This window comes from Tachypleus tridentatus, chromosome 13 (assembly GCF_004210375.1).
Source record: "Tachypleus tridentatus isolate NWPU-2018 chromosome 13, ASM421037v1, whole genome shotgun sequence".
NCBI lineage: Eukaryota > Metazoa > Arthropoda > Merostomata > Xiphosura > Limulidae > Tachypleus > Tachypleus tridentatus.
The window spans coordinates 228,026,016-228,170,194 of NC_134837.1; the positions used below are offsets into that span (position 1 = coordinate 228,026,016).

At 34.3% G+C, this 144,179-nt stretch overlaps 1 protein-coding gene across 1 annotated transcript; it reads left to right on the forward strand.

The window, feature by feature from the left end:
* The first annotated feature begins 26,376 nt into the window (after window positions 1–26,376).
* Window positions 26,377–83,163, forward strand: LOC143240823 (protein FRA10AC1 homolog). Its single transcript, XM_076483969.1, has 11 exons — window positions 26,377–26,568; window positions 40,893–40,954; window positions 43,933–44,019; window positions 56,598–56,643; window positions 64,555–64,631; window positions 65,592–65,672; window positions 66,038–66,122; window positions 80,822–80,867; window positions 81,312–81,425; window positions 81,729–81,857; window positions 82,726–83,163. Exons 1-11 carry the CDS (start codon window positions 26,512–26,514, stop codon window positions 82,899–82,901), a joined length of 960 nt encoding a protein of 319 aa, XP_076340084.1. The 5' UTR covers window positions 26,377–26,511; the 3' UTR covers window positions 82,902–83,163.
* The last annotated feature ends 61,016 nt before the right edge of the window (window positions 83,164–144,179 follow it).

Genomic DNA, 144,179 nt, shown 5'->3' on the forward strand with positions numbered 1-144,179 from the left:
AGTGGTAAGTGAAGTATTTTGTTTAGCAGTGACAAGTCTGAAGAGAGATCACTGTCTGCAATAGTTAGTCAATCATTTTTTCAGTACTTTTGAGTCTTGAGACAAATCACTATTTTCAGTGGGAAGTTAATAATTTTGTTCAGAAGGAAAAAATATCAAGAATAATGATTTGCAGGTGTTTTAAGCAAGTTTCTGATTCCAATGACAGAGAAAATGCAAAAACAGCATACAACTTTCTTGTTGAGAGCTGTATCTGAGCCTTCAAGGTAAGATATTTTGAAGTAAGAATTACAAGATATTTGACTGAACCTGAACTCTGAATGGGAACACCGAAAAGTTAGGTATTAAAATGGAAACAAATAAATAAAGTAGAACTTATATTATTATGAAATGTAAAATTTAATATAAATTATTTTACTCACATCATTAATAGCTTAAAATACTTCAAGAGCTTGAAATAACATATCATTACAATAAATTATTCATTATTATCAGGCAGACTAGCTGGTAATTTATTGGTGAAGTTTTTCATTTCTTCACCAAAAATGTAATTTCAGAAGAAAAAGCAAAGAATATTGTAGAGGCCTAATTCATTGTTGGTGACAAATTTTAACATTGATAAAAAAACACTAATTATTTGAAAACAAGTATTTCAACTGATTTGGTTTACATACTAAACAAGTTTAGCACAGGTCAATATTTTGTTTGTTTGTTTGGGAATTTCGCACAAAGCTACTCGAGGGCTATCTGTGCTAGCCGTCCCTAATTTAGCAGTGTAAGACAAGAGGGAAGGCAGCTAGTCATCACCACCCACCGCCAACTCTTGGGCTACTCTTTTACCAACGAATAGTGGGATTGACCGTAACCTTATACACCCCCACGGCTATGAAGGGCGAGCATGTTTAGCGCGACGCGGGTGCGAACCCGCGACCCTCGGATTACGAGTCGCACGCCTTACGCGCTAGGCCATGCCGGGCCCAGGTCAATATACACACTTCTTTTAACTGTGGAGTCTTCCCACAACACATTAATTTATGAACCAGGTAGTGTTGTGAAATCTTTCATGAAGCATCTGGATATATTAAACATTTTTATGCAATTGCTTAAGCAATTAAGAAAGAAACTATGAAGAATTTACATAATCTTAAAAGTTTCTGGGTGTGGCACACACACATCAAGAAATGGTGTAGAAGAGATCACCTACATTGTGAAATAATAACAAGAACTATGTGACAGAGTTAACTAGCATTGATAATCAAAACTGATATAAAAAATGACACTCAGCACATCTGCTAGAAGGTTTGAAAAAAATCTCAGTAAAAGATAGTCCTGAATTTGACAGTGATAAATAGGTGACACTATTCTGTTAGCACAAATACACTACAGAAAACTATATATATCAAGCAATAATTGGCCCTTTTATGTGGCATTGATAACCAGACAAAAAAGTTTGGGAAAAGTTTATACACATCATGAAAAAAAATGAAATTGGACTGTTAAGTAAATATTTCACCACCTTAGACTTGTTACAAAACTAAAACTTGTTTGGTAATTAACACATTGGATCCTAAGCCTATTTTGCCGACACTTTCAAGGATCCCTCTAGTCATTTTACAATTACTTTTCTTAGTAAGAATGTATATGTAGCCATTAAGTGGCCCTTTGAAAAGAAAATAGAGCACAACTCACTGGTGTGTGTTACTGGAAGACTGTCACAACCTACCAGTGGGTTTTGTGGGAGCCAACATGTTAAATATTCAAAAACTTATTTGCTGAATGATAAAATCTGATGCTTTTTCTGGAAGCAAAAGAGTAAAAAAAGTTGACCATGTGCCAAGAAAATTTCAAACATTTGTACCATATTGGTAACAAAAATAAAATTGCTAACCCAAGTTAGCCTTTGATGTAGAAAGAGTTATGAGAAAATAATGTTCATACATTGGTGAAAATTCATCATTCAAAATAAGCAATCTTCTTTTCATGCCATATATAAAAGTATAGGTACATAATCAGGTAATTTTTATACTTTTATATGGAAATATGTTTTAGATTTATAAACATAAACAACTTTTATCCATGTACCTTAATGATAACATCAGTTCTTTTATGTGTTTTTAACTGATACACAAGTGTTTGTTCTGCAGATTTTTAACATAATTTGAAAACTATGAAGAAGCTGATATAAAAAAATGGTGACAGGTTATGGTGAATGTGAAATACTGTATCCAGTGAACCTATACAGAATGAATAATTATCCATGTTAGTTAGCTTTTACTTCTTACAGTGGTTACCAAGGATGTAATAATGTCTCCACTCATAAATAATATGAAATTGAAAAGCCTCATTATTTATTTGCTTCTGTGATATGATGATAATGATACTACAGTCAGTGTACTTGTGTAGCACTTAAACATTGGCTTTGTTTGCTCACATATAACTTCTGTTTGTGTATGAATTTGCATAACTGTGTACTTTTGGTTAATTCCCAAGTTTATATATATAGTACAACAATATACATATATATATATATATACAGAATATTGTATAAAATAAGTTAGATTCCCCACTAATTCATTCATTTGTATTGTGATGCATTTTGTAACTTAATTACACATATATGTGTAAATGGAATTTAGTGGTAAAGTCAAATTAATGAACTAATTTATACCACCTTAGTGAATTAACATACTGGACCATATGCAAAGTGCACCAAAGTTATGCGAATTAAACTGAAAAGGTTTGACAATAACACTGCTAGCTTTTGTAACTATTACAATGCACAGTTGCTTCCAAAAATTATGTTAACCTTATTATAAACTAATATTGTTGGTGAACAATAAAATATTGGATACAACTGTATGCATGTGAAGGTCAGCTTCTGTGTGTGTAATCTGATAACAGAATATCCTTCTTTTTTATTCAGAGCATATGCTTTTCCCATTGTCACCAAACTATGGTAATTATATCTTATCGTAACATTTTCAAATGCATTTTGCAACAAACTTATCTATATAAGAAAGCCTCGAGTATGCAGACATACTCATAATAAGACACATAATTTTATCTTGAAAACGTAAAGTGTATGTATTCAGATTCAGATACAATTTACTATTGCCAATGCACCCCAGTGGCACAGCAGTATGTCTGTGAACTCAACACCACTAAAAACTGGGTTTTGATACCCGTGGTGGGCAGAGCACAGATAGCACATTGTGTAGCTTTGTGCTTAATTCTAAACAAAGAAATGGTTATTGTTAACTTTAAAAACTGGTTTGAAATATTTAATTTAGAATGTCCATGATTACAGTTTCTGATTTTCTCAAAGTTATGAAATAATTATTTGTGTCTCTTAACCAGCTTTACATTTTGCAAAAACTGTATTAATCAAAGGAAAAAACATGTCTGAGAGAATGATTCCAGTTCTGTAATAAATGCCAGTGGAACAAGGTTAAGCACAAAGGGGTTGAAAACAAAGGAGCTCAAGTTGTCTACAAGTTCTGTAAACAAAGCTGTATTATTTATGAAGCTTTCTTAAAATTAAGAGAAAATTCATCTGAGAATAAAACTGAAAACATTTTAGCTAATCATTATCTAATCCATATCACAGAAAAAATATTCACTATAACCTATTTCATATTCAAGCAGAACCAAACTGATTAAATATCCATAATTACTTTACTGAAAATTCTAAAAAAATTATAATGCAACATTAACTGGAAAACAACTCATTTTTATATCAAACACAATTTTATAATTTCCCTGCTGATGTGACAAATTCTAGGTTTGATATTTTTCTGGCTAAATTCTTGGCAACAATGTCTAAAATTTATCCAAATTGCATACTGATTCATAAAATAATTACTGCCAGAATTTCTATTAATGTTCAGGGCATCCATTTTGAAATTCAAAGTGAATACCATTTTCAGCTATTTCAGACCATTTGCATGGAAATAAGAAATAACAATTGACATCCACGAAAAATGTCGCCACAATTTATGGACAAGAACCTGTTGCACATATAATGAAATATTGATTTGCTAAGCTTTATTAACTAGACATGTCAAATACAACACCTTTTTAATGTATCCCTGAGAACACTGTGGTTTTGTTGACAAGGTTTGCTGCTAGCATTATTTCCATGCCAATAAAAGTTTTATCTACAGTAAAATGATTAGACAGAAAGTGGTATTTGTTGTTAAAATTATTTAAGCATTGATTAAGTAATGTTAGGCTTTCTTATTACAGACAATCTAGAGTCATATCTAGTAATTCATGATGATGAGAAACCCACTTGAAGTAAAAAATGTATTCTCAAGACAGATGGTATAGGTATTAACACTTTAATTAAAATAAAGTACAGAACAATGTTTTTAGTGTAGTTGCAAACTCTCTTTGTTAACCTGAAGATTGTCTAAGAAGGTTGAAACATTGTTCTGTACTTTATTTTAATTAAAGTTTCAATACCCATACCAGCCGTCTTGAGAATACCTGTCAAGTAATCCTTGTAGAAAGCCCCTATAAAACATATAATAAAGACAGAGAAAAGGGTTAATTTCAAACTCTGATTAAAAATGCCAGGGTGACAAAATTATAAGGGAAGATCTGTGTTTTGCCAATATTTTCCACCCAGTCTTATATGCACTGAGATGTTTGGGAAGTAAAATTCATGGAAGTCGAATAGACCAGGCATGACAAGACACAGATTTTTCCAGTAGTGTGACAGTGACTCAGATTTTTAATGGCAATCATCACAAAAGAACCATAAAGGCTCATAAAATCAGTCTTCATGTGCTGTTTTAACTCTATTTCAAAGTGTTTTAGATGACTGACCAGCTCTTGAACAGTCACTTGAGACCAGTGTAGTACAGTTGAAAATTGTATGCAATAATAATAAAGACATGGGAAAAAAACAGACATTCATGACTGAGCTGGAATCCTTGAATATAGAAGCCCAATTTAAAAGACTCACTTACCCTGAATTTGTCAACACAGATGACTGACAAAAGTAAAAGTGAAAAAGGACTTGATGACTGCTACAACAAGAATATCTCAGTGAACAATGAATAATTTTACATGCATAAAAAACACTATACTATAATAAACACAGGTTAGTAAAATAAATGTATAATGGTAAATCTGTTACACCATCTTGATTATCTGTTTAAATTTACATTTAAAGATCAATTATTCTTTACTATTAGTCACATCTAATTTGGGAACAGATGTAAATGAAAACTGTTATTATTAACTGGGTGCCTTTTACTCTCATGGTTTTGAAATTGATTTGATTTTATGCCCATTTAGTTATAGGTTATTTAGATGGACTTTTATCTCCTGCTGTCCTTTATTGGTTTTACACCATATTTTTTGTTTAATGTTTTACATCAAAATTTCGTTGATTTCTAGGTTTACTATTTTTATTTACTTTGTAAATACTAAGTGTTTCTATGTTATGTTCATTTGTTAGTATTGAATATTTTCTCTCAGTATGTTTACTTATGGGTCTTTTTGGCTACCCTCCATGACTTGCTAGATCTGTTTCCTTCCTCCTCAGGATTGCATCTCATCCATTTGTTTTGTTAAGTTTGTTCAAGATCCTCTATGCCCACTCAATAGGATTTTTACTCTCATTTATTTCTTTTATCCAAAAATATGGAATATTGGAAACTCATTACAGATCTGTTTTGACTGTATACCTTTCTAGAGACACCTCACTTCACCATGGAGTTCTACCTCTCATTTTAGCGAGTTTCTTCCGGAGAACTTTGAATGACCAAGTTCAGTTTGTTGGCCACCTATCTTCACATCTCAGTTGCCCCATTGTGACATCCTTTTCTTTAGTTCATCCACAATAGTACTGTCTTCCAGTTCTGAGCACTGCCATTTAGTCTTTCTTCAGCTCAGTTCATGTTTTGCCAAGAAGTATGATCTTTTGCATGTCATTTTCACTTACTTAGCCTTCAGACTCACAATTACACGGTCAACTAGCTGCTACTACTAACTTTTTTGGGCCAAGTCAGCAACCCACATTCACTTATTTCTTCAAGAGCCCCCCAGTCGCATAGCAGCATGTCTGCAGAATTACAACACTAGAAACTGGGTTTTTATAACTGTGGTGGGCAAAGTACCGGCAAACTATTGTGAAGTTTTTTGCTTAACTTTAAAACAAACAAACTCCTTCAAGAAGCTGCTTGAGTTGGATTTCTCATAAAGTTGGAGAAGTTCTTTACAGTAGAATGGGATGTCAGGAAGGCCTTACCTTCTTCTCTCTCTCTGTGAGAGGTTTTATCTCTTTCAGGAATCCTTTGGTCAAGTACACATTAATTTCCTTTACTGGATGCTTCTTGACCAGTAGGACTTCTCCCATAGTCTCTTGGGTCTCATACATTTACCCTCTAATCAGACTCCTCTACATAGTAATTTCCTATATATCAATTTATAAAATATATAATTTTCTATATATAAATATGTAGAACAGTAATTTAAATGCTTGACTCAAAGCTTTATTAAGTGATAAAAACCCGATAACCTGAGTACTTTCAAAAGGTCACCCTTCAAATGTATTTAGTAAAATTATATATATTTTTGAAACTGTCAATAACAATGCTGTTCTTGAAATAAATGTAAAACTATAAATGTGTTAACAGGGTAAGTCAGATTACCAAATGTAAACAGGTTCATATTAACTACTAGTTTTAGATTTAACAGAAATACAAATTTTTAGTTCATTAAGACCTACTGTTTCAAAGTTTATCATATTACTTTTGTTTTAATGTTTAATCATGGATTAAATATATACACACAGACACATTCTCGCATGGAGGAAATATTATTGAATAAGGAATTAAAAGTTTTATTGAATAAAACAACTACATTAAAACTACCCTCAGAATTAGATTATAATTTTCTTTTGCCATCACTTTTTGTGTCTCTTGAATATTATACTTGTAGAAAACATATCTTTACAGATTTAACTTAAAACGAAGCTCACTAATTATTTGTAATAATTTTTTCCATTTACCTGGAATAAGACAGCTGCCATCTAGTGGTCATTAACAGATACAATGGATTCTTATTAGGTCTCTTTCTTTAATTGTGAAATCAATGTATTTTAAATATTCAGAAAGGTATGGTAATTCTGATGATAGCTGTATATGAATACAATAACATTCTGTGAAAAATTAAAAATCTCAATTGAAATTCATAAGAAAAAATAAAACAGTTAAAACTACAAAGATATATACACCTTAAGCCATGATACAACCACTATTCCCATTCATTTATCTCTTTCAAAATTTCTCTGCAGTACAACAGAAATTTTAAATGTATTGTTTCTGTTTTATTAGAAGTAGAATACTCCAACAAAATCTCTTATAATCAAAGTTCACTGCCATATTTTACAGGCTTACAGAAGAATAATGATACAGAAGTTATAAAGCAGATACTGAAATTAACACTTCCATAACTGGTTTTGTGTATTTAGCAAGAGCTTGTAACCACCATGTAACTATGAATGTATGCGCACCATAACAATGATAGTATCTAATGTGGTTTCACAAAACTTGGTATACAATAAACATTACAAGTATTTTGTACACAAAAACAATTAAAATTTTCAGTTGAAGATTTTCACTAAAACTTTGTCCATAAATATAAGTAGTAAAATGGTGGGTGAATGGTGCAAATGTAAAGTGACTTTCATGTCAAAATAAAAATACTTTTCCTCATCTAAAACTTTTGAAACTTTATTTGCATTATCATTAAAGTTTTCTAAATATATGTGACATTTTTTTCTTTTCAGAAAAAACTTTATGTTTTTCTCATTTTATCCACCATAACATATAGTGGGTTGGTGGACTTAAACTTACTTTGTTACCACCATTTTAAATTATGAAATAAATCTAAATTATCCTTTTCCTTTCTAGAATGATATCAAGTTGTAACAAGGAACTAGAACTGTTTTATGATAAAAAAAACAAACCTTATAACTTGTTACAGTACATAGATACTTAATTTTATTGTTTATTGCACCTTGAATGGTGTTTAACTAATAATTATACCACACAAGTTGTAAATCTCTTAACAAATATACAATGAATATTAATATATCAAATTATGAAATCCATGAGCTACTCAAAAACATACTGTAAAGAAGAATCTCTTTTATTCTTCACTTTATCTCATAAGTTTATATTTTTACATTTTACTTACTGTTATAATAATAAATAAATAAATAAAACATGGAATAAAGTACACATCTTGGTCTTTTCTTCATTTTTATTGTATTTGTCATAAAACTTAAGCTTATTTTTTATATATTAATGGTATTGATACAATAAATAATGCAAATAAGAACACACAGAAAACACTGTCCTATAAATATCATAATTTTCTGGCTTTCTAACTACGTAATAATATCATTGAAGAAATTCAGCTACGCTCTACAATGTAATTTCAAATGACAAAAGTTCATTCCATGTCAAATCATCCAGATTTCAGAAAATTTTCCAGGTGACCCCCTCAGAATGCCTTGAAAAAATACACATATGCTCATCTACCCATATAATGAAAAATTGTCAAATATTAGATCAATACCTCTAATAGTTTCTGATTTACAGCCCTGTAAAATTTAATTAATTTTGTTTATTTTTGGTGAATTCATTTTCAGGCAACTTTGGCTGCTTAAAGCTGGAAGAATAATGGTGGTAGAAGGCTGAAATTTGCTACACTGACTGAATTAAACTTACAGAATTCAAAAATGGTCACAAACCAAGTTTATCTCTCTTAGGATTTTCATAGTGAGGCTGTAAAATCACCTGAAAATCCAAAATTGTAAGAAAAATAGGTTTATTTAATGACTCATAGCTCTAAGATGTAAAATAATACAAAGCTGAATTTTGTTTTCACATTTCCTATAACATATCAGTTGATAAATCAGCAATTGTTGAAATTAAAAGTCTGTTAGATCTCCTGTAAAAAAATGTAGTTGCATGCAACTTTTTATGATTTAGCTAAAAATAGCCCTACTTCAGGCCACAGTTTGACCATGTCACCAGTTATTCAGCCTTTTCAGATTTTTACCATATATTCTTATATCTCTGACTATGATCTACAATAAACATCAAGATGGTTTTCAACCTACTTTTTAAGTTATAATTTTTTAAAATATCCTATGACCATACGTTGTTTACTTGAAAAAAAATTCAATTCAGGTGTGTTACTGTGTGCAAATATATCCATACAATTTTGAAATAATTTATGAATCCCATTGAAATATTCAAATCAGCCTTTACTATATATTCTTACATCTCTGAACAAGATCTTCATACAAATCAAGGTTGTGAAAAATAATAAATTATCAAATTTTAAGTGTCTCTGATATGTACCATTGGGCAAAGAACCACATTCAGTGAGGCATTCAGTTCTTTCTTGTCAATCAGGAATCAGTCCTGCAGAATTGTGTAATGTTTGATCTACTTGAGTGCCATGAAAAATGCAAAACTGTAGCAGGTATTAGGTCACATCATAGCTTTATTCTACCAACAAATTGTATATGAGAAGGCTATCAGATGATGATGTGTACACAGTTGTAATTGTTGGTAGTAGCAGTGAAAGTGATGCTGCAGCAGCTCAAATAGAGTCTAATGATAGCAATGACAATTATCAGCCAGGGAAATATGTGGCATGGATATATGATCATGAATGGTATGTGGAAAACATAAAAGATAGATCAGAAGAACATTCTGATGTGTTGATGTCATTTTTGAAGAAATCAAGAAACGAACTGTTCTCATGACCTGCAAGGTCACGTAAAGATGAAAGCTGGATTCCTTTCCAACATATTCTTTGTCTGATAAGTGCACTTACAGTGCAAGGCAGTAGTGCTTGCCACTATATTCTAAGTCAAAGTGATCTCAACATAATCAAACTCGAATTTCAGAAATTTATTCAAGCTGTCTGAACAAAGCAATGTTTATTTGATGTTGTTAAGGCTAATTTATCGCCAAGGCAGTTTTTGAAACATTTCATTGTAATGATTATTGCAGTTTCGCGTGACTATAATCTTTCTCAGTTATTTCCTGTTGTAGCACTGTACTTTTTGTGTCTGATTTACCTTTGTATTTATTATATTATGAATCTCAAACTCAGCCATATCTGCATAACTGTAATGCATACACAATATATTTGTATTGCCATGTGATCTAACTAGTTATGTCAATAAACTTGTTCAGAAATGAATTAATTCTTTCTTGTTTCTTACAACTTCATTATTTAACTTTGTGAAAGGCTGGTTAGTATATTTCAGTGGGATTCATAAAATTTTAACAGGTATTTTTCAATATTGTATGGATATATTTGCAGACAATAACACACCTGAATTTTTATTTAAATAAAAAACGTATGGTCAGAGGATACTTTAAAAAATTATAACTCAAAAAGTAGGTTGAAAACCATCCTGATTTTTTTTGTATATTATATTCAGAGATGTAAGAATATGTGGTAAAAATCTGAAAAGGCTGAATAACTGGTGACATGGTCAAACTGTGGCCTGAAGTAGGGCTATTTTTAGCTAAATCATAAAAAGTTGCATGCAGCTAAATTATTTTACAAGAGATCTAACAGACTTTCAATTACAACAATTGCTTATTTATCAAATGATATGTTATAGGAAATTAGAAAAAAAATCAGCTTTGTATCATATTAAGTCTTAGAGCTATGGCTTATTACATAAACCAATGTTTTTCACAATTTTGGGTTTTCAGGTGATTTTACTGCCTCACAATGCAAATCCTAAGAGAGATAAACTTGGTTTGAGACCATTTTTGAATTCTGTGAGATTATTTCAGTCAGTGTAGCAAATTAAATTTCAGCCTTCTACCACCATTACTCTTGCAGCTTTAAGCAGCCAAAGTTGCCCGAAAATGAATTTGCCAAAAATAAAAAAAACACACTGAATTTTACAGGGCTGTAAATCAGAAACTATTAGAGATATTGATCTAATCTTTGGCAATTTTTCATTATATGGGTAGATGAGCACGTGAATTTTTTCAAGGCATTCTGTGGGGGTCACTTGCAGTCCCTTGGATGATTTGACATAGAATGACCCCAAAATTGACAGTGCTGTGTAAAGAAAACAACGTCATCATTTGATAGATTAAAACTTGAGAAATATTGGAATTTGTGAAAGATGGAATGCAATAGGTGGGTCTGATTATCTTGTTTGTGGTTTGTAGGGAAATAACAATGGGATATATAAAAATTATACTTTGTCTGTATTATACTTAGAAGTCTATCTTACATTTCTTATTTCTTGGAGGGATGCTCAATAAATTAGGGAAGAGGAAAGACTTAGAGATCAAATGTCATAATTCTAATACCAGGAAAGATTTAGGATTTTATAATTATTTCTTTTTAAGAATAAGAACTTTACACTTATGTAATATTAAAATTGTGTTCACTAACTATGTTTTGATCCCAAATTTATCTGTGTATGTTGATAATAAAGTCATTGATTTAAACTTTAAACATAACTCTGTAAAACATTGTGACATGCACACCTTGATCTACAGGATGTAAAAGGGCTAACAAAGTATATATCTTTATACACAATCACCACAAAAGTATTACATGTAAACAAGTTCTCCATGAGCATTCAATAATAATATTAAAAGGTAGACAACTTCCTTTAATTATCACAATTTTTTCTTGTTTTCTAACTTTTGGTTATCAGGAGGTAGATCAAATTGACCAACATTGTATAAAGAAAATAACAGATAAGATATAAAGTTTACTAAAACAAAAAATTGTATATAAGATAAAGCAAATAAAATTTAGGATTTTTAGATGAAGATGATTTTTAATCTTAACAAGTAAATAACTTTTCACACAAATTAGTGACAAAAGTACTCAATACATTCACAGAAAAATTGTGTTTTACTTTATTAAAAACACTTCACTAAAAATATTTTTTTTAATGTGAAACACTTGTAACATTTACTGAAAGTCTGTCATTTGTTTTTTAAGATATGTATACTACATTAAAGTCATTAGAATCAAAAGTGTAAGTGAGTAAAGACAAACATGTTATGTGAGCAGTCAAACAGACCCATGCTGAAACAGGTAAATCTATACAAGTTCTCCACTTACAATATCCAAGGTAAAGCAACATTTTGTGTGTTAACCCTGACATGAAACTGGTGAAGTATCTGAACTATCAATCAGTGTGCCATGACTCATGTTACTTGATTATCTGTACTCTATAATACTGTATGATGAAAACCACAATCTAACATAGCCATTTACCAGAAGATTTTGTATGCAGTGTTCATGCATACAAAAATAATTAGGCTAAGAACCATATGGTAGGTAACTTTGTTAAAAGAAACACTTCATATAAAAACATTACCTAAGGTATCAAATATAATATAAATAGTATTTGTCTCACTCTATATATAAAATGTATTTATGAGGTACATATAGTCATTTATGTAGCAGCTATTTAAAAACATTCTAAAGGCATGAAAGTCGTGCTCATATAACTGACTGCAGAGTACAGTAGTCAATTAAAAATCTGTAAGGTTCACTAATTTCCAGTGGTGTTAGAAAGCCCATTTTTATTGAAAAAAATTTATTTTTAATGAAAAAGTTAGAATTAAGACAAAGAAAAGTAACAGCATTAAATTAGGAACGGCTAGGGAAGATAGCCTTCGTGTAGCTTTGCGTGAAATTTAAAAACACAAAATAAACAATCATAGTCGTCGGTGTTTCAATGCTACAAAACATTTCCAATGGTAGAAGTCACAGGTAGTTTGCACTTTTACAATGCAAACATCTCACTTCTTTCTTACTTCATATTTAATATACAAATTTCCAACATTTCTCTGCATATTTATTGTGTATGTAGCCATAATATACAATGGTGATCAAGCACTACGTCCCTCTCTTTCTTTTTTTAATTGAACGCCATCACTTAATTTGGATGTCATACGAGCCTTCGCATGTAAAAGATTCCTTTAAAGTGAATCACAATGCAACAGACAGTGATCTTTTCCACTGTCAAGTTAAGTACTGCCTCAAGAATACAGAATAAATGTGTGTGTGTGTGTTTTGTTTGAGCAAAGCCACATCGGGCTATTTGTTGAGCCCACGGAGGGGAATTGAACCCATGATTTTAGCGTTGTAAATCCGTAGACTTACCGCTGTACCAGCGAGAGGCGTGGAAGTGACTTACATTGTTACTTTTGTATACGTGTAACAAATTTACAATCATACACTTAATTTAGTGCATACACTTGATTCTGTACGGTTTTCTTTTTTGCATGTGATGTATATTCTTGACTATGCATTGCGCAAGTCCTGCATGTTTTCGCAATTTGTAGAAAATTATTGAAAGTGAGAATTAATAATATTTGTTTTACGAAAACGCATTAGAATATTGTTGAAACGTCGAGAAACTCACGTGGTTCTTATATAAAAACCGAAGAGCCGAAAGACAGAAGAGTATTGTTATTGGACAGCTGCAGTCAGTGTGCTATAATCCTAAAAAGCTGTAATTGTGATTATCGCTGATTAACCGAAAATCTTCAGATTATGACCAGGAGCATTTATAGATTTAAAACATTACAAACCGTCCAAATTCACTGAATTTCTTTGGATATTAGAGTTTCTCTGAGGACATTAAATATCTTCCTCGGTAAGAAGTGAACTTGTAAGCGATGTTAGGCCAAACGAGAACTATGCTAGCAAGTTTAAGAGAGGTGTAACAACATCAACTCGGAATTAATTTGCTAGTCGTGGACATGGATCGTCCATAAAATATTTTGTTCTAGACCTCATATAAGACTCAATATTGTCTGTAATTTTGTAGTAATTGTTATTATAAACTGTACTTTTGTTTGTATGTTAAAATATATTTGTGTTAAGACAAAATTGTGCTTATCATCCTTGTTGTCAAATATACATTTGGTGTATATAGACATTTAATGAACTCCTAAATTAAAATTTGCAGCTAATTGAAGTGGTAGGTAATACGTTAACGTAGCTAACATAATAAATCGGAGACTTGTCCAAATAAATTATAAGTAACAAATGTCATGCTTTCTTGTTTTGGAGGAAGTTTGTCTTGATTAAGATTTCAAATTGGATTTGGCAATATATGAGCAATCTAGTACTCTTGTTCATGTATTAGTGTATAAAGGCTAATGAACATGAGATTTGTCATATTGTTGATTTGTTTCTGTAATTATAATGTTTACACCTCTAAAACCTCGTATGGATCCAAAAGAACTGGTAGGATGACTTTTGAACACCCAATTAAAGAATTAAGATTTATTGAATATGACGCCCAAAGTTGTCTCGAAAGTATCTGTATGCTGTGGTTGTTTTTGAAAATGGCAATCTGAAGCGTTTACAAAGTGACTTTATTCCCTTTTCTCCAAAGCCTGGATTTATCTTTCTTTGCTGGCCACTCATGACTTCCAGGATATGGAGCTCAGAAATTATATTTGTAATGGAATTAAAAGTGCCTGACCATGACTAGTTTGGCTCTCAGAAGAAGTTTATGTAAATAATCATTGTTTATAATACTGATTAAAAATTGACCGATATTGATTGAAACAATGTTGTTGTGATCTTTAAGTGTTATTTCTTTGTTTTACGCGAGGACAGTCTACGCAAGCTGTCCATAATTTAGCAGTGTAAGACAAAAGCAAAGGCAGCTAGTTATCATCATCCACTACCAACTCTTGGGATACTTATTTACTAATGAACAGTGGGATTGACTGTCACTCATAATGTCTCCACAGCTGAAGGGGCGAGCATGCTTGGTGATACGAGCACCATAACCATCTGTCCATGTCAGGCCATCAGTATTATTAATGAAATTTCATTTCCTTGATGACATACTTTGCTTCTGAGGCCTTTTTAACCTAATTTTCCTTTATTGCTTCTAAAAACCATATGCTACAATGAATTACATGGTCTATATAAACTGTAATAATCTCCCTTTTCTGAAGTGGTTAACAATTTTTGTTTGTTTGTTTGGGAATTTCGCACAAAGCTACTCGAGGGCTATCTGTGCTAGCCGTCCCTAATTTAGCAGTGTAAGACAAGAGGGAAGGCAGCTAGTCATCACCACCCACCGCCAACTCTTGGGCTACTCTTTACCAACGAATAGTGGGATTGACCGTCACATTATACACCCCCACGGCTGGGAGGGCGAGCATGTTTAGCGCGACGCGGGCGCGAACCCGCGACCCTCGGATTACGAGGCGCACGCCTTACGCGCTAGGCCATGCCGGGCCTGTGGTTAACAAGAAAGCTAAGTTAGAAATATTAGATAAATCAAATTTATTTATATTACTGGAACAAAGCATTTATTGGTTACTGTGTAAGTGTGGATGAATAGGTACTGCCATATTCATAAACTCTCATACACTCGGATTACGAAGCGCACGCCTTAACGCGGCAGGCCATGCCAGGCCCAGGTATGTAAAGGTGGAAAGTAGAAATGCTCGGAAGATTTGCATTGGAATTTCGTGGTCCATATTGAAAAATCCCGAAAGTAGTATTCATTTTGTTTTATTGTTTCTAAGTCAATTGCTAACAGTATAATAACTACAGAAAATAAATGTGAAAAGGTGATTAATGGATATCCAGTCAAAATCCATGCTGGACAGAAATAAATGACGCTATAGCTGTGACTAGTTTATACCCGAATCTGTCCTATTTCAGATAATTCATTTTGTCACTAACAGCATGAAACAATCCGATAAGACTGCAAAGGATTGTTTTTCAAAACATGAAAGCCTCAGAACACACATGGGTATCTATAGTGTAATATATAAACGTGTGAACAGACACACTTTCACTGATTACAATACACAAACAGCACAATAATTAAGCAACTCAACAACAAAATTCAACACTTTAATAATTAACCAAACACCTATGCAGACTTAACCCCTGTTAAATATTACGATTTCTGTTGAGATCTTTAATATGCTTCAGTTGAGAAAATGAACGCTCAGCTATGCAATTTGTGACTATTGGTGTTAAAAATATACGCAATGCAATGTCTACCTTTGGAAACGCATTCTCAATTTTGTCTTCTGAAATTATTTTATGAAGTTCAGCATGACTGAATTTGGTTTGTACAGTTTTTGTCGCACTGAACTTATGGCGCACATATGAGTGAAACTGATGAAGCTCGGCACAGAGGTTAGTGTCAAAGTCCTCTGATTAAGCATCAATTAGTTTTTGGGAACACTGAGAGTACCTTTCAGTTTCAGCAGATGAAGTAACATCATTTGGCACATCACTCAGGAAAGAAAATCTGTTTGCTATTTCTTTATACACCTCTCCTCTTCTTCCCATTTGGGTTTCTAGTTTGTCAACAATTGTGTAGAAGGTGTTGATACGAAATTTATCTCTGACATTCAGATCTACTTCTTGTGCATCTGCGTCATTGAGTTCCATCTTTCTTACACATTTGCCACTTTGAGCTGCATTGTAATCAACATCTTGTAGTATTTCCTTTGCAACTGCTTCAAATCTTTCAGTCATCCCTTAAAGTGCGTAGGTGGTCAGCTGATGACTCGTACAGATCTGCACCTGTTTTTAAGTTCGCATTCTCATTTTGCATAACTCGACTTGCTTTATGAAACGTTTGCAAAATCTCATCCCACATGATCAACGTAAAAACAAATACTAGCTCTTGCACCTTATTTGCAATATTGTCTGCTTCTTTTTTAGTGTCTCCCTTTTGTGACATGTCTTCAACTAGATATTCTAAAGCTTCCAAAATCTGAAAAAAAAAAGACTTCAAAACTGCTGTTGTTGCCATAGCATGTGCCTCCCATCTGTCATCAGAAAGGGATTTTTACACACTTCTATTTCCAAGACAAGCTTTAAGAATTTTCCACCAGCTGGTTGGGGCCGAAAAAATATCTAGAGCAAATGCATTGTAGAGAAAAAATTAACTGCCACTTGACATCAGTCAACCACACTTTGGCCTACCAGATTTAGTGAATGGGCTGCACAGGGCACATATATGGCAAAATTATATTCTTCTAAAATCTTTTGCTGTATCCCTTTATAACGCTCAGACATGTTAGAAGTATTGTCGTAGGACTGACCCACTACATTTTGAAAAACTAAGTTTGCAAACTTAACGTAAGTACTGCAATACCTAGTTAGCCATTTCCTCACTAGTATGGCTTTTCAGTTCCAAAAATATTAAAAAGCGTTCAGTAGGCTGCCCATCTTTTAAGTTTTGAAGTACAACACTTAACTGATCTATATGTGATAGATCTGGCGTCAAGTCGACTGACACAAGCTAAAATAACCAGAAGAATTTACTTTATCAACAATGAACGCGTGGACCTTCTGAGCCATTGGTTCAATGAATTCTTCACAGGTGGTTTTGGACAATTGAGAAGTAGTTCCTTTTCCAGAATTTCCGTATTTCGAAATGTGCGCTGCTAAAAATGGATCAAACTGACTTATGAGCTCGAGCAGCTCTAAACATTTCCCATTATGCAGTGAACCAAGTTTTTCATATGTTCCTCGAAAAGCCAGGCCACGTTCAGCTAACGTACTAATAACAGCTATTACACGCTCCAAGACATGTTCCCAGTAATTGCACTCGTCTTTAATTTGTTTTTCCAACTCTTGTCGCAAGCCTAAACCTTGTTTGCGAGTTACGTATGTTAGCATAGAGTCTCGGTGAGTAGTGCTTCTTTGTGATGATCAATTACAATAGTTTTTCACCAGTCACTGAACCCTTCTCTTTCAACAAATCGCGAGGAAAGTTTAAGGGCAAAACGTTTACAAACAAAGCAGTAAATTGACCCTGTCGATGGTGAATACAATAACTACTCTCTCTTGTATTGCTCACCATTGGCTTTTACCTCAAAGAAAAGTTTATGCGAACAGTATCTCGTTGGTTTGCCACTGTTGAAAGTCTAGCAAGATTTGCCAAATGGCTCATTGTGGTGTTGACAGTCAGTGGGCCCACAAGCAATCCAATAAGCTACATCATCAGCAGAGAAATCGAGCCACAACCCTGGATATTTTGCTTTAGTTTCTTCATCTTTTGTAGACTGAAGCATTTTACCATAGTCCAGTAGATTTTCATTTTCAGCAATTATTTCAACTTCAGACTGTTTCGTAAAGCAACTTGTATCAACATTAACACTAGATATCAGGAGAATTTACAGGCAAAGTGAGATCAGTTGTGAGACTTGTGCCAGTTGAGCCAGCCTGTGACACTTCAACATCGTCATGATATTCTTACCTTGAAGTGGACTAAGTGGTAGTTGTAGGTGTGGAGCTTGGTTCAACTTCAATCTTGTTAGTCAGATGCAATACAAGTGACTTATGATGGTGTAGATGGGTTTTGATTTGGAAGATCATGTTGTAGAAGTTGAGTGAAACAATTAGTCAGCTTTCCAGTCTTGGCCACTAAATCCAAAGCCTTTTGTTGGTTGTTTTTTGCCAGTTTTCTCTTTTGTGCACCACTTAATTGAACACATTTCATCTTATAGTCTGAAAAATACAGAAACAAAAATAAAAAAGCACAAAAGAATATGGATCATATATAGTTATAATGATTAGAAAAACACTGAAATTATAAAGAAAACATTGGTAAGACAGTCAAACATACCAAACTCTTGGTCTACATCTAAACAAAGATTGCCAGAAAGTTATCTTAGGGCAGTGATTCTCAACCTGTGTGCCGCGAGAGATTGGTAGGTGTACCGCGGTGTTTTTGAAACACATTTAACTTTCTTGGGATTTTACAAGCAAGTCGAACACATCAGGTGATAAAGCTACTATAGAGACACTTTGAAACCTTCCAAAACATTCGATGGGTTTCATTGAACTCGAGCACTGAGAAGTTCATACTTAAATTTCATTCTCGACTGCAACGGTTCGACTGTTAGTTTAATTGTGACGCAACAAGCGCTTCGTACGTCACAAATGATGCATCAAACAATCAAACTGCTTTCTGGAATACGTTCTCATTCTGCGGTAAGCTACAGCTACTACACTGTAGATAGGAATTTTATATCAACTGCAGAACTTCGTGCTTATCGTGTTTGAATTAGCTTTATCATTTATCCATGGAAAAATATTCAAGTAAATCTGGTGCTGCAAAGAAGAATGTGTTGAATCAAAAGCAAGGAATCAAACGAAAGTATAAAAACTAATACATCGAATACGGTTTTATCGCTTTGGAATTGGAACATTCTTAATTACCATTCTGCCTACTATGCAATGTAGCTTTATGGAACGAGGCGCTTGTTCCTAGCAAACTGAAGAGACACTTGGAAACAAAACATTCAGCTGTGAAGGATAAAACAAAAGAATATTTCGAGAATCTTGCGGCTCAACAACATGAAGGAAGCTTGTGAACTACATGAAACTGCCCGAAAAAGGATTGATTGCAAGTTATAAGGTTGCTCAATTGTTGGCAAAACGCAAGAAAGGGCATACGGAGGCCGAATCAGTCATTGCGTCAGCGTTAGCAATCATCGTTGAAACTATGATTGGAACGGATGCCGCCAAAAAGGTTAAGCAAGTTCCACTGTCCAATGACACAATTTCGCCCAGAATTGTAGACTTGTCGTCGGATTTGAAGGATCAAGTTTGCGAACACTTCGAAGCGCCTGAAGATGAATTGTCTCTGCTATGGTCTCCTCAAATTGATGAATGTACTGACGTTTGTGGAAAACTCAAGTTTTGGGTTTTGTTCGATTAATAAAATATGGAAAAATCTTAAACGAATTCTTATTTTGCAGAGATTTAAAAAGTACAGCGAAAGGCCAAGACATTTTCGAGTTGGTGAATGAAAACATTTTGCTCTTCAAATTACATTGGAATAACTGTGTCAGCGTTTGCACCGATGACTGTCCTTCAATACAAGGAAAAAAGAAGGGATTCGTCACTCTGTTGCGCCAACAAAATCCAAACATTAGGATTGTTTACTGCATGATTCACAGAGAGGCGCTCGCCTCCAAATCTTTGCCGAAAGGTTTGCAGCCTGTTATGAATCAAGTTATTCAAGTGGTGAATTTCATCAAGTCTCGGCCACATCTATCTCGACTTTTCTCTTTTCTCTGTGAGGCGATGGATTTAGAATACAAAAAGCTACTGTATCACATTGAAGTTCGATGGCTTTCGAAAGGAAAGGTTTTAAAGCGTCTTGCCCAACTAAAAACTGAAGTAATTTCTTTCTTGGAGATTGAGGAAGCAGATTTTGAATTTGTTTTTCATGATGAGATCTGGTGGCTGAAGGTTTAATTTCTCTCCAACTTGTTTGACAAATTAAATTCTCTGAACTTAAGTCTCCAAGGACCATCTGAAAACATTATTACTGCAACGTCCAAACTGAAGACCTTCGATGAAAAGGTGACGCTGTGGAAGAATAAGATCTCGAAAGGAGTCCTTGATTGTTTTCCTTCTGTCAACGAAGAAAATTGACCTTCAGTCCGCACTAAAACATTACTTCCCGTCACTTGCTGTCGACGAATATAACTGGGTGATTTATCCATTCGGAATCAACGAGACAACAAATCTTACAACTGAGGAAGAACAGCTCATTGATTTACGAAACGACAAATTTTATCAGTCATTGTTTCTCGAAAAGAGCTTGGATGAGTTTTGGATCTCCATTAAAAATTCATATCCTGTAATCAGTTCAAAAGCAGTTGAAGTTCTGCTTTCATTTGCATCTTCGTGATTTTGCGAAATTGGAATTTCAGCATTGACTGAAATTGAAGCCAGTAAGAGAGAGAGGCTTCTTACAGTCGATGATGAAGTACGAGTTTGTTTGTCTACGTTAGAGCCTCGCTTCAATTTGATTTGCTCTCGGAAGCAGCCACAAGCGTCACATTGAAATCATATGTAAAACTAAAAAGTTTTGATTTTTCTGCTATGCCACAAAATCGTTAAAAAGCCTTAGAACGACACTCACGGCCAAATCTTTGGCTGTTATTTTCGTTCTAAGGTTTTTAATGCTTTTCTTATAACGTGTACATAAAAAATTCGTTAGGGCTTTCCAGGTGTGCCGCGAAAAGGTTGAGAACCACTGTCCTAAAGCGTACGTCCATCAGCACATAAACATGAATTCATAAATACTTTTATTGATTTGCTGCATTATGATTGGTTGAAAATCTTCGAGACTGACTTCAGTCCATTTTGGGAGAATTAGTTTTCAGTTATTGCAAAAGTCTCATTTAGGTTGTTTCTATGGTTGCTGTATGCAAGAAGCAATGTCAATGGTTATATACAAATCTATTATGAAACAAAAAGTATTCCAAAACAATTTGTGATCAACAACACACACTGTAGTAGCCTATATAAACAGTGATAATTCTGTATTGGTACACATACGTATCATATAACAAACTGGGTTAGGTCTAGGTAGAGCACCTCAATCCTAATAAAATATATGAAGAATGAGCTGTAACCTCAACTTTGAGTTCAATTTTGACCTGGGAACTTTAGATGAGCCAATAAACCATACATCAACAAAATAGGCATATGTCTGAAACTTTATCTGCATGCCTAGATGCGAAGGCAAATTCAAAACGACGGCCTTAAATTGGGAATTGTCCACTTCATTTATTCCAGGCCCAACGTTATAGTCTCTCAGTTCTCAGATAACAACACTAACGTTAGGCCTAACGCTAATACGTTGCAACTGAGGCCACTAACGTTAAGCCTAGTACTCAGTACTACCCTTGCTCACATGAATTTCTTCGGTTCATGCATTTTCTCAGACAATCCTAAATTGATTTTGTTGATTTGTTGGTTCTTTACAGTATCTTTGTATGACCACTGTGCCATAGTATTGTATTACTACCAGTAGTATAGTGTATACACAACAGTGCTAAGAATCATGTTGTCGTACACGTCGAAGTCTTACGCAATTTGACCTAAAACAGCACATAAACATGTGCTGAAACTTTATCAGCAATTGATAAAATTGACCTAAAAGGTCAAATTATCGCCTTTAGACTGCTCCAATCAGTCTGTTGTTTCTCCAGCTTTTCAGAAATGTAATAGAACACATACTAATCTGAATTTGTAGTCGCAAAATAGTTGAATTACATCTAAAAGTTTGTCGTCGTCTCTGTGTTTCTCTCAGATTGTTGGTTCGTCTCATAAAAGATATCACCAGAGGGCCGGGCCAGGGCATTATGACGTCAGGATAGGATCACTGAAGAAATAAGGAGAATATAATTCTGATCTCCATTTTGGGGTCTAAAAATGGCATATTTATCCACTAAGTAAATCTCAGCTTCAGATCTATTTATATTATTACATAATCACAAGGGAATACATATATATGTAAAAATGGCTAGTATGGGTTGAGAAAATTTTTATGTAGAGGAACGAACAACGTTTCGACCTTCTTCGGTCATCGTCAAGTTCACAAAGAATATTTCATCAACACAATAAGTTTCCTCCACAAACCGTAGAAAACATTATACGCACACACCTAGACAAAAAGCAAAATCAACTAACAAAAGTAAGTTTATCCCACGAATTAAAAAATCACGAAACCAGATACTGCTGCATACCATTTGGCAAAAACTAGTAACAAAATATGACATTCCAGTTAATACCAAATTTATTCAAAAACCAGGCACAAGACTAAGGTCTCTACTATGTAACAACTACACTGACAAACACCACACCAACATTATTTATAAAATACAATGTGATAACTGCAACAACTTCTATATTGGAGAAACAAGTAGAAAAATGGAAACCAGATTCAAAGAACACAAAAAGTCACCTTCACGCGTTTTCGAACATTGCAAATCAAATAAACACAACATAACCATAAAAACATCCAAATGCTAAATAAAGAAACAAACATAAACAAACGCAAAATTAAAGAAGCCTTACTTATACAACAACTCAGCCCAAAATAAACCAATACAAAGGAACATCTTTATACTATATTAATAAATGTAATCAAACATCTAAGCATGCCCTCTACATTCCTACACTCAATTACACAACCTCCTTCAAACAAGTGGTCAGCTATCAGTCAGTTACTTCTTTCTTTCTTTGCGAACCTGACGATGACCGAAGAAAGTCAAAACGTTGTTCGTTCCTCTACATAAAAGTTTTTCTCAACCCATACCAGCCGTTTTTACGTATATATTTTTCTCTACAAATGGATTTTCTCGTCATCACGGATTAAAGGAATACATACATGCCCAAATACTTTTATAGGTTGCATGTAATCTATGAACGGCTGCATTGCTACAGTGGAATCCCTTTCTAAATGTCCCCCGCTAGTACAGCGGCATGTCCACGGATTTACAACGCTAAAATCAGGGGTTCGATTCCCCTCGGTGGGCTCAGCAGATAGCCCGATGTGGCTATGCTATAAGAAAACACACACATTTCCTTTCTAAATGTTTTCTTGGTATGATAAATTTCTAAACATGTACTCACACACAAAGGACGTTTTTTTAAGAACAAGTTGTTTGAAGTCAAAAATATTACGGCTCAGAAAAGCTTCAGTGAAAAACACACTTATAAAAATATTGCAAAACACACATGAATAATGCAATACTAACGCAAATAAAACTAAAACAAACGAGACAATAACCCAAATATAACGTACGAAAAGAGAACCCGAAAAAAATAAAAAACTAGCCACGTCTCTGTACACATCTGCCACCATTTCGTTTGACTTATGTTTCTGTGGAATTATACTCTTATTGTTCTGTATATTGACTGAATAAGGTAGTAAAAATAACACAAAACAAATCCACTGCCTATAATTTCTTATAAATAGCCACAACAGAAGGAATGATTGAGAAAAATATTTTATCTTCACTGTCAGATATCATAACATATGATCTTCTTTTACCTGAAGTTTTACCAACATTTTGTACCACTCTTTACTGTAATTTTTCGCAAATCAATGACTTCTTACTTCAGATACATAGTTTAGTAGTTTCTCGAAACTTTAGCCACTCACCGAGCAAACGAGCCATCTCTGTGGTGTCCCCTTCCCTTGTTGCCCTAAACACGTGCTTATTTTGCTTAATGGTTAATCCAGTGCTGTCACTGGTAGAGTTAAATAAGCTAAGACACTTCAGTTGAAATTATATAATGTTAGGACAAATATTTGTGCTCTTACTACAGTTAAGCATTTTTTCTTGCAAGAATTATAGCTGACTTTGCTCATAATGCCTCAAAATAGATAGCTTTCTTTTCTGTCAGTGAATTGTGCAGTGATCAGGAACATTCACACCCTATGTTTAATCAATAGTTAGTCAGTGTTACATGGGTAATGTGTGTAACAGGAGCTTTATCACTGGCAGGCATTCGAAGATGAATAAAGAGATCTGTAGGAGAGCAGAGATTCTTACAGTGGTGAAAGGAGAATTGCTGAAGTAGTCACAGGTTTTACAGGACCAATTAATGAGCCACATTTTTTAGTTTTTCATTTTGCAGCTCCATCGTATGGAACTGTGGATAAAGAAAACCTAGGCTGATTAAGAAGAAATGGATAGTCTCAGTAACAGGAAATACAATGCCAGATTCAAAGCTTGGATAGTTCCATTTTTTATTCTGTCAAGCTTCTGCCAGAGACACAGTTATTAAACTGTAAAACAGTCAGCAAAGTTGTCTCTTTGTGAATTAGGGTACTCTAGCAAAGAGCTTTGGATCTCCATACCAGAAAATAGTTCTAGATATAATATAAAATACCATAGAATTAAAGGATAAAAAGGGAGCTTTTGGTACATCTCGACCATCTCATTCATTATGTCAAATAAAATATTAAAATCTCAAATCCATCTGTTATCGTTTAAACATTTATCAAGCTTTCCCTTAAACTCACTTAAATTACATGCATCCACCACATCTGAAGGCAACTCATTCCAACCATAGTGCTGGAGAAATATAGTTGTTCAGTATTCTTACCATACTCACCATTAAATATAAGAGAAAATTATGCATAACTGCTATCAATTTCCATAATAATTTTATACATCTTAGACAGACCTCCCTCAACTCTTCCTTTTTAATGAGAAAATAAGTCCTTAAATTTTAACATATCCTTGAATGACAACCTTTCCATTGTAGATATCATCCAAGTAGCTCTCCTCTGCATCCTTTACAACATTTCAATGTTATTTTTAAAGTAAGGAGCTGAAGACTGAAAACAGTATCCCAAATTCCACCTGTATACTGGCATTAATAAACCAGAATGCTCATGTTTCATGGAAAATTGTGTTCCCTGTATATATAGCACAAGTTTTAAATTCAGTTACTTTCATATACAACAGTTCATCACAAGTTTGTTTACAGAATTGTTTACGAATAATAAATGGTATAGTTCAATAGCTATAAACTGGTCATCATTATGTTACTGTGTTATGTAACTAGAACAATTCTAAGTGTTTCTTATTGTTTTAATCAAGTATAACTGCACTATTAATTCTTGTTATGTGTGGAATGTTATAATCCTTTCGGGTTGTAATTATGAGCCAAAACATGGAGTTTCAAAGCCAGATCTAGAGTGTTTGATTGTGTGTCTAGCCATAAAGAGTATCTATTGGCGCTTTTTAAACCGAAATTATCACAGATTGTATTGTAATAACAGAACATATAAGAATAATTCATCTTGTCAATTGTGTTGTAAAGTAATTGAAGCAGCCTATTTGTACTTTGACGAAAAAGACATAGTTATTTAAAGCTATGAATGAAACTGTGGTGACCAACAGTCACAGTGATGAATTTTAAGTGAAATTATCACAGAGTAAAATGTAATAACAAAGGAGGAAAATAATTCATCTTATCAAATCCTTTTCTAAAGTAAACGAATTAGCCTGTATGGACTTTAATTAAAAAGCATATGCATAAAAAAAGACCATCATTTAAAGTTCTGGATAAAACTGTAATAACGAACATTTGTATATACGTTTTACTTGTGTTAATATGCTATTTTAAAACAACTGAACTGGTGTTATTTATTTATTTTTGTCAACAAATCACAGAGTTCTACCCTAAAGCCCTTTAGTAGCTCAGCGGTATGTTTGCGGACTTACAATGCTAAAAACTGGGTTTCGATACCCGTGGTGGGCAGAGCACAGATAGCCCATCGTGTAGCTTTGCGCCTAATTCAAAACAACAACAGTCTACCCTAAATAATCTGGACCATATATAAAACATTGCATTCCGAAATGTTGTTTCCACATTACTCTGATTTTTAATCAGAAATGGACAGATGATGAGGATTATGAAGAAACTGCAGTATGTGTGCTTTACATCATACATTTTAGGCTATTTGCTCCACTTTTGAGTAGAAACTTTGAAATGTTAATTATGCCTCAAATATTTTACACCTGATAGATGGCACAAGTTTACGATGGCGAAGTATGGTAAATAAACTGAAGCAAACGAAAGGATTTACATGTTTAAAACTTGCAGTTTCAATATAATAAAAACTACTGTTGTTAAAAGGCTCAAGAAATGAGCAAATTTTCGGATTCGTTAAACATTCAAGACTCGCAACTTAATTTAACAGAGGTAAGAACTTAAAATTCAAGTTAGAATCAGAAGAACGGCATGATATCTTATCTGAAAGATGAAACTTAGCAGCTTTAAAATGTGTAATTCTGTTCATGTCTAGATTTCATCCTGTTGTATTTATCCTTTGCTACATATTATTTTAATAACTTTATTCATTTCACTTTTTGCTTTAAAAACATATTTCTAAGTGTTATTTCATGTGTTATAATTATAAACAGCCTACTTCTCTGTATCAATTATGTATTGCTTATGATATTTTTAAGCCTTTGTGAACAATTTATATATATACACACTGTTATAGTAATACTATTAATTACTAGTACCGACAGTAAGAAATAAACTGAAAGCATGCAATAGGTAACGCTGTCGATGATTAAAAACTATTTTAATTCGATTATACACTGAAAATAAAGTGAAAGTATCAGGACATTAATAAATTTTATGTGAAAGAATGTGTAGAAAGAAATTAAAATATGGCACTAAAAGTAAAATTTGTAAGTTATAATTACATGAGAGATTTGGTACTACTAGGCTTACTAATTTCTACAGAATTTATAGTTTAGAATTCATTAATTTATGTTTTTGCATCATATGTTATGATTTTTATCCCTTCATGGCTGTTACTGTGTATTATTAAGAAGCATTAACACTCAAAGTTAGAAACTTCTCAACCCTAAGATTTTGATGTAAACAGTAAAGTTACTTTCACTTTAACATAGTGTTTTTAGTTTTTACCATTCTTGTATTTCTTTCATAATGTTATATCTTTGTACATTTGTTGTAATTCAAACTTAACTACTCTTAGCTAAAAGTAAAAATCAAATTTAAAGTTGCAATTATTTGAAAATTGTACTTTTTAAGTACATTAGAGTTAACTTGTGTAATTGTGCTTTGCTTTGTTATATACTTGTTTGTTTGCAAATGAGTTTGTTTAAATTCATGTTTTGCCCTTTTTGTTTTGTTTTGTTGCAAATTTAAGATACTTGTACTAAGTTATAGTAATATGGAAAGACTGAAACAGGGACTTGTGGACTGCAGACCACAACACTACTCAGATTGTTATGAATGTGCTGACATGATGCTTTTGCAATCTATATATTTTTAGCATTGTAATTTATTTGTTAGTTAGAGGTAGCTCTTTATTTTAATGATGATGATAAGGCTGGAAGATTTAAGCTTAAAAATTCTATAAAACTGTGAACTTAAGGCTGTGATTTAAGGTTAACATTTCTGATATGGAATTGTTCAGATGAAACACTGATTTTTAAGACAGAGAGTAAATCAATTAGGGTGTGAATTATTAGAGTAACCTTTAACAAGTTGAATTTAGTCAATCAGTCACTTTATGTAGTTTGTAACTTAGGCCTACAGGACATTTAAAGCATTAAATGTTGTATAGTTTTAAGAAAACTTAGACACAAAAGTAAACTAATTCATTGTACTTTACATGGATTGTGATTTATATTATTTTCAAGATAACTTGCAATTTAACACAAAAAGAATTATGCTGTAGTACTAGTAACATTTATATTAATTTGTCCAGAATTGTATACATGAAAAACGCTTCTTAGTAAATTTTTCTTAGTTAGAACAATTTTTTAAACCAGATTTTTCAAACTTTAAATGGGCTGAATGAAAGTTTAATTGAACTTATAAGGAGAACTAAATTAATTTATAATTTTATTATTTTTTTGAAATGTGATAGGTAATACCAAAATTGATGTTTTTTGGGTAGATGTGCATGAGTATTTAGATTTGTACAGAAGAATAAGTAGTAAAAGATGTCTAAAGTGACTTAAACAGCATCTTATTTTAACTTATCTGTTTCAACCATTAAGAAAACTTAAATCCTATAAACATTATCAAGATATTTAAGTTCACTGAAATTATCAAATTTAACACAATTAAACATCCTCTATCAACACAGTCCAGAGACTGCATGAAATTATTTTAACTAATTAACATTGAAAATAAGGGGTAATCTTGTCACTCATGGTCTCTCAGATAAATTAATTTTATTGCAGCAGGTCCAGAGCAATTTGATTCTGTTGATAATACCATTGAGACAACAAATAGTACATCTGTACGTTTTCACTACAATGTGTTACTGATATATGAGGTACAGAGTTGTTAAATGTTTGATTTATCAAAAATACATATGTAATTCTTTAAATGCTTAATATTTTCAAAATGTGGAAAGTACCAAATTAATGAAGCAAAAATACAAATAAAGTACTGTGTATTCATTTCAAAATAGTTGCACATAATTCACTCATTTTGGCCATTTGTTGTAAATACTGTAATCATTTTATTATAGTTATTTGTTTAAATATAAATATAACAGAGCTTGAAATGTATTTTGAGTTTAAATTTTGAAGATTAAACAAATGTGGAGGCTAATATCGACCACAATCAAATTTATAAGAGGTAGTATGGATTTAATACTTTATCATACAAGTATTCTGTGTAGGGAAATTGATACAATATATATGTGAAGGAGTAAGAATAAAAATTTAAGATTTTATTTCATGCAATAGCAGAACTATATACACTTGATGGTTTGTAGTAGATGAGGTAAAGTAACAGAAGCTTATATTTTCACAATTAAAAGTGATATTTTTTTATTTTTTTGCATTAAATGTTTGTAATAAGCATCACAGCAAAGTTTGAGATGGGTTTCTTCATAAATTGTTTAACTTCATGGTAAGTGTAGCCAGTGATACCTCACTTGCACTGTAATCTAATAATTCATAACTTACCATTTCATTTACTTTATTTCACAAATGACTACCTGATTGTTTAAAAATTGAAAGGCATAAAACATGGTAAATGTATTTCATTTTACCTTAAATGGAAAACAAAAATGATAAGTAAATTTTTAAAATGGGCCTCACATTCCTGTTTCAGCCATCCTATTCTCCCAAAAATTAAACAAAGAAAAAAAGCATAATAATCAAAGTAAAAAGGTATTTTTAAACAGGTATATCTGATGTATTACTGTACTAAAAAGTCTTAGGTATTTATTTTTATATAGCTATTATGTGCTAGTGGCACAGATACTATAAATTATGCACATTTTTATTCAATACTCTTGAAATAAATTTAAGCAAAGTCTTGTATATTTGTCGTCATAATGGCCTCCACCTTGCCTCGTATAATCATCCTCTCCTTCCAATGTTCTTGATTTTTACAGTACTGATGTTGAGAAATTTCTCACAGTAAAATTTTAGGCTTGAAAACACTTTATTAAAATCTCTATGACTTAATGAACAGTAACTGTTGAATGACCAGTTCCATGAGTAATTAAAATTAACTGTATGCTTTAATGCACTTTTTGACCAGTTTTTTCAACTGAAGGATTCAGAAAAAAAGAAAGCACTCAAATATAAAATAACATGATATTATGTTATTACAATAAAAATATATAACAATTACAAACAGCACAGAAATTTTAACACTAGAATATATATAAAAGGTGTATGACTTCACTGTAATGTGCATGTTAAAGATCAGTATAATCACTAAGATGTATAGAAAGGTATATAAAATCAGTAACTTGTAAAGATATCACACAAACACAACATATTTCTCATATATAATAATAGATTTTCATATTTAACATTTAAAACACATGAAAGACAAACCCTTGTGTCTGAATACTTCCTTTTTCAGATTTTGGCATGTTGAATTGTATCACTCGTTCTGGGAATAATGTACCATGTAATTATCACTTACAAGATATGACTGTCTACTTTGTAACTTGTATGTTGGTATCTTACTTCAATTAGCACAAATGATGTCATCTTACCTCTTGCAAAATATGTCGTTGTGTGTTGCTTCATTTTCTACTGATTCTGAATATGTGCAAATATTTACTTCCTAAATGAAAACTGATGTACCTTGTGAATGAAGAAATTAAATTCTAGTTTTGGAGCTGCTACTTTACTGCATTACATCATGGGCTATCATATACATTCATATTGGATAGAGTTATGATTGTTGTTAGTATTAATGATCTTGATAAATTCTCCTTCTGGTGTACCAACTGCTGAATGGTTAGTACTCTCAGCCATAAAAGTACAAATGTGCTGCAAACCATCAATATATGGAAACTGAATGTTCACTTGTTATAAACAGTGTTTAATAATTTCATAATTATTCACAGCTAGGCTGTGGTAGAATCCAAAACTTATAATTTGATGCAAGTTGGTTCAGGGATCAACTTGTGTACATGGTAATATATTAACTCCTAGGTTCTAAAAAGATACTTTAATAATAATAATCATAATAATACAGTCTTTTTTCTTATCTGACACTTTTTTACATTATTCAACCTTCCATATTCTCCACTCGTCACAAGAGAGCAAGTCATTTCTGAGACCCCTTGGTGTGGATTCCTGTATGTGGTGAGGGGACTTCCCAGGGAAGGTTCTATTCTTTCAGTTTATCACCTCTGGGATCTAAACATCTACCCACTTGTTTGCCATGCATGGTGACCCATGAAGAGGAGGAGAGGATCCTGGTGGTTGAGAGGTCTAACCCTAACACACCACTTTGGCCTTGAATTTCTGTTGATAGACAGCCTTGGGGTGGACCCCCCAGGGTCAACTGGCTGGTCCACTTGAGTTAAGATAAACCAAGCACCAGTGTGTTGTGGACATTGTATCTGATGCCAGTGTTTGGGTACAGTGCTCACAAAACCCTGGCATTGCTGCAGTGTCCTAGTTTGGCATTGTAGTGTATCCCCTCGTAAGGACCATGGTGAGTGGGGTTATTGGGCACTAAAAAATTCTTTTTTTATTATGGATTCTCCAAATAAAAACTTAAATAAAACACAGTCCATAGGTAAATGACCACACTTGAAGATTCTGAGCAGGTATCTGCAACAACTTTAACACCTGTACCTCATTTTCTTATATTACATTCTCTTTCACAGAAATCTTTAGGGCAAATGTCTCTCTTTTTCATTCAGAAGGGACTAGAGGAACTTGCTGGCTCTCCAAAGTCAGTCAAAAGCTTCACTCTGGTGATATATTGGTGAAAACATCCACATCTCAACACTGAACTTCTCTTACATTCAAAGGTGATTGGGGATATATCTTATTGTGGTTATGCTTCATGTTACTTTGAATTCATCGCAAGGAGTTATTGTCGAGAGGGATTTGAAGAACATCCATGAGTCAGAGATTCTCGCTGGTTTCTCCACCCAATGAGTTTCTGCAGTGAGGCGTATCTCCACTTGCAAAAGAAGGAATTACGATGCTGATCAATGTTCTCATTTTAACACTTACACCACTGCATCCACCTGCCACCATCAAGGCAGGTTATCTTAATTGCAAGGTACAGCTATACATTCTAAACTCTCTCAGATGTTTCCAGTGTCAGCAGTTTGGTCACATGTAGACATCATATCTTGGTTCCTTGACATGTGCTTATTGAGATGGCAAGGACCACGATGCCTATGAGTATGAAATGGATCCTCATTGCTTCAATTGCAATGGCTCTCTCCCATCCTACTTTTGGTTGGAAGAAAAAGAGGTGCAGTGTTTGAACAAGATTCAAAACATTACTTACCCTGAGGCTTGAAAGTTGCTGTTCACCACTTCATCTCAGATGTATGCTGCAGCATTTCTTTCCACTACTACAGTGAGAGTACAGACGGATCTCTCTGTGGCTCCAAAAATATTGTTCTCAAACCATATGAAAAGTCTTTTGACTTCCATGGTTAAAAGAGTTGATGAATCAATGTCAACACCCATCTCTGTCCCTAATATTCATTCCAGCAAACCCCCAGGGTCCACTTCCTTTGGTTTTGGATATGGGCATTTCTTAGAGTACATCTTCTTCTCCCACCTCAAGATGCAAAACAGTCATTTGTTCACGAATTCAGTCACTGGAATCTTCTTCCAACAACAAAGACCTGCCAAATTGACCCAGGGAAGGATCCATAGAGGTCGACAGACCTCTCTCGATTAAAGGTAATAAAGAAAAAAAGGTGTCATAAACAGAAGAGCTCTCCACCCAATTTACCTACACATAAAAATGGCCACCTTGATACAATGGAACTGTTGAGGTTTACATTCCAATCTAGATGACATCAAAGCATTGATTGCTTCCTACCATCCTGTGTGTCTTTCCTTACAGGAAACATTTCTGAAACCTGTCAATACAGTCATCTTTCAGCAGTATTCTTTGTATAGAAATGACATGCTGCGTGATGGACGAGTGCATGGAGGGGTGGCACTGTTGGTTGATCAGCATGTGCCCACTCAGTACACCCTTGGAAGCTGTAGCCATCCGTATTTCCTTGGGTCATACCATCACTGTTTGTTCTCTCTACCTATTACCTGGAGAGACCTATGATCAATCAGCCCTTGATGCTTTCATTGCTGTTTCCCTTTTTAATCCTGGGGGACTTTAATGGACATCATCCCCTCTGGGGAAGCACTGATATTGATGGGAGGGGTTGCTCCATTAGAGCGTATGCTCTCTTATCACAACCTTTCTCTTTTCAATACTGGTTCTAATACTTATTTTCATGCACCTAGTCAGTTCTTTACTACTATTTATCTCTCAATTTGCTCCCCTTTACTATTCTCCTAGTTTTCTTGGAGAGTTGACAATAACCCACAAGGCAGTGATCATTTTCCTATCATTTTGAGAGAGACTTGCCATGGTCTATGCCACCCAAGCTGCATGCCCTGATGGAAGCTGGATCAAGCAAATTGGCTTTCTTTCACTGCTGTTGCAAAACTTGATCCTGCCATTATATACATGTTGAAAACTTTAATTTTGAATATGATATGTGACCTCTTCTCACACTTAGCTAGAATCCAATGTGAAGGTAGAAGTAGTGGAAGGATAGGTGCAAAATTTAACTAAATAAGCCTCCTTTAGCAAGTGCCCAAAGGGAACCTATGGAGTATGACACCAAATACCATACAGTAGCATAGATGCACAAATCCTATGGAGACTTCATCTCATCTGTACCAGGATACTTTCTTTACCCATAAAGATAAGGAGGGAGATGTTGTTAGGGTAGGTGGAAAATACAAGCATGGTCCAGAATCAGAATCTGCATCAGGTTCACAGGTGTGCTGTTTGTATAGTGTTCTAGGATACATCAAACAGTACATGGTTGAAAAACTCCAGTCCAAAATGAGGCAATGTCAGGAATTTGTTTCCAGGAGAAGAGCCCCTACCATCTTCACCTCATGCCCAGTGAAACAAAATATGAAAGTAACATCTGCTATAAACAGAGTAAGGGCTACCACTGCTTTATCCTTCTTTCCTTCAATTGAGGGAACTCAAGGTTCCATAAAATACCTTATCTACTTGGGCATATTTCAGATGCTTGGAACTGTTGGTGGTTTATTGAGCTTTGGATCATTTTTTTACAGTTGTGCATGAATGTTTAATTGTGATGCATATGCACAACTTAATTGTAATTTCCTTGCTCAATCTTACTCTGTTTCTACACTTTCTACCTCTTCTTAAAGACACATTCTTTATAAGTTTGACTGTTGGCTTATCATTATCTGGATGCACTGAATCATTCCACAGGTTACCACTCAGGGCCTGACAAGAATTTCCCCACAGCTTGCTCACTCATTCCTCAAGTTTTCCAGTGGGTTTACTCTTCTTGCTTTTAGCACTTATCAGCATGTTAAACTTCTGCCTTTTCTGGGTCTCCTATTCCACATCCATTAGCTCTGGAAAAATATGCATTCAGTCAGAACTGGTTCCGTATCATTTTTGTGATTGGTCTCTACTTATCTGTTTCCTCATATTCTGTCTCTCACACAGGACACTCCTTGTTGGGTTCTTCTTGTGGCACCCTATTGGCCAGCTAAAAACCTTATTCCTCTCTTGAGCCTTTACTTAATCCTTTTCCTCTGTCCATTTTCCTTCTTCAGCCTTGTTCCTACTGCTTCTATCCAGCCATTTTATCATTCTGACTTCATGTGTTAGATTTGATTGGTCTCTCGCAAGAAGTTTCAGACTATCTTTGCATGTAGCCTTTCTGCTTTCTCAGTGATTTAGTCCATTCTTCCTTCTTGTCTTTCAGCAGGAATGGTGTATGTTTTGTAATTGCTCACTATGCCATTCTTTGACTCTTCTTGTTTTCTGTCCCCCATCTCTCTGAATTCTTCATGTAGTTTTTGAACTGTTTTTCAACCATTTCTGATTATGAGATAGCTCTCTATCATACTTTGTGGTTTTCTGTAGCCTTATAGTTTATTATTCTCCATTTCTTCCTATACTCTTCTGTTCATTTTCTTTCTCCTCATTCACCTGCCCTTCCTAATTGAGACCTACATGTTCTTCTCCATGCCACTACCTTTCCTCCATTTTAAACCTTGGCCTTCTTTTCATTATACAGTCTCTCCATTAAAACCTATTTCCTGTCCATTTCATTTCTCCTGTGGTTATTGGCATTCTGATGTATGTGCCATCAATTTTTTACTCATTCTTTTCTATTGCTCTTGTATCCTTCTCTGTCATTATCACAATTTTCTCCCTGAAACATTTGTGACATGTGAGGATGACACTACATTCATCCCTGTATCTTTCCCATCTATCTGTAATCTTTATTCTCACTCACTTTATGATTGCCTTTCTGTCCTGTCTTTGTGGTCCATTGCTGTTTGGCTCAAACTGCTCCTTTTCTTGGTTCCCATTCCTCTTTTCTCCATTCCTTGGAATTCTTCTTCTACCCATAATGTTTCTTCCATTACCCTTACTGAATGGCTTTATCAATGCATCCATTTAGTGTATTCTTCTTTGGAAGGGGATGCTTGTCAGAGCTCCTAAATGTCATGAATATCCATCAACTTATAAATTGTTTGGCTTTTCACTTCCATTGTCTGATTGGGGAGGCTGTTCAAGCTGGTATTTAGACAATCTCTAACACTTGTTGCACACTGTATCCATCATCTGCCCCTTTTTAGAGAGAAGCATTGAAGTTGGAGAACTATATGTGAGGAGAGGCAAGTATCTAAACAGATTTTCAGAAGTGGAATATTTTAGTTTCCCCAGCATTACAAATTGTTGGTGTATTTTCTCTGTGTAGAAATATACATTAGGGTGTGTCAAAAAACAAAAAGTTGTGACACTCAGTTGCTCACTTATAATTTGATTCCATTCAATGAAAAAAATATGCTAGCATAAAAATCAATCCAATACATTAATATAGGGGTTGCGCAATGTGCACAAAATAACAACGTGCTTCCACCTACTCGTGTTGGTGTATTTTCTCTGTGTAGAAATATACATTAGGGTGTGTCAAAAAACCAAAAGTTGTGACACTCAGTTGCTCACTTATAATTTGATTCCATTCAATGAAAAAAATATGCTAGCGTAAAAATCAATCCAATACATTAATATATAGGGGTTGCGCAATGTGCACAAAATAACAACGTGCTTCCACCTACTCGTGTTGGTGTATTTTCTCTGTGTAGAAATATACATTAGGGTGCGTCAAAAAACGAAAAGTTGTGGCACTCAGTCGCTCGCTTATAATTTGATTCCATTCAATGAAAAAAATATGCTAGCGTAAAAATCAATCCAATACATTAATATTTAGGGGTTGCGCAATGTGCACAAAATAACAACGTGCTTCCGGAACCCTAAGAAAAGTTGGCATTAGTGAAAGGCTAGCTTTGGCTTTAGACAGAACCCAGATCAGTGACCGAAAAGCCGCGCAAATTTTGCTTCCTTTTGCAGCTCATATTGGACATAATATCGAGGACCTTGCCATTAGCCCAAGTTCCATAAGGAGGAAACGAATTACTAACCGTACTCTTCTAGCAGCTGAATTGAAGGAAAGTTTTTCTCCAAACGTTCCTTTGACATTACATTTGGATGGTAAGCTGATGCCTGACTTGGTTGGCAGAGAGAAGATTGAACGTTTGGCAATTTTAGTTTCAGGTGAAGGTGTAGAGAAGATTCTTTCAGTGCCCAAGATTGATAGTGGGGATGCAAATTCAGTAGCTTCTGAGATCGGATCAGTTTTAGTAGAATGGAATGTAAAAGACAGAATTAAATCGCTTTGCTTTGACACCACGGCGACCAATACAGGATCCAAATCTGGCATCTGTCTGAGGATTGAAATGTTACTTGAACGTGAGCTCTTGCACCTTGCTTGCAGACATCACATTTTGGAGATTCTTCTGAGCGCTGTGTTCTCTACTCTCGTGATAGAGACATCAAAAAGTCCAGATATTACTTTGTTTTTAAACTTTAGAGATTGTTGGCTTAAAATTAATAAAACTAAGTACATAACAGCAGTAGAAGCAATGCCACTCCGAATACAGCCTTGAAAGGATGATATTATTCAATTTTGTCAGAATCTCCTTCAATCTCGTCAACCACGGGACGATTATAAAGAGCTCTTGGAATTAAATGTCATTTTTCTTGGATCTCTTCCACACGGACGTTCTTCAGTTTCTTTCCGTACTTCTGGTGCTGTACATCGTGCACGATGGATGGCTCAAGCAATATATTCTCTAAAAATTTGGAGTTTGGTAGACTGCAACCACGGCCTGCTTCATCTCGTGTTTCATTTGACGCACATTTCTGCAGCAAACTTGGCAATTTGTGTGTCTTTATAACTAAACATTACTTGCTCTCATGGTTTACAGCTAAGGATGCTTCCGTGGCAGCTCGAAGGGACCTTACACTACTCAAGGAACTTGCATTGCATGAAAATCATATGATTAAGGAAGTTGGTACAAAGGCAATGAATCGGCATTTATGGTATTTATCTGAGGTTGCAGTTGGGCTTGCGCTCTTTGATGACGGTGTAACGAATAGCGACAAACTCAAGATGGTCTCAAATATGAATACCGTGAAAGGATCTCCTAGGCCAACTCCACATTTAACAGTTGATGTTGCAAGCAATGCTGTTTCCAGAAAACTTCCAGATTTTTTTACCTCGGCAATGAAGAAAATTTTCTACCATCTGGATATTAGTAGCGCATTTTTATCATTACCACCGAAAGAGTGGAGTGCCTCCGAAGAGTACAAACAAGGAAAGGACAGAGTAAAGAAACTTTTTGTGACAAATGACGCAGCTAAAAGAGGAGTAGCTTTAATTCAACAGTTTACGGCAAAGGGCTGCACCAAGAATGAAGATCAATTTAAGTATATGATTCAGGTGGCAGAAGAACATCGGCGAACATAATGCGAAGGGGGCAGGCAAGATAAAACTTCAATGAAATAAATTTTTCTTTCAAGTTTTTATGTTTTTGCTAATTGTATAATCAATAAATATTAAATAATTTCTTTAAATAATTTAATTACCATTAACAATGTAATGTAGGGTAAATTTAAGGAAAGTAGTGAACTTTGTGAGGGATGCACGACCCCTAAATACTTCGCGATTGAAATGAAACTTTGTTTATGTTCTTTTCTCATGCAGTGGCACAACTGAGCAAAAAAATTGGGACATTTTAATTTTTATCCTTTATCCGCTAACACACCCTAATATACATATATATGTAATATACATAATATTGCAATATTACATTCCAGGTATAATAATTCTTCTGCCATAATCATAATCACATTAAAGAAGGCATATTTCATTTGTTAAATTACATCATGTCAAGCACATTTTCCTAGGATGTCTAATACTTATTATATGAAAATCCACACTGTACAATGAATTCTGAGTGTATGATTAGATTGGTTATTCAAAGATCAGACAATATTTTCAAAAAAAGGACATATTATATTTTCTTATGTAGTTCTTAAATAAATTTCTTATTTATGAGTTGTGTATTAAAAAAATAATTTATATTTTGATATTCTCAGTATTTTCAATGTGCACAAGATCTTACCATTTTATCATCTTCAATATTATTGTTGTGACTATTTTCATTAGTTCATTTATAATGCCTTTATTGTCAGGTTTTGGATCATCAGTTAGGACAATTATTTCAGCTTTAATTTTCATTGGTATTTTTTTGGTTTGTTTCTTTTACAACAACTTTTCCAAATTTCTGTTAATGAGTTTAAATATTTTATCTTTCTGTGTGTATAAACCATTACATATTTGAACAAGGCATTTTATTGTAATACATATTTTGCATCAAGTGCAGATTAAAGTCATTTCAAGTAAGTTAAATTATATGAGCCCTGAGATTGGAACAGAGGTATTTAGTACTGAATAAATTGCAGCATTACCTTCTCTACTTTCTTGAATTGTTACAAAGTAAGAAATTGTTTTTATAGTTATGTAAGAATTCACCATATATTTGAAAAACAAGAAGAAAGACTATATTCAAGTATAATTTTGATTGTTTAACTAGAATATGGTACTTCCATAATACTTCACTCTCCAAATGCTTTAATTTTGTTGTCCCTTTGTGTATGACCTGAAAAATTTTGTATGGGCATTTCTTTGTAAGTTTCAACATTTTGTATTAGTTTATCTGTCATGATAGTTGAACTTCTCAGTATACAATTTAATCTTTATAAAGCCTCCAATAGGTTTGAAGTTAGTTGAAATGAGTGTATTTAATAGGAAACTGACTAAATTGTGCAATTAGAATGTGCCTTAGCCATTGTTGAAATTTCATCCCTATGTATAATACTAGTTGTAGTAGTACAGTCTACCATTGATGATTGAAAATTTATTATCTTATATGTCATGTTAGATAAAGTTCTCAAGATACAATTCAGTGTTTATAAAGACTTGTAGTTTATTCACTTAAAATACATTTTACTTGGTAATATTTACAGTCTAAATAATACAAATGCTTTACATAATGCTAATGTTAGTACTACTGGTAATACTAATAGACTTAAATTTGCCCTATGCTATACAGTGCTATATAGTTTAATATAACATTTGATGTTAGATCACTTTTCAAATTTTTCAACTTCCAGTGTTCTATCACTTGTATACAATTAAAGGACTTGCAAAACATAGTAGCAAATGGCTTGCATATCCAATTCTTAACATTCTTCAAAACCTTTGGAGAAATATTATCCTTCCTAGATCATTACTATTTATTAATTATCCAGTGAACCCAGATAAGTAAGCTTAAATTAATAATAAAAAGTAATTTTACTAAATGACATAAAGCTACTATCCTAAAGATTAAGTCACAAAAACTGTTATTTATACGTGAAATAGAAAAGTTAATTGATAGCTTCCCTAAGTGGGATAATTGTATTTAAACAAATTTAAAATAAGCCTTACTTGTTTCACAAATCCATGAAATTTAATCATAATTGTAGTTTCAGATTAGGAAAGTTGAGGTGGTTATATCATTTAATACCTAGTTATTTGACCTTTTTTTTCTGTATCAAGTGTAAATATTTGATGTTATTCATAGGAAGAATTTTAGAATACCAATGTAAAAAGTTCTGTGAGCACCTTTTTTTTTCAACATTTTTTTTTCAATTGGGGTGTGCATAGTAGTCCCATATGACAAGAGGCTCATTTCTCTTAGGTCTGATTGTTGCCAACTCCTGTGCCTGATGTAGTGTCAGTTTTGTTATTGAAGTATCTTTCACAAAGGTGATAGAACAGTACAACATGGTCACATTAGTAAGTCTCCTGCTAGTCCAGCAGTAAGACTGTGGATTTACAATGCTAAAATCAGGGGTTTAATTTTCCTCGGTGGACTCAGCAGATAGCCTGCTGTAGCTTTACTATAAAAAAACACACACATTAGTAGACCAAATAATGCTTTCATGCAGAAAGGGAATGCTTTTGACACAGACATGTAACCTGGTAGATAAAGGTATCTTATATTTCAGTGATTTACCAATGTTTTCATGGGATAAGTAAGCCATAGCATGGCTTAATGCAACTCATAGGAATTTTTACATTAGCTTGAGTAGAGTAAAATTCTTAAAGATAAACTTTGATAAAAGGTGTACACCCTCCTTCACATACAGATAGAGGATCTTCAAAAACATACAACTCTTACATGTTCCCAGACAGTAATATCATAACTTTCAACATTTTTTCTTGTGTATGTTATGAACTGGATACCTTAACAGTAAATATACTGCTTCAAAATAAATCTATATTTAAGTTTGTTTATATTTGAAATGAGCAGATCTTTGACATAAATTGCTTCTTAATTATTGAATAACTTAAGAGTTAAGATGGGGATTGATGATTTCTTGTAAGGTAAAGATGTGTTTAAATTTTACTTTTTCCAAAGATGGGTAAGGAGAATCAGTCTTGGAGAACAAAATAGCCCATTGTTATCCATAGCTAGTATGATGTGTTAGTTTGTTTAAAGAGGTTTCTTTTGAAGCACATGCTGTTGGTTATTGTTGTTTTGTTTTTTTTGCAGGTATATTATGGAGGTGATTTTGATTCCAGCTTTGAAACTGACAATGAAGTAGAAAGGAAAAGGTTAGAAGTAGCATTGCTGTTGAGATTTGTAATGTTTAAATTTACAAAGAAAAATTAACATTCAGTAATCATCATCCCCCCTTCCCCCCAAAAAATAGAAAGTTTGTGCTTTAATGTGTATGAAAACATTATGCCAATAGTAATAGTGGTACTCAGAAGTTTTGAAGACAGATGAAATCTTTCAAAGTGTTATCTTCCACCAGTGTTGTGGATATAAAACTCTTCCTTTGATTGTGAAATTTTAAATGACATTTTGTTAGTTTTTAAATGAAAAGCATCAAAAAATTATAAATGGTTTTCTTATTTAATGAAGAGTGTAAACGTTTGGGAATCATCAGGCATTTATAGCTTGAAAGTAAGAGAACATAAAAAAAAATTGCTACACATGTTTTTGATTTTATATTCCAGAATCAATCAATAGTTACATTTGTAACTAAACTTAAAATTTAAATGAAAAGGTGTTGAATTACAAGAAATCATACATACAAATCATATATTTTAAGGGCTAACACACCATGTTTTATGAATTTAACTTTATAAAACATTAATCCATTTAGCAAAATTATTTAAAATGTTTATAGTATTTTCTGTCATGCAATACTGTTTTTTGTTTCTTTGTTTATACTAAACATTTGCTTTCCTTTTACTTGTATATATACAGTTTGTTTAGAGCACAGATATGTGCTAGGAGTATGCTATTGTTTTACAAAACAATTTGAGTCATTTGGGAAATTAGACAAATAAAATATCAGAATGAATTTAATAATGCTAAGTAAAAGGTAAAGCATATGGGGTTACCTCAGCCTCAGTTTAAAATATAATGACTGTTAGTGGAAATCCAGTAGTTATTGAATAAAAATATCTTGGTTTTGATTGACCAGTCTCTTAAACTATCAGGAAACATGTTGTTGCCAGTGAGAAATCAAGTATGATCTTCTGTCACACTTGCAGGAATAGTGGTATAAATCAAAGGAGGTTTGTTTGTTGTTGTTGTTTTTTTTCTCTGTTTAGGCCTCATTTAGAGTACTTTGTTCAATCTTAGGTTCCTTACTTTAAAGATACTGAGTTGTTGGAAGGGGTTCAAAGCATAGTTACTAGGATAATTCCTGGATAGAGGAGCTGCCTTTTAAGGACAAGTTAAGATCATTATCTTATTTTTTTCTCATGCAAAAATAAGGTTTCAAGGGGACTTATGTGTAGTGTTTGAAATTCTAAAGAGAAAGCTAGGATTCTTACATTATCTTTTTTGTGGGTGTAATGTTATGAGTGGAAGGACTATAGGACATGGATATAAGATATAGCAAGGTAGAATTAACATGTAAATTTGGAAATTTTATTTTTCAAATGAGGTGATAAGCCTTTTGAATGGATTGTTTTTGGATGTAATAAATACAACAGTATTATTAAAGAGAGGCCTTGGTTCTCTGGTGTGTGTGCGGTCTCAGGATTGACCTCATGCCTATGGTAAATGCAAGAAATTTGGATTACAATATAAAAGCTCTCACCCCATAACCCTGAGCTAAGACTCCAAAACAAGCCTTTGTGAAAGGAGAAGGATGTTCATGGGTTTAACCAATAATCAAGTTCAAAGAGCACTGGTGTAGAATGTATGAACTCTTGGTTTGAATCCAATTAATAGAAGAAAAAGAGTAGATTACCACAAGTATTTAGACTTCCATCAGATTTTCAACATTGCATTTTTACTTGATTACACTATGTAACAAAAGTTTTACCTTTTCTTGTTCCTGGACAGAAAGTGTTATTTCCCAATTGCTTATGCCTAAAGTAAATGGAAAAGACCTATTTTTCTTTTCAAACTTTGCTTTTGTGACCTGGGAGTGTATAAAGAAAACATGATGGGTGACTGTATTTGGGGGCTGATATGTGAAAGTGATATACATTACAGTCACAAATCTTGAAAAACTACTCACTTCTAAACATGTTTGTATAACTTTAGTATAAATACATGTAAATCTTGATTTATGTTGTTTTATTCAGACCTTTTGTAAATGAAAATGTGCAAATTTGGCCATTTTTTTTTAGAAAATAGGTTAATTTCAGGGAATAATGGCTATTTTCTGCACTTTTACAACATAAGCAATTAAGAAATAACACACTATCCAGGAACAAAATTTGTGTTACATAGTGTTATCTTATCTTGTATTGTATACTTGCAATATATGTGTATCCTTGAAAACAATACATGGCAGACTTGTTGGCCAGTCTGTCATTTTGTCCTGCCAGATTTGTCAAATCCAAATTCCCATGAGTAGTCCTGTATTTTACCAAATGAGTCTTTCTAACATGTATGTTTTAAGTAATAAACATTTGTTTCACTTTTGACCAGTTAGAGGACAACTATCATAGAATTGTACTATAACTAAAACAAACTTAAATATTTCTCTCGTTCATTGGCAATCCTTGTTTCCATGAAGAACAACTGAGACAATAGCAACACCAATTGTGGCAAGATGTGTGACAGTTTTCAGATTTCTTTGTGTTATTTAAGGCTAATCATTTCAAGTCCAAACATAAAAGAAAATAAATAAAGGATAAGAGCATTTATAATGTGGTTTACATTACTGATGAGTAATAATCACAGATTTTACTGTTCTAATATAAACAAACCTAAGAGAACTTCAGAACTACATTACACTACTTATAATTTAATATTATTGTGCTACTTATTTGCCAAACAATGGCATTCCAGGCTGAGCAAAGATAATTTACATAGGTTTAATACATACATTCATGTGGATTACTTATTATTTTGCTTTAGAAACATAAAAAGTATTAGAGAATTTTCACAATTTGTTTAATCTAGAAGTAATTAGCAAAACAGTGTCAAAAATTGTGTTCTATCAACTAAATATAATTTTGTAAACTTTCATGTAAACAGCTTTAATTGTAAAATGATTTAAGCTATACATTCTTTTCTCCCATTTTAAGAATTCTGACAGTTATTATCTTTCTGGTAGGACCAAACAACATGATTTAGCTGATAAGGTGAAGTCAAGTTCTACTGAGAAACCTTCAAGGCATTTTTTTAGTGAAGAATGTAGTAGGTAAGCTTTAGTTTTCAAAACAGTTAAATTATTTCACCTCAGAGTTATAAATGTATCTTATGATTTAACAGTGTGAAACGTAATTGTTTTTTTAAGTGTGGCATTTATACTGGTTTGCTTGACTTAAACTATGTTCCTTTGACCTTGCTTAATTACTGTAAAACAGAATGAAAATATTCTTGTACTAATAAATATTTGTATGTTTGTATTTAAATATAAAAATAAAATGGAAAGGAATTTGCAAGTGTTAATTGAATAGTATTTTTGTATTTATGTAGTTCATATTCTTTGTATGGTCAGCTTTGTTTTAACTATTCACTATATTGATTTATCTGAAATTAGAAGAGGACTCAATATCAGCATAAAAACTGACTTTAGTATAGTTCTAGATTTATAGTGTTCAGATCCTCCTGTTTGCTTTGAAAAGTTTTGGAAAATTCCTTAATTCTTTTCCTTTATGTGTACAAACTTTGAAATATGCTAAGTAATGTGACATCAGATGACTGCTGATAAATTCTTCACTTAATTATCTGACAGTGACAATGCCACACCTTTCACAAGGCTTGTAACATTAAAACACTGGAATGCTTGAACTGGAGGTGACATGTTATTAAACTAACAATGTCCTGGTAGAATCCTCTGAAAAAAGGTTGTGACCTGTTACATATTACAGGAAACTGTTCCTTGTTCAACTGCAGTACTTACTTCTGCTTATAAAATTAGCTATTCTCAATTATTGTTGCCCTCTATATGTAAACTGTTTATATACACAGGCTGCTTCTCCATATTGGAATTGAAAGAATCCAGTATATCTATCATAAAAATCTGCATGCATCACTTCTTCATCAGTGAGAGCATGACTTACTCATACAATACATGTGACTCCTTCTATACTTCTTTACACAACTATCACTTCTTGTTTCACAGACCTTATAGTTAGACATTATTCTTGTTTGTTTAATGATTCATGTTCTGCTTAAGTTTCCTCGTGAAGTGGTTTTTTTAATTTATTTAGTTTTCATTCCAGCAGTTCCTTCACTTTACATTTTTTTCAGTTCCAGTCACTTTATTCATTTTTTTCACACTTCAGTTTGGTGGACTTTGGTATGAATTCTGAAGTTCATGTTACCACTCCAGGGGTCACACCAGTGACTTATGCTCTTTCTCATCTGTTTCCACCTCCTAATTTTGCTGTATTTTCCAAACCATCACCTGAAGAACCATTTAGACTTCATGCAGTTTTATGGATTTTGTTTCCCAGATATGTGGCTTTTCATCCCTTTTTCCTATTTCTTATGAGCCACTTCCTTACTTACTACTTGATCAATCTTCCCACCCTACTTTGGTTTTTCTTTCTTTTCTTGATATTCAGGTTTATGCTGATCACCTTGCCTCACTATTAAGTGATGGGTAGGATTAGCATGCCTCATCCCCTCAGGCTTCAAATTAGGTCATGTTTTCATAGCATTGTCCTGACAGTCTCTTTTGGGAGCAACAGTTTTTTGGATCCATATTGCCTGTTTGGGCACCAAGTATTCTCACCTTTACAACTCTTTTATGGTATCCTTCTTCTCTAATCCTCCTCCTTGAGGCTTTCCATAGAATTCCTAAGAGGTTTTCTGAGGAAACCCTTTCCTTCACACCAACTCATTTGTTGTCTTTGGCTCTGGCTTTGCATACATGGTTTCTATGTTTTTTGGACTTTCTGGAACATATGGCCCCATTTCTGTAACAGTACTTTTTTTATACTCTCCTGGAAACATTGGAGCCACAGATTGTATCAGTCCAATAACAATTTACCCTTACTAATATTGTTGTGCATTTGTTTCAGTCAGAACCCCATGTGTCACCTATTACTGTTTCCTGCCCTTTCTATTTCCAACACTTACCTGTGTCTTCTCATGGTCCCTCTTCTTATCTTTTTTTTTTTTCCAGTGATATACCTCACATTACCAACAGTACTAGTGACTACCCAATGGCTTATGGTCTGGTTGGAGCTTGGCTTCCTGATTTTCTTCATTGCTGGCATTCCTTCATCAAGGATCAATGAGTTTTTCAGGTTTTTATTAGATTAATTTGTGATCCCCTTCCTTTCCAATCTCCCATGTCTCTTATCCCTGTTTCCTTCCCTTTTCTTCAGGATCTTGTGACCTGCCAGTGTCTGTCAGAAGTGGTTTGGAAATTGCTACCTCAACAGGTCATTAAACTTGTTCTCCATCCTTCAACACATTTTTATGCCATACTTTTTTTTGTTCCTGAGAAGACTGGACTGGAAGCCAATCATAGATTTATCTTGACTCAACCACTTCATTTACCTGCCCTGGTTTACAATAGTCTTTTCTTGCCCTAAAGTGGGCATTTTCTCTGGGTTTATGGATCACTGAAATGGACACCACCAACACTTCTTGCTGTATAACTATATCAACTTGGTCTGGTTCTTATCTTCAGTTTATGCAACTTGGGGTGGTTTTACAATTTTAAGCTGTACCATTTGGGCTTTCTGTGATCCCCCAGTGTTTTCTATCAAGTAGTCCAAGTATTTTTTCTGCATTTTTATGTTCTGGGGTTTCACTGTTACATGAATGACTGGCTTTTTCTGGTTCATTTGAAACTGGAATCAGCCACCCATGCTTAGCAACTCCATTTAATGGGTGGCTGCTCAAGTGAGTTGGTTAATCAAACTGGAGAAGTCCTTCCTCAGACCTACTCAATATCCATTTAGGATTCTTTTTTGACACTTGTTTTAGTCAGGCCTAGCCTTATCCTTTAAGACTTCATTTTGTGGAACTGTTATTTCCTCCCCTCTTAACTTCAGTGCTTACATCTTCTTTCAAACTTCCAAGTGATAATTCAGTAGAAGTGTTTAAAAGGAGTCACATGTATTACATGACGTTTCATGCTCATATTGATGGAGAAGTGGTGCATGATAATTTGCATGAGAGACATATTGGAGTCTTTTAATTCCAATAGGGGGAATCAAAAGGCTTGTGGCATGCATATAGAAAAAGTTCACATATGGAGAGCAGCACTGAATTTGTATTTTTCTTATAGCAAAGCCACATCGGGCTATCTGCTCAGCCCATCGAGGGGAATTGAACCCCTGATTTTAGCGTTGTAAATCCGAAGACATACCGCTGTACTAGCGGGGGGCAGCAGCACTGAAAAAGAATAGCTAATTTTGTGAGAGGAGGTAACTATCTATCAGAAATTTTCGGTGTAGGGAAATTGTGACTTCAGTAATAAAGTGCAGTATTCCTTTTCAGATTGGAACGTAACATAATTTCTTCTGTATTTTGCCTAATGACCATCATTATTTTTAAACCATAGTCTCTGATCTGAGGAAAATGTTAAATTATTGAATACAAACAAAAGTTTTCTTAATTTTAGAGCTGTTCAGATGGCAATTCTACTTTAAGCAGATGATTAATGTTATAAACTGTTGTTGGATTCTGTTTCTTAGTTGCTCATGCACTCTCATTGACTGTCAAACATGATGTCACTGTGTTAAATTGGTAAAAAAAGTAGCTAAGAAAAATGTATAAAATTCTAGTTCAGCTATAATAGGTTATTAACATTAGATGAAGAATGATGCATGAATAGAGCTATTGTAAGCCATGTTTGTTGAGACATTGTACTGGTTCCTTAAACTATTATTTTAAGAATAGCTGATATTTAGTCATAGTGTTTACTGACCTCAGACTATAAAACTGAAGCTAATTTCACATTCAGGTTTATCATGGGTTTTGATGTTCTTTATCTTTTAAAGGTCATTACTGTCTTTAAGTGGTTGTGTAATTGTAACTTGTCTTAAACCCCATAACCACAGGTATCACTGACACCAATTCTTTTAAACCCCTTCTGTGCATGTTGTTGAGTTACATTCAAAATTTTATTAAACCATTTTCGTATGAATGTGTTTTAATGAAATTATTATTACCAAGTACATTATAGCTTAAAGTTTTATTGCTTTATTTTGAAACATTTAAAACAGCAATTAAAACTGCAGGTTTTTGTTGTTACGTGATCCAATTATGGTTACAAGTCTAAATTTTATGAGCTGTTATACATGATACTGTAAGAATAGAACAAAGACTGTCAATGTAGAAGGTCTTAATAAAGTTCCAACTTTCTTTCATTAGTATCTGGAAAATTTTCAAGAATTTCTTGATGGTGGTTTTACATTCTAATATTTCTAAGCCTAAGGTCAGCTACACCCATTTGCAAAGTCAAAGCTGTGTTGGCAGGTGGCAACTTAAAATTGAATTACATGCTTACAACCAATGAAAAGAAGAGATTTCACAATATTCAGTTATAGCCTGAAGAAACCTCTACCAATTTACAGATGTGTAGCATGAGATAGAAGAAAAGCTTAGTCATTGTTTTCTTGAGGTGTACCTAGTGCTAAACACTTATTTTTCACATTTAATGTATTCATATTGTAGTAGGAAGCCACATTAATTTATCCTAATTAGTCCTTAGTTCCTAACAGCATACATCTATTTATAATTAAATTTTATTGTTTTATTTCCCATTGCAGCTTGACTAACTACTTTCAATGTGCTTATAAGTTGTAAATCACACAGGGAACTTGCAGTTTCTTCTAGATTTTTAAAAATATTGCCTTGTAGAATTAAGAGCTTGTATACCATTAAAATATGAATTATTAGCTAAGATTTTATGCTATTTTAATTGGTGTAATATAAACAGAAATTAGTTTAATAAAATGTTTAATGTAAGACACTAAAACCTGGTGTCATGTGGTGGATGGATGAATTAACTGCATTTCTTTATTGAATGCAATGTTACTTTTTTCTTTGTTACACTTTTATTCTTTCTGCTTGATTGTAACTTCATTTCCTCTAGTCATCACATTTCTTCTTTGTGGTATTTTAATCAAAGTATGCTAGAAACAAAATAAGTATGTGTATGTATATATATGCATATAATGATAATTAAAAAAAAGAAAAGAAAAGGGGGTCTGAAACTTGGACATTCTCCATCAGGAATTTTCTCCGATTGTGTTAATGGTGAGTAGAAGCACCATAACTCTTCAAGGAGCTGTTGTTCCATAGTTATCCATTTAGCTCATTTACAGCTAATACTTGATGAGTGACAGATCTTTAATTTCATTCTGTAGCAGGGTACTTTAAATATTGTGGAAATATGCAGTTACTTAATTCTTATATAGCTGTGAGGAACCATGGTATAATAACGTGTTTGCTACTGATGTTTCTCAAACATGATTTTACTGATACGGTGCATCAGATTGTTGGTTCAAATGTATCATCTTAACCTTAAAGTGACGTAGGAAGGTCGAAATGTTGTTCTCTCCTTATCAATAAAAGTGTTAATACCCATACCAGCTGTTCTGAGATATATTATTTCAAGTGTGTTTATCATCATCAAGAAGGTTGTTGGTTCCTTTCTACCTGCTTCTCCAGTTCAGGTCTCTCATATGTTTCATTGCCTTCTGTGTAGCTTGATTTACTTGTGAACAGTTTTAACCAGCTTTTCTAACTCCAGCCTATGCTTTTGGTTCTTTTCTCCTTGTTGAGAAACAATTACCTCCTCCTTTTTTGTTTCCTATGTTCATAACTCAATTATGTGACTTTCTATCTCTTTCACCTTTATATCATGATGATAGGCCTCCCACAGTCCCACTCTTATGTTGATCACTGTCTTCCTCATCTGTCAGTATTTGCTATAGACCCTTTTATATTTTTTGAACCCCAATCTCTTTTGCCATTTCTATCTCCATGGGGTGTTCCTACTCCTCATTCTTTGTTGCTTTCTTTTCTGTAATCTACTCTGTCTCATCTTATTTTTACTTTGCTCCATCTCTACTATTCACTTTTTGAATGTGATTCTTTGTTAAATCCATGATAATTTTGATGGGGACACCCCTTCTTATTTATTTGATTCCTAATTTTTGTACTGTTTCTATGTTGACTTGATCTCTCTGTTCTTTTGATATCCTCAGTCTGGATACTCTTCTTTCAAGTGTTCTTCTTTCTCATATGATCTAAGTTGTGTCCCTATTTTCACTGCACCAATCTTTGTGAGTGTTCTTCATTCCTTGATATCTTGAGCTAGGGCTGCTTGCATACAATCTTTGCTTATTTATTCTTTGTTTTACTGTCTCATGGAGTATAGGTATGTCAGTGGGCTACCAGACCTCAGAAGTTCAGAGGGACTACTCCTTTAGTGTTCCTCATCTCTTCTTGGGAGATTCTAGCTTCTTTTTGTTCATGTTTTCCCTTCACTGGGTTATGGAGGATCTGTGGTACATCCTCTATGATCCTTTATCTGCTCTTGTGCACATCTTCATTATTTCTCTCTCTACCATTCTGGCTTGATCACTTCAGCATGAACCAGAGTATTCCACCTTTCTCAAACTGACTTGCATTCTTACATCAACATTTACTTTTTTTTCTTTCCATCTGGAGAATCAGTTCTTCACACTTCCATTCCTTCTAGGGTTTGGTAGTTATAAACATTCTATAGACCTCTGCAGCTTTTCAGGATTACTATAACCTTTGTTCATGATTGTCACGCTGTCTTATTATGATCCATTCCAACACTTCACATGTCAACTATTCATGAGACACCCACTATCTGGGCCTAAGCTTTAAATGGTTTTTGACAAATGTGAGTTAATTTTAACAGTTGGTGGTCAATAAATAGTAGTTATCTACACATTTTACCTCTTGCTAAAAGAAAATGGGCAATTGTTTAATTTATGAAATTTAGAATTCACATTTTCTACTGGTTAAAAATGCACCCAATAACATTATTAGAAAGAGAAATATTCTTAAAAAGAATGGAGGTTATGTGAACATGAGTTGAACCTATATAATTATATATTAATAAAGCATAAAGATAGGTAGCAGTTTTATTTTTTAAATTATTGTTATCTGTATCATGTTTCTATTTGGTTGAAGAATCTAAAGCCCTTGTAAAGAACAAATATCTATAAATAATTAGTCACAGCATTTCTTGGTAACATCAATTTGAAAGTCACAAATTAATAATTTTTTTAGATTTACTTTTTTTCACTTAACCCTTTTGAAACAGGTTTGGTATAAAATACATGAGCTTGTAAACCTGTTTGTACACATAACTTCTAATGCTGTATGTGTATCTTCACAAATTTTGGTAGACATTTGGTAATTATTCCATGGCTTGTACACAAAGATTCAGATTTTTTAGTGAGGTTTTTTTTTTGCTAAAGATTTTATTTATAAAACTATCAAGTCTGGTTTGTTACTAATCCAAGTGTGAAGTGATTTTCATGTCATGATTAAAAGCTATTCTTCATCCCAAAACATCTCATATATTATTTGTGTAATCTGTAAAACCCCCAAATACAAATCAAATGTTAGTTTTAAGTAAAACTATATTTTGTGTTATTTTCTCTACCATAAAAAACTAGGAAATAAATGTAAGTTATGTTGTTGTTGTTTTTTTGTTTTAGAATACTACAGATTATAACATTATACATTTATATATATTTATTTATTTATTATTATACTGACTTCCCAATCATGCACAGCTGACATTAGTAGCAATATAGAAGTTGCAATGATATGGTTCATGTGCACTCATGTTACCATACCCTATATATATTATGTATAAAACTGACCATTAGTCTTTACAAAGTGACCTGTCTTTTTTGGCTGTGTCTTAGTGGACTAGTATTATGTGAAATATTGTCATATTTCAATCATTATACAATATATATGCATATGGATTATTACTATGTACAAACAAGTTCTTAAATTTATTTTAATTAAAACATAAAACAGTAACTGAAAAAGTAGAACAAATAATTATCACTTATTATGACCTTTATTTGGTTTCTGCTTCTCATAGCTTGCTAAGCCTTAAAACATTTTGCACATGGAGAATGTGAAATGAAAATTATTTAAGGTTTTATGACTGCATTTGAATAACTCAAGTCATAAATTACTACATTGATACCATAGAATTTCTTTATAATTTATGAAGTTTAGTAACTAAGTTGTATTTCAATCTAAAATAATATAAATTTCCAAGCAGACTAAAAGACACAACCTACCTTCTTGAAATCTTGTTTCAATAGAATGAGATGGTGTCTTAACACAGGAAAATGGCTGATAAAGCCATAAAAGGGACTCTGAGTTTTTGATTAGTTATTCATATGTCATATATATGTATATACAAGTAAGTGTATATAAGGATCCATTTCTAAAAATGGAAAGCAGTGAGTAGGTTCACTGTGTTTGATTCAGTATGAGTAATATCTCGGCTAGTATAAAAGATAGGATGTTCTTATTTTATATTCTAGCTTTTCAATATTCATAATTTGAGTTACTAATTCATACAACACTATAGACTTCATATTTCAACATCACAACTATCTAATTTGAACCAGTGCTACAATGTACCACATAGCACACACAAATTTATATGTAAGGTTTTTTTTAATATTCACTTAAGTTAAGAAATTGAATAATCTATAATACTAAAAGTTGAATTATAATCTACAGTTTGATACCAAAATTATTGATATAATTAATAAATTAGTAGTTCAATGAAATTTTGAATGCGAGTCAAGAAGCACAATAACATGGACTTTGACCCACGACCAGTAGTGATAGGGTTAAAAAATTAAAACTTGAAGTATACAAACACCTGAATTATAAATTATCCTTTGGTGAAAAGCTTATTGACATATTTTAATTGAATTTTGAATGTAAGTTTCTAAAACAGTCATTATGTGAATGTTGATCTGTCTGTATTTAGAGGGTTAAGTTGAACAAACTTTATTTAATTGAAAAAAAAATCATAATAGCAGTATTTCAATATTACTCGATAGTTTGAATAATCAAAAATGTAAATTATCAGGAACAATAATTTTAATTAGTTAATTATTTTTGTGAAATGAATCAATAATAATTTTGATAATTGAAATAAGTAGTAATCAGAAATACTGGATGACTATTTTTGAAATATTAATAGATTTTAATATTTAAGGGTAATTTAGTCTGACTAATTGTAAATGATGCTGACAAATGTAATTGATTGAGCTAATCCACTATTTCAGGGGTGGCCAACCTTGCTTAATGTAACAGCCCCATACAATAAACTTCATATGTTTGAGAGCTGCATGACATGAACAAATATTACACACACATTTTTATCCCTACATGCACTTTTTTACATAAATTTTATATAAATAATAAGAAATACATGTACCTAATAATATTTATTCATGTATGTAGTTTTTAAACTGTTAATTTGTATTAGTTTCAATAATCCCAAAGTGCATATGTATATATCAAATATTTTCAAAATCTTGGCTGATTATTGTTTTAACTATATTGAGATTATTTTCATCTCCATACTTTTGCTTCTTAGAATTTGATGATGCCATCTTCCTTCACAAAATTTTACAGACACTTCTCAAAATTAAAGTGAAAAGAAACAATAAGCTCCAACAAGTGCAATACAACCAAACTCTACAGCACCCAGTATCAAACTAACACTGCTAATTTACTGCCTGCAACATAGCCGCACATGTCACAATCACATAATCATAAGCCATGCCCACTAAAACTAACATTGTCAGGACCGGCTTGTACAATTACTGATATTCCAGCACAATTCCTCTGTAATCCTTGTTAATCCAAAATTTCTTAAATCCCTCACTCAAATCTAGCATTAAAATTAGGATTTAAATTCTTAAATACATTTACTCACCATGAACTTACTTTTTTAATCTCAGTTTATACCTGGTAAATAATTAGAAGGCTTGAAATTATTTTCTTTACCTTTTATATTAACTGTAATGCAAAAAGAAGCTCAGCCAACATATTTCTGCGAGCTGCACATTATATGTCAAAGAGCTGCATGTGGCTCATGAGCCACAGTTTGGCCACCCCTGCACTATTTCTATTCATAACTGTCTTGTTAAAGATAACCTTATAGTTATACTTTAAAGAATAAAGACTAGATATGGTGATTAATTGAATTATCTAGTTAATTTATTAGTTGTTGGGCTCACCAAGTCATTAAATTCAAGTAATAATTCAGTTACATGATGGCTAAGGAAAAATAACTTATAATGTAGAAAATTGAATTATAGCACTCTGTGATGGACAAAACATGGATAGTTCCTTGTGTAACTTTGTTTAACCACAAACTGAAATGATTATAATATTTCATTCACTTGAGTAGTTGGAAGTTTGATTAGTTGATTATTTTTATAAGCTATGACATTTGCTCATTGAAGCTGAACAAATCTATGTCAATTGAAAGTAATAATAAAAATCATAATGGCAATATTTTTGATCACTGGTTGGTTGTGATAATCAATTACAATAACACTGATTTCAATTAGTTTATTATTTTTGACACAATCAATATAATTGTCATCTTGATTACTGGATAACTTGAATAATCAAGAAACAATAATAACTGAAAAGACTGGTTGATTGACTTATTTGTAATTTAAGTCAATCAATTATTTTACATGACATTAATCAATGTAATAAATAATAGATTAATCTAGTTTGTTGCCCAACTCTACTCCTGAATGTGTGTTGTGAATGTAATAACCATATAGTAATACTTTAGTATGTCATGACTAAATTCTATTAATGATACAACACTATAGGAATGCTTGAAAGCATCATGACTGTTTGTTATTAGTCTCACACAACTGTACAGTAAAGCTTTTAAATCTTATAGCTGTATTTTTTTAACTATGCAGTGTGTTTGTATGGATGTTGCCCAGTCACAGAAAAATAGAACATCAAATTTCCTTGCTGGTTCATTAATTTTATAATTAATTTTGTCACTGTTTTCCATATTTCCACAATGAAAAGTAGCGGGCATGTTACATATCACATTTGTCATGCAATCTGAGTGCTAATAGATTTCCACATTTCTTTTTTTCACTTTCATCACACAATTTTTTTCAAAACTTGGGTTTTTTTTTCAGTGTTCCATAACATCCAGTTTTTTATGTGTAAATAACATGATAATTTAGGGCTTGTATAAAAAAGTTCCCTTTATAAAGAAGATGGGCCTTGTCTTCATATGGTGTACAATTTTCTTTACAACAGTCCCAGAGAATCCAGATGGGTCATACATAGGCCCTTTAGTGTCCGACCCAGTATATATTATTATATCCAATATAATTCCAGTCTCAGTCACATAAAATGAATAATTTTATGCCAAATCCTTAATTTTTTTAGGATAGCCTACCTTTGAACAGCATTAAAGATTTGTTCATAACAAGTGTAGATAAACTTTGAAAATTTTACACAGCCTATCATTTTGATTTGGTAGTTCATTGTCTGCAAAGTGAATGAACCAGAATAATTGGATAAACATATATGTGACATATATTTACCAAAACGTTTAGTACCTTTCACTGGATCTTTTGATGGATACTCATTTATAGAGTGTTTGTTTTTGCATGAGGCATCAACAGTACTATCACTAAAAATGTACATAATTCATCAACTGTGACACTGCACCATTGCTTTCCATGTAATATATTCATTTGTTTCTTCAGTGATTGTTGTCATAAGTTCATTATCAAAAAAATGCTATAAAATATTTATATTTTTCACCAGATTCTTTGATCCATAAACTGTCCATAATTTCATTCTACGATAATACAATTTCCATTTGTATTATCAAAGTTGTAATTATTAACAAAAAGTTACCGTGATTTACCCCAAAACAGGTGTTCTGCTCTGGTATTGCTAAGATAACTTGTGTCATAGCTATCATTATCACTTGAGCTTTTGCTATTTACATTTTCATGATTGCTGTCACTGTCAGATAGCAATTCTTCTTCATCACTAAAGTCATCTAGCAAGTAATTCATATGAGAAGAGCTTGAAATGGGCCTTTTTCTTTTATTCCTAATGCCAGATGTTGATGCTACACCCTCTATGATTGATGACTACAATTACTCTAAAGCACGCAACATATGAGATAATCAACCAATTATAGTCACACTTGACTGAATCATACCCAATTAAAAACAAGATAATAACTTACTTGAAAGTGGCCTCAGCAACCTAAAGAAAACTCAGATTGCTTATTGACAACTCACTTACTAAAAGGGTTAATGATACAAACTTTTAGAAATGCTTGAAAGTCTTGTGACAATGTCTAGTTATGGATAAAACCTTATGGTTTTGCTTGAAGGTCTCATAACTGTGTCTTGTTTATGATATAACTTTATAGTAATGTATGGAGACCTTATGATTATGTCTAGTTAATAAGTATAAATACACTGTAGCCTTGGAAATTCTTATAACTGTTTTTTATATATAATATAACCTTATGGTAATCCTAAATGGTTAATACATTTTGTTTAGTTTTACTTTATTTTGATGAGGCTGATATGTGTTTAGTGAGTAAATTTTAGTGTCGGGATATTTCATAACGTTTGACATTTCAACTTCATGTATAGTTTTTTTTAGAAAAGTTTTATTTGATTTTCTGATTTACTTGATTAAATTTTTATGCTGAGTAAAATTAAGTGTTTATAATTATTTTTTATCCTTTATTCACAGAGAGGAGAAAAGAAAAGAGAAGTTCCACTTTCTGGCTTTAGATGCTGTATCTTTTTCTTGTGTACACAGTTTAACTGTGTGTCTTTTATGTATAACATAACTAGTTTATTTAGTCATTTATTACTGTAAATATATTTTGCATTTCACCAGTATTGATTATTCTTTGAATTCCACTTTTGATTAATGTAGTGTTCTTTTACTTTATGGCACTTAATAATTAACAAAGAAGTTACAAAGCATTCTCTACCCTACATGTAAGGAAATAAATAGAGAATCACTGTATTATTATTATCAATTTTTAAATGTATTCTTAAAAAACATACTGGACTTGATAAATTTGCTGTTAAGTAAAATGTGCTGCCAATTACTGAAGAGCAAGCTTATATAATAAAAAAATTCATTTGAGACATTTCTATCTAATACATGACCTCTTCTCACATACATCTTTTCTAGTTCAGTGCTGTGCTATATATACATAATTCTTTTGCTCACCATTATCCATCAATCTCCTACCTAAACTCATATTTCCATGTGATATCACTGTGTTGTTGCATGCAACTGAACATGTGACAGTTGTCCACTGAAAGGAGTGTAAAACAGCCTCCTAGCACAGCTGACTCCCTGTCTTCTGATTCTTTAATCATTAAATCTCAATTTGGCACTTGTATGTATGTTTTTATTTTTATATTACTTTTAAACTTTTTCAATATTTGCATTTGTTGTGGAAGTATCTATAAGAAAACACCCAGTGTTGTGTAAAGATTAGTTTTCTATTTTAATTTTCAAAATATCTCCACCAGTAAATTTAATGGCCTTTTATTTCCACCTTATAGATTTACAAGAGATGGTAATTTTCACTCTGTCTGATATCAGACAAGACATTACTCAATTTAGGAAGTGATGGCTATTCTGTGGCAGGAAATGAAGTCTTTCATTCCCCTCAGTTTGAATTCTTATATGTGGTGAGGGGAACTCCCAAAGAAGGTTCTGTTCTTTCAGTTTACCTTCTCTGGGATCTAAACATCCACCCATGTGTTTGTTGTGGGTAATGGCCTGTGAAGGGGAGGAGAGAATCCTGGTGGTTCAGGGGTCCAACCATAGCACACCAACTTGGCCTTGAATTCTAGTAGATGAGTGGCCTTGGGGTAGCTTCTCCCCAGGGTTATTCGGCTGGTCCACTTGGACTAGAGTTAACCAAGTACCAGTGTTGGACATTCTCAACAGGTGTTATGAACATTGTGTCTGATGTTGATGTTTAGGTATCGTGATCACAAAACTCTGGCATTGCTGCAATGTCCTTGTTTGGCATTGTAGTGCATTCTCATGGTGAGGTGAGTGGACACTGAAATATTTTTTCTTTATTATGGATCACTCAAACAAAAATCAAAATAAAGTAGTGAAAAAACAAACTGCGGGTAAACAACCATGTCTTGAAGATTCTGAGCAGCAATCTTCAACCTCATTTACTGATACTACCTTCATTTTTCAGACAAATCTTTAGGGCAAATGTCTCCATTTTTTATTCAGAAGGGACTAGGGGGGCTTGCTGGCTCTCCTATGTCAGTCAAAAAGCTTCATTCTGGTGACATGTTGGTGAAAACATTCACTCTTAAACACAGTGAACTTCTCTTGCATTTAAAGGCCACTGGAGATATATCTATTGAGGCTACTAGCCATGCTACTTTGAATTCATCACGAGGAGTTATTGCTGAGAGGGACTTGAAGAACATTCTTGAGTCAAAGATCCTTGCTGGTTTCTCCACCCAAGGTGTTTCTGCAGTGAGGCATATCTCCACTCACAAAGACAGAATTATGATGCCAACCAGTGCACTAATTTTGATATTTACATCACCATGTTCACCTGTCACTGTCAAGGCAGGTTATCTAAATTTCAAGGTATGGTCATATATTCCAAACCCTCTCCTCTCAGATGTTTCCAGTGTCAGTTATTCTGTCACTCAAGGATATCATGTCATGGTTCCTCGATGTGTGCTCATTGCAGTGGCAAGGACCAGAATGCCTATGAGTGTGAAATAGACCCTCATTGTGTTAACTGTAGTGGCTCTCACCCATCTTAATTTCGTTTATGCCCTTGATGGGTGGAAGAAAAAGAGGTACAGTGTTTGAAAATGGTTCACAACATCTCTTACCCCGAGGCTTGAAAGTTACTGCTCACCATTCTATCTCATATGTATGCTGCTGCACTTTGTTCCACTGCTACAGTGGGAGTGGAGATGGATCTGTCTGTGCCTCTGAAAAATTCATTCTCAAACCATATGAAAAGTCTTTTGCCCTCCATGGTTAAGAAAGTTGATGAATCAATGTCAACACCCATCTCTGTCCCTACCATTCCTTCTAGCAGATCCCTGGATCCACTTCTTTTGGTTCCAGGTTCAAGCATTTCCTCAGGTCCATCTTTGAGTCAACTGTACAAGAGCACTGAACATCCTTCTGGCCTCTCTTCATTTGTTTAGGGAGCAGATCAATGTTCTGTGCTCAAGATATATCATGCTATCATTCATTCACAACTGGACCATGGGTCTCTGGTCTATGGCTCTGCCAAGATCTCAGCCTTGAAGATGCTGCAACATGTTCATCATCAGGGACTTTCTGCACTTCCCCAGTTCAGAGTTTGTACACAGAGTCTCATGAATCTCCTCTACACCTCTGCCATTTGCAAATTTCTTTACTATTTACCACAGCATTCCACCTGGAGTTGTGTTTTCCTTCCTCAGTGGGCCATCATTTTTCTGAACAGACAATCTACCATTGTTCCTTTTGGCCTTCATAGTCAGGTGCAGTTGGATGAACTGGTTCTGTCCTTGGATGACATTGCTGTATCCACTGTTCAGCCCATCCCACCATAGCTTATTACCATCCCCAAGTGTGGCCTTACTTTGAGTCATCTGAGAAAAGCAGACACTCCCAATTGGAAGAACCGTCTGTTATTTGCTGATTATTTTTTGGACCATCCTTCAATTCCCATTTATACAGATGGTTTGAAATTAGGTGACTCTGTGGGCTCTGCTATGGTTTTTTATTGTTCAGTGGTTGCACATAGAATCTCCTGTGTGGTTTCTGTGTTCATGCTGAACTGTATGCTTTCCTTTTTCTCTGGACCTAGTTTCTCAGGTATATTTACCTGTTTTGTATGATTCATCTCCATTGAGTCTTCAACTGTCCTGTGTTTCTGACTTTTATGTTTTTCCTCCCTTTCCAGATATTCAAGTACATATTAAAATTTGTTATCACAGCTTCACTCTAGTGTCAGCATGCCTCATCATACTTGCCTAGTGACACATAAGCCTTGACTTATCTTTGGGCTAAATTCACTTTCTTGAAGACTCGAACATTGGAGTTTCTTCTTCATGCTTGAGATTTAGATTCTCTCTTTTTTTGTAGACTTTCTCAAGCTTAAATTTCACCCACTGCCCTTGTTGTGTTATCCTTTCTTCATTCACCTTCATTCCCAGGCAATCCTCAATTCTGCTGAGGAGTTTTTGGCAGATGCTTGTTCATTTATCATCTCTACTTTGGACTTGATTTTTATGTAATTGGAATTTGCCCTTTTTGATAAGATACATTTGCATCACACTTATCCCAGGGACCTTTGTCCTGTTTCCTTTCCTCCACCAAGTTGTTTTTGTTGGAGTACCTGATTCACTAGACTTGTGGGTTGAGGCCATGTGCCAACATTCTCCCAGGTTTCTTTTTCTATTACAGTTTTCTATCCTTCTGCATCCTTTCTCATTCCTCTTCTCATGTCTGTTCTTCCTCCATGTCTAGATTACAGTGCTGACAATCTCATCAGTGACCATTCTCTAGGCTGAGGAATGATAGGAGCACATTTAGCTTGGCTGGTGGATCTATGGTTTTCATCTGGGGTTGACTATTTGGTGTTACAATTTTTTATCAGAGGGACTTACCCTTTGTTTTTTCCTCTATTCCTCCCTTATCTCATGCTTCCATTCTTTCAAGGGATCCTGTATCTCACCAGAACTTCTCAGTGGCAATGACAGACCTATAGGACAAGGACTCTATTGAGAGAGTTTTTCATCCTTCTCTAAGATTTTATTCTTGTTTGCTTGTCATTCCCAAAAAATCAGAGGATTGACATCCTGTAACACATCTTTCACATCTCAATAAGGTACTCAACCATCCTCAGTTTACCATGGAGTGTTTTCTCATCTTTCAGTGATATTTTGTTCTGGAGCTTTGGATAACCAAAGTGGACGTCTTCTATGTGTAACTTCACATTCTTATCTCCCCATCATCCAGACTATTATCTTTTATTTGTTCACTGAGGTCTGTTTTATCAGTTCCACACATACTTTTTTAGCCTGGGTTTAGCCCCATGTGTCTTTTATCTAGTAAAGCATACCTTCTTTCATCACATTCCTGGCATGGGATTGCAGTTTCACCAGTATATGGATGACTAACTTCTTTTAACTTCATCCCAACAGGACTCCTACAACCTGAGGGTTGGTCAGTTAAGTTGAAGATGTTTTATCTCACACCCACATGATACCTAGTTCACTTTGTGTGCTCTTCAGTTCCTATCTCAGAAGAGCTCAGCCTTCTCTGCTTTGTTTGTAAGTTATGGAGAATTTGATTTCCAATTTTATCCTCTCCTTTTTTTCCTACATAGGAGACTTATTTGTAACTAGATGTTCCATGGATATTTTTATTCCCTTTGAATATGTTCACATGCACCTTTTGCAGTGTAATTTTGCATAATCAGTAGAACCTCTTTCAGTATCCCTTGTCCTCCTTTATCCACCTTTTCTCTTCTGCTGGCTTAACAGAACAAATTGTACATCCTGAATAACAGGTCTTCTCTTTCTTTTCTTTTTTTTTTTTCAGTTTCATGCTTTCCTCTTCCATCCAGCTGTATCATCATTCTGGCTTCATATGTGAGATTTATGTGGTCCCTTGTAAAACACTAAAGATCCTCTTCATGTATAGCTTCCATTCTTTCCAGTTTTGTTGCCCTTCTTTTCTCCTTGTGTATCAATAGAAGTGATGTATATTTTTCCATAGGTAACTACACTGTTTCCATTCCCTTCTCATTCTTCCATTCTCCATCTGTCTGAGTTCGTCATTTGGCTTTTCGAACAGGACTCATCGGTCTGGGCTGTTGCTGATTACCAGGCAGTTCTTTCTTCTACTATCTGGTTTTCCTGTTTCTATTGGGGTTTTTTTTTTCCTTCCCTGTCTTTACTATGCTCTTCCATGTCATTTTCCATGAACTTACTGTTTTGAACCTTTGGCTTTCTATTTCTTGTACTGTTTTTCTCATAAAACCCATTTCCTCTTTTATATTCCTTTTCACTTCTGGTTTTCAACATTCTGACATGCATGTTGTACATTCTTCTCACTGTTTTAATGATCCTATATCCTTCTCTATCTTGATCATGCTTTTCACCCTAAAATGCCTTCCATGCAGAAAGGTAATAGTGCATTCATACCATTTCTCATCTTTATTCTAAATGAGCTCTGATCATCTACTCTGCCTTGTTTATGTAGTCTGTTGTTATTTGGCCTGCATTTCTAGTTTTCAGTGTTCCTGATTTCATCTCTTCATTTCATGGAATTCTTCATTCACTCATGATCTTCATTGCCCTTACTGTCCCTGAATGGCTTTAGCTCATCCATTTCACATATTCTTCATGGATTGGGATGCAAATCAGTTTCCAAGTATTATCCTCTCATCAGATTTATCACTTTGCTTACTCTTTGGCTGCTCACTTTTGTTGTTCCTTGGAAGAGATCACTTGGACTAGCTTGTGGAAAATATATCACACATTTGTCATACACTGTCTGTATCATTTTGCCATTTCTTCTTTATCAGGTTATGGGATGCCTCCAACAGTTATTCTACATACATTATATCATCTCCATCTGGGTAAGTTTTCTTATTTTTCACCTTGTTTTCACAGGCCATCACTCAGTGGCAATGTTGCCTTTCAGGGTATACTTAAACAAAATCTAAACATTGTAGAGCACTGACTCATCTAATGAGGTGTTCTACAAGACCACTTGATGTACCCTCTTGGTGCCTTAAACAAGGCCTGATCAAGACTGAAGTTGCTAATGGAGTTACCCATTGCACTGTCTTACAGTGATGCGCTTTCACCCACAGTTTTCTTCCAGAGGAGTATGGGAAACTTTGTTACTTACCAGTTCCTAGCTATTCAGGTGGGGAACCATGGAGGCTCTCTTCTGTGTGACCAATTACACTTAGTAGAGAGTACTGTCATGATTTTTTTTTCTATATAGAGTACAATTCATACCTTTGGCTGGCTTTCTCCCATCCTGCTATGACTTCCAAATCTTGGGTTTGCAGATGGTCTGATGTTGGATTAGTACAGGACCAGCCATCATAAGTCCTTTCACTCATTTGCAGTTTAGATGTTACATTTTCATTCTGTCTTACTGGGCTTGAGGTGCATATGGTATGGATCCTCCTCTTTTCGTGGCTTGGTAGCCAAATTCTTGGTGATGCCTGATTTGAGGCAGGAGTTATTCCACTACATACAGTCTGACATGTGCTAGCCCTATTACATTAATGGTACTGTTAGAGGTGTTGGATTGTGCTTGTATCTTCCACCTATAATTGTTACACTCCCTTCTCTTACTAAGTGAAGAGTGTACCCTGGTACAGATAAGATGAGATCTCCCATGAGTGTGCCTTTATACTTTTTTAGGATATGGTATGTCACATTCCATGAGCCCTCTTCAGGAAGCATCTAAAGATGTTTTGTCTAAATAAAATTTTGCACTGGTCCCTTCACCACTTCAGATAGATGTTTACCCTTTCTCCACATTTCCAGTACATCATTTTACTTATTTATGTAGATGGAGTCAGGTGTACTAAAAGACTGTGTTGTACTTATTTCGGTGTAAAGCTTTTACAGACTCATTTGTATGCAGCAATATTACATGAAAACTTGCAAGTTTAGGTAGGGGCTTCAAGGCTATTGGTGAGCAAGAAAGGTTCAGGTATGTGACCAACAGTGATTGTCTATCAGAAATAAAGATGTTAATCTTGCAACACCTCTAAAAGTACGTGTATATTTATTTAAAAAAAATTTAGATGAATGAAACCATTTTTCTACATTATACAATTCTTTTAAAAAAGAAGTCTTGCACACTGTACTATTTCTGTATTTCTTTCATTTTGTTCAAATTTTAAAGTACACAAGTTTCTCTTGCTTGAAGTAAATTATTAGTACTTCAAGTTAGTAGACTTTTAAAATATTTTAACATCTAAGTTTTCTTAAACCATATAAACTAGCATTATAGAAATTACATATATTTAATAGGATTTCTTTCAAAATAATCTAGCAAGAGCACTTAATTCTGCATCTATAATAATAAAAGGGCATGTGTTTATGTGTGTGAACTGGCTTAAAAATCTAAAATTTTGCACCCATACTATGTGGACCCTAAAAGTGTGCACCTGGGTATTATTACTTATCCACGTGTGTGTGTGTGCATCTCTTTAATGAGGCAAGCAAACAAAAAAAACTTTCCTCATTAAAAAAATGCATGATGCACATGTATGTCTGTCTTTGATTCCATGGCAACACCATTTTACCCCCATCATTAAAATTGTAGTAGGCAAATCATAATGTGTGTAAAACACAAAATAAGAAGGCTGTGATTTATTTGCATAAATGAAATGAAGCTCTGAGATGAAGACTATGACCACCTGTTGGATGCTAAAATATGTTCACAACATAAACACTGGATAGTCATCTACAATATATCGACCTAAGAACTGAAGTAATAACAGATACTTTTGCTAATATTGCCAAATTGATCATATGATTATTGGTGAAAAATCTTGAATGTCTTTGTGATAATTTGGATATGGTTTTTCAATCATGCCTAAAATATGTAGTGCTAAACATATAAAAAGATGTTTTTTTTATTTTCTTAACACTGAGTATAGTATTCACGACACAAGAAGCTGATAAACGATTATTTCCTGTGCTATAAAGGAGCAACATCAAAGTTAAAAAGGGATACGTAAGTAGAGACAAAGTGATATGATTCAGGCTTCTGAAAAACACTACAGAACTACATCATGTTTTATGTAATAATTCTTTTGATAGTAAATTAATAAATTTATTTTTCACACCTGTCATTGACATTCAATGTTTAAAAAGTCTTGAAAATGATGCTTTGTTTTGAAATATGTCCATTTGGTAGTCACTGTATGTAAATATTATATTGTAAAGCTTTAGCTGAGTTTTTCATTTTAATTTGTGGAAATAAAGGCTACTGTTTTGTGTTAACTCCTGCTTCCTGAATTCTGGGCTATCAGATTTTAAAAATTTACTAATTACATTCTTTTGTTTTTTTTTCATTTTTATAACAGTGATTTTGTATGCATTCACAAAGAATCTGTAACAAATATAATTCCTCAAATTATATTTTACTGACTGTTTTATATATCAGTAAAATTTTACTTTTTGTCAGATAAACTTGTAAAGTTTTCAGAAATGTTTCAAAAATAATTTAATTATTTTTCTCATAAGTGGTATGGTTCATAGGTTTTGTATATGTTTAGAAAACCCAAGATATATGTCAGTATTTGCACATAGAGAAAGAAAACTTAAGATATATATGTCACTTTTTAAACATAAAAATAAGAACTTTTTTTACATAAAGAACATGCAAGATATGTTTGAGTTTTATACACAAAGAAGGATTACGATATGTGTGAGAGTTTTTGTGTAAACTGGAATAAGGCTTGAAATGTTTCATATATATACATATGAAAAGTAAGAAGACCTGAAATGTATGTCAGTTTTATACAAATATCTAGTCATGAATTTACTATGAGAAGTGTAATTTTAATTGAAGAATGTAATTATTATTACTGTTGTCATCATGTGGGCTGTGGTATTAAAGGACAAAATATACTTTTTTAATGTAATAAATAATATGTGAGTTTATTTTAAGCAAAAAATTTATTTATATTAGGAGTCAAGATAAGACAGATCAAGATGTTATTAGAGAAAATCACAAGTTTTTGTGGTCCTCTGAAGATAAAGTTGATTCTTGGTTAGTGAGTGTGTGATGATACTTTTGAGGGAAATATAAGATTATTTGTGCTGTCACTAGTAAATTTTAAAATTTACAGAATCTTTGTAACTTTCCTGTAAGTTAAAATTTGAAAGTTCAAACTAAAAGCCTCAGTCTTACTCTCATATTTTTTATATTGATAAACCTCTAAAAGTTTCTCATTTTGGTTGATTATTAGAAATAATATCACAAAGTATGTGAAAAATACTAAGTTATAACTTCAGGTATTAACATTAAATGAGGAAAAAATGGTGGATATTTTGATGTGATATTGCAAATGGTAAAAATTAATGGCTAGAAACTGAAACAGGCATCTCTCTAATTGTTATTTTTTGTGCTACCAGGGAGAAACAGCTTGCGAAACAGTACTATGATAAACTGTTTAAGGAGTATACTATTTGTGACTTGAGTAAATATAAAGAAAACAAGGTAAGGTCAAACTGGTAGTATCATTCATATAAGATATTACAAAACAGTTGTTTAATTTATTTATAAATTATTCAAAAATATTTGTTTATTGATATGAAAGAAGTAATATAAAACTTCATCTTACTGACAGCTGTGATAGTGGTTCATAATAGGGATCACAATGAATTGCACTAAACCTTAATAGAACATTCAGACAAAAAGTACCTTAAACAGTAAAGTTTCAGTTCAAACAACACTATAAACTTTTATTGATTGTTAAGGCTAATAACCTATAAAAATGCATAAAAAATACACGTTACACTTGCAAGGAAATGATCTGCTCAAAAAGGACAATTTGTAATTATTAATATTATTATTCTCTTTCCAGCCTAAAACAGAAATGGCTTCGTGCATTGCACTCAAACCTTTTGTAAAATGCTAAATAACATACTGCAAAGTCTGTAAGGGTATTGAAAAGTTGATTTGATTTTTCTGTATTTTATGTAAGATAAAAAACAATTTTAGTGTAAACAGTGTTATCATTACCTCTTGAAGTTACATAACATCTGGTTATCCCTTAAAAAACTTAATTGCAGGGTAAAACAGGATTTAACAGCCAATAACAGATTACCATTTAATGATTGAAACATATAGATACTCAATAGTTTGTACACTATACAGGCAATGTCTTTAGGGAGCCAGCTCCTATATTACATATCAAGTGAAGGAGTGAAAAAAATATTAATTTTATTACATGCATTTCTAGGACAATTACTTTATCCATTTAGCTACAGGCTCAGTATAATATACACAAGTTTGTCTACACATCTGCACATTTTAAGTATTTGCACTATAATTTTGATGCTGTGTGTGTATCTTCACAAAACTTGGTAGACTTTTAGTAAAGTTTGCATGTATTTTGTACACAAAACCAGATTTTTAATGTAATATTTCTACAAACGTTTTGTTTCTGAGGACAAAATGACTTCATGTTATGAATAAAAATTATTCTTTGTCCCAAAAATCTCAAATATTTTCATAATCCCTAAAACCTAAATACATTTCAAACATTTATTTTCAGTAAGACTTTATATTTTATGTTATTTTCTAGACTAACTATGTGGGATTTGTCACTTAACCAAGCTCATAACCATCATAAAAAAAATTGGGAAATAAATGTAAATCATGCTTTTTCATACTAGAATTACTACATATTATAACATGAAAGTACAAATGTTTAGTCTGAGTAGCTCAAGTCTCATAATGCTGTATAAAAACTTGTATATTTATTATTTTTTATTATATTGATATTCCAGTCATGCTTACCTAACATTATATAAATTGCATTGATGCAGTCAATGTATCCAGTAATATAAACTGACCTTTAAGTCTTTCTTATCTTGGTTGTGTTTTAGTGGACTAGTATTTTATAACATACAGTCACATATCAATTATTATACATTAAATATATATATATATATGTGTGTAGATGATTATTATTTAGAAACAAATTATTAAACTTGTTTTTCTTAAAATATAGAGTAATAAATAAAAAGGTAAAGTAAAAATTATCTTCTTCCTATAATCTTTGTACTCAGTTGTTGCTGGACATATGTTGCTAAGCCTTTTAAAATATTGCATGTGGAGGATATCAAATAATTTTTTTTAGATTTTATATATACAGTTGAATAACCAAAAAAACCATACATAACTACACTAATACCATAGAATTCCACTATAATTTATTAAACTTAATAAGATTTATTTAGAATTTATAAAATATGAGACTTTGAGCAGACTAAAAACACAACCAGTGTCCTTGAAAATTTGGATTGAAAGTGCATGATAGCCTTTTCAAAGTTTAAAATGGCTGAGAAAATCATTCTGTAGACATCCTAAGCTGTTGATTGGTTATTCACATTTCATATACTGTAGTAAGAGTGTATAAGGGATCATTCAAAAGAGGAAAAATGTAGAGTTGAACAGGGCCACAGCATTTGATTCAGTTCATAAGTCATATCTCAGCAAAATAAAAAAGATATGTAGTTCTTACTTTATATTCTAGCCTGTTAATAGTTATTTTGAGTTCTTAGTTTGTATGAAATTATAGTCTTAGTATTTTGACATTACAAATATCTAATTTTAAAGTTCTGCATTCATCTTACTGCATGGACTCATTAAAGTCTATATTTAGATGTGTTCTTTTAATATTTGCTTTTAAATTGAGGAATTAACTTGTATTTAATATTAAAGTTTCAATTACAATCTATAGTTTGATTCCAAACGTACTGACATAAATTCATAAAATAGTAGTTCAATAAAATTTTGAATGCAAGTTAACAAACATGATGAAATGGCCTTTGAACCCTGACTCATTTTGAAAGGATTAAAAGGTATGAAGATTTAATTAAAGTGATGTTTTAGATATATACGTTTCATTTGAAAAAGCTGCTTTTCTACTAATACAACTTTATATACTCTTAGTGGGTGTTGTGTCTTTTCTGAGAATGTATTTGGGCCATTGCTATGCAATATATATAGAGAATTTAGTTACATGAAAACTATAAATGGTTACTACATTCTCAAACAGATCTCCATGTTACTCTCCAGCTACAGTTTAACATTTAACATATTGAACTCATGCAGTCATGTAGAAGATGGCAACACTGAGTCATTTTGAACTTTCAGCTAGCTAATATCTATGTTTATTGTCATTACAATGTATAAAGTTAGGTGCTGTATCATGTAATCATTTACCCTTGAATGAGCATAAAAAAGGCAGAACACAAGATAAATAAAAATTAGGAATTTAAAACTTGTAAATAGGGATTGTGAAGAAAGTAAGCAAATATGGATGGTGATACTGTTGACATTATTTACTCAAACTACAAGTCCATATTTTGACTCCATCAAATGTAATTCTAAGTAATAACATGGAACCAAAATAAGGATTTATAATTTGAGAAAGTAGTGTCTACAGTTCCTTCATCCTTGTTTTCTCACTTTTTATGTACAATCCCTATTTACAAATTTTTAAATGCCCAATTTTTTATTTATTTTGTAGTAGACTAAAGATCTGAATTTTAGTTATTTTTGTTTTGTACAGCTATATATTTATGATAAAATTGATAAAGGCCATCTTCAATAAAATTTATGCTGTTAAGCAGCAAATCTGTTTTTTTTTTAATTGAATGTTTTGAATGCTGTGAAAAGTTCTTATAAGAAAGCTAATACATGAGCAAACACCAGTACTACAAAACCAAAAGACTTGGGATAGCAGTAAGTCTGTGGACTTACAGTGCTAAAATATGGGGTCTCATTGCATGTGTTGGACATATCAGATTGCCCAATATGGCTTTGCTCTATAAAACAAACAAAAAAATCCAAAATAATCTATAAAATATCAATGTTAACCTGTTCAGTGCCGTACATGAGATAACTCGTTCGAGCCAATCGGTAACACAGTGCCACGGACGAGTTAATTCATTCTCAATAATACCTAACTTCAATCCAAAATGGTATCACGAAAAAAGTTACAAAATTAAGAAGCATTAGAGTTGTATTGTAGCAGCTGAAATACTTGGCAGTCAACAGGTTAACTGCATTTTAGAAAAGAAAAAATTCTGACCCAAAAAAGGTACATCCTATTAACAAAGTAAAACTGAATTGAACAATTTTTCTTCACATTTTGGATTCTGTATGACATCTACATTTTTAAAACAATTTTATCATACTTTTAAATTAATAAATATTTGAAGATATATCAGAAAACTACAAATATAAAATTGTCAGCATAAATTATCAAAAGCTTGTTTCCTATGAAGTATTTCCCTCTAAAAATGGATAATATATTCTCAATGTGTGAAAAGTTCATTATAAAATTATTCTTTGGGATAAGGAGAAAAAAAATTCTCAAAACCAAATTGACAAGTAGGTTGTTTTGTTTACAGACAAAACTCTGCAACTTGCACAAATGAAAATATTCATTTTGTTCTTCATGATTTACACTAAATAAGTATCAGGATATGATAAAGTAATCAATTCTAAACCAATTTTTCATTAATATTCTTTGAATACTTTAGAATTAATATATAAAACTGCCTTGAAAAGTTGTGGCAAAAATATATATGAAAAGCTACAGGAAATTTTAACCTTAGATACAAAATTTTAGGAGTAAGTTATTTTGTTCATCCTGAACAGTTGCACACACAAAATAGTACAATCATGTAAAAACTTGAAAATAATACAACCACTGGTGTTCTTTGGGATTCTCCCTACAAATCTGTACAAGACATGTACTGAAACTACTGAATTGTATTGAAGAATATAAGTATACACTTTGTGTAATTTTCAATCAACAAATTTTTGTATAAAGTTAATAAACATTACCAATCTAAAAACATCAATTTTTGTTTAAGAAATGACTAGTTTCAATTATAGGGCTACATTGTGTGTAGGTTAGTTGAATATTTCTTTCCTTGTTAGAATGACTATTTTGAAAAATTTATGCAAGAATAAATACTAGATATTTAATGAGTAATACTGATGTTCATAAAAAACTAAAATTATATCCTATTTCATTAGACAGTGTACTTTTTGAAACAAAAGATTCATGCACTTTTCAAATTATGTTAAATATTATTAAAGATCAATACTTTGGCAAATTGTTATTTAAAACTATATCAATCCAAGATGTTGTAAGTAATGGTCAAACTAGACCTTTATTAGCACTAATAAATTTATATTACTTTCATTCTTTTTCTACTTATAACTATGCAGAACTTGTAACTTTAGTAATAAAATCATTTAGAATGCCTATAACATCATTATGAGTAACTTAGTTGGTTTAAAATCCAATGATTTCAGAACCAGTATTTTTTTTATTTCTAGTGATATGATTGATATGAAAATAAAAACAATTTATGACAGACATTTCAAAAGTTTTTAACTGAAATTAAATAATTATATTTACAAAAAAAATTAATAGTTTAGGATTTGTAAGCAGAATACCTGTTTTCAGCTTTTTTAAGTTGTCAATTATACAGTCATATGCACTTGCATTTTTGCCTATTTTAAGATATCAATAATAAGAAACCTCTTTCTTGTGAGTATTAAATTTTCCAAAAAAATGAAAAATAAATTTTGTAACAATATATGTTATTAGAGTTGCAAGTGTCTTTACTGACTTTGAAGACAACAAATCTCTTAAAGTCTGGAGCACACACATACTGTTAGTGTCTGGAAAAAAAAACCAAGGCACGAAAAGTTAATTGATATTCACACTATTTATTTAGAAATAATAAGTTATTTGCTGAGGCTGCAATTGGATTCTTGTACACTCCAGCTATGCTAATTTCAGAAAAAGTTTTTAAGGTAATTAATAGACCAATCAAATAAAAACACTGACATATGATATTTCTTTTTGATACTGAATGACTGTTTCTTTTTTTAATTTCTACAAAAAATGAAGAGGTTTACTCCCATCCCCTCAAACAAAATTGTGGTTATTTATGCAAGTTCAAGTGATGCGGTTATTAATTTATTAAATGAAATAGGGTGGGGCTTAACCCCTTTGGACCATTTTCCTAAACCTGTGTCTACTTAAATGCTAAATAATATGTTATTAATTTCTGAAAAACATGTTTCAGGAATTGACCTTCTGAATCCTTTGCTAGATCCAAGCCTGCTTATATAGCACTACAAAATACAGTTATTAAATTGTGGAAAAAGAAATAGATAAAAGGTCTGGATTCTTCCACCAGATTTACACCTGCTTATATGGCATTAAAATACACAGTTTGAAACATAATACAGTTTAAGAAATGGTAAATTTACACTTTATATAATACTTACATAGCCAAAGAGTTGGCAGTGGGTGTTACTAACCAGTTGCCTTCCTTCTAGTCAGCAATTATAAATTAGTGACAGTGGCAAATTGTCTTAGTAGCTTTGCAATAACAACAAGAAGTTAATTTAGCAGCAATAGAAATCAGACTTGAGACCCTGAAATCGCAAACAGTAAACAACATATGCTTAAAAAAACAAATATAACTGATATTTTAATTACTTGGATATTTCAAATAATTCTAGATTCAATTAGTTGTTTATTTTTTGTGATAGTTTAGGTTTCAATTATTGTTACAATAATCAAAAATGGTAACAATCAGAAACACTAATTACAGTTACTTGATTATTTTCTTGTCATTAATCAGTTAGTTTATAAAACACTAATAAATGTAGTCACTGCCCATAGGCAATTGATTAAATTTCTCAGTTCAACTTCTACATATTTGTAAGTGTACTGTTCCTACAAATGATGTAAACACTGTAATGATGTATCCCTCCAATAGTAGATGCTCAAAACAAGAAGAAAAATATCTTTATGCACAAACATTATTATTCAGGTATTTTGTCTAACAATGTCAGTGGAAACTTAAAAGGAATCTTATCTGTACATTTAGCTAATGTTCGGTAGTTGTCACTTTAGCTCAATTAGTACAGTCAACATTTGATGTGTGACAGATATCGAATTGCATTCCATGGTGAGGAACTATAAATACCATGAAAATATTCAGTTACTACTATCCAATATAGCTGTGATAAACCTTTGTATTAAAATCTGTACAATGATATTTTTTTAATGTGGCATTACTGCTATTGTGCATTAGGTGGTGGGTTTCCTTACATCTACTTCATATCCAATTTGGGTCCTTTGTTTTGCTTCACTGCCTTTTATGCAGTGTGCCTCACCTGGGGACAGTTATGATCAACTTTTCTATCTCCAGCCTTTTCTCCTGACCCTTCCCTCCAAAAAGAGGAACAGGTACTTTCTTATTTTTTGTTAGGCTTGTAATTTAGGCACATGACTTTCTGCTTTTTGCCTTTTTACTGGAATGACTCTTGAATTCTTAACTTCTTGCACCTTCTTCTATCACACCTCCACATTTATCAGTATCTTCTTTGCTGCCCTCCTCTTCTTCATGACTCCTTTGCTTTGGCCTAAGATAATGACCCTTCTATATTTTTTTAACTCCCAATTTCTCGTATCCTTTCTGTCAACCTTTCTGCAATCAGCTAATATTCAGCTTAACTCTACTATATTACCACCTTTCTCTTCCTCATTGTGTCTTTTAATCACAACCATAATGGTTTTCACTCAAATTTGTACTTTTGGGGCATATGTCCCTCTTGTTCAACTCAAAAATGGATATTTCTTTGTGTACCGTTCATGGTTAACCTAAGGCCTATGCACCATCAACATACCAGACTCATTTTATTTCTCAAAAAAGAAGTGGATTTTGTGATAATCTTTGTATTTTACCAGAAAAAGGCCATACACAAAATCAGTTTCATGGATCAGCTAGATTATGCATTCATGTTTGCACATTTTTCAAGGTTTTTGCACTCCATCACAGGTGTCATCCAATACTATTAATGTGACTAGAGGCAATCCAACAATTAGTGATACTACTGCCACTGTGCACATGTGGTTGCTTCCATTCTGATCTTGGATACAGTATATACAAACTCCTATCTCTGTTACTTGTGTTGAGCCTCCCTGTCTGGTCATATATTTCTCCACTGTTGTTTCCACAACTACTTTTACTTCCAGCTCCCTATTTCCATTGGAGATCAGGTAGTTCCAGTTTCATCCTTTGCTACTTCAATTCCACAGATATATGCTTTTTTTTTCTCCAGTTATTTAGGCTCCTTTGAGGTGTAAGTCTTCATCACTTGAATTTCTTCCTTCAGTTTGGGATTCCCTCATTTCTCTCCATTTTTCTTTCTTTCTATTCTTCTACTAATCTTCCTCTCTTATTCAATTGATTACTCATTTTCATGCTTCCTCCTTTTCAAGGAGCTTTACATCATGACTGTATCAGCTTTACTGGTACAACTTGCTCATACTCACTTTCCATTTTGTTCCCTGTTAATTTATTTGCTTTGTTTATGGGATGTTCTTTATCAGGTTGCTTTACTTTCTGGCATTCATCAACTTCAATCTTCTCTTCAAGTCCCCTGTTTTGCACCATTTCTTTTTGATGGCACTTGTTTGGGGTACTTTTCCTACTTTGGTATCTTGAGATGATACAACTCATTAACAGTAATTTCTACTCAGTTTGGTTTCTTGCCTTTAAAACCAGGTGACCTCACTAGTTTTCTCAATATATAATGTTTCAAGGAGTTGCTCCCTCTTATAATCCTTGTCCTCCTGTTACCATTCAAGAGGTCACCTATTTTTGAGGGCTAGCTGTTAAGGGTAATTTTTTACTGATACTACAAAATAGCCCTTCTCCTGTAGTTTTTTTGCTCCTCCACTTTATACACATGAAAATCCTTAGCTACCACCTTTGAGTCTTTCAAGTACCTTCTCGCTGATTTTTTTCATGGCTTTCTACTTTCCACCTTACCTGTTTTAAATGCCATGGGACAATTCCTCTACCCAACTTAAGTAAGCAGTTATGAATCTGTCTCACATGACCCATCTTTGAATTTCCTTTGATTTCCAGTGAATGGCTTTCTCACTCTGCAGCAATATTTTCCTTAGTTGTGGATAACCTAGTTAAAGATCTTTCTCCACATCCTGAATTGTTTGCTTGACTTTTGATTTTTTTATGTTTGTCCACTGTGATCAAACATTCAATTCTCATCCCTATTCCTTGATTGACTCTGGCACTATCTCATTTACTTGGGTCTAGGGGATTTTGATTATTGTTTGCATTCTTGAGAACTGTTGTTCCACAACTTAATAAATTTTTGGCCTCTACCTGTCCTTTCTAGTGTGGCTTCTCTGTTATAACCCCTACTCCTTTGGGAATCTTCTAATTTGAGATGGCTAGTTTAGTTATCATATTCAGTAACAGCCTCCCACCCTGTAATTCATTTGCTTAAGGTTCTTTCTCACTTTGTATCTATGTCAGGCCCAGCATAATTTATATATTTTAAACTTGGAGCTGTGGATATCCAAGTTATTGTGTTTCCATTTCCTCTACAGCGGTGAGATATGTTTTTCTGGGGACTTTTCTTGAATTCCCTGTTTCTTTTGAAGGTGCCCATACATGTTCATTTTAGTAGTTTGTGGCCTGTCTATGAAGATGTATTCAGATATCCACTATCTGCTTTCTCCAATTGCAGGTTTGTTGCTCACTCAATTCCATACAATTTTGGACAACCCTGTTCCCTCAGACGTGCTTCTGTTTGGAACCCTGCAGGTCTTACCAGTATGTCTTTATGTTCCTTTCACTCATAGATATTGGGTTTCACAGGTTGCATATTATGTTACTTTGTGTTTGACATTTGCAGTCTTACATGTACATCTTTCTACCATTACATCTGTTAAGGTAGAGTGCTGTTCTGTATATGTAATCCATTTCAAGCACCTGGTATTTCTATGTTCACAACATAAGTGGCTGCTATGTATTCTTGCCATCACCTTCTGTCTTGTCTTCTTACTGCAATCCATTCATACACTTTCCCTGTTGTGTTTTCCATAATCTATCAGCTAGGCACTCACTCAAGGATCTCTCTTGTTTTCCTGGCTGTGGATTTTTCTGTTTTGGACATTTGACTACCACATTTAGTTGTTGGTCTATTGTATCTTGGAGCCTCCTCTTCTCAGTTTCAGAAACTATTCCTTTCACTTTTTTTTTTTAACCTCATTCTTCCCTTTAACAACAGAGATATGTTTGTTTTCTTCCCTCACTAACTTGCTTTTTATCCTGCCCCATTTCAGGACTCTTTGTTATAATCATTTCTTACTGTAGCAATCCTCTTCTATGATAATTTATTTCCTTCTACTTTGTCTCATTATATTATACCACCCTATCTAGCTGTATTCTTCTTTTATGGGTCATGACCCTTTGCCTATTTTTAATGTCTCCTCCAATTATAGCACATCTTACTATATGCCGTAGAACACAAAATCACTAGAATTCAGCCTTCTATATTTCCAAATGTCTGTTTTAACAGACCTATAAACTTGTAAAGATAACATTTTCTGCTGCTGTGGCTCACCTTCCACTTTCAGCTCCAACCAATTAGTCATATGTCAGTATGTTTTTGAAGATAGACAATCATGTCTTTGTGCAGGTTCAAACCATTAAATATCATGTAAAAGCTTCACTCTGTGTTAATTACATCATCACTTCAATTGCTAAATACTCCTCTACTGAATAAAATTTCACTGCTTAAGACTCATAGAGAAGTTGAATTTAGTTACATTCTGCTGTGTATGGGCTGCTGATTAGGAGGAAGTGCTAATGATTAATTAAAGAAAGTTGCTAATTGATAATTGGCCAGTGGTTTGCTAAATGACTGATGAATGTCTTTTAATTAACTAATTCTGGGGCACATATATTTTATTTCATATACACTGCTGGCCAAAACGTTAAGGACAATGAACATACAGAAAAAATATGCATTTTGCGTTGTTAGACTCGACCACTTATTTGAGTAGAGCTTCGAAAGATGACAATAAGAAAAGGGAAGATAAAAATAAACTTTTTTAACATTTAATAGGGACAATGTGAACACTATGAAATTAGTCTAAATACTAGCTGGTCAAAAGTTTAAGACCATACTGAAACGAAGCGTTAATCGGTAAACATGTAATGAAATTTGTGTTAAAGCATTAGCATTGTCAACATCTCCCACTGACATCTACTGTGTTACATAGGGTAAAAACATGGCAAAAGCAAAAACGTTGACAGAGTTTGAATGTGGCAGAATTGTAGAGCTGCAAAAGCAAGGTATTTCTCAACATCTCTGGTAAGATTGGGTGTAGTAAAACTGCTGTTGCAAATTTCTTAAAAGACCCTGAGTGATATGGAACAAGAATTCAGTGGTCGGCCCAAAAAAAATTACCGGCATTGAGCAGGAGGATTCAACGGGTTGTCCAGCAAGACACCAGCTGATCGTTGAACCAGATTAAGGACCTTACAGACGCAGAATGCAGTTCAACAACAAGATGGCATCTACAAAAGAAAGGCTTTAAAAACCATAAACATCTTTGAAGGCCATGCCACGAAACAGCTCGGTTAAACTTTGCTGAGAAGCACCAAACATGGGATGTAGAAAAGTGGAAGAAGGTTTTGTTCTCTGATGAGAAAAATTTGATCTGGATGGTCCAGATGGCTTCCAACATTACTGGCATAATAATGATATCCCACCAGAGACATTTTCTAAGCGATTCAATGGAGGAGGTTCCATCATGATCTGGGGTGCTTTCTCCTTCCATGGAAAAATGGAGCTTCAGGTTATACAGGGGCATTAAACAGCAGCTGGCTACATTGGCATGTTGGAAAAAGCATCCTTATTGACTGAAGGCCCTCGTTTGTGTGGAAATGACTGGATCTTTCAACAGGACAATGCTGCAATCCACAATGCCTGCAGGACAAAGAACTTTTTCATGGCAAATAACATAATTATTTTGGACCACCCAGTGTGTTTACCCGAACTGAACCTCATTGAGAATGTTTTGGGGTGAATGACAAGGGAAGTCTATGGAAATGGACATCAATTCCAAACAGTGCATGATCTTCGTGATGCCATCTTCACCACTTGGAATAACATTTCAGGCAGCCTTCTACAAACGCTTATATCAATCATGCCAAAGCAAATGTTTGAAGTTATTCGCAATGACAGCCGTGCAACTCACTAGTGAGACCTCTTGTTGAGCATTTCCTACCCTGTCTAGGACTTCTTTTTGGTATGGTCTGAAATTTTTGACCTTTATGTTAATTGGCCAGCAGTGTATAATGAATATGCTAAGACCATCTTTAACATGATTAGGTGAATCGTTCAGAAGTTTCTTGATTGCAGATGATGGTGTTAATTACACAGAAACCTATTACTCATGTAAAGTAGCATTTAAACTGAGCTGTTTGTATCATTTAATATTTCATTATGTTTTGTATACTTTAGCACTTTATGCAGTTAACTAGGCCATATAAGTGTTTTATGTAAATAGTTGTATATTCTTTCTTTCTAGACGTATTTGTGTTCTGTTGTTGAGTAAGCTACATGTGTTTGTAATATGACATGCTTACATTCTTTTCTTTTGTACTTTGATATTGTACATTTTTAAATTTTTTATTCTGTAATTTAAGTATTTACTAGATATTAAATGTTTCTAACTATGCCACTTATTGGTCGTTTTAGCTGTTTTCTAAATACAACTACTTATCTGCATATACATGGATTAAATGATAATTTTTCTTAGAGAAACGATAATGTAGTGTCCAACATCACATAAAAATTTTCCATGCCATCTGCCAGTTTTTGTACTGTTATATGTTTATTCCCTGTTGGGGTTAATGCTTAAAGTTTGCTTGGGTACCTTACTGTCATCTATTAGTCACTATAAAAAATATTTAATAAAACATGGCATTGACTATTTTAGCTTGATAGCAGTCATAGTCATATGTACTGGATCTATATTGCTTTATCTAAAATACACTTATGATTGTTATAAAGGAGAGTAGTCCAACTAAAAGATCATTGAACCAGTTTAAAGCTATATTTTAATATGACTCAGAATATACTTTAATTTAACTAAGCCTTACAAGAAGATTGAAGATATGCTTTCTGTAACTGTAAAGATATTAGTTAAAGTTAAAAACCATACCTGAGAAGAACTGATAAGGCTCTACATAAAATTAAGGCCATATCTTGTAATAGCTAATGTGCCATTTTTTTTATGGATGAGGAAATGTTTAATTGTTACTGTAAAACCGGTGAGACATAGATAGTTTTTATACAACTCAGATGCTGTTTAGTAACATTTATAACCAAAGTTTATAAAATTTGTATACAAGTAAGTTTCATTTTGGTGAATGATAAATATACTTCAAATTTGTATGTCTTAAAAATTACATTGTAATGTGAATTAATTGTATTAATGTACATTAAACTTGTCCTGCTTTAGAGAAGCAGGATAAGCTAAAGTAGAAAAATAAAAAAGTTGTATATTTCACTTTTAACAGAATTGATTATCTTATGCTCATTTTACATCATTTACTGTGTATTACTGACTTGCAAACAGTGTTTATAAATACAGACCTGTAAGGTACAAAACAAGTGTCCATTAAATTCTAAAAATTAAACTTTACTTGCAGCCTAAAAGTCTGAGAATGATCAGATTATTTTAAATCCAAACAGCTTGAAGAAAAACACAAGTGAACTTGTAAAGTACAAATTTACTAAAATCTTGCAATGGAGAAAAATTAACCGAAAGCCAGGACTGGTGTTGAAACAATTATATTTTTAGTTAGGTGTGTAACTTAAATTATAAAAGATAAAATATTCATCATTACTCAGGAACTTTTCTTAGCTTATTCTCAAAGTTGTTACTCAAGCATTATTAGATTCACAAATATGATTTTATTTATAAATCTGTTTAATTATTGAAAATTATTTTAAATTATTAATCCATTTAATGTTATTGAGTTTCTAATACCAAGTCAAAGTGAGTGAATACTTTTATATATTGATAATATAAAAATGCTTAATGCAATATATTACCTCCTTTCACATGTATAGATTTTCTTATTCTATGCTGTTCTCTACATGCAAAAAGTTTTTGCATACTATAATCCTGAAACTCCCATATACCCTACAATTAATGTGGTTCAATTGTATCTTATATGTAAATCATCATACAACAATCCTCCACCATTACAAGTGCAACACACCTCCCGATGTATGTGAATTCTTCAATACAGTTTTACAGAACAATCACTTCTTCTTTTACTATAGGTCAAAAGTTTTATTCCAGATTTGCTTCATTTTAGACTGGAGTTGAATTGCTGCATACAGCTCATCATACCTTAGCAACTGTGCCTTGGGATTCATCCATTTTAGCTTTCCCCATGTTCCTATCTATAAATATTTATTCTACATGATTGAAATTCCAGTATACCATAGATCAAATTGTAATCCAGTTAGTTTTCTTTCCTTTTTTGTGGTTGTACTTCATCCAACTGTTGCCATGGATACAAGACCTATTTCTCCACTGGGTGCAGAGTATACCTGGTACAGAAATGTTCGTTTTCCAATGGTGATCAAACTTCATGGGTGCTCTTTGGATGCTTTTCCAGGATACTTATTTCTTTCCCTCACAATCACTTCTTTTACAACAGGTCAAAAGTTTCATTCCAGATGTGCTTCATTTTAGACTCTGTGCCTTGGGATTCATCCATTTTAGCTTTCCCCATCTATTCAATGTGGAATTCAGACTATACACATGAGAGGTGGTAATGTACTGTATCCGAAATTATTATTTTCCTGTGCTGAAAATATATTTCCAATAGGTGTTTATCTCATCTCACACTTCCCACCCTTCATTCATACTGAAAACCAGTGCTTTCTTTTATGCCTAATCACAAGATGATAGTTTGATAGAATCAAATAGAGGGAGCCACATGTGTCTGGAGGGTGTGCTGCACTTCTAGAACTTGCATGATGATTTAGATGTGAGATGCACTTGAACTATATTGATTATAAGGTCCATGTGAATTCAAGGCTTATGACATGAAAAAACATTTTATCTATAGAGAGCAGCACTGAACAATTATGTGGGGGGGAGGGTAAGCACCTGTCAGAAATCCATTTTCAGTATAGGAAAATAATGACAGATATTCTCTTTAACTTGAATGAAAGGTTCTCATAGGTCATTATTTAAAAACTAGATTCAAGTGTTTTTGTCATATTTTGTTTTAAAGGTAGCTTTGCGCTGGAGAACAGAACAAGAAGTCATTGATGGAAAAGGTGTGTACTCATCTTCATACTTTTTATGTTTAATAGTCAGTCCTAAAGTTACTTTTTCCATCAACTTTTTAAAAACAATTAAACTCTTGATCTCAGAATTTCTGTAAATGTATTCCAGATATATTTTGTATTATTGAATAACGTATTCATCAACCATTTTTTGAGGTCATAAGTGAACATGAAAATATAAAACATATTTAAAATGTGGTTTATTGAAATCAGATTTATGTTTGCTTTCAGCTTATATTACATTTTCACTTGTTTTGAAATATATTTAACTTATCAATCATCTTATTTGAGATTAATTTTTTATTTTCTCAGTGGCTTTAGTGAATTGAAAGATTTAGCTGTAGAAGTGGCAGTTGTTGTGGTTGTTTCCAGGAAGTAGGGATCAGCAAAACAAAACCAAAAATTTTATTAGATTTATTTTTACTTAAATTGTAGGCCAGTTCATATGTGGTAATAAGCAGTGTAAGAAAGCAGAAACTCTTCGAAGTTGGGAAGTCAACTTTAGATATGTGGAGCAAGATGAAGAGAAGAATGTATTGGTGAAATTACGTAAGTATTATTCCAAAACTGGAAGCAAGTTTTGTATGCTTTTTCTCTGTCTTTAGCCTGCTTATTCCTTTATTAAAAATAAAACCTTGTTATCTGAATAATTTGTTATTTGAAAGATGAATAATGTGTAAGGTGTTTTTTTTAGTTACTCTTTGCTCATATCTTTGACCAACAAAATATTCACAAAGGTGTTTTTGTCCTACAGAAATTTGTTTGTTTTTCAAATGCACTTTTATTTTCCAGCTAATCACTCTATCAGTGTGAAGGAAAATAGTAATTGTTTTTGAATTTATACACCTCTAGGGATTTGTCCAAAATGTTCATACAAACTGAACTACCATCATCAGCAGAAGGAAGTTGGTAAAAGGAAAAATAAAAGAAGTAACAGTACTACAGATGACAAAAATAAGAAGCAATGTTTAGAAGTGGAAGGTGTGAGAAATTACAAATTCTTGTTCACAAAGTTTAGTCTGATATCATACAAAACTAACTATGAACTATTCACACATTGCCTTTAGTTTTGATTTGAAAATATCATTTATTTAAAATAAGAAATAAAACCTTTTCAGTACCCTTCCTTTCAAAAACCACTGTAAATCTATTACATTGTTGCTTGTTCTCCATTAATCTCTATCCCTAGTAGTGAAGTTTCCTTTTGATTCAGTGAACTTGTTTTCATACTGGTGTTTAAAAGAAAACCAAAACTTGAGTGTTTTCAAATAGGTCACTATTCTTTTTCAGGAACTATTCAAAAGTGCTTTAGTTTTGGGCCACTCTTTAAAAACATTGCAACTTTTGTATGTGATTCTGTTTGCTGACCTCTTAATCAGAATTGTTTTCAGGCTAATATGCTAAATTTATTAAATACCTAGTTATTGTGAGGAGATTAATTAGCATTTGAATTTTAGTTTTTCTTTGATAGGGTTTCCTGTGGATGAAAAGAATTGCTCAGTAAATGTTAAACAAAACATGCATTTACAATCTAGGTGGATACGAAAATTCATATTTTTGTAAGAAAACTTGTTTCAAACTATTTTAAGAAAGTTTTTTCATACAAGAATATTTTTCTTTGTTTTATTGATAGTATAAAACTTGGCTTTGATTCAGTTAAATAAATGAAAAGGTCTTGATCTGAATATAAAATTCCAAAAATTACTTTTACAACTAAAATACAAACTGGAGTAAAAAGCAAAGTAAAAATATATATGTTATATCAGGAGTAACGAAAAAATTATAACAAGAAGGTTGTCAGTATGGGCTCATTGTTATTTTGTGGCTTAATTTATTTTCTGTGTTGCAGCTAACCATGTAGAAGAAAATGAAACAAATAAACATTTTTCAAGAAACACAGAAATTAATCAAGTTGCTGGTACTAGTAATGAAGCCTCAGAAATCTGGAAAATGCCTTTGAATGCCGAGAAAGAAAAATCTAAGGAAGATGAGTTTGAAGAATATCTGGCAGATATGTTACTCTGAGAAGTTGGGACAGTTTTTATTGAAGCATCACATGACATTATTCATTATAAAGTTACTTTGTCAGCAAATCTGCTGTGAATACAGCTTTCTGACTGATTGGACAAGCATAACTATAATTATAGCTATGTAATAAATTGGTTCAAAAATTGTCTTAATTGTCTTACATATCCAGATAATTCACTAGTTGGATTAGCATAACTGCAATTATAGCTGTTTAATAAATAAGTGTAAATGAAAATGTTAAAATAAAGTATGCATACATTATTTTCCTTATTCCATTAAGTTAAAAAAACTTTAATTATTTTAACAACAAGTTTAATCCATCCTTAATTATCTAACTTAATCCCATTCTTCACATTTGTTTACAATATCATACCTTCAGAAGTATATCTATATATATATATTCATGCCAATTTGTTTTACACACAATAATTATTCATCATATTTGTTAATACTTGTAAATACAGCCATTTCAGCAAATATACAGAACAGTTTTACTTTATCAGGTGGTCTACTATATAGATTTATCTTTCAATACAGGAACAAATTGGTTCTGTGGTAAAACTCCACTTACAAACTCTATTGAACTCTGTGTTATAACACCAAATGTTTTCTGCATTTTAAGTTATGGATGCATCATCAGAGTGACAATCAATCCATTGGCACAGATGATAGGTGATAGGGTGCTGCTGACTGGCTACCTTCCCTAACTAGTTTAAAATTAGTGCGGCAGCAAGAAGTCACAATAGCTTTCCATAATGTAATATGAATCTTTTAAAAACCAGACAAGTTTTTTTAGTTTTTGCATTTAACATTTGATAACTTATAAAATGTGGGAACTATGGCTATAAGTGACAGAAAGTTATTACTTTTTGAACTTTGGTGTGGCTGTAATAAGCTGGAAATTGTTGAAGTCCATGTTTAGTCTGCACCTATAAGATAATAATAATTTCTTTTTTCCCTGAAAAAACTATTTTGTGATGGCAGTAGACTGATGTTCCATCCACTTTTCTTACACCTCTTCCACTAGGACTTTAATAAGCTCACTTGTTTTGCTAACTTTTGTACGAGATTGGCTGAATGTGTTATCAGTTAGATGTTTGTACAAGGCTTATTTTATATTTTCTCACTGTGGTTCATATCCTATTATTTTAATATTATTGCAGTTTATTATATGGTATTCACTAAAACGATTAGCTGTTGCAGAGCTTGTATGTCTGTTATGCTCCTCAATTTTAAATTATGTTAGATGTTTTGTTTTTTCACAAAAGATGTTGAATATGGTATTTTTGCTTTTCTGTGGATTTTAAGGTGATTTTATGTCTTAGTTGAATTGTAGCTGCAGGTAAGTACTAATACAAAGGGAAAAAGGCAGATAGGCAGGACGGTAAAGTTCAATCATTATCAAACAATAGACCAATTGATATTCTACACCATTTAAGAAAACCATGTAGTGTCGAACAGAATTGGTCCAAGAGTAGTAGACTTCACACATGCATGTTAAGAAGGGATATACAGTATGTCCACATGCACAAATTGTGTTTGATGTGTGCTCAATACTTCATATAGTGCATTATACCATGTGCTACAGTGATAGAACCAGTGCTTTATTTGCTTGAACAGTTGTGTCTTAAGTTATGGCACAGTTCCCTCTGTGACTATGAACACTAAGCTATTTAACTTCCTACTGAATGTCATTTAGTATGGTGAGTATAGTAGAATTAGTCATACATCTAAGGTTATTCATACTATAAATGAAAATGAACACACAATAGCCACAATGTTTGTAATCATTAGTAGACAGCTGTGCAAGAAATTTAGGCTCATTAACTGGGGAGAGATATTTAGGACTAGCTTCATCATGTATGAGGTACCTGTCTAGTTCGCATAGTAATTCGTTTTTCATCCAATTCTTATTAAAGTACATTATTGTACTATGTAGGAGTCTATCTGGTATGGTTGGTATGTTCGAATATTTGTGAATAAACTGAGATGATATAGTTCTTGGAACTCTATATGCAATTGTGAGGAGTGTGTTTTGGATTGTTTGTAGTTTGGTTTTAATTATTTTATTGCTTAGAGTTATCCATGCTGGAGCTGCATAATCTATTACTGGTCTAATATATGTTTTATAGATTTTTAGTATGTTATCTGTAGATGCTCCACTGTTTTTACCAGTTAGACTCCTAGCATAGTTAGTTCTTCGCCAGACTTTATTTTTAATTTCGTTCACATGATTGATCCAAGTTAGTTTTGAATCATGGGTCAGACCTAAAACTTTTGCCGATGGGGCAATCTGGAGTAGTGTGCAATTTATATATAATTCTGGCTGTTGTTTTTTGTGTTTTGTCAATTTCGTAAAGACTACGAGTTGTGTTTTTGCTGTGTTATTTTTATTCTATATTTTTGACAGTATTCACTTATTCTCTTTAGTTGGGTTGTATGTTAGTGGCTGCTATCGTGGGTGTTGTGGCACTTTTCCAGACTGCCACATCATCTGTGAACTATGAAGAGAATCCATGATTCGGATCCTTCAGTGGCATATTGTTTACATACATGATGAAGAGTAGAGGGCTAACCACCCCTCCCTGAGGGACACCAGCTTCAGGAGTAAAGTATTCAGAAAATGTTCCTTCAACATTTACTCTGCACTTTCTATTTTCCAAAAAGTTAGATAACCAGCAAATAATTCCTCACAGTAGTTCCATTTTATTCATTCGGAACCTGAGACAATCATGCTATACAGTGTCGAATGCTTTCTCAATATCAAGGAAGCAAGCGACAGTACATCCTTTTTTATTGAAGCTATCTGTTATGGTTTCGGTTAATCTGATTAGGTGGTCTGTCGTTTGTCTAAATTTCCTGAATCCGTTTTGTTCTTTTGGTAATTTTGATGTTATCTCCAAGAATGTGGAGAGTCTATTACTGATTATTCTTTCAAGAATCTTGCCTACACAGCTGGTCAGGCTGATTGGTTGGTAGCTATTAGGTTTATTTGCTGGCTTTCCTTCCTTATGGAACATTAATATATTTGCAAGCTTCCAAGAAACTGGGATGTATCCTGAGAATAGAGATAGGTTAAAAAGTGAATTTAGGTGGTCAAACAATTTTGGAGTGCCCTTTTTTAGAAGGATAGCTTGTATTTCATCTTCACCTGGTGCTTTGTTTTTTGTGTTTTTTATTGCTTCGAGTAGTTCTTGAAGGGATATTTCATTTGTTAGTAATGTGCTTGCATAATCTGTGTTGGAACTTGTATTTGTATCAGTTATGCTTATTGGAAAATTATTTTATTATTGGTTCAAATTGATGTGTATTGTTTAATATGTGATTAATGACTTTATTATAGAAATATGTATCCATATCTGGATCAGTATGAGTTTTAAAAGTATTTTGAAGTTGATCTTTGAAAGCTTCGGCTATTTCTTTATTGTGTGTGCTATAGTGTTATTATGTTCGAGTGCAGGATATTTCTTTGTGACTGTATTTTCATTGGTGAGTCTTTTAAGATGTGACCAGAATTTTTTCAGGTCAGTTTTATCATTTAGTTTTGAGCAGTAGTTGTCCCATTTATCTTGTTTTATTTGTGTTCTGATGTGATTTCTAATGTTGTTTATTTGCATTTTGGTTTCTCTATCTCTTGTTATCATGTACTGTCTTCTTAATTGTCTTCGTGTTTTGATTAGATTATTTCTGTGGTGGGTTTCCATGTGTTGTTTGTTGTTTTATGGTGTTGTTTTGGTAATGTTAACTTGGCTGCTTTCTGAAGGCACTCCGTAATTGTTTGACAGTAGTTATCCATTTCAATATGTGTTTTAACTTCTTTTATAACTTTATTAGGTAATAGGTTGTCTAATTCCTGTTTATAATTTTGCCAATCTGCTTTTCTGTAATTAAATTTTTCTTTCCTAAGTGTTATATTTTTTATTGGGGGCGAGATCGAAGACACAATATATTGGAAGGTGATCACTGTCAACATCTTTTCCCACTTGAAATTTTATTATTTTTTGGCTCAGATTATATGTACATATGCACAGGTCTAGTATGTCACTGGAGTTAGTGGCATATGCTGTATGTGTAGGGGTGGTGTCATTTAATAAGACTATATTGTTATCATCTATGAATTGTAATAGACTTCTACCATTGTAGTTTGAGCTCTGGCATCCAAAGGTAACATTTTTACTATTTAAGTCAGCTATAACTATGGAGTTTTGGTTGTGGGAAAAGATGTTGCTGAGTAATGCTATATTTAGTTGTTTATTAGGTGAGCAGTAAATTCCTGCTACAGTTACTTTTGTTTTATTTCTTTGCAGGATATTGACAGTAACATGTTCATTGTTACTGCTCAATTTAATTTTATTACTGATAGCTCCATTTTGTAGAGCAGCATGATGCCTCTGTTTTCATCATTTTTATTTATTCTGTCTTTCCTTATTGTTGAATAATTTGCTATTTTAAATCTATTGTTATTGTATATCAGAGTTTTGCTTACTATTATAATGTGGGGATTAGTTTCTTGTATTAGGTCTTCGATCTCATATTTCTTGGAAGCTATTGCACCTTGGATGTTGATATATACTACTGTGAACATTGTGCTGTGAGCATGTAACCAGTAAGTGTTGATATTATGTAGGGTATGTGGGGTGTGATGTGTTTTTTGGAGATATTAATCAGTAATTCAAAACAGTTGGTTGTTTGGTTCGGTTTTGTGTATTTTGTTACAAATTCTGTAAATATGTTTTTGATTATGGTTGTGAAAAGGCTTGTTTTATCTGATGTGTTAGTATTCGTTTCTTGGGAGGTTTGAAAAGCAAAGTTTAAAAAAAAAAGAAAAGTATTTTCTTTTTACTTTAGGCATAACCAATTGGGAAATAACACTTTCTCCTCAGGAACAAGAAAAAGTATAAATTTTGTTACATAGTGTAATTGTTAAAAATACATGTTGATGTATTTTTATTTGTTTTTGAATTTTGCGCAAAGCTACATGAGGGCTATCTGCGCTAACTGTCCCTAATTTAGCAGTGTAAGACTAGAGGGAAGGCAGATAGTCATCACCACCCACCTCCAATTCTAGGACTACTCTTTTACCAACGAATAGTGGGATTGACCGTCACTTTATAACGCCCCCACGGCTGAAAGGGCAAGCATGCTTAGTGCGATGGGGGATTCGAACCTGGGACCCTTAGATTACGAGTCGAACGTCTTAACCCACCTGTTCATGCCAGGCCCATTTACATGTATACCTCTAGCTGTAGTAATATTTACTTTCTTTTTAATGTAATTACTAATTCATTTTGTATGATAATTTTACAGATACAATAAATTGTTATCAGCTTTAAATCCATGATGTCTGTGTTATTTTATAAATGTATCGTTAGTGTAGTTATATATGTGAAGTATTTAGTTGAATTTTACTCAGTTGTTTGAAGTTAGGCACAAAGCTAAGCAATGAGCTGTTCTTGCTCTTCCTACTATAGGTATTGAAGCCCCGTTTTTAGCGTTGTGAGTTCTGCAGACATATAGCTGTGTCATGGGAGGGGATCATTTTTTTCAGTGATTTGGAAAGTAACAATACGTCATCGTTCTGAAAACATTCAACTGTCAATACTTTAAACAGCAGGCATGATTCATGTTGTGTTTTCAGAAGATAAAGTCTTTAAAAACAAACACTGTATTTTAACTTTACCAATGCCAAAAGAAGAACTAAACAATCATAAAATATTAAGTCATCAAATAATCGAAATAATAACACCAACACTAAAGTGTCTTGTATATCCAAAAATAAGCCCTTCTTCAATAAAACTATAAGCAATAATCTTTAATACTATATACAAACATTGTTCTTTATTCGTATCCTAACTTGTCTTATGTTGTCTACACCAACATTTGTTAGCCTCTCTTCTCTTATAGGGTCTCCTGTATGGCTTTGCAGAAAAAGTCAAACAAGGAATTTCCAGTGAACTTTATTACTCACTGAATTATATTATAAGCTCACTGTACAGGAGAACGACATTTAGCAGTTTCACGTGTAAAAGTTACTTACATTTTACATGCAGACATATACAATTTCTTTTTGTTTTTTGTTCTGTCGGATCATCTCATCGACGGACCAGTTTTAAGTTTACGAATTTACAACATCAAAATCCAGGGTTCTATTCCCAATGTTGATCAATATTTGAAGCTTCAGCCGCTTATGAAGTAGTTTTTATGTCATAAATCACAATCGATTCATACCAGACCTACACCTCTTCACAGATGCTAATCTTTCTGGTTGTGGTACATCTCTGAGCAACAATCTCACCTCAGACATCTAGACCAGCATAAGCAATTCCTCCACATCAGTGTACTCGACCTTTATTCTTTCAAACGGACATGTTTGTATTTCTCACCTCTGCTACTAGATTGTTTGATTATTATCCATATTTACAACTTCATGGTGCTTTTATATATCAATAATAGAGTGAGTACCAGATCTTTAACTTTGTTTTTAAACACTCGACCTTATGAGCATCTATCCAATGAATCTACTTTATAGATTCTAATGTATTGAGAGCGATGTACCTCATAGCAGACCATCTGTACCCTGTTCCGCCTATTAAATAGCCACTTCACCCAAAAGTTTCCTGATATGTATGCTTTATTTTGGGTACTTACGACTTCTTTTCTCGTCAATAATGGAGATTCATGAGTAAAGATGGGGCTAGCAAACACGGAATTGACGTCACTCTCCTGTTGGTAGAAGGAGGGCTTTTACTATACAATAACATCGTTATTCAATAATTCTTGAAAATTTATGAAAGTTTAGGTATGAGTTGCCTGAAAGCTAGTGTCATGCAAATACTCATGTAAGATGCTAATAGAAGATAGAATCTTTCTCTGACATGGTAAGTATCTAATGCATGGATTCTCAACCGGGGTCCATGGAATATTTCTGGGGTTCCACAGGCAAAACATAACAAATTGGGGGTCCACAATGATATTTTGGTGGTCCATGAAGAAAACCAACTCAGAATGGTTTTTATTATTAAAAATTCAATTTCTACTGTAATTTTTGTTGGACGTGAAGAAAGCTGAAGTAGACATTCAAACGAATTTGGATGTATTTTATAGATTTTGAAAAATTTCCAGAAAATTGCCTTGAAAGCAAGAAAAAAAAATAAGTGATAAGAGCTGGTTTTAAATATGCGCCTCAGGCAGTCGGTTCTTTTCCTATTATATTGTCTGTGTGACCTTCGCCCTCCCATACTAATCTCCTTAGGGAATTTATTCCAGAAATACTTCGATCTGTCAAACCCTTCCAGGGGAAAATCTATTAAAATGTCGACTTGACCCAAGCAGTTCACTTCAGTTTAACGTTGAACTCCATCGTGAAAAGGTAAGAGATATAAAAGTTCCTAGTACAGACATTCTTTCGTATTTTTTTTTTAATTTCTGCATTTCAATAATGAAAAAATTATTTCCCAGTATAAAAAGACTGAAGAGAAAAATGGCAAATTTTTCCCGTTTTGATACAAATTTCAAATATCAATTCATACCTTAGCAGTTATCTGATATAATTATCAGCTTTAAGGAAGTTAAAAATGTCAATGGTGACCCTAATGATAATAATGAATGACTTGTATAGTTTTTTTTTTATTCATTCAAGTTATTTTAACTATAACATTTCTATTTACCAGTTTTACCTCGAACAATTACCATGCACTCTGTTTCTAAGTATGTGTTTTATTTCTCGAAAAATTTCTAAAAATGAATAGCAATATATATAGTTAGATATTATGAAATGCAATAATTGTATTACCAGCTGAATATATATTAATTATATTTATATATATATATGTACGTATGTATGTATGTATGTGTATATATATATATATATATATTTTTGCAGACATCCCATGTCTGCTCAAGTAAAAAGAAGTGCTGTACTCCGTTGTCTTACGGATTTATTCCAACACCACATAATGAAACGAAACCAATATGCCTCATATGTATGGATGTACTTTCAAATGATAGTATGAAACCTTGTAAACTAAAAATCCATCTAGAAAAGAAGCACACAGGAGAAATTGTTTAATAACAAAGTGTGTAAAATGAGTGATGGTTTACTGGCATCATATGAAATTAGCTCTGGGATAAAGCTCGTTATTGCTTTTCCAACATCTTATCTTGTTGAATCGGGATTTAGTCGTGTTTCTTAACTGTTATCAAAAGCTCGCAATAGACTTGACATTGTAAAAAGAAGTGATCTTCGACTATCATTAACATCGATGGAACCAGATATAAAGAAACTCGCCGAGCAGCATCAACCACAGGGATCTCATTGAATAAATATGCCTATCTCTTTTTTTTTTCCTTATCACACACTTAACTTTAACTGGTTTATCAAAAATTTTAACCAGTGTACATAAATAAATGCTGCAGTGAATTCAATTGCCTGAAGAGCTCTGATCTCCATGGGCTTGACCATGGAAGAAACATTATAATATTGTAATACAAGATATTGGTAAAGAATTATTATCACAATAATTTTGATTATTATTATTATTATTACTAATTATCATTATTATTATAATTGTTGTAGAATACTTTATTTGCATTAAATTAGTTTTCATTTAAAAATAAAGCTTAATTATATACTATTTCTTTGATTATTAAAACCTCAAAATTTATATTAGTGAAAAATAGAATATTGTCTTCTTATGACCAATAGTTATGAAGGGGTCCACCAAGAAAAAAAGAAGGGAAAAGGGGTCCATGGGTAAAAAATAGAAGATAATAGAAAGGGGGTTTCCATCTTCACCGTTACATCTGATGATGTGTTAAAAGTTTTCCTCTTTCTTTTACTTTAAGGCTTTGCTGTTTGTTAGTGTTTCCTTTATTTTCTCATAAAGAATTAACTATAATTTTGAAATTCACTCCAGTGAATTTAGGTTAGCTAAAATTAGGGGGAAAACCTTCCCGTCGTTTACGATGCTTCCATACACGGCACTACAGATAGCAGTTTTCCCTTATTTGTACAGTAAAATAACCATGTTTTATTTTAGCAATCGTTCAATAACTTTCCGTATCTGATTCTGTATTTAATTAACTCATCCAAAAATATTAAAAGTGTCTATAAAAGATCAACATAAGAGTACTTACCGTGAAGACCCGAGAGGAATGTATCGATATATCTTGTATATCTCTGAGAAATTTTGCAAACTCTCAGTATATAATATAAGTATTTCTGCTGACAGTTAATGATTCAATAAACTTCTTTTCTGTGAAAAAAATGTTACATGAAGAGCAAGTTTTACTTTGCACTATTTCTATTGTGTAACAAAACAAATTAACAATGACAAAATTGACACCCAAATATTACGACTAGTTTTGGGAGGCGTGTATTTAGGACACCTGTGAAAATTGATCAAGAACCTTTCAGCTATGACCTCTCCAGCAGTGTCTAGAAATTACAAGCAATGCCTAGTTGCACAGTTAAGTACCCCAAGTCAAAATAACGGTTTGCCTCGAGGGCAGTTCAGGGTGTAATTTAGGTCTTTCTCCTTGTTATAGGATAGCTAAAATTGGAGGAAAGACCTTCTCCTGGTTTATGACACTTCCATACACGGCACTACAGATAGCTGTTTTCCATTATTTCTACAATAAAATAACCATATTTTATTTTAGCAATCGTTCAATAACTTTCCATGTCTATTTATGTATTTAAATAATTCAACCAATAAATATTAAGAATGTCGATAAAAGATTAACATAAAGAGTACTTACCGTAAAGACCCCGATAAAACTGTATCGATAAGTCTTGTGCATCTCTATGAAATTTTCTAAACTCTCAGTATACGTTATAGGTATTTCTGCTGACAGTTAATGATTCAGTAAAGGAAGATTACTTTTGAGTGGTACACGTTGTCTTCATTTGTTTGAATAAAAATTACGTGCAAAGTACTTTTACTTTGCATGTAATGCTATTGAGTAACAAAACAAATTAATAATGAAAATTATATAATGTTGAAGATATATATTTTTGGTAAATCCAATATAAAGAATTAATTACATTATATTTTATAATCTTACTGTTAATAAAGGACATGGAGTGTATATCTGTAACCGAAATAATATAGTGTCAGTATCTATTTAAAGACACCATAAACAAAAATCTATAAAAAATCTCCACTCTGATATTCTAAATTCAGACATCATAAAAATAACTACAATAAGTACCACAAACCTTTCTTTATGAAAGAAAAGAATTTTAAAGTACTTTCCTTGTATCAAGAACCTGACTATCACTTGGACTAAATCTGAAGGTTTGATTGTATCTTTTGTGCTGTAATTTATAAATATACTTTAAGGAATGCAGTTCAAAAAACTGTTGATTTTTAAATAAAGGTTACCATACTTATTAGATCAAAAATAGTATTTGTCTTAGCTCAATCAGAACAGTTTTCTCCATCATTAATTACCGTAAAAAAGAATATTTTTGTTTTAGAAAATAGTCCCTTTTTCTTAATTTTTCAATTCAACGCTATCTAAAACAGCCCAGTGTTTACTAACACTAAATACCTAGCCTCTCACAAGTTTCAGAGTGAAATGAATATTTCTTACAAGTTCTCTGAGTTTTGTTTCTTATTTCAAGAACTTAATTCATTTTTATAAAATGACCTTATGTGAATTTACAACAAATATTTATACAAAACTTTATACCTACTAATTGTATTGGTCGGAGTGCTCGTAGAATGCAAGATGAGCAATTTTTTGCTGTAACATTTTGTTTTTTCTTCTCAAAGTTGGGCTGCTTAATTTAATGTACGGTCTCCATAGTTACGATGTACAAATATTCAGTAATATTGTGGTTCCATTTTATTGTTGTCTTTCTTCACATTGGTTGGAAGTGTAACAATACTCCTGAATAAATTGTTGTAATAAAATGACGTAAGCAAAAGAGAAGGAAAATGATATAAAAATAAATCTTATAAGTGAGGGATAACAGTGGGAAAAGTCAGAAGATAATCAAAGTTGAGGTACGAAAACGAAAATTTATGCGTTAAATCTAGTTAACAAATTGTACCTAGAATAGAGTTGTTGCCCGCGATCACGGGAATGACGATTTGTTGGTGTAGATCTCAGAGCAACTAGTTGTAGATGTGACAAGTTTTATTTGTCGTCTGTAGATTTATTCTGTGCATATGATTTTAACCTTTTATATGTATGTATTATATGAAATATAAAAATAGAGAGAACCAAACATGTTTTATTATTCGATTAAAGTACACAAATACATGCTACTAAGCAACAAACATTTAAAGTTGAAAGGGATACACAGTTAACTAACGGTGATAAAAACACATTGTAAGATTGTGACAATCTAGACTCGTGGTTTTTGAAACTGCTCAGTGGAGCCCTTGGGCTTCGCCACAGTTATCTGGGGATTTGCGAGGAAATTTTAGAACGTTAATATTTGTTTCCTAAACCTATAAAACTGAATCAGATTACTCTGTACAAAGAAGTAAAATATATATTTAATATAACATTTATCGCGTATTCGGCATTTTAGTACTTTATTCTGCCTGACGTCAGACGCTTTGATTTAGCTTGGGGGAAGTTGTCGCGGTGAAAGTACTAATATAATCTAAATTAACTTCGACAGTAGTATCACTGGATGCTTGTATGTATGGCACTATCTCAAGATCGCATGCGTCATTGGAGATGCAAGATAGCATTGTAATATTTATATAAAACATCCGTAAACCTTGGGTAGTAATTCTAAATGTCTTTTAAAAGCCATATTTGGATTAGTGGCTAAATCTCGAAGGAAATGAAACAAAATGAAGCATGACGTCATAGCTGAATCTTGTTCAAATTTGAAACATTGTAATCCAATTAGATGCAGTATCAATTATTTCAATATCAATAAATATTTATATGAAGTATAATTATATTTATAACAATTATAATTGGTAATTGTCAGGTTAGGTTAGATTTGTTGTAGTTTAATTAGATAAACTTGGTACCAATAAGCTCTATGACGTCATACGCCCGCATGACAGACGTCAGATCTGGCTTAATATTTTGTTATTTGGGTTAAAAAATTCTGTTAAAAAAAAAAAAAAAGTGTAAAATTAATAGGCTAGCCCTTTCCTTTAGAAAATTATATTATTCCAGCAGCCTAGGCTTTTTCCACAAATTTTTATTTCTGAGTTCGTTATGGTAGTCACCCGCTAGTACAGCGGTAAGTCTACGGATTTATAATGCTAAAATCAGGGGTTCGATTCCCCTCGGTGGGCTCAGCAGATAGCCCGATGTGGCTTTCCTATAAGAAAAACACACTCGTTATGGTAACGCTTATCTTGGGACAGCATGTCATTGTATGATGGTAAAACTCAAGTGCTTGAACGAATTTTCTTTAAGAAGCTATCTTGTGTTCGTGAAAATATTTTTGAAGTGCCAAAGATATAATAATACGTTTTTAGACAAATTAATAATTAGTTGTCACCCTTATAATAGATAAGTGGCTGAATATCAATAATAAACCTGATACGAGTAAAAATCTTCCTAGGCCTAATACGAATTCATCGTCGTGTACAAGAACTTCAACGCAAAATGATATAAGAAATGGTGAAACAAGAAATAAAAGAAAGTATGATGAAAGTTTTATTGAATGTGGTTTTATATGGAGAGCTAATGAAGATGGACCTAGTGGGTTGTGTGTTGAATGTGGAACAGTGTTGAGTAACAGTAGTTAGTATCAGCAAAGTTAAAACGGCATATAGAAACCAAACATTCCCAATTAAAAAATCCAACTTCCGAATATTTCAAAAGAAAGTGTTTGGAATTAAATGCAAGGAAAGCTATATTTCGTTCGTTTGTCCATCAGAACAGCAAAGGTGCTCTTATTGCTTCACATCGTGTTATTTACGGTATTGCAAAAGCAGGTGAAGCTTATACAAGTGCAGAAGATTTGATAAAACCATGCGCAAAAGATTTGGTAGAGTACACGATTGATGAGAAATTTCTCACAAGTTTTAACTCTGTGCTCTTTTCTGACAACTCGGTTTCTCGAAGAATCAAGGATATGTCAGCAAATTGCTTAGCGGAGTTAATAAGGCGGGTAAAAGCGAGTCAGATGGATGAATCAATAGATATCGCAGGCTATGTGATATTGCTTATGTTTTTTCGTTATATTCACGAAGCTAGTTTTGAATAAGACATGTTAATTTGCAAACCTTTGCCTACTCACAAAACAGGCGAAGAAATATTTAAACTGATCGATTTATTTATGGAAGAACAGTAGAGCCAATGACAGCTTTACTCAGGTACTTGCACTGATGGGCCTCAAGCTCTGACTGGAAAAGTGTTAGGCGCAGTGGCACGCATAAAAATGAAAAACCCAAACATCGAGAGTATCCACTGCTGTCTTCATCATCATGCACTTGCAATGAAACGAATGCCAGAAGACTCAAAAAAGAGGTACTGGGTTGTGTCATAAAAATGATTAATTTTATAAAATCAAGATCACTAAATACGAGGATCTTCAATTTACTCTGTGAGGATATGGAAAGTTTGCATTAAAATTTGCTGCTTCATACTGAATTTTGATGGGTTGCTCAGAGAAAAGTGCTTGCCGGGTTTCACCAGCTGTGTAAGGAGATAGGTTTCTTTATATCTGAATACCATTTTGAACTTGCATACGAATTAAGGGACAAATGCTGGATGCAGAAAGTGGCTTACCTTTCGGACGTATTTGCCGATCTAAATGAAGGTGAATGCTACAATGCAGGATACCAGGGTAACGTAGTTCAAAGCTCAGAGTAAAATGGAGGCGCTTCAACGTAAGCTAAAGCTTTGGGGTAAACATATACTTATGGAAGAACTTGATTGCTTCGAAAATATCAATGGTTGTTTTTTTTTACTTATGAATGAAATTTCCTTAAGTGAAGATGTAAAAGTTTCAGTCTTGCAGCACCTATCTGATTTGTGTACCACTGGGGAGTACTTCCCTCCTCATTTTGAAAAAAAAATTGCTGTGGATTCAAAATCCCTTTGTTGACTCTGCAAATACCAACGATTTGCTTTTGAAAGAGAAAGACAGCTTATGTAAATTTCAACTAATTATACCCTAAAAACAATTTCAGCAAGAAGAAATTACATAAATTTGGATTCAAATCGTCACGGAATACTCTGAAATAAGTAACAGAGCTTTGAAAATTTTGATGCATTTTCCAACAACATATCTTTGTGAGCAAACATTTTCACTGTATTCAGATACGAAGTACCAAATTTAGAAACAGGCTAAATATTGAACATGATTTGCACTTACAGGTAACAACCATAACTCCAAATATTGAACTACTTTGTGAACAAAACAAGCCCATCCGAGCCACTAATAAATAAATAAGTACACTGTACTTTTACTGATATTTTTTTTTTTAAAAAAGTAAGCAGAAGTAAAAATATTTGTTTAAATATAAATTTATATTCTAAAAGCTCGAAGTAAACTTCATCTGGTGCTAGTTACCGGTTGTTTCTATTATTAGTGTTTTTGTTTTTTTTCATTGAGGCTCCAGAATGTTTTTTCTTTCTGATATAAAGCTCCGCAGGTGTTAAAAGTTTGGGAACTCCTGATTTAGAGTATACTGATACTATAATTTGATGTTTTTTTATTATTCAAAAGGTAATGTTCGAATCCCACAAAAATTATCTTTATACGCTCCACCCGCAAATCGGGCCCGGCATGGCCTTGTTAAGGCGTTCGACTCGTAATCCGAGGGTCGCGGGTTCGAATTCCGGTCGTACCAAACATGCTCGCCTTTTCAGCCGTGGGAGCATTGTAATGTGACGGTCAATCCCACTATTCGTTGGTAAAAGAGTAACCCAAGAGTTGGCGGTGGGTGGTGATGACTAGCTGCCTTCCCTCTAGTCTTACACTGTTAAATTAGGCACGGCTAGCGTAGATAGCCCTCGAGTAGCTTTGTGCGAAATTCCAAAACAAAAAGATTTATCAAAACTCATTTGATCGTGTTATTGATGAACCGCCACTTGAAGTTCAAACGGAAGTGACTGATCTGCAATCTAACGACATGTTGAAAGATAAATACAAAAAAGGAAAAATGATGAATTCTATAAATACCTTTCAAGTAATCAATATGTTAATTAAAAAAAAAAACTACTCGTGGATTCATTTCGGTTTTTGGCACTACCTAAGTACGTGAAATCTAGTTACAGATCAGCCTTATCTGATGAGCATTTGTAATCACTTTTGATAATAGGGAGCAGTAACTTTGAACCTCAATTAAGTGTAAATTTCTCAGAAAAATACCAGTTTCATGCTTCTCACTAACAATAAAAAAAGATAATTGTGCATCTTAAATATTTTCAATATGTGCTCTTATGATAAATAAATTAGTGATGTTGTATTCTGATCATCTATGCATCCCTACTTAATTTTACCACGATCCCTCCGGCCTGTGGAAACTAAAAAGATCTACCTCCCGACTCTTGTCCAAAAAGGTTTGGAGACCCCTGGATTAGGCCATTGACATTTGTTTGGAGAAACTCTTTTAAGAGGAATCTTGTTCATGGCTTAATTAAATAACAATTTAGATATTTAATTATTCATTCTTTAAATAACAACCATTTTGTATTTAATGGATAAACTTAAGACGTTTGTCGAGATTATGCGAATATTACGATGAGAATGTTATATGTATCACATTAATTTATTAACTTAGTTGTTTTAAGCCTTTTGACTTGAACCCAAGTCAGGAACTGCTCACAAAATAATCTAAGGCATATTTTTACCGGCTAATTCTTGCTAAAGAATTTTGTAAAATATAAATCAATTTACTTTATCTTTTTTGTTTATATTTATAATTCTTGATCAGATTTGTTTTGTGTTTATTTGCATTTAATTTAATATCGATATTTTATTCATCTAACAATACTCAAGTTTTATTTCAAACTTTACTCACGATTCGAATTATTGCGTTCTCTTAAGAATAACCGTTAAGTTGCTATGATACAGTGACGCTTTACAATAGTTCTTGAACTATCAGTGCACGTTGCAATGCGGTAATTGTTGAATTAGATGTATTTATTATTAACCACTGGTTCAGTTTTTGTAACATTTTAAAATAATCTTAATTTATTACCTTAATATGTTGTTAATATTTCTTTCATTGATATGTAAATCTTCTTATACATGCGTATATACAATTAAAATTTTATTACTTTTTTAATTACTTGGCGACGCTTCGAGTAACCGTTCTATTTGAAGACAGAAACAATCCTGTCAGTTAATAACAAACCTTAAGGAAAGTTTTGAAACGAAACAATATATGAAAACAGAATGTAATGTAGATAGACCAACGAGAATTAAACAATGCAGTAGTTTTCACTATTACGTATTATAATTTTATTTCGAACCACTCTTCGAGTTATTATGTTATGTACGTTTTATATTACTATCTCAAATAACTGGAAGTTCAAATTAGCCTAGTAGTTAATATGTATTAAATTTATATTATTTGCAAACAAGATTGATACACACAGTTGCCTTTTTTTACGTATATATATTTTAATATGCAAACATAAAATCAATACAATATATAATTACGGTTATTACTAATCGTTATTACAAATGATGGTTTATATACAACAGTTTTACAAACACAGTCAACACTAAGTCGTACACCCGGTTTAGAACTGAATGTTTTATCGACGATCCTAAGAGTAGCCCAAGAGTTGGCGGTGGGTGGTGATGACTAGCTGCCTTCCCTCTAGTCTTACACTGCTAAATTAGGGACGGCTAGCACAGATAGCCCTCGAGTAGCTTTGTGCGACATTTCCAAACAAACAAACAAACAAACAAATCGACGATCCAAGTCGACACCGAACAAATTAATTCTGAGGTGATATTGTTGCACCTCTCTTAAGCTAACGTTGTCTTTTTTAGCTACTCTCACACCTTTACTAATTCATTTATTTTGGCGAAGATATTTAATGCCCCCGTAGGAATTATAACGTCTGAAGTTATTGAATTTGAACGGTTGGTAATGCTCGAAATCAGTTTACGTTCCTGAACCAGTTCTGTAGCTTTCCAATTAATAAACGTTATCACCATTATAGCTTCCTATGCTTATAGAACACTCACCAACAATATTCTGTTTTTCGCCTCTCGGCTTTTAACAAGAATCACACGAGTTTGTAGAAATTTTGAAACTGTTCTCGTGCGCCTTCTTCAAACAAATATTGTTTCTTTTCACTTTCAAGAATTCACTACAAGTTTCAACAACAGGCAAGAATTGCGCAATACAATGTTAACAATAACGTCACATGCAAAAAAGAAAAGTATACAGAAACAAGAGTAAGCACTAAAATATATGTATAATATTAATGAAGGAGTTCTCTTCAATCACCAATAAAGTAACCTAAAATAGGTTAGGTATTTGAATAATATTAGAGCTTGTGCCTAAATCACCATTCCACATTATACATCAGACCAAGTATTGGGAACTTTTTCGTTTAGGAAGTTACTGTTCCGATACAGATACCAGAAGGGTATTTACCTGAAAGATTGAATCTATAGTATAGTGTATTATATATATATTTTTTTTCGGTTAACTTATTTTCGGTGGTTAATATGTTATCAATTACTGCAAACAATAAGACAGTGGATTAATATTTGATGTCAGAAGTTGTCAAAGAATGATTACAATTACACTTGTAATACAATATTGGTATTACACCTATTACATTTTTAAACATTCTTTTCTTCCTGATATTTGAATTTTCTTGCTCATTAAAATAATTTCTTACTTTTTTATAATACTTTATTTTTCTATCTCGTTCTACTAATTTTTTATTTCATTTGTTCTTGATTTCCTTTCACTGTTTCATCAACTCCAATGAGCCACTCTCTAACTTAGAAGCATGTTTTCGGACTTATAACGCTTAACATCAGGTTGGTAGGCTAAGCACCAATATCCCATTCTATAACTTTTTGTTTAACTACAAACTAACAAACAACTCCAATAAATCTCTTGAGGTCATCTCGAAGGTTAAAGTTTAATTAATTGCTCTTTTTTTATTACTTGTAAAAATTATATAACGTTCGGTTTATCTAAAGATGAAAAAATCATTTTATTTCTGTCTTCGTTTACTACAGATTTGTTATGTTGAAATTTGTATTATATTTCCTGTATTTAAATTTTTCAAAGTTAAGAAATAGATATATAAACCTCCTGTGTCTAACTTTACGTAATGCTCAAATATATGTATATATCATGATATCAACATCGAGAGATATGAAAGGTTGTCAAATCATAACTTTTCCTTAACAGTATTCCCAGTAGATATTTACATTTACAATTAATTGTGATGTGATTTCTATAATGAATAAAATCCAACAACTAAATTAAAAACTAGTCAGTTTACCATTTCAAGTTTAACTAACACTTTAGTTTTGTGAGAATTGTAATCATGGGTTTTCAGATTAGTAGGTTTTATTATATTGTTACTGTATAGGTATCAAAGAAAGACTATTATATGCCTGGCTGGGCATATCTTTACATCCAGCGTTCCTGGCAGCATACACCCCGTGGACATACAGCTGTTAAAAAACCTATTTCGTCAGTACAATTCCACCAGCAGCCCATCTGGCCCAAGACACTTACTGAGCAGCACGGACTGAATGGTGGACCAACATTCACCTAAGCTGATGGGTGTCACCAGCTGTTTGTGAATGGAAGGGTCGAGGAAGAGCAAAAACCGAGTAATGTCGTCCCACAACCCCTCGTCTATGGGTGAAGCCGAATATACACGGCGGTAATAGCCGAGGCACGCGTCTAGAATGTCAGAGATGTCAGATGACGATTGACCATTCTCTAACACCAGACTGGAGATATGTCTGTTCTTGACTATCTCCCGTGCCTTGCACAGCGGAACTCTATTAACAGTTCTGGAATCGAGATTTTCCATCAGACTAGAGATGCTTGCAGCATGGAATAGTTTGGAATAATCCAAATCTATTTCTCTACATAGGTTCTCGATGTACGAGAGGACCCAACCATCCATCAGCCTGCCACGGAGCAAAGCAGGCAAGATATCCTGCTTGCCTTGCAAAGCCATGTGGAGGGCAGACGAATGCTGCATGCCAGCTTACCTCAACAAGGAGTCACGTGCTTCCTTGAGACCCATCCACCAGGACCCAGTGACAGACTCGACAGAACAGAGCCCCAGACAAGGGCAATCAATTCGTCTCCAACGTTATCCTTGGCAAGGAGGGAGAAATTGAGCCTCCATACACCAGGGCCCCGAGAAACGGGAACAAAATCCTGGAATATGATGAGTAGTGTCCAATGGTCGGACACATAAAACGAAACATCCCAAGGCCAAAGGCCAGATGTTACATAGAACCTGTCAAGGAGACAAGAAAAACACTGACTGGTCCAAGTGGCCACAAAAGCAGACCCATGCAACACATGCCAGGCATCGAAAAATTCGAAATCTGACAGCATCCCATGCAGAGACCACATACACTGATCACCAGAAAGAGGATTGCCCCCAATCTTGTCAAGATGAGGATCTAACATGCAGTTGAAGTCGCCATCAAGAACGATATTGGCCTGTGTAATCAAGAACCTGTCCAAGCCCGAGAAGAAGGGCTCCACCTGCCCAGACCAGACAGGTGCATAGATATTGACAAGCCGAATCTTACGACCCCCAGCGACAACATCAACACACACAACCCACCCCTCACCATCACTATGTGATGCAAGGATGGTGCCATTCAAATGTGGTGAAAAAGGATCCCCACACCCCGCGCACGTGTCGTGCCAAACGACCAGAAGGTACGGATAGGATAGCGGAAAGAAAAGGAAAGGTGGTCTCTTCAAGAGGCAAAATGGGTCTCCTGCAGAAAAATTGCATCAACTGCAAAGCAGTTGAAGAGGGAAAATGCATAGAATTGCTATCAATGCCATGCATCCCCTGAATGTTTAATGTGATGCAGGAGAATCCCATCAACCAATCAGTGACACTGTTACTTTGACTGGACAAACTGAGGTGGAGGGCGAGCAGCTTCTTGAGGCTACCCAACTCTACCCCCGCTTCGCAGCTGTGACTGCCAGCATCCGACCACCACTGTTGCGCTACAAAAACTAAAGTCTGGAAAAGGCACGGGGCTGCAGGGCGCCTGCTTCCCATGATTCTCATCTCCCAGCCCTGGGAGACTGGGAAAATCGACCAGACAGTCAAAAGAGCCAGGTGATGGGAGCTCGTCCACCATTGGGGTCAAAGCTAAACCAGCGTCGGGGAAGAGGGCCAGAATACCCACTATGCCCTAGGCATGGGCAGGGGTCTCTCAAAACCTCCAGCCACATCCCCACCAGCAGGGGAAGTCTGGGTCACCTCAGAGGCACCATCTCCCCCAGCCAGCCCACCATGAACAGAGGGAGCTGGACCCTCCTCAGAGGATCCCACCCAACACTTACTGGAGTGGTAAGAGCGTGGGCGCCAACACAGCAACCAACCCCCTCACCACCAGACACAGAGGCCTGAGCCTCCACAGAGATGGGGGCACCCCAGCATCACCTGGTTTGTGCAGAGCCCCCTTAGGGGCCCCATCAAGACTGGGGACAGTAGAATGGGCCTGAGCCTCCTCAGAGGCCCCCCCCTCCACCCGAACGGCTCCCAAAGTGTCTCCTACCACCACAAAGGCCAAAGCCTCCACAACGTGGGCTGGAGAGACCCAGCCCTACTCAGGGGACTGAGACCCTCCCTCCCGGGATTCGGCGACTGCCGGGGCCGGCGCCCCTTTAGAGATCCCACCCTCAGCGGCCTTCGATGTCGGGGGCGGGATAGTGGAATCCCCCACCCGTTTGCCTTCTTCGCGCGTGGCTGCCCTGCAGTCACCGCGGCATTTGTTGTCACACGCCTCAGGCAACGCGAGGACAAGTGATTACCTTCACAAATAAAACAGACAATGGTGCATTCATCATCAATGCGTCCAAATGCCAGACACTTTCTGCACCGCGGTTTTCTGGCATGCACTTAACTGATGACCTTTCAGGCCACAACGGAGTCACAATCGCCGCATACCGGAATAGTTCACCATAACCTGGAAGCCGTGTCTCGTCACAAAGTGGGGAACCAACTTCTTCATATCTATACACACCTGCCGGTTCTCAGTACACACTCCCGGATGCGTCTGGTATGTTTCATGCTCAATCTTCTTCACGGTCCCGTACGCCGACAACTCGTCCTTGACGGCGTCATGGAACATCTCCCAAGGAGCCGACTGAAGGGTCATACGCTTAATGTTCTGACCGGCTGGCTCTACAATTGTTCAGCAAAAGGAAAGTCTCCTCTGTTGAGTAAGGTCTGGGCGTGGACTGACGAAGCTAGCGTCGCCAAGTAACGGCTACTCGGTATTCACATCGTCTATAACCGCTGAGGATAACGAGGCCGCGAGCACCACGAAGCGGATGGACCGCGGCCGTACGAAATGAGACCGGATGGCCGTAGCCATACCGACCCGCTGTAGGATGGAAGCTAGATGAAGGACGACGTTGAACTCGACAGCACACGCGATGAAACACGCCCCTCCCCCTGCACGACCAGTTCCACTGCGGGCGTGGCGGAGGGCTATTATCCACGAGGAGGTACAGACACAAATAGAAGTACGCTACGCAGAACAAAACTTGTCCAAGGTAGAGCACTAAGGAATAAACGCAAAACAATACTCACAAAACGACGAAATACACGTGAATGTCGACACAGCAGCGAAGCCCGGTCCAGATACTACACTGTGATCTAAGGCAAAAGTCCGAAAAGCGATACCATCAGTATCAAGCAAATTCAGCGATCAACACTTCAAGTACACTGCCTCCCTGCCAATTTTCACTCCCGTCTGAAATTATTACTCTTAAACACAAATTTATTCCAGCTCAACTTTGGCAATATAAGTTGCTTTACATCAAACGTAATTTATAAAAAGACAACTAAACCATGCTTCAAAAGCGTACAAGTTTCACATGCACCACTGCTAGCTCCGCCTAGCGATCATACAAACAGCTCTTTTACCCCAAACAATATTTGTATTTCAAAATATTAATTTTATTTGAATTTCTTTTCTTGTTGAACTTAATACTAATTCAGAAAAGTTTTGATATGTCTAAATTAAAATCGGTTCTTTTATCAAATGAATGCCCAAATTTAATATTATATATTACAACTACATTTCGCAAATTGTACGAAATTATATGCATAAAATATGAATCTAAAACACTCAAGTTTGCATAAAATAATTAAATGTCATATGAATAAACTAGAAATAGTTAGCAGTGAAACATAAATTGTATCACTAATGAGAAGAACAATGATACAATAATGAAATAAAACCACAATACTATTGAATATTTGCATATAGTAACTATGGAGACGAGATACTAAAATAAAATCCAAACTGAACTGTGCGATGACAGAACAAAATGTTATGGTCGAAAGTTTCTTACTTTACATTCACGGGTACTTCGACCAATACAATTTGTAGGTATAAAGTTTTGTATAAATATTTTAATTATATATTCACATAACGTCATTCTATACATCTGAATTAAATTATTGAAATGTAAAACGGAAGTTAGACAATTAATAAGTAACATTCACGTTCTGTGAGAATATTAGCAATTAGTGTTAGCGGAAACTCGGCTGTTTGTGGTAGCAATTGCAAAGTATAGTATTGATTTTTTATGAAAAATAGTGCACAAGAAAAGTATTCGGATTCTATTGATACAAAATATTATGTTTTTATCTATTAGAAGTGGTACCGTTCATTAAAAACATGTTTTTTAAGAACCGCAATATTGTAAAATTATATGTATAAATTACATCAATAAAGATATAATCAAACCTTCAGATTTAGTCCTAGTGAAAGTCGGGTTCTTGTTACAAGAAAGTTATTAACATTCTGTTCTGTAATAAACAAAGGTTTCCTGTACGTATTGTAGTAATTTTTATAATTGTATGAATGTTGAATACCAAAGTGGGAGTTTTATTTATAGATTTTTTTGTGGTGCCATTTGATAAATAGTGCCAAGATGTATTTATTATTTTGGTAATATACATAGATAGATTCAGATACACACGACATATCCTTTATATTATAGTAAGATTAGAAAACATTATGTCAATATTTCTTTAACTGGATTTATCAACACAAAATCTCACTCGCTGGTACAGCAATAAGTCTACGGACTTCCACTGCTAAAATCAGAGGTTTGATTTCCCTCAGCAGATGGCCCAATGTGGCTTTGCTATAAGAAAAAAAAAATTACATAATTCTTTTTGATTGTTTTTTTTTTTTAATTTCGCGCAAAGATACACGAGGGATACCTGCGCTAGCCGTCCCTAATTTTGCAGCGTAAGACTAGAGGGAAAGTAATTAGTTATCACCTCACACCGCCATCTCTTGGTCTACTCTTTTACCAATGAATAGTGGGATTGACCGTCAAATTATAACGCTCCCACGGCTGAAAGGGCGAGTATGTTTGGTATGACAAGGATTCAAATCCGCGATTCTCGGATTACGAGTCGAGCGCCTTAACCATGTGGCCAGGCCGAGCCAACATTATATAATACTGCAATTGTTAATATATAGCATATACTGTTCTGTTGTATTATTAATTAACTTTATTTTAGTTAGTGATTTTGGAGAAATTTTGATAATTATATCTGTGACAACTATAGTAGCAACTTAATATATTATGGTGGTTTACCTTTCGTTGTCTCACAATCTGTCAAATATCTTAGACACTTTTATTCTCCCAGGTATATTTGTAATGTTTTCTCACTTTGGATGATAATCGATTCAGAGGTATTGATAACGATTTTAAATGTTGTAGTTGTCAAGAATAACCAACATTTTGATCAAGTAGTCATTTTAGTTACGCACGGCACGGACAGGCGGTTAGGGCGCTCGATTCGTAATCTCAGGGTCGTGAGTTCGAATGTTGGTCAAACTAAACATACTTCCCCTTTCAGGTATGGGGGCGTTATAAAGTGACGGCTAATCACACTACTCGTTAGTAAGAATCAGTCTTTATATAGCTTTACGCGAAATCCAAAAACAAACATTTCAGTGAAGATTAACAATAGTACTGTCGGACGATAAACATGGATATTTTTATTTAGTGACAGTTCTTTTGAAAGATTTCTTCAGGACTTAGATGGTTGAGATGAGTCAGATACTTAAATTTATAAAAAGGAGAAAAAACAGATTTTTTATAAAGGAAGAACAGTGGTTAATTAACGTTTCTGTGTGTTTTGATGAACAATCCCATATTTCATTAGCTCTTACTAGCAAATGGCTTTTGGTTTTGTCAGTATAACATGCCACACAATCTTCATAGGCGTAAATATATAAAAGTCATGAACAAAGAGAAATTCCGACGTCTTTTACCAAAAGAAATCCTGTGCGTGTGATGTGGGGTTGAAACTAATGTGAAAGTAAAACCTAATTTGTGAATTGTAAAAAAGCAGTTACCAATCACAGTATTGCTCTGTTTGTTTGTTGTTTTTAAACTGTGCTCTTTTAACTTACCGGTTGTTGTTTTTCGTACTATTACGACTTGAAACTTTGAAATGTTGAGTACACACACATATATCAAGTTTTAAACTTTAAGTAAAACGTAATTCTAAATTTGTACAAATACTTTTACTCAGAAATAATTTATAATTTATCACTTTGTAACTTTCAAAGAAAAATGAAAAACCAATCCAGACTTTCATGTTTGTTTACATGTGAACTCTGACGAGTTTCTCCAGTATACAATCCACCTACTGGTTTTTAACACCTAACCCCAAATTCTATGATTGTATTTGTTAACTAATTATCATTTCTTCATATACTAATTACTCATGTCTCGTTTTTCGTACAATTTTCTTTGTGGTTTACTTACTACAACTTTTTTATTATACCCTCTTATGATGTTACAGAATTCGATCTGAACAACTAACAACGAAGGTCGGCTTTGAAAGTAGCTGTAGACAACATTTGAATGCCACTGGACAGAGAACATTATGTACTACTTGTTTTATATATATCGTGGACTGTCTCTGTCCGTTCATTCGTCCGTCTTTGTTTATGATAAGGCCTGGCATGGCCGAGCGCGTAAGGCGTGCGACTCGTAATCCGAGGGTCGCGGGTTCGCGCCCGCGTCGCGCTAAACATGCTCGCCCTCCCAGCCGTGGGGGTGTATAATGTGACGGCCAATCCCACTATTCGTTGGTAAAAGAGTAGCCCAAGAGTTGGCGGTGGGTGGTGATGACTAGCTGCCTTCCCTCTAGTCTTACACTGCTAAATTAGGGACGGCTAGCACAGATAGCCCTCGAGTAGCTTTGTGCGAAATTCCAAAACAAACAAACAAACATTGTTTATGACAGCCACTTCTCGCGCTGAATTTGAAAATCTGTTGATGATGTCAAAGTTCAACATTAACTTTTTAAGTAACAGTAGAACAGGTATGAATAATGTTGATAACAAACAGGATATTCCACACTAACTTGTTAGGAATTAATAACACTGTGATTCACATATCAACATGTGACATAATAGTATGTTACTGTTGAGTGGCTTTTAGCAGAACACTTTATATACAAACGTGGAACATCAAACAAGAAAACCAAAACCCATTTAACACACTTACTCTAGAGTATCACACAATCTTACAATTTGTTTTTATCACAGCCAGTAAATTGTGTATTGATTGGACTTTAAAATACACACATAGATGCTGTTAAAAAAACAATCTAATGATAAAACATTTTGTGGTTCGCTCTATTTTTATATTTCATATACTACAAACATATAAGATATATATATATATATAAATCTACGCACCACAAGTATGACTTGCTACATTTCAAGCTTGTTTCTCTGAGATCCACACCAACAAACTGTTTTACACGCGATCGCGAAGAACGACCCTTTATTTATACCCTAGATACAATTTCTTAACTAAGTTTAAAAAATAAATTTTCTTTTTTATAAATTTACTTTTAACATCTTCTGACTTTTCCCACTCTCTCTCTCGGTGTTTGGGTATTGTATGTTCGTACACTGAAGGGTCAGGTTCTCTCCTCCTCCCCGTACTTATGTGGTCTTGCAGTATTTGATCGTGATAATTACTTCATTTTTGTGTCAGAGTGAACTGAATATCACTCCGATCCTTTTCAGGGCAATGTCCGTGTATTGTGGCACATATATGGTTATTATTTTGCCCTATCAGCTGGATGTCAAGTTTGTTGGTGGCACTTTTTAAAATTTTTTTATTCATTATGTGTGTGTATGTGTATTTATATATATATATACATATACATACATACATTTTTATTATATATTTATTATTATTTATTTTTTTATATTTAAAATATATATTTATCGGGGAGAGATGTTTAGGACTAACTTCATCATGTATGAGGTGTCTATCTAGTTCGCATATTAATTCGTTTTTCATCCAATTTTTATCGAAGTACGTTACTGTACTCCGTAGGAGTCTATCTGGTATGGTTGGTATGTTCGAATATTTGTGTATGAATTGAGATGATGTAGTTCTTGGAACTCTGTATGCTGTTGTAAGGAGTGTGTTTTGGATTGTTTGTAGTTTGGTTTTAATTATTTTGTCACTTACAGTTATCCATGCTGGAGATGCGTAGTCTGTTACTGGTCTAATATATGTTTTATAGATTTTTAGTATGTTGTCTGTAGATGCTCCACTGTTTTACCAGTTACATTCCTAGCATAGTTGGTTCTTCGCCAGGCTTTATTTTTAATTTCGTTGACATGGTTAATCTAAGTTAATTTTGAATCGTAGGTTTGACCTAAACATTTTGCCGATGTGGCAATCTGAAGTAGTGTACCATTCATATATATTTCTGGCTGTAATTTTTTGTGTTTTGTTAATTTCGTAAAAACTACAAGTTGTATTTTTGCTGTGTTTATTTTAATTCTATTTTTTTTTTTTACAGTATTCACTTATTCTATTTAGTTGCGGTTGTATGTTAATGGCTGCTATTGTTGGTGTTGCGGCACTTTTCCCACTGTTATCCCTCACTTATCAGTTTTACATTTCTGTAATTTTCCTTCTCTTTTGCTTACGTCATTTCATTACAACAATTGATTCAACAGTATTGTTACACTTCTAACCAATACAAACTGTGAAATACAAGATTTAAATCGAATCAAAATATTATTGAAAATTTGGATTTTGTAACTAAGGTGACAACATATTAAAGTGGAAACCGAACTGTGGGACAAAAACAAAATTTTATAGTCGAAAGTTTCTCACCTTACATTCCACGGGTACTTAGACCAGTACAATTTGTAGGTGTAAAGTTTTGTATAAATAATTTAATTGTATATTCACATAAGGTCATTCTATGAATTTGAATTAAATTATTGAAATGAGAAACAAAATTTAGACACCTAGTAAGTAACAATCACTTTACAACCAGTGAGAGGCTTAGGAAATAGTGTTAGCAAACACTCCGCTGTTTTAGATAGAGTCGCATTTAAAAATTTAGAAAAAGTGAACATTTTATAAGAAAAAAAAAGATTCGTTTTACATCAAGTACTGCAGTGTAAAATTGTTCGGATTGTGTTGATACAAACTATAATTTTTAAACTATTAAACTTGGTACCATGGCGTGTACAATGTTGTTGTATTATTAACTAATTTTGCGTTTAGTTCGTGATTTTAGTGAATTTTGGATAATTATATCCATAATATATAACACAAAATAGTAACTTAATATACTATGATGGTTTACCTGGTGTCGTCTCGTCAACAGTCAAATGTCTACGACGTTTTTAATTCTAAGTTCTTTCGGGTATCTTTGGAATGCTTCTCATGTTGGATGATAATTATCTAAGGGGCACTGATAATGTGGTAGAGTTCTCAAGAATAACCAATATTTTGATCAAGTAGTCATTTTATTTATATTGTGAGACGATGTAATATGAATATTTTTAATTACTGATAGCTCTTTTCAAATATTTCTTCACTATATTGTTGTATAAACGAAAGCCATGAGTTACTCAACTTTTCTGTGTATTTTCATGATCCCATATTTTATTAGCTCTTACTACTAGATGGCGATCGGTTGTTGTCAATACAACAGGCCCTGCAGTCTTATGTGAAAATATGGACAAGCCAGCCAGCCATAAACAAAGATAAATTCGGATATCTTTTGTCAAAACTCTATCCATCGTGTTTAGGTAATCTTCATGGGATTCTGTAGCTCATCCCCTTGGAACTCGGAAAGTAAACGACTAATAATAACGAACTATTTCATAATTAGCTTGCCAAGAAAAAGTCCATATTATACCAAATAAAACATGTTATTGCTGGAAACAAAGTCTTCAGTTTATAATGAAGCTGAGAAAACACGAATTTTTACATTAAATATATTGTCTGTTTTTTTACTTTGTTTGTAGTAACCACAAATTCAATTATTATTAATGCTGTGCCCACCACATGTATCTAAAACCAGATTTTGGGCTTTATATGTCTTCAGATTTACAGCTGAGCACTAGGACATAAAATATACTCTTCAAAAAAAGAAACGCAAAAGGCAAAATATGAGACAAATTGTTAACAAGTTTATTCCGGGTAGTTCTGTATGACATGTGTGAAACTTTGCACATTCACTGCTGAACATCCAAAGTCTGCAAAGGCGAAGTCCACGCTCACTAGATGAAGTTTAACGTCACTCAACGTCAATAACGAGTATGACTCCCGTGAGCATCAATAACTGCATGGCATCTCCTGCCCATGGAAGCGATGAGATGACGAATCACATCCAATGGAATGGCTGTCCACTCAGCCTGCAAAGCTGCTGCAAGCTGAGGTAGAGTCTGCAGTTGAGGTTGTCGCCGTCGCAGACGTCGGTCCAACTCGTCCCAAAGATGTTCGATGGGGTTTAAATCTGGCGATCTCGAGGGCCAGGTTAGAACGTTGATGTTGTGGTGTCTCAAGAAGACAGTGGTGAGTCGGGCTGTGTGAGGACGGGCGTTGTCATGTTGAAAAACGTCGTTGACGTTCACCATGATGGGTAGCATATGGGGCCTAAGAATCTCGTCGACGTATCGTTGAGCCGTACGATTCCCTCGAATGTGCAAAAGGTCTGTTCTGGCATTGTAGGCGATGGCAGCCCACATCATGATGCTGCCACCACCAAATCTGTCAACATCCTGCACACAGTTTGCTGCAAAACGTTCACCTCGGCGACGGTAAACACGGGTCCTTCCATCCTGCCTACGAAGCATAAAACGTGATTCATCGCTGAACCAAACATGCCTCCATCGTCGATGAGGCCATACCCGATGTGCTCGAGTCCACTGCAGCCGTGCTTGACGATGTTGCTGGGTGAGGATGACGTCTCTGACTGATCGTCGAGGTCGGATTTCTGCATCTCGTAGACGGTTGCGTACGGTCTGATCGGAAATCCTACGCAGCCCTGGTATGGTTGAGGCAGTAGCCGTCGCAGTGGTGGTCCTATCCCGAAGGTGACGTAACCGGATGTAGCGATCTTATGCGGGCGTGGTCACACGAGGTCTGCCAGATCGTGGACGGTCACGAGTTGATCCATGTTGTTGGTGACGATTCCATAGCCTTGTGATGGTGCTTGGGTGGACATTCACAGCTCTGGCAACATCTGATCGAGATTTGCCTGCTTCCAAGCGACCAATGGCGTTGTTGCGTTGTGCTTCAGTCTGTCTTAGCGTAACTGTATTGCGTGTCGGTGGCTTAACACTGAGCTATGGAAACCGAGAACCCGTCACTTTTATAGGGATTTTGCACATGTTGCACTTGCAGAACATGCAGATCTCTCAAACAAATTTATTGGACACGCATGCGTTTTGGCGAAAAATCCGATGTTTTCCTCCGTTTTCAAAGTGCATAACTTTTGTTGTCATTTGGTCTGACAATCAGTGTCTTAACACGTGTAACATCACATACTCTGAGCTTGTAACGTTATTACATATATTTCTCTTTAAAATAACAAAATTATCCCTTTTGCGTTTCTTGTTTTGAAGAGTATATATTATTTGTGGTTTTAACAGAAAATACACTGGATATCTTGTCGAAATTAAAATTTTGGAAACCTTTTTTTTTTCTTTTCTGGTAAAATATTTTTCCAACTTTGATTATAAAGTTTCTTGTTTCTGACAACTGGTAACAGGTTTTTGAGTTTTTATCTTCAACCAATCAAGAAAGAATGCCAAATCACGTGAAAAAAGCATTTTCCTTATTACAATAGGGCTGATAGAAGTAGTAAAACATTTTCTGTAAACATTTTATAATTACGTCGGAAAATTTGTTAAACTAAAACGCCAAAAACTTAGTAATGAAACAATCTCAACAAACAGTTCAACTTTGTTTGTTGAAGTATATAAAAATTAAAAGATAAACTTTATAACTGTGTATTTTAAAGTTAAACCTACTGAACTAAGTAATTTATTAACAAATACCACAACAACCAATTCATCAATGGGCAAGTCCTTATTTTAATAATTACAACGTTTCGACCCACAGTATCGATGGTATTAGTCGAAATGATATAATTATAAAAACTCAGATTTCTTACTATTGTAAAGGTTGTTTTTATTGTAATCCATATGATTAATTTATATTTATTTGGTTTTGTTTTGCTATTCTCAAGAGTTAATCTACTGGTCACAGCAGTTGAATCTTTTAATTTAGTGTTACGAACTTTCTATCTTACCGCTAAACAATCAGGCGGAATAAATTTATCACTAATGTTCTATAACTGGATATTGGAAATAAAAAGTGACCTTGACAGTAATTATTCTAAATTCACAGAGTAGAAAAATAATAATTAATTTTTAATTCTTCATCACTCACTGTTATGGTTTACAAATTTAGATTAGAAGCCCTCTTGGTTCTCTATCTGCAGTATTGTATCAGGAAGTTGACTGTTAAATGTTTCAGGTATAAGGAAGACTGTTTCTTACTATTGACATAAAGATTACTAAAGGTTCAGCGACGTGTGTGTATTTACTGGACAAAGTAGAACAACTAATCTCAACTGATTATTAAATTTATGAAGAAATAAATGGAAGTCTGAAAACATATTCAACATTTAACATTACTTTACAAATAAAATAAAAGTTTAACTCATTCAATCTTTGTATTTTTTGTCATTGTTGTTAAACATTTAGCTACACAATGGGATATTTGTGCTGTGCCTACCACACGTATCAAAACACAGTTTTTAGGGTTATAATTCCAAAACAAAACCCTTACAATGATCAAGTGAGAGGCATCTTTGTCTTTAAGGCTATTCTTTTACAGCAACATTGCTTAGTAAATATTAAAAGTATATAAACATATTGTGACAAACTATCAAATACTCCTTTTGTAAACAACACTTGATTGTGTTTAAAGCTTTTACCACGCATTTCAGGTTCTGTAAAAATTATCCTGTGGTGTATAATTTACTCGTACGCAACATCAGGGTACATTGTACTTTGTAATAAATTAATTGCATATTTCATAATTAAAAATTAATGGAAATAATATATTTCATACTATTTTTTATTATATTGTTAATGCATTACAATGAAACAACATAATGGGTGAAAACAATTCAGCTTCAAAAATGTAATTTACAGTTTGAAATGTTAGTAAAGTAATTATTGATATTTTGAAATAATTATTTCTTCCTGCCACTCAGTGTGAAATTTCATATTTTTAACAGTATTTTAGACAGTTATTAAAAATTACGTTTTACGCATCGTTGGTAAGATGGAAAGGCATTGGTTAAATCCTCTGAAAAATAACCAATAAAGTTTCCCAAGCGATTATTAATACTAAAACAATATCGGATGATGTAAGTCGGTTGATATACAAAGTGTAGTAATAATCAGTGATGTCAAGAAAATCCACTTGTAGAGAAAACTATATATGTAAAAACGGCTCGTTTGGGTTGAGAAAATTTTTTACGTAGAGGAGCGAACAACGTTTTGAAGGTCGAGCCGTTTTTACATATAAAGTGTAGTGATGTCAGTTGTGTTCGATACCTGTCAGTGTTTATTATAGGCTATTGTCAAGAAAAAGTTTGCTTTTGTTATATTAAATGTATGGAAAACGTGCTTTGTGCTTTTCTTATAACAAAGCCACATCGGACTATCTGCTAAGCCCACCGAGGGGAATCGAAACCCTGATTTTAGGGTTGTAAATCCGTAGACTTACCGCTGTACTCGCGGGGGGCATGGTAAACGTAGCCAGATAGTTCCTCTCGGTAAATACATTTTGTAGTGTGTTATTTCACTTCATTGCCTTGTTTGTTTAGTGAAGAGCTCCAGAATGGTCTATCAGGAGTTTTATCCGCCGAAATACTCGAACCCCAAATTCAAGAATTCCAATCTTTAAATTATTCAGATGGGTTCCCGGAGGTGCTGTGTATTCATTTGTTTTCTCTATTTCTCATTGGAGTGATAGTTTTGTAATATGATGTAATGAAAAGGAATGTTGAACTAACAAAGTTTTAAATAAAAATAACAATTAATCTGGATATAAGTAACCCTATAAACTACTAAGAATTGTCATAAACTTTCATAGGCGAGTTTCTGGTGTTTGCACATCTGTTAGAACTGTATCTCAAGACGGTTATTATGGGTATTAAAACTTATGTTAAAATTTCACCATCATATCTGTACAAAATAAATACATATATTTAAAACACAAATAACCAAGTGACCATTAAACTACAGTAATAAGTTAAATACAGGTTTGATACCTTAAAAATTACTTTAAATAACAAATTTTCTTCCTTTTATCAAATTTTACAATAATAGTAGAGTCATCTACTGGTGACACCACTTATCTTGTTATTGCGTATGCCAGAAGTGGACGAGTCATGATATGTTGTAGTTTTACGAGTTTGAGCAGTAATGTTCAACATTTGGTAACACCTGTACCTCATTTCTTTATATTACATTATCTTTCAGAGAAACCTTTAGGTTTTATTCAGGTTCTTTTTTATTCAGAAGGGTTTAGAGGCTCTCCAAAGTCAGTCAAAAAGCTTCACTCTGGTGACATTGGTGGGAACGTTTACATCTAAACATAGTGAACCCCTCTTACATTCAAAAGTCATCGGGGATATACCCATTGAGGTTACTCCCAGTGCTACTTTGAATTAGTCAGGAGGTGCTATTGTCGAGAGGGATTTAAAGAACATCCCCGATTAGGAGATTTTCGCTGGTTTCTCCAACCAATGAGTTTTTGCAGTAAGGCGTATCTCCACTCGCAAAGAGGGAATTATGATGCCAAACAACATCCTCATTTTAACACTTACATCACCGCGTCTTCCTGCTACCTACCATTAAGGTAAGTTATCTTAATTACAAGGTATGGCCATGTATTCCAAATCCTCTCAGATGTTTCCAGTGTTAGTGGTTCGATCACTCAAAGACATCATGTCATAGTTCCTTGACATGTGTTCATTGTGGTGGCAAGGACCACGATGCCTTTTAGTTGAAACAGACCCTCACTGCGTTAAACATAATGGCTCTCACCCATCCTACTTTCGTTCTTGCCCTAAGTGGTTGGAAGAAAAAAGAGGTGCAGCATTTGAAAACGATTCAAAACATAAATTATCCTTAGGTTCAAAAGTTACTGTCCACAACTTCACCTTGGACATATGCTACTGTACTTCGTACCACTACTACCCTCGGTTTGGATTCCTGTACGTGATGAGGGGACCTCCCAGGGAAGTTTTTGTTCTTTCAGTTTACCTCTTCTGGGATCTAAACATCCACCCAAGTGTTTGCCATGCGTGGTGACCCGTGAAGGGTACGAGAGGATCCTGATAGTTGAGGGGTACAACCCTAACACACCAATTTGGCCTTGAATTCTGTAGACGGGCGGCCTTAGGGTGGCCACCTTGGGTCAGTCGGCTGGTCCACTTGGGCTAGGGTCAACCAAGTCCCAGTATTTGATGTTCTCAGCAGGTGTTGTGGACATTGTATCTGATGCTGGTGTTTAGGTATAGTGTTCACAAAACCTTGGCGTTGCTGCAGTGTCCTTTTTGGCATTGTAGTGCGTCCCCTCGTAGGGCTCCATGGTGGATGGGGTCAGTGGGCATCAAAATATTCCTTTTTTTATGGAACCTTCAAATAAAAACTTAAAATAGTGAGAAACAGTCCATAGGTAAACGCCCACGTCTTGAAGATTCTGAGCAGCAATGTTCAACATCTGTAATACTGTATCTGTACCTCGTTTTATTATACTACATTCTCCTTCAGACAAACCTTCAGGGAAAATATCTTCATTTTTCATTTAGAAAGGACCAGAAGGACTTGCTGGCTCTCAAAGGTCAGTAAAGAAGCTTTAATTGGTGATATATTGGTGGAAACATTCACATCTCAACACAGTGAACTCCTTCTGCATTCAAAGACGATTGGGGATATACCTATTAAAGTTACACCTCATGCTACGTGTACTTTGAATTCACCACAAGGAATTATTGTTGAGAGGGATTTGAAGAACATCCCCAAATTAGAGATTCTCGCTGGATTCTCCACATAAGGAGTTTCTGCAGTGAGGCGTATCTGCACTCGCAAAGATGGAATTACGATGCTGACCAATGTTCTCATTCCGACATTAACATCACCACGCCTACCTGCCAGCAACAAGGCAGGCTATCTTAATTGCAGGGTACAGCGATACATTTCAAACCCTCTCAGATGTTCCAGTGTCAGTGGTTCAGTCACACGTCAAGGAACTACGATGCCTCTTAGAGTGAAATGGACCCTCATTGTGTCAATTGCAATGGCTTTCACCCATCCTACTTTCGTTATTGCCCTAAATGGTTGGAAGAAAAAGAGGTGCAGCGTTTAAAAACGATTCAAAACATTACTTACTCTGAGGCTCGAAAGTTGCTGTCCTCCACTTCATCTCAGACATATGTTGCTGCATTTCATTCCACTACAAGGCCCGGCATGGCCAAGCGTGTTAAGGCGTGCGACTCGTAATCTGAGGGTCGCGGGTTCGCATACCCGTCGCGCCAAACACGCTCGCCCTTTCAGCCGTGGGAGCGTTATAAAGTGACGGTCACTCCCACTATTCGTTGGTAAAAGAATAGCCCAAGAGTTGGCGGTGGGTGGTGATGACTAGCTGCCTTCCCTCTAGTCTTACACTGCTAAATTAGGGACGGCTAGTACAGACAGCCCTTGAGTAGCTTTGTGCGAAATTCAAAAACACACAAACAAACAAACGTTCCACTACTACAGTGGGAGTGCAGGGGATTTCTCTGTGCCTCCAAAAGAATCGTTCTCAAAACAAATGAAAAGTATTTGACCTCCATGGTTAAAAAAGTTGATGAATCAACTTCAACACCAATCTCTGTCCATCACATACATTCCAGGCAAATCACAAGATCCACTTCCTTTGGTTCCAGGTATGGGCTTTTCTTCGGGTACATCTTCTTCTTCCACCCCAAGATGCATAACGATCATTCATTCACGTCCTCAATCGCCGGAATCTTCTTCCAACAGCAAAGACCTGCCCAATCGACCCAGGTCAGGATCTGTGGAGGTCGATAAACCTCTCTCGAATAAATACAGTAAAGAAAAAAGACATGGTCGTAAACAGAAGGGTTCTCCACCCAATTCGCCTACACGTAAATAAAAATGGCCATCTATATACAATGGAACTGTCTAGGTTTACATTATAATCTGGATGACATCAAAACACTGATTGCTTCCTACCATCCTGTATGTCTTTCCTTACAGGAAATATTTTTGAAACAGTCATCTTTCGGCGGTTTTCCTTGTACAGAAATGACAGGCAGTGTGATGGACAAGTGCATGGAGGGGTGACACTGTTGGTTGATCAGCATATGCCCACCCTGTCTTTGCCACTCGACACACCCTTGGAAGCCGTAGCCATCCGTGTTTCCTTGGGTCGTACATCACTGTTTGTTCTCTCTACCTGTCGCCTGGAGAGACCTATGGTCAATTAGACCTTGATGCTTTCATTGAACAGCTGCCATCTCACTTTTTAATTCTGTGGGACTTAAATGGACATCATCCTCTCTGGAAAAGTGCTGATATTAATAGAAGGGGTCGCTCTGTAGAGGGTATGCTCTCTGATCACAACCTATCTGTTTTCAATAGCAGTTCTTCTACTTATTTTCATGCACCAAGTCAGTCCTTTACTGCTATTGATCTCTCAATTTGTTCCCCTTCACTGTTTTCCCATTTTTCATAGAGGGTTGACAATAATCAACGAGGCAGTGATCATTTTCCTATAAGTTTGAGAGAGACTGGCCGTGATCGATGCTACCCGACCCGCGTGCCCTAGTGTAAGCTGGATCAAGCAAACTAGGCCTCTTTCACTACTCTCGCAGAACTTGATCCTACCATCACCTGTAACCCATCAGTAGACAATTGTGTGGTAGCAGTGACTGACTGTATTATACAGGCAATTGCTCAATGCATTCTTAAAACCTCGACACGTTTTCCATAATATCTCGTCCTTGGTGGAATCCTGCCTGCCACATGGCACACAAGTCTCACAAACGGGCCTGAGATACTTTTCCTAGGTATCCCACACTTTCAAACTGCGTCATTTTCCAAGAGGCGCGTGCACATACTCGGTGGGTAAAACGTCAAAGGCAGAAGGAATCTTGAATTAAATTCACAACCAGCATTTCTTCTACCACTAGTTCCAAAGTTATATGGGTTTGTTTGTTTTTGTTTGTTTTTTGAATTTCGCACAAAGCTACTCGAGGGCTATCTGTGCTAGCCGTCCCTAATTTAGCAGTGTAAAACTAGAGGGAAGGCAGCTAGTCATCACCACCCGCCGCCAACTCTTGGGCTACTCTTTTACCAACGAATAGTGGGATTGACCGTAACATTATAACGTCCCCACGGCTGAGAGGGCGAGCATGTTTGGCGCGACGGGGATGCGAACCCGCGACCCTCAGATTACGAGTCGCACGCCTTAACACGCTTAGCCATGCCGGGCCAGTTATAAGGGACAAGATTCGAAAGGTCAGTGGGTAATATAATTCTGTCCCCCTTACGATCTTGCTTTCTGATGACTAGAAAGTAGCTAATACCCAGAGCATCGTCGATACTGTCGGTGAAAGCTTTTGCCGGGTATCTAGCACTTCTGCTTCATCCTCCACCTTCTTAGCGATCACTTTTTTTCTTTCGAGTTGATCGTCTCTATTACTATAATCACCCCTTAACACTGGTGGAACTTAAACTGGCCTTTCATCTGTCTGGCAGTACATCGATCGGACCTGATGGTATACACTACGAGATGCTGCGCCATCTATCCCCTGCTTCTCTTGCTATTCTGATTCCTTCAGACTACTGTCCAATTGCTTTGACGAGCTCTCTCTGTGATACCTTAGAGAGCATGGTTAATGTCGTCTTGTTTGGTTCCTCGAATCAAACAACCTCCTCTCACCCACCCAGTATAGGTTCCGACGACAGCACTCGACTTCGACTTGAAACATCAATCAGAAAAGACTTTCTCAAATGAAATCTTTCATCTTCATACTGTACTAAAAACACGTAAGACCAAGAATTCTTGACAAAACTGAAATAGAAACCATTATAACCCGCGTATTTTCGAAAGGTTAATCTTTCTTCTTCGAAACCAGGAAAGGCCAATTTCAGGTGACTAACGCTGATGTTTAAACTTACCCGTTTGTCATTCTGGCAAGTTATGATAATTAAAATTATGCTACACAAAGTTCTTTAAAACTTGTATTACTGTAGTTTGTCTCCTACTGTTGCAAACTAGATATAAAAATTGGATTTAATGCTATATAAGTTTTTAATTCAAAATTAAACTGTTTTATTTTACCTTGATTTTTTTACGAGTTTTAATAATTTTACTTTAATTTTAACTTCTTACCGGATGTTTGGCGCAGATAACGCAGTTGCTTTGCGCCTTAAAATGCCAAACCAACCAACCAACCAAATACTGCTATTTACTCTATGTTCGAGTTCGTAGCTATTCATAATTATTATGTTAGGATAAGGAAAGAAGAGAAAAGTTGGCTCTGAATGTCGTGTTTTTAAAGAACAGTAGAGTGTGAACACCTTCGTTATTAAATCGCGTAACAAAGCGCTGTGCTTAATATGCAACGAAACTATCGCAGAGCTAAAATACTGCAACATTCGTAGACATTACCAAACCAAGCACTCATCAAACTATTCTCATTTTACGAGAAATCTACGTTCAGACAAATATTAAACCTTGTAACGTAACTTATTGTCACAACAGTTTGTATTTAAGAGGAAGAAAGCCGAGAATGAAGCTGCAACAAGAGCAAGTTTCCAAGTGGCACACCTGTTAGCCAAACGAGTAAAACAAGTTACCGATGGTGAGCTGATTAGATTATGTGTGGCTGAAGCAGCCAAAGAAATGTGCCCAGAAAAAGTAGACTTATATAGGACTATTAGCCTTTTGGCGAATATAGTTGCACGTAGAGTTGAGAACATTGGAAGCAATATTGTGTCTCAGCAGAGATACAAGGACAAAGCGTTCGAGTGTTTTTCAATCGCGCTTGACGAGTCAACAGATGTCTCTGACACTTCACAGTTACTGTTGTTTATTCGCGGAGTAAACATTAATTTTGAAGTGATTGAAGAATTAGCTGCTGTGCACAGTATGCATGGAACCAACCTCAAGTGTGAACGTTCTCATAGAGGTCAAAATATCACAAACTCAATACAACCTGAAATGGAAACTGTTGAAGTGCGCTACAGCAGATGATGGTAAAAATGTTTGGTGCAGGAAAAGGTTTAATTGGGCAAATTTACAAAGCTGTTGAAAGTCTGGGTTGTTCCAAGTCTATGGTTCTTCACTGCATTATTCATCAGTGGGCACTGTGTGTAAAATATCTGGATCTGTCATGTGTCATGGAACAAGTTGTTTCAACATTGAACTTCATTCACTCTCATGGACTCAACCATCGTCAATTCTCAACCATCGACACCAAAACGACAAACCGTTGACTAACCTTATAATTAACAGATCCGACCGTCAATTAAACACAGACGAGAAACATCTACTTAACAAAGGACTCAACTTCGCAATAGCACCTAGGTACATTCCAACCATTGAAATCAAAACATGTTTAGAAGACCTAGCCAGAAGACTTGTGATACTTTCTACAGAGAAGAAAAACAAGGAAACAACCAAACACAACCAACTGAAAGAAGACAACTTAGATAATTTTATTGACATCCAACAGCCAAACTTCCCAAGTAAAATTACAAATTTATATTTTCCAGAAACACCTAAAAACAACATCTTAAACGATTTTTTCAAAGAATTTTCTCACAAAACCATCAACATAATTTCACAAAACAGAAAACTAAAAAACAATCTTACAAAAAGAGACATTAAATCCATTAAAAACCTAAAATAAGACAAAAACATAAAAATTCTAAAAGCAGATAAAGGTAACGCTATAGTCATAATGAACACAAATGAATACATCCAAAAAATGAATAACATCCTATCAGACACGAACAAATTTAAACCAATACACAGAAATCCAACAAAGACACACGAGACGCAACTGAACAAATTACTACTACAAATGAAAAAAGCCAACACAATTTCACAAACACTTTATTCCTACCTACGTAAAACCGACTCACGCACACCGCAAATATACGGCATCCCCAAACCTCATAAACCAGATTGTCCATTACGACCAATAATGTCCACATATGAATCGTTTAATTACAATCTTGGTAAATACATAGCATGGGCATTCTCCAAATATGTAACATCAGCCAGCTCATTCATCAAAGACTCTTTTAATTTCAAGTCTAATCTAAATCAACTTAATCATAAAGCCTTAATGGCCAGTTTCGATGTTATATCCCTCTTTACAGAAGTTCCAACCACTGAAGCCTGCAAGATAGCCTTAGAACTCTATATCCGAGACCCTAACCCAACTATAGAAATTCCCAGTAACCAGTTAGCAACCCTCATAGAATTCACCACGATAAAGACAAACTTCATGTTCAACAACCAAAACTATATACAAACAAATGGCCTAAGCATGGGCAACCCAGTATCACCAGTTCTAGCCAATATTTTTATGACACAAGTTGAAACACAAGCAATTAACACAGCATTACATCCACCACTATACTGGTACAGATATGTAGATGACACGGTTGCGGGATTCAAATCTACAGAACACATACTTAATTTTTTCAATCACATTAACTCTATACATCCCAACATTAACTTCACATGTGAACAGGAAGAAAGCAATCAAATATCATTTCTTAACCTCAAAATTACAAGAACTGACACACAATTCAAAACAGAAATCCACCGAAAAATCACCCATACTGGACAATACATCCCTTGGGACTCAACACATGAAACAAAACAAAAACTCAACATACTAAGAAACCAAATAAACACAGCCATAAAACTATGCTCACCAGATAAAATTAACGATGAATTAGACAAAATAAAACAATACTTCATCAACATCAATAAGTTTCCTCCGCAAACTGTAGAAAACATTATACGCACACACCTAGACAGAAAGCAAAATCAACCACCAACTAAAGTAAATACAGCTCACGAATCAAAAAAGCCACGAAACCATATACTGCTGTATACCATATATTCCTGACATCAGCAAACAAATAAACAACATTTGGCAAAAATTAGTAACAAAATATGACACTCCAGTTAATACCAAATTTATTCAAAAACCAGGCACAAAACTGAGGTCTATACTATGTAAAAACTACACTGACAAACACCACACCAACATTATTTATAAAATACAATGTGATAACTGCCACGACTTCTATATTGGAGAAACAAGTAGAAAAATGGAAACCAGAATCAAAGAACATAAAAAAGTCACCTTCACACGTTTTCGAACACTGCAAGTCAAATAAACACAACATAACCATAGAAAACACTCAAATACTAAATAAAGAAACAAACATAAACAAACGCAAAATTAAAGAAGCCTTACTTATACAACAACTTAAACCCAAAATAAACCAATATAAAGGAACGCCTTTATACCTATATTAATATAATAAAATAAATAAAATTATATATTTAAACATCTAATACCGCCCTCTACATTTCAACACACAGTTACACAACCCCTTTCAACAATGTGGTCAGCTTCCGGTCAGTTACCTCTTTCTTTGTGAACCTGACGATGACCGAAGAAGATCGAAACGTTGTTCGCTCTTCTATGTAAAATATTTTCTCAACCCAAACGAGCCGTTTTTGCATATAAAATTCATCGTCAATTCTGTGAAATTTTGGCGGAAGTAGGGAGCAACATATCTCGATTTACCCTACCACACTTCAGTTCGATGGCTTAGCTGTGGGAAGGTTATTTTGCGATTTTTTGAGCTGAGGATTGAGATTGAAATTTTCTTAAATGAAAATAACAGTTCACAACCGTTACTCACAAACAGCGAATGGCTTTGAAATCATCATTCTCTGAAGACTTGACCACCTATTTGAATGAATTCAATCTTAGATTGCAATGCAAAACCGCTCTTGTCTGCGATATGTACACCGAGGTGAAAGTATTTCGGCAAAAACTAATTCTTTTTTAGTCCCAATTGATGAAGGGTTGCTTCACACACTTTTCATCTTGTGAAAAGTTCATGCAAGAAGCGGGATCCCATTTCTCATGCAGGTTTACACAAGATAGCCTTTCTGACCTGAAACTACAGTTCAAGGGGCGTGTTTCTGATCTTGATGTGAGTATAGTAGAAATAAAGATCTTCCAAACCCATTTGATTGTGTTATTGATGAACTTCCACCTGAAATTCAAATGGTTTGTTTGTTTTGGAATTTCGCACAAAGCTACTCGAGGGCTATCTGTGCTAGCCGTCCCTAATTTAGCAGTGTAAGACTAGAGGGAAGGCAGCTAGTCATCACCACCCACCGCCAACTCTTGGGCTACTCTTTTACCAACGAATAGTGGGATTGACCGTCACATTATACACCCCCACGGCTGGGAGGGCGAGCATGTTTAGCGCGACGGGGGCGCGAACCCGCGACCCTCGGATTACGAGTCGCACGCCTTACGCGCTAGGCCATGCCGGGCCAAATTCAAATGGAAGTGACTGATTTGCAATTTAACGACATGTTGAAGGACGAATACACAGAAGGGAAACTGATAGAGTTCATAATATAAATACCATCCAAGTGATCAATATGTTAATTAAAAAAACAACTTTACTCATGGATTCATTTCAGTTTTGGACACTACATATTTCTGTGAAGACATTTACAAAGATGAAATACGTGAAATCTAGTTATATTTGTAGTCACATTTGATGATAGGGAACACTAATTTTCAATCTCAAATATGTGTAATTTTGTCAGAAAAACACCAGTTTCCTGCTTCTCATTAATGATAAAAAAGATGATTGTGTATTTTAAATATTTTCAATATGTACTCTTCTGATAAATAAATTAGTGATGTATTTTGATCAAGTATGCATCCCTACTTAATTTTACCACGACCCTCCAGTCTGTGAAAATTAAAAAGATCTACCTCCCAGCTCTTGTCTATAAAGGTTTGGAAACCCCTGGATTAGGTCATTGATATTCGTTTGGAGAAAGCTATTTCAAGAGGGGTCTCCTGTTCATGGCTTAATTAGATAACAATTTAAATATTTAATTAATCATTTTTTAGATAACAACCATTCTGTAATTAGTGGGAAAACATAACGTTTGTCAAGATTATATGAATATTACGATGAATGGTTATATTACATTCATTTATTAACTTCGTTCTTTTAAACCTTTTTACTTAAACCCAAGTTCGCAACTTCTTACTTTGATCTAAAGCATAGTTGTTTTTTTCTAGAGAATTTTGTTTAATAAAAAATTAACTTCCTTTATTTTATTTTGTTTGTACTAAGAATTCTGGATCAGATTTGTTTTGTATTTACTTCCACTTAATATCGATATTTTCTTTTACTAACACTTTTGGAGTTGTATTTCCAACGTTAATCACGATTCGAATTATGTTCTTTTTCGAATTACCGTTAAGTTGGTATTAAATAGTAACGCTTAACAATATTTCTTGGACTATCAGTTGTTGTACGTTGCACATGCGGTAATTGTTGAAATACATGTATTTATCAACTAATGGTTCAGTTTTTATAAGAATTTAAAAATAATCTTAATGTATAACCTTAAAATGTTTTGATTATTTCTTTACTTGACATGTAAATCGTCTTATATACAATTAAAATTTATTACTTTTTTAATAACTTGGAGACGCTCCGAATAAACATTTTATTTCGAGACAGAAATATGCCTATAAGTTAACGACAAACCCGAAGAAACGTTTTGAAATGAAACAACGTATACGAAAACAGAATGTAAGATATATGGACCAACGAAGATTAAACAATGCCATAGTTTGCATTGTTATGTATAATAATTTTATTTCGGACGACTCTCCGATTTATTATGTTATGCACGTTTCGTATTACTATCTCGAACAATCGAAGTTCGAATTTGAGCCTAATAGGTAATATGTATTAAATTTGTTATTTGCTAACAAGTTTGATGCTCACATTTTTTTCACGTAAATATATTTTAATATGCAAACACCAAAACAATACTTGCTTGCGTTTCTTATAGCAACGCCACATAGGGCTATCTACTCAGCCCACCGAGAGGAATCGAACCCCTGATTTTAGCGGTGTAAATACGGAGACATACCGTTGTACTAGCGGGTGGCGCAAAACAATACAATTTATAATTACGGTTATTACTAAGTTATTACAAATGATGTTTGTTTTTTTGAATTTCGCACAAAGCTACTCGAGGGTTATCTGCGCTAGCCGTCCCGAATTTAACAATGTAAGACTAGAGGGAAGGCAGCTAGTCATCACCACCCACCGCCAACTCTTGGGCTACTCTTTTACCAATGAATAGTGGGATTGACCATCACATTACAACGACCCCACGGCTGAAAGGGCGAGCATGTTTGGCGCGAAGGGGATGCGAACCCGCGACCCTCAGATCACGAGTCGCACGCCTTGACACGCTTGGTTACGAATGATGGTTTATATACAACAGTTTTACACACTTACAGACAATGCTGAGTCGAAGATCCGGTTAAAAACTGAATATTTTATCGACGATCCAAAAACAAGCCGAACAAATTAATTCTGAGTTGATATTGTTGCACCTCTCTTAAGCTAACGTCGTCTTATACTTATACTTACTTGAAATTATTATTTATTAATACTGCATATAGTTTTATGTCATTTATCGATTGCTTTTTTGTTGTTTGAGAAGTTAATGTTCAGGTAGTGATTGTGAATTTTGTGTTGTCGATAATTGGCGACTTATACAACTGTGGCACTGTTGTTTACTTAAAAACTAACTCATTTCTTTCGGCGAAGATATTTAACGTCACAGGAGGAATAATAATGTTTGAAGCTATTTATTGAAGTTGAACGGTTGGTAATACTAGAAATTAATTAACGTTCCTGGTCCAATTCTGTAGCTTTCCTCGTAATAGACGTTATCACCGTTAGAATTTCTTTGGCCTATATGTAGATCACCAACAATATTGCTTCTCGTTTCTCGGCTTTTTATAAGATTCACGCAGGTTTGTAGAAATTTCCAAACTGTTCTCGCTCGCCTTCTTCCAACAAATATTGTTGCATTTCACTTTCGATAATATAGAAGTTTAGCACTGATACGGGCAGATAAAGTTTAATACATAGTATAAGATATTATCACTACTGGTGACAGATACATAACAAATATTTCTAGTACTGCTAGTACTCATTAGTTCTTGCGAAGGACGACAGTAATATAAATTCCCACAGCATGTAGGATAACTTTAATCAATACTGTGTAGATTTTTTTTTAATACATTAAATTCTTAATCCAATTGTAGTGTTTTAAGTTTACCTTCATGCTACATAAAATACTTTCATCAAATAAAATTTATTTATTATGTAAGGTAAACTGCTTTAAGTAGGTTTTCTTGTTTTATGTTACAATTTTCAGGAAGAAAAATATATAATGTTGTGACCGTTTTATAGGCTACTTGGCAGATTTTTAAATTTGTATTACCTTATTTGAGAGAACACTAATATAATATTTTTTTTTTCCGTTCTTAAGTTCTGGCTTCTAGAATTCACAAAATAGCGAAAAATTGTACCTGCTTTTTAATTGCAAATTTTCAGAACATTTTTTTCATATTGTGGAAGCTTTGAACACCACTGAAAACTCTTGTAAAAACGTGTTCAATGATGAATTGTTTTGGTTTAAGTGCACTGCTTGGTCTGTTTCATCTGATCTTGCATACTATCATACATCTTGAAGGTGAGTCATTTCTTTTAAAACCTTTCTTGTCAGCATGTGAAAGGTAGTGGTTGATGTCATCAACTAACCTGGCCCCGGTTATTGCAACTTTAATATGATGAATAGGTCTCTGTGGGGGCCTATAATTATTTAAAGTTTACTATGCGAGTGTTAAACGTTTCACATACTGCAGCTGTTTTATGGAAGTACAGTGGAACCCCTCTAATCAGGCCAGTTTGTCTCAGTCCCGCAGATGACTGCTTTAAAGGGGTTCCACTGTATATAATTAGGGATTATGTAAACAAAACAAGGGACTGTGATTGAATGACCGCTTTCAAGGGGTGACCGAATCTGAGGGGTGGCCGCTTAGGGGTTCCACTGTACGAATACTTCTCATCAGAAATGACTTGCTACATATTTAATTTACATAATTAATTTTCGGTGCTGTCACACTACTTACGAAACACCAAACAAAACTAAAATGTAGTTTGATGCATGTTGTGTTCCACAGCAAAATTATACGAACTGTGGTTGTCACACAACTCACCTATTTGTAAAACGTGCCCAAAGTACAGAGGACGTTTTTCTGGTGTTTTGTTTTGAATTTCGCGTAAAGCTACAGGATGGCTATCTGCGCTAGCCGTCTCTAATTTAGCAGTGTAAGACTAGAGGAAAGGCAGCTAGTCATCACCACCCATCACCAACACTTGGACTACTCTTTTACCATCGAATAGTCACTTTATAACGACCCTATGGCTGAAAGGGCGAGCTTGCTTGGTGCGATCGGGATTCGAACACGCAATTTTCTGTTTCTTTGTTTTCTCTGAGTAAATGGGATGTGAACAAAGACCAGCAGATACACAGTCGGACTTGCTAACCAATAGACCACACTGTTCTTATTATTAAATGGAAGAAAACTCTCCAATTTGCATTACAATCTTTAAATTCTAAATTACAATTGCTGTTTTTCATTTAATAAAATCACGTCATCTGAGTCTATCCTATTAATAATGATTTTTTGATAAAAGCTATACATTGTTGTTATTCTATAATGAGCTAAAGGAAGCATTAGTTGAAAATATTTGTGGAGCAATTATGAAAAACATAGAATTCCTATAATGTAGACTTTATCAAGGAAATGACATTAAAATGTGTTGTTTTATGACTTCAGTAATTTATTATATATAAGAAAAATACAAGTTTTGTCGAAAAGCTTGATATGTACTTTATACTTAACACTTTATTTTCAAATGTGCTATGTGGAGGTGTTTTAGAGCTGGGCATTTAGTGTTTTGTTTTAATTCCAAACTCTTTCCTCCAATACAAGCATGTACACTAAGCAAGGGAGGAAACAAAGAGTAATTTTATCTTTCTATTTTTACCTTGTTTCAGTTTATATGTAATATTCCGATTTACCATTGGTTTTGTATGACATATCACGAGAAATTACTGTCACAATCTGTCAGATGTGGACATTCGAAGAAATGGTCGCCATTTTTAAAAATTTTCAGTAACCTCCAACTAATCTTATGCAAATAAAATAAATTAATAATTAAACATTGAAAACATGTTTTACCATCTCTGATGGAATATTTTAAATAAAACATTATTGAAATTAGAAATGATTAAATAACCAAAGATCCATCTGTTGGCGTTGTTTAATTATGGCAAACATCTTCCAATGTTCAAGCCCTTGTCTTCGTTCGCGGAAGATAGAAATGGGTCAGAGTAGGAGATCGTTGAACTTGGGTGAAGTATGGTGTAAAATATATATGTAAAAACGGCTGGTTTGGATTGAGAAAATTTTTATATAGAGGAGCAAACAACGTTTCGACCTCCTTCGGTCATCGTCAGGTTCACAAAGAAAGAAAGAGGTAACTGACCGATAGATGACCACATGTTTGTACGGGGTTGTGTAACTGAGTGTAGGAATATAGAGGGCGTGCTTAAATGTTTGATTATATTTATTAATATAGGTATAAAGGCGTTCCTTTATATTGGTTTATTTTGGGTTTAAGTTGTTGTATAAGTAAGGCTTCTTTAATTTTGCGTTTGTTTATGTTTGTTTCTTTATTTAGTATTTGAGTGTTTTCTATGGTTATGTTGTGTTTGTTTGACTTGCAGTGTTCGAAAACGTGTGAAGGTGACTTTTTATGTTCTTTGAATCTGGTTTCCATTTTTCTATTTGTTTTCCAACAAACGCAAAATTAAAGAAGCCTTACTTATATAACTCAAGCCCAAAATAAACCAATACAAAGGAACACCTTTAATAAGTAGTCAAGTGGTTAACAGGAATATTTAATAAATCATGGAAAGCAGGAAAGTTCCAGAAGGCTGTTAAATAACCAGTTTGAAAAAAAAAAAGATATAATAAGAAAATCTGCAGTACTTATACTGAATTTCCCTCCTTAGGCATGTGGGTAAGATGAATATAAGAGTTTCCAGAATATTGTCTAAAATACAATTTACAGTAATGTGATGTTAACTCGAAGGCAACACACTGAAGTTCAACTAGAACTGAATATTTTTTTTTCATCGATTAAAACAAAAATATTAAATTGTATTAGCAGACATAAGTTATGAAAAATATTCAAAGACTACTGAGTACAAAGCCAGTAACACAAGAGCAATGTATGCAGATAACAGAAGTACTAGAACCACAAATGGCTCTAATAATTGGTTTCAATTATCAAATGGGGTGAAACAAGGCTTTGTCTTGCCCCTCTCTTCTATTCATCATTTATATGCATCAGCACCAAAGTAGCCACTCCAAATGGAGAAGCCGAAAGAAATTACTTTTTGTTCATGACTACAGTTTTATACCTGAAAGTGAGGAAAAACTACAAAACAATACAAGTAGCCTCAACAGCAGCTGCTAAAGGTATGATATGAAATTCAGTACAGTAAAATCAGAAGCAAGATAGTAAGTAAAACACCACGTCAGTTAATATCATTGATATTAATAATACGAACAGTATAGTACTTCAATTAACTCAAATATTTGGAAAGTATTTTCACAGATGACGATGCATAGATAAATTGAAAAAATAATACAAAACGTAAAGTGTGTAAACTACCAACTAACACGTCTCCTTGAAAGCCTAAATATTTTGATGGACATAAAGTTTTAATTAATAAACACAATTTTTGTACTAACACTGTGCAACTAATGTCAAACCTGAGTTGTTAATAAAAATAAATAATAAAAAATTTAACACCTGCAAGTAAGACACTTACGAAAAGATACTAGAAGAGACAAGATAAGAAACTTAAGGGCCAGAGAAGTGGTTGGAACAGCCCCATTCAGCAAATACATTGAAAAGCAAAGAATTAACTGGTTTGAACACAAAGTGAGAATGAAGTCGAACAAGGCCCAGCATGGCCATGTGGTTAGGGCGCTCTACTCGTAATTTGAGAGTTGCAGGTTTTGCAACACCAAACATGATCACACTTTCAGCCGTAGGGGTATTATAGCGTGACGGTCAATCCCACTATTCGTTGGTAAGAGAGCAGCCCAAGAGTTAGCAGTGGGTGGTGATTACAAGCTAGTTGCCTTCCTTTTTGTCTTACACATCTAAATTAGGAACAGCTAGTGTAAATAACCTTCATGTAGTTTTGCGCAAAATTAAAAAAATAAACAAACAAGATGCATGAGCATATATTATGAAAACAAAAGGATTCAAAGAAAAAGGCAGACCCAGGAAAAGATAGATCATGTCGTGACTGAGACCCTGAATAACTATACCTCTTATAACATTTAACAGCAGTTAGCTAGCTGGAGGATACATAACGTTATGATCAGGTAAGTTGTAAAATATCTTGAACAAATATAGATTATAAATGTGCCCGGCATGTCCAGGTGATTAGAGTACTTAACTCGTAATATGAAGGCCGCGGGTTTGGATCTCCGTCACACCAAACATACTCGCCTCTTCAGCTGTGAGAGCGCTATAAATTATGGAAATCCCATATCTTTATTGATGTAGTTCATAAATATAGTACTAAAAATGGAGTTATCAAAAAAACTTATTTTGTCAATGAAGAGTACCATTTTCAATGTAGAAAAAACATTACAGTGTACATAAGCACAATCTGAACATTTTTCCTACATTGTACTTCCCAGAAAAATCCTTTTAGAAAATGTTCACTTTTTATTGCTCTTTTTTCAATGAAGTATGAATACTACAATTAATTAGTAATTACTAGCACAAACAGTCAACCATAGGGTGCTGTTTCTGCTGTATTTAATGAAAAACTGGTCATGGCATATTTGTAAGGAAAGCTTTCCTTAGATACTTTTGACTTATGTTTAGCATTAACAAGCTACACATTTTTATACTTCTATTCAGTTCACTATTATGTTCACTATAGGATTCTCCATACTTGCACACTTTCTTATTAAATTGCAAAGAAACAGGGATATTGTTGACAACTGATCAACAGGAACCTTACCTCAGATATTTTAAAGTATTTGAAATATATTGCACTATTATTAGTGCAAAGCCGAAGTCCTTAATGATGAATGGGGTTCAACATCTTTAAGGCCGAGGTTCTGGTAGAGCCCTAGACCAGTGATCCATAGTCGAGTGTCGATGTAATAAGAGCACGATATATCTTTAGCATAGAACATTGATATGGTCCCCAAGTGGTGGAAGAGAGGACATGGAGGATGTTCAGTGCTCTTGTACATTTGACCCGTAGCTGCCTGATGTGTGGTATAAAGGTAAGCTTACAGTTAAAGATACGCCCCAATAACTTTGCCTCAGGGACCACAGGCAGCACAACTTCACCAATACAGAGTTCAGGTTTAGGGTGAATACACCGTTGGCGGCCAAAGTCCATGCAAACAGTTTTAGAGAGAGAGAAGGTAAAGCCATTTGTGTGGCCCACTTCAGTAAACGATTGATGGCAGTCTGTAGTTGCTGCTCAAAATACCTCATGTTCGACGACTGACATGAGATGTGAAACTTGTCGACATGTTTCCAATAGTGAGAGGGACATTAATGGTGACATTAATCTTTACACTGAAAAATGTGACACTCAAAACACAGCCCTGAGAGACTCCAAGTTCCTGCAGAAAAAACGGGAAAGTTTCGGACCAACACGAACTTGGAATATCCTGTCCTTTAAAAAATGTTTAATAAAAATGGTCAAACGGCCACTTAACCCATATACACGGAGGTCTCACAAAATTCCATACTTCCATGTTGTATGATAAATCTTCTCAATGTCAAAGAATATTGATACAAGATGTTGTCATTTGAGAAAGGCTTTTCTGATTGACATTTCAAGTCGAATCAAGTGGTCCACGGTGGAGTGCTGTCGTTAGAACCCACACTGGGTGGGTGAGAGGAGGTTGTTTCAATCGAGGAACCAAACAAGACGAGGATTAACCATCTTCTCTAAAGCCTTACAGAGACAACTCATCAAAGAAATTGGACGATAGTTAGGAGGAATCTTGGGATCATTCCCAGGCTTAGATAAAGGTAGGACAATAGCCTGGAGCCAGGTATAAGGAAAAGCATTCTCCTGCCAGATATGCTTGAAAACAATCAGAAGAATAGCAAGAGAAGCAGGAGATATATGGCACAGCATTTCAAAGTGTACATCATTAGATCCAATCGATGTACCGCCAGACAGATGAAGGGCCAGTTTGAGTTCCACTCTGAACTTAATCCAAGATTCCTTCTGGCTTTAACATGTTACCTGGCAAGAGCTCTCACCAAGAGTAAACAATGATATCAGCTATCCAGGCCATCAAAGAGCAAGATCAAGAGGGGTCAAAATTATAGTGACCTTTCGAATCTTGTTCCATGTGACTTTGGAACTGATGGTAGAATATATGCTGGTTCTGAACTTAATCCAAGATTCCTTCTGGCTTTAACATGTTACAGATGAAACATGTGCATTGGCTTGATGGAAAGTGATGCACTTCGAGAGCGTGGAATATCTATGAAAAGTATCCCAGGCTCGTTTTTGAGCCTTCCGTGCCATGTGGCAGGCAGGATTCCACAATGGACGAGGATATAGGGGAAAGCATGTCGAGGTTTAAGGAATACATTGAGCAGCTGCTTGTATAATACAGTCAGTTACTGCTGCCACACAGTCGTCTATTGATGGCTTAGAGACGATGACAGGATCAAGTTCTGAGAGAGCAATGAAAGAGGGCCAGTTTGCCTGATTCATCTTCCACTGGGGCACACGGATCGGGTGGTATCGACCACGGCCAGTCTCTCTCAAGATTATAGTAAAATGATCACAGCCTCATGGGTTATTGTTATCTCTTCATGACAAATGGGAAAATAATGAAGGGTAGCAAATTGAGAGATGAATAGCAGTAAAGGACTGATTAGGTGCATGGAAGTAAGTAGAAGAACCAGTATTGAAAAGAGAAAGGTTGTGATCAGAGAACATACACTCTACAGAGCAACCCCTACTATCAATTTCAGCACTTCCCCAGAGGGATGATGATGTCCATTAAAGTCCCGAGGAAAAAAATGGAGACAGCAACTGTTCAATGAGAGCATAAAGGTTTGATTGATCATATGTCTCCAGGTGACAGGAAGAGAGAACAATCAGTGATGGTATGACCCAAGGAAACACGGATGGCTACGACCTCCAAGGATGTATCAAGTGGCAAAGACAGGGTGGCACATGCTGATCAACATGCTGATTACTGTCCTCATTCAAGGGAAGTCTATCGACCTCCGTGGATCCTGCCCTGGTTCGATTGGGCAGGTCTTTGCTGTTGGAAGGGGATTTCAGAGACTGAGGACGTGAACGAATAATTGTTTTGCAACTTGGGGTGGGAGAAAAGATGTATCTGAAGAAATGCCTGTACCTGGAACCAAAGGATGTGGATCTTGGGGTTTGATGGAATGTATGTAAGGGACAGAGATAGGTGTGAAAGTTGATTCATCACCTTTTTTAGCCATGGAGGTCAAAAGACTTTTCATTTGTTTTGAGAACAATTATTTTGGAGGCACAAAAGTTCTGTCTGCACTCTCATTGTAGTTGTGGAACAAAGTGCAGCAGCATACGTCTGAGATGAGGTCATGGATAGCAATGTTTGAGCCTCAGGATAGGTAATGTTATGAATCGTTTTCAAACACTGCACCTCTTTTTCTTCAAACCTACAATGCACTACAATGTCAAATTAGGACACTGCAGCTATGCTACGGTTTCGTGAGCACCATACCCAAACATCAGCTTCAGATATAATGTCCACAACACCTGTTGAGAACATCCAACACTGGTACTTGGTTGGCCCCAGCCCAAGTGAACCAGCCAAATAACCCAAGGGAGCCACCCAAAGGCCACCTGTCTACAGGAATTCAAGGCCAAAGTTGTATGCTAAGGTTGGACCCCTCAACCACCAGGATCCTCTCCTCCCCTTCATGGGTTGCCACGCACGGTAAACACGTGGGTGGATGTTTAGATCCCAGAGGAAGTAAACTGAAAGAACAGAACCTTCCTTGGGAGGTCCCCTCACCACGTACAGGAATCCACACTGAGAGGATTCATTTTGGTGTAGAATTGTTCTTTCCCTCCTTTCTTCCTGTTGTTTCCAGTTCTCCCAGAGAATCTGTAATAAGTTTTTCAACATACACCCTGAGTTGATATACCCATAGTAGGCCCAGTTCAGATGCCGTGTGTATGGCTTTGTCTTCATTGAAACAATGCTCGGATTTTGGTAAGTTAGATATTTATGTGTCCTCTCTCATCTGAGTTAATTTAGATGAATTGTAAGTTAGTTACTGATTATTGCTTTGTTTTTTTCTGGGTAAACGTAATTGTGTTGGATGTTCATTAATATTATGTACTTTGAAGACTCGGCAAGTTTTGCAGGTTTGTCATTATTAAGTATTTTAACTAGGCAAGTTCAGATGGTGTGTACATTAGATATCATTACCACTAGTAATATACAATTCATTGTTTAGAGTAATTTGTTTTGTCACTGTTAACTATGTGCCTTATGATCGTAATTTTCGTGAGTGTAGTACTTAATTATTTGTCCTTTGTTGTCTTGGTTAATTTAGATGTCTGATAAGTTAGATATGGATTATTAGTGTGTTTTCTAGGTAATTTTGGTCAGTTTGTACATTCTTTATTATTCTATACTTTGTGGACTGCATACATTTAAATGGTTTGTCCATGAGATATTTATCAGCATTTGTTTATTGGGTATGCTTCTACAATTTATAAATTACACATTTCTAGTAATATTTCACTCATTTTTCTGTCTGATTGTTTTCATCATCGTTAACTATATACCTTATCATCCTAATTTTCATCAGTGGGATTTGAAATATTTTGATTTATTATTTATTCATTTATTTCCCATTTGTATGGCTAAACTTGACTTCAGCTACTTCTATGTTTGTGATACAAGAAACCTAAATTAATCCCAGTAATCTGCACTTCATTGTTCTGCCCCACAGTGCCCACTTTACTGATACCTATCTGTAACTTTAAGTCAAGTTTTTAAATTGAAGATCCTACCTTTCAGACTAATCTTGGCTCTTTAAGTTGTCTGGAGGTACAAACTTTGTCTGACTCTATGAGTTCTTTACACACTTCCTTCTGTGGATTACTGGCTCCTGCTTGCTTCCATCCATTTGGAGTCCAGAGACCACACTACTCTGCTCTAAGAGGATGCACCTGGTGTATGGTTCCTGATGATGGCGAGAAGTCTGTTCTTACCATTCTAAATACCTCATTCAATGAAGACAGTTCTTCTTTTCAACCTCAGTAAAGCTTAGCTTCCTCCTTCATATTTGTGTTTGGATTGAAGAATTTGCATACCCCTCACCTTTTCTTACAGCTGAAGTTTTTCAGTTCTTTTATGAATGTGGGCTTCTGATCTATGGTTGATTGAGAAGTGTTCACTCCACAGCACCTTTACTGAGCCCCTTTGGCAGGTTGTTGAGCTCTGTCCCATTTCCCTTTACCTTTGTTGGGGTGGTGGTGGTCATGGTACATTATAACATCTTCAAATTGGTCATTTATATCACAGAGCCAGTGGTACCAATTCCATGTTTCTGTGCTTTCACATCCTGGATCTCTTTTTTTTGAGCTCAAGGTCACCACATTTGTAATCTTAGGTTTCCATTTTTCTGGCTCTCTAAATCTGCTAGTAGACTGATTATTTTCTTCCAACTAGTTTCTCCTCACGGAGTGCTCCCTCACTTCACAGATGTCATAATTTTCTGTCTACTGTATAGTTTTTGTGAGTTTCATTTTGTCTCAGTCCAGTTGCTGGTTGAATATGTTACATCTTTCCTTTCCTCATTCATTATGGAGAACATTAAGCTGACTTGTGGTGTCAGATTCCTCTGTTGTGAAAGAAGTCCTGAGCATACTGATGTCATCTGATAGGAAATTTATCATGCAATTCAAATACTTTTCAACTTGGTAATCAGGTATGGTGATTTTGCCAGAAACTCCTCCTTAAGCTTTCTCTGGGTTTAGTTATAAAATCTCTTGACAAGGGCAAAGGAGGTAAAGAACTTTAACTTAAATACTGAGGTCAGAGTAAAAATGCAGTCAGGGAGGTCAGTATTGGTCAAAACTTTCACCAAATGTATTAGTTAAAAGAGGTCATAACTGCTTGTTTATGACAATGCAATGATTAAGTCTAAAATTCTTTATAGATAAGGTCAAAATTCCATCCATTGGTCAAATGATATTTTGGTTTCATTGTTACATTTTCCACAGAAAATGTAACCATAACACCTGCAAACTTTCTGATACTAAATTTTCATTACGTTTTTGATTGACCAGTACCTGATGGTTTGTCAGAATGGCTAATATGAAGTTTGTTAATGTTTACATAATTGAATGGGATGAAAACTTTCTACATGTGATGATGATATACATTCCAACAGGCTGTTTGCCAAACCTTCTTATCTTACTCCCCATGGACATGATGTATGGTCCTCTCTGATGAGAATTGCCTAAAAGTACATAGAGTAAATGAAATCTGTGATTGTCTATGCACATACCTTTGCTTCACTGCAGCTTCAAAATATAGCATATTAACAAAAAAATGCTACAATACAGTGAAAGAACAGTTTTCTTAATCAGTTACTGGGTGTGGTTGTGGGATTTACCAGTTGCATGAAAACAGTTTGGATCCATCTATGTTGGTCCAAGTTGGTCCTTTAATGTACAAGCCACACTGGGCATGAGGCATGCCAAAGAATGTAAAACATGACAATAAGATGCATCTGTATGTCACAGAGGCCACTGTGTTGAGTCTTCTGACAAAGGAAGAGAAGACTATGTATATTTATCTGTTGCACTTCTATGAACCTAATGAGGAGTTGCTGGAAATGAGAGTGATTGCCACATCAGATTGACAGACAAAATGCTAATGTCAGCCTCCTAACTGATATGTGTAGGAATGATTACTGATTGTAAAAAGCTGAGACAGTCATTAGGTCAAATACTTGACAACTGTGAGGAAGTGGTGTTTCCTCTTTAGCATTCCAGGCTAGCAAGTGAAACAGTGTAGTATATGCAATACATTTTGTGATTTCCACCTAATTGTTAAAAGTTAGCATGGCCAGGTAGTTGAAAGATTGCTGAAGAAAAGGGGTTTTTTGGGTTCAAGTGGTAACGTGAAATACCATGTATGCACTGCACCATATAGTTAATGCTTGGTCACAAAACTAAGACAGTAATTAGTTTTTGTGAAAGTGATGATTGAAAGGAAGTAAAATTCTTTACTCTATGAAACATCTGGTCATAAAATTTGGTAAAATGTATGAACTACACTTTTGTTGTGGCTACTCAATTATTAACAGTTAGAAAAGTCACTGATCTTACAGCATCACACAATATTAACATAATGTACGCATTAAATTGTAAAATTAGTTCTCAACAGTTAGAATGATTATGTAATTTAAACAGGTTTTGAGGCAGTTGAACCCCTTCTTTTGAAGCTATTGAGTGAAAATTACTCTGACAATCTAGGCATATCACCTTGTAATTGTTAGATTTTAATCAGTCAATCAACAAGTAAATTCAACTTTATTGAGTATCTAGTGAAGTATAGTACTGACAACATAAATTTTAATATTGGTAAATAGACTTTTAGTTTAAAAGCATTGATTTTCTGAATTTTACCAGTGACTGGTTATCTCTTTACTTCTCTCAATAGGAATTTATGTTTAATGGACTTTCAAGCTTTAATCAAATAAAGCATGAAAGACAACCTGGAATGTTCAAAAACTGTTATTGCTTTGTGCCTCACACATGATTAAGTAACAAAGAAAAATTCTAACTCAATAGAAGGTATAGCTGAAGGACTGAAGGCAGCTGAGATATTGGTGTGTTGGTTTTTCCATGCAGTGATTGCTGTTGCTGTGTGGCAGTAGTTGCCAATCCCCTGCTGATACAGTGGTAAGTCTTCAAATTTACAATCCTAAAATCATGAGTTTGATTCCCCTCAGTGGACACAGCAGAGAGCCTGCTGTGGCTTTGGCATAAGAACTACACACACACAGTAGTTGCCTTGTTGGAGACAAGAGAATGAGAAAAAGAGCTGGTAACACTTGGCAATGTTTTGAAATGTGTTTGGTGGGCATGGTGAGTAGATCACTGTTGTGAATGTACTTGGTGATACTACTGAGGCTGTTTGCAGTGAAGAGAAAGTGGTTTTATCACATATGTTGAACCCACAGTTCAGATATGCCTAATGGATCAATGTAAGTTTGAATTGGGTAGGATGGTTAAGTTGAAATAAATGTATTGAACAGAACCTTTGTGGGATGGCAAGGTTTATGAGACTATATGTCATGTATTAACTGTGTGGGAAAGCCAAAGTACCTAGAAAAAAATTCAGTTTTACTGCTCGGGTGCCAAATGCTCCACCTGAGGAGTGCTGGCCTGCAGGGAAATGAGTGTAACCAGACTTGTGAGTTTTCAATAAAATTAAATGAAGACCTGCATTGTATTCAAGATGATGGTGTTGCAGCTAGTGCTGGGAAGAGGTTAGTTTGCAAATTTGTTTGTTTTTCCACTATTATGTACTATTTTTATGGTTTGAGAGATAAAGAGGTGTTTTATTGAGTGTAATTTTGTAACTGTATTTAAACTGTGATGGGGAGCATATGCTGGTAAGTGAAAGGAAAGTCTGATAATATTGTTTTGATGTTGCTGTAGTGTTTGAGGAAGGCAGCTTGACCTATTACAAGTTATCATAATTCCATATTTTAAAGAGCATGTGATGAAAACTTTGTAGATAGTTAATATTATGTTAGTTTGGCATTCTGTGTGGGTTCAACATATTTTTTGAGGTAATTAATTTTTTGTGTAGCCTGAAATGAAAATGAGTTGAATTTGATATGTTTATGCGACAGTATGTTGCTAACAAGCATAATCTTAGTAGGTAACTTGAACAACAGTGAAGTGTTTCATGGAGTAGTCAGAACTGAGCTGTATAAATTAATGGTGTTTTTGATGAAACATAATGGTAGTATATGTATACAGACTATAAGTATGTAAACACAATGGAATTATGCATGTATTGAAAACATGACATAGAATCCTTTATGGGTATTTCAAATAAATTAAAAGAAATGTAACAACCACACACAGTGAATGGTAATAAGAAAGAAAAATAATAAAACTGAAAGCATAGAGACAAAAGATTTGATTTGGATAATAAGAATTGACCAACACAAGGTAAACTGTGATGAATAATTTGGAAAATACAATGTACCTGTGATTTTTATTAATGCCAAGGAAATGTTTCAATTTTGATGTTAAGACATTCTGTAGATGTTGAATTTCCCATGTAAGAAATGATAATAACAAAATGACGTTCTGTGATGAAGGGTGTTTTAAAAAGCACAGTTTTACCTGATTTTTTCTGATAAGAGGTGCAAGGATATTTTAATATGATGAAAAAGAAATATTAAAAAGTGAGGAATATTGTCAGTAATACACAAAACTTGCAAATTATGGCTTATATACCAAAACAAATATATACATCTGGTCTACCCAGTGTTTGTTTTGTTGTGATAGAAATATTGTCAGTCATGCAGGTTTAATAAACAAACAGTTTTACTGAATATTGTTTTATTACAAAATATAGTTTTGAAGTATGAAAATACAGACTACTGCTACAAATGCAAAAAAACAACAGTCTCAGAAAACCTTTATTTTTACCTACGGAAGATCAACTCACACACACCACAGCTATACGGCACCCCCAAACCTCACAAATCCAATTGTCTACTATGACCCATAATGTCGACCTATGAATCATTTAACTACAACTTCAGTAAATATATAGCATGGGCATTTTCTAAATATCTAACATCAGTCGTCTATTTTTTTCAAAGACTCTTTTAACTATAAATTTATTCTTAATAAACTAAGCCATAAAACCTTAATGGCCAGTTTTTATGTAATCTCCCTCTTCACAGAAGACTACAAATGTTATAGAAGGATTTGTTTTGAATTCCACACAAAGCTATACAAGGTCTGTCTGTGCTGGCTGTCTGCAATTTATCAGTGATTGGCTACAGGGCTCATTTGTGACAATGCAATACTGAGAGGATGGGGATATTTGATGACGGAGACTTGTATCCATGATCTACAGGCTGTGAGTTAAGTGCCCTAACCATTAGGTATTGCAGGAGGAATATGAAAAGTATCTCCCATATGGTGAAGCCACATAATTCATGCCCTGGCTGTTACACGGTTTGTAGATGGAAGAAAGCCTATAATGAAAGTTTGGTAAAGATTAATGACTAAAGGTGAGATGAGTTTCACCTAACCTGAGTAGGTTTGACCAAAGAGGTATGCTAGGGACAGATCTGGGTTGAAAATTTGGTTTGCATATTCCTATTATTCAGCAGGGTTAACAGAGAGCAGCATGACCGAAATGAACACCAATGGAGACAAGGTGATTGAGAAGTATTCAAGCCTGTAGGTGTGTGACCAGTACTTAATACACAGTCATAACTAAACATGGTAACCACCTTAAATAGTTGAAGTGTGGTTGGTGATCAGAACACTGACTCTTATTTGCACAAGTATTAATGGAAGAAGTATAGACAACAATCAAAGCAATAGCCCTACTCTCAGTAATGTCAATAAAAAATATATACTTGATAACCAGAGAATGGATATTTACCTGCAATAGCAATTAAGAAGTAATGCAAACCAATAATGTGGACTGTGTTATTCTTACTAGCATTGAAGTAAAAATAGGCACATTGTCACTCTTAGTAGGAGAAGAAATATAAAGAAAAATATAATTGATGACCATAAGACAGGCATTATTACCAGTGATAAATTATAATAAGGAAATGAATTGTAGATGATGACAAAATTATTGACAAGTTACCTGCTTATGGAAATAAGGGAAGGTAGCTAAAGACCATACACCAAAATTTACAAGTATATGTTGACCATAAAACTAACATATAAACTAGTACTGGAATTTAGATAAAATGGTGTTTTAACTAATAGGTGTAATAAATGAAGAAAAGTATTTGTGACACCAATGGAAATAATCAACTGAAGACATTTATACAGATGTTTTTCATTTGTTGAAATAAGGAAGGTACTTGGTGATCAGAACAGTGCTCTTTGTAGCACTGGTAATAACAGAAGTTTGTGACAATGTTACTCTCATAAGTATTAGGTTTAATACTGGGAAAGAGACTTGAAATAAAATCCAAAACACAAGAAATGAAGATTTTTGAAAATGGATCTCTTACCAATATTGAATATAAGCAAAGGCATGTAATTCATCAGAACACTTACATGGCAAATATAAAAGTGGTTTTAAGATTGATATACTAGTAGTCTTAGCAGTAAATTTGATAGTAAAGTCAGTGAGAAAAATAAATGCAATAAAGTAAGAAATTGTAGTAATGATATATAAAACTAATTTTTGTTCTACGCTGGAAATATGGTCCACACATAAATGTGTTTCTTACACAAATTGAATACATTCAGTATTAACAGTACTTCCACAGGTGCCCCCCGCTAGTACAACAGTATGTATCTGGATTTACAACACTAAAATCAGGGTTCGATTCCCTCAGTGGGGTGAGCAGATAGCCCTATGTGGCTTTGCTATAAGATAAGCACACACTTCCACAGGCCAGGCACACAGGATTTGAGCTGCACTGCAGACCTTAATATATAACTCAATTCTAGAATGTGCTAAAAAATCTATTTTTACCATTTTCAGATGGAACTAAAACTCCATACAAAATTTTATGAAAATATTTACAGAGTAATACCACAAGTTGTTGACTCCATAGTACACAGTAATAAAACTTTGAAGATGTATGTGTGGTGTTGAATTTACAGTAATGCTAGACAGATCATACTGTAGGTTCTAGCTGAAACCCAGACTTCAATTGATGAATCTCACTGTTTCAAAAACTTGTTTTCCAGTCTTCAGTTTCTCTTTCATTTCTTTGAAAGTCATCAACTAACATAGCAGTGCAAGTATAACTTTTCTCTGATAAAGCTTGTTGCACATCATTGGAAAATTAAAATAGTTTTGTATCAGTAGATTTCTTACAAATAAATGTTGTTTTCAATCATGTTCGTAAGACTATTTTGGATCTCTGGGGAATAATGTGGTGCATGGAATCCTTAATACAGTCATGCAGAATGCAAATAATCGATTGTTCTTGTCAAGAGCACTGAAACTTGATGCCTTCTGTCAAGCTTCTTCATGAGGAAACTGATGTTGCTGTGGATTCAATACCAAAGAACTGGCTTTGTGCCTTTAATTTCCTCTCTGGCTGTTTCATACCTGTTTTTTGTGCTAGTTTAACCTCTGGGTCTAAACTGTTGCATCCACACTGACATCAAGGGCATTTCCCACAAGTACTGCAGTTAC

Coding starts and splice junctions, on each gene's coding strand:
- LOC143240823 (XM_076483969.1), top strand. CDS start 26,512: ATGAGCAAATTTTCGGATTCGTTAAACATTCAAGACTCGCAACTTAAT. Junction 66,123..80,821: donor GTAAATATAAAGAAAACAAG/GTAAGGTCAAAC, acceptor TTTGTTTTAAAG/GTAGCTTTGCGCTGGAGAAC. Junction 80,868..81,311: donor AGAAGTCATTGATGGAAAAG/GTGTGTACTCAT, acceptor CTTAAATTGTAG/GCCAGTTCATATGTGGTAAT.